Raw genomic sequence first — 144179 nt, 5'->3', positions numbered from 1 at the left:
TGAAATAGCCTTCAAATTCATTTAATTCAACCAACCAAACACTCTACATGCTGCATCTATATATGTTTTATGAACTTTTCATAGACTCATTTCCAGCCGTTGATTTTCTTCCATTTGACCCCATGTAAAAGGTTAGAATTTAATTGCGCCGTATAAAAAGGGCCAAATCAAAAAGAGCCGAACGTAATGCAGAAAGAGCCGAATAAAAAAGGGCCGAATTAAAAAGAGCCGAACGTAATGGTAAATGGGCCGAATAAAATATAGCCGAATGCTGAAAGAGCCGAACGTAATGGTAAATGGGCCGAATAAAAAAGAGCCGAATGCTGAAAGAGCCAAACGTAATGTTAAATGGGCCAAATGGAAATGCGCCGAATGATGAAAGAAAGAGCAAACGTAATGGTAAATGGGCCGAATAGAAATGCGCTGAATGCTTAAAAGAGCCGAACGTAATAGTAAAAGAGCCGGAGGCAGCGATGGCGTTCCATACTGACTACTGTACTTTATTAATTGTGCGAGGTACTTTCGAATTTGTTGCGGACTTCTTTAATTGTGCGAGGAGCTTTCGAATTTGTTGCGGACTTCTTTAATTGTGCGAGGAGCTTTCGAATTTGTTGCGGACTTCTTTAATTGTGCGAGGAGCTTTCGAATTTGTTGCGGACTTCTTTAATTGTGCTTAGCTCTTCTTTAATTGCGCGTTTCTTTTTTATTTGTGCATTTCGTTTTATATTTTCATGCTTTCTTTTCTTTATATGCGATTTCTTCTTTAATTGTGCGATTTCTTCTTTAATTGTGTAATTCCTTCTTTAATTGTGTGATTCTGTGTTATAGTGTGCGTGACAGTTGTGGGCCACCGTAAATATCGTTACTTATCTCCAACTAAACCCAGGTTGAATATTTTGCATACCGACACACTGTAAAAGCACAACGAGCAAAGACATCGAGTTTACTGGCTGTATGCATTAAATAACTAAATATTGTACATTCCTCATATTCTATTACTAGCTGAACAGAATACACGATATAATAAAACCAATAGGGGCTATTGGATTTCATTTTACATGATTTGTGACAGCGTCATTTATAAATTTGATTAAAATCACACTGTAATGATACTGGATTTTACCGCAAAGGCAAGTCATTGCGATCGCTTTGTGGTGACAGGATGGACAAACCCGCAGTCACTGCCTATGTATGCAAGATATATGGGTTTAAAAGCATGAACAGTATTAATGAGGCCAGGTACCAATCGTTTCGCAAAATGACAACTGGAAAGAAGAAAGTCAAGAAGATCAACTGTTCGTCATTGCCACCATGTGAAATCACAATCACTCAGCATCTGTTGAGGGCAAATTATGTATCTATTATGTGGAAACACGCTCATACTCCTCAGCCAACACAAAACCTACGCCCATTAAACTATGGATGGGTTGATAATGGTGATGGAAGGTATGTACCGAAATGGTTTGATGGAAATGCTCTACCAGATCCGTTGACTAGTGATCCACACTCGGAACAAAGTTCTTGACGATACTGATGCAGGAATATTGGAACAAACTGATGATGAAGAACTTGAAATAATAGATTTTGAAGCTGAAATCGATGATGACCAACCTTGGAGTGATGACAGTGAAAGTGACTGTGATGATGACGAATAGATAAACTAAAAAGATTATGCATTACGGCTGATTTAATAGTTTTTAATCGTTTACATGAAACATTTGACAGTTTTGAAGTAAATATTGTATAATATATCAAATGTAAATACTGAACTATTTGATCCATAGATAGTTGGCAAGCAGAATCCAGTATCATTACAGTGTGATATAATCAAATTTATAAATGACGCTGTCACAAATCATGTAAAAAGAAATACAATAGCCCCTATTGGTTTTATTATATCGTGTATTCTTTTTAGCTAGTAACAATGGAATATGATGAATGTACAATATTCAGTTATTTAATGCATACAGCCAGTAACCTCGATGTCTTTGCTCAATTGTGCTTTTACAGTGTGTCGGTAGTTACACTGCATTTAAAATATTCGACCTGGGTTCAGTTAGAGAAAAATAATGTGCAATAATCAATACAGTAGTCGATCCATTGTGGATAAGTAACGATATTTAATTTTGTCCAGTATTATTAATGTTGCCTTTTATCAGATATCACTGTATAATGTTAGTACAGTAACAATTTCAAATTTGACTTCGGCAGTTATAGTAAAATAATGTGCAATAATCGATACAGTAGTCGATCCATTATGGATAAGTAACGATATTTAATTTGGTCCTGAGTATGTTGCATTTTATCAGATATCACTGTATAATGTTAGTACAGTAACAATTTTAAAATTGACTCGGGCAGTTATAGTAAAATAATGTGCAATAATCGATACAGTAGTCGATCCATTATGGATAAGTAACGATATTTAATTTGGTCCTGAGTATGTTGCATCTTATCAGATATCACTGTCTAATGTTAGTACAGTAACAATTTTAAATTTGACTTGGGCAGTTATAGTAAAATAATGTGCAGTAATCAATACAGTAGTCGATCCATTATGGATACTAAGTAACGATATTTAATTCGATTCAGTTTGTTGCGTTTTATCAGATATCACTTTCTTATGTTAGTTAGTAAATAATGTGCAATAACCAATACAGTAGTCGATCCATTGTGGATAAGTAACGATATTTAATTTGGTTCAGTATTATTAATATTAATTAATGTTGCCTTTTATCAGATATCACTGTCTAATATTAGTACAGTAACAATTAAAAATTTGACTTTGTTTCAGTTAAAGTAAAACAATGTGCAGTAATCGATACAGTAGTCGATCCATTATGGACAAGTAACGATGTTTAAAATGTTGGCAGATTAAGTTATTTGTTGGTTTTTATCAGTCTAATTCACATGAAAACGGTTACTTTTTTTTAATTTAAATTGAATTAAAAATACAATAATAGTGTGCAATCGATAGTCTAATCTATACCTTACCAGTATTTATTGTCAGTCCGAGTCCGTATCACGTATTTCTAACTCAGCTGAACGCCATTAGACGACATACGCGCCGAGTATATAGCCGAATAGGGGGAAACTGCGGACCTTTAGGGCTGCTGTCTGAGCTTATGTACAGGATAAAGTTGCTGTCATTGGTGTTTTTGTCATCCCCAATATATACTGCTGCCATTAAAAAAAGATTCAACCTTGTATCGCTTCACATGAATAAACCCATTAGGGGGTGGCCCTAAAATGTTGCTGTTTGGCGCCCCGTACAGGATAAAGTTGCTGTCATTGGTGATGTAATCATTAGTAGCCCACTGCGAATGATATCCAAAAAAGTTTATCCTTGTATCGCTTCACATAAATAAATGGATTTTTACCCCCCTATGTTATGATCCCCACAGGCCCTATGTAAAGGCTGTGACCCGGCAGCAATTTCGAATATTGCATCTCGCCCTAATACGCACCTAACTACATCATCAAACCTTTTGTATCTTTTCACATGAATAAATCTTCCGGGCGCCCGGTCTATAAGATATGAGAAGAAATAAAGGGAAATGCCAGGATAAAAAAGCTTTTTAGTCTCCTGTAATCTTGAATTATGTTTTGTTTATTATATTGATTTGAATAAGAATTATTATTACCTAAAATACAGAGTACTCTTTTTCGCATACTTCCCATTTTCTCATTGCCGTAGTGGCAATTAGTCAACCACAACATTATACACAAAATTCATGAATGTTAAATGTTCTTCATAGGATATATATTTATTACTATTTAGTGTTATTATTTATACATATTTTTTATTTACACCCACACATATTTCTTAATCCGACTCTGCCATTATATTTAATTCAGGTGTTGGAACACGTGTGTAGTTAGTTGATGATTTTATTCTCTAAATACTCTTGATTTATTATGTTGAATATTTTCAGCAGAGTATTAGCATATAGTAATCATAATAAAACATTATATTGTCAATTCATTTTAAGTATATTATTATTTGAATGTATAACTTTACACCCACACAACAATTAACTTATGTTACCATAGTCGGTACTAGATTTGCTTAACTTTTGGCTAAATTCTCTATCTTTTTTATACCAGAATAAACACACACAAACAGCAGAAAATAAATGTAATGTGATAAACAAACTGTATTAACTTACCTGTTTTGGATTTATCATATCCGATGGGCAATTTGGGATGCAGCACAGATTCTCCTAAAAAATAATAATGATAACCATTATATAGTAATCAAATAATATTATTAGTTGTATCATAACTTAAAAAGTAATATTGAACCAGTAGATTTGACCACTTTTTTACTCTATTTCCAATAAAATACATTTTGTCTGATTTAAAATTATACAGTAGATTTTATAGTAACAGATTATAACTATTATTAACTCACCTTGTAATAACTTTGTTTCACTTGCTTTATCCCATTTTATTTCAGAACCGATTGGAAATTCCTCCATTGACTTATATAATTTCCCTTCCGATTTTATTATTATTAAAATCAAGATAACACCACAATTTAATATGCTTTACAGGAGGTTAATTACTATTAACTAATCAGTTTCATAATTGATTAAAAGCAATATTTAATCAGTAATAATTATAATGATTAAAATTATCACTTGATTCATACCACTTTATTCAGACCCTTTGTTTTGGTTCGTGCTGTTTTATATTAGAACTGAGTGGCAAATTTAATTATCACTCAAATGAATTTTTATTTGGTCTGATTCAAAATAATAAAGTAGATTTCAAAATCACAAACTATAATATGCTCACCTGACCCACTTAATTCTTGTATTTTAGAACCGTATGGAAATTCCTTTGTGGAACTATCCAATACACCTTCTGATACATCTTCTGATACACCTTCCAATACACTTTCTGATACACCTTCTGATTCCTCTATTGAAATAAAGACAGTAACAGTAGTTATGAGCACAGGAACAATATTTTTGTGAAAGTCATAACAAAAAATAAATTTGGATTTAGTATACAATCTGCTTGGCCATTTAGGATGCACCGAATAATTGGATTCTTCTAAAAGACATAAATGATAACTTTGAATGATTAGTAAACATCATAAATAAAACAAAGTTTTTTTTTTACTGGTACCGTAATGTTATGCTTGCTTCACTCTTTTCATTGTAGGCCTGTTAAGTGAACCAATCCTTCAAATTGTGATAACATTCTGAAACTTTGCAAAGTTATTCATTATGGTGTCAAAAATATGAAATGGAAGGGTTGCACAAAATTTGGTCAGGGGAAAGCCGCCATTTTGGTTTTTAAAATGGCGGACCCCAAATGTTCACTTTTCAGGTATATCTCTGCTAAAAAGGCACCTAGCTAGAGTTCTCAACTCAACGTAAACATTTATTTTCTTTCTTTCATTCAATAATAAACAAATGAATAAGGTATTAAAAAAAGTAAGTACGAGTTACAAATAATACATTTCATTAATATAATATATAAACACGACAGGCAAAAAACATTAGTTCTAAACCGCCCGGTGATATACTGAAATTTTAATTAATTAATTTGAAACGATAAAGATGAGGAAATATAATATAAATATATAGCCTATATAGACTATTTTTAGTTAGACACATATATAAATACACATATTTATATATATAAACAAATCAGGCAAAGAACATTAACATTAATTTAATTATTTTATTTATTTGTTTATATATGCATATATGTACACACACACCTATATATATGTATATATACATATATACATACATACATACACACAAACTCATCAGACAATAAACATTAATTCTAAACAGCCCGGCGATATACTGAAATGTTAATTAATTAATTTGAAACGATAAAGATGAGGAAATATAATATAAATATATAGCCTATATAGACTATTTTCAGTTACATATATATATATATAAATATACAATATTTATATATAAACAAATCAGGCAAAGAATATATAAATATATATATACAAATATATATAAATCCAAAGGCAAATAACTGAAAAAAAAATGACAATGCTCTGGGTATCAGTGGCTGGATCTCAATGGAGATACAAAAAAAGCGAAAAACTAAATCAAAACGATAAAGTAAACAGCCAGAAAAGTTAGCAGAGCTATATACATACACACACACACACACATATATACAAATCAATTGTGTTCTGATTTTAGGTGCAAATTATATGGTAATGGGGTCACCAAACATATTGGTATAACTAACATTTTGATTGCATGGCGGCCATGTTGGATTTAAAAATGGCGGACTTCAAATTTTCACTTTTCAGGTATATCTGCTAAAAAGGCACCTAAAGTTCTGATTTTAGGTGCAAATTATATGGTAATGGGGTCACTAAACATATTGGTATTTAACTAACATTTTGAATGCATGGCGGCAATTTTTGGATTTCAAAATGGTGGATTTCAAATTGCATTGTCAGCTTTCCACAGAATACCTGCCATCCACGAGCTTTTGATCGAGTTTGGAGAGGGGAAGCACTTCAAGTAGGTACATCCCAATACACGAGATTGCTTCTTCTCTTGGACCACAAGCACCAGCCACTTACTTGTTCTTTCATTTCTTTAGCGGTTGTGATACAACTTCATCTGTTCAAGGAAAGGGTAAAGCTACATTTAACGAGACTTGGAAAAAGATGCCATGTATGACTTCAGTTTTCGATAGGATGTCATTGTCTGTAATGTAAAGTGTAGAAACTTAAGCTAATGCTAATAGCCGTGGTGCCATCTCCATTTCTTTAGCGTTTGGGCCAGACTCCACTAGTGTGTATGTTTGTGGGGGGTACGCCACTCCTCCCTCACAAATGAGTCTGATTTACCTTTCCAGTACTTTTACATACCGGTACCCATTTCTATCACCTGGGTGGGGAGGAACAATGTGGATAATAAAGAATCTTGCTCAAGGACTCAACACTGCAGTGACCGGCCGAGCTTGAACCAGCAACCTCTTGATTGCAAGTCCAATGCGCCACAGTGCTCCACACTCCATTGTCTGTAGGGGATGTTAGCTAGTGAGACAGACACAGATTATCTAGAACAGTTTGTTGTAACTATGTACTGCAGACATTTAATGGAAAGAAGGTAAATAATGCAAGACGATATCTTTTTACAACAACGGGAAAGACTATTGAAAATATCCCCCCAACATTTGGGGCATTAAGAGAAGTGAAACAGTCTGTTCTACAAGACAGGAAGTGGTACAACTGTCTAGATGCCTTCAGAGGTGAACAGGACCCAGCGAACTGAGGATGGAGGAAGGACGGCAACAAATTTGGTCCAGTTTGGAGCTCAATACCATATTATACTTTGTACCTAAAATTATAAATGTAGGTACCGTACTGAAACATTTTGAAAATTTGAAGTCCGCCATTTTGAAATCCAACAAGGCCGCCATGCAATCAAAATGTTAGTTAAATACCAAATATGTTTGGTGATGACCCATTACCATATAATTTGCACCTAAAATCAGAACTCTGGGTGCCATTTTAGCAGAGATATACCTGAAAAGTGAAAATTTGAAGTCCGCAATTTTGAAATCCAACAAGGCCGCCATGCAATCAAAATGTTAGTTATACCAATATGTTTGGTGACCCCATTACCATATAATTTGCACCTAAAATCAGAACTGTAGGTGCCTTTTTAGCAGAGATATACCTGAAAAGTGAGAATTTGGGGTCCGCCATTTTGAAATCCAAAATGGCAGCTTTCTCCTGACCAAATTTTGTGCAACCCTTCCATTTCATGTTTTTGACACCCTAATGAATAACTGTGCAAAGTTTCAAAATATTATCACAATTTGAAGGATTTGGCTAAAATATGCACCTTAAAACATGCCTACCAATAAAAGCAATTTGTAATTGGTCTGAATTGAAATAACTGTAATTCACCTGGTAATAACTTTATTTCACTTGGTTCATAACTGAATGGTAATCCCTTCTTCAGTGACTGATACGATGCATCGTGTGATTTCTCTATTAATTAAAAAAAAATACATTCCAGTAATAGGCTTTACAGTAGGTTAATTTAGCATTACACCATTTTCCTCTGTTCTACATTTACAACTGTATACTGTATTTAGTCCATAGAATGAGCATGAGCAAGTAATTTTAATGGTCATGAAACACAAAAAGATCTACTATGTAAAGGTGTACCTCCTGGTTTATGGATGAAGTACACATTGATGTGTGTGTGTGAAACAGTATTGGACTGTATTAAACTGTATTAAAAAAATAAAATGAGGGTGCTAAACAAATGTGTAACAAAGAAATACGGTAATCATTTTAACCTGCATGGTAAAATATATCGGTTAAACTTTAGTGAAATCAGAGTTTGTGAATTTGTGAAGGATTCTGTTTCTAAAACATTTATTCTACTGATGAGGTAGAGTTCCGTATGTCAGAGACTCAGTGATGAAACAAGAGACAATTTAAAGATCAGTTTAGCTACGTTACAGTTATATGCCATTGTTCAAACCGAAATGATGTGAAGTGGTCCAAATTCACTTTAATTGTATTGATTTTCGTAAAACCGCAGTTGAACATAATATAATAACTATTAAAGAAACCGAGGTTGAAAGAGTAACCCAATACAAATACTTAGGTACTATAATTGACAACAAATTAAAATGGGAGTCAAACTCTCTCATGATTTCCAAGAAGTCATCTCAAAGGCTTTACTTTCTCAGAAAACTCGAGCAAATTAGGGTTGATAACACTATTTTAATTCTATTTTATCAAAGTATTATTCAAAGTATTTTATCTTTTAGCATTGGATGTTTTTATGGTAACTTTACTGAAAATGATAAGAAAAATATTGAGAGACCACGTAAAATTGCACAACGTATTATTAAAGCTGACCTAACGCCTTGTTCATTTATCTATGAAAAGAGTATTTTAAAACAAGTAAACAATATTATGAAAGACCCCACTCATCCGTTACATAACTTAAATAGATCAGGTATTAGGCTACGACCTCCAAGAGCAAATCTTTGTAGAACTAGAAAATCCTTCGTTGTAAATAGCATTCATATTTTTAGTCGCGTGGACGCGACTTTATAGTTCACTATGTCGGTCGGTCTGTCGGTCTGTCTGTCGGTCCGGTATCACTATGCGTTTTATCGCTTTCTGACCTTATCTTGATATCAGTTTAATCAATTTTTCACAGTATATTCCTTATGGCCAGGAATCGATGAGGTTATGTTTTCATGGTGCGCAATAAAAAATTACGTGGTGTACGCACGATTTAACGAAATCACGTTTGTAATCATATCTTCACAACCATGAATCACAATTAAATATAAATTTCAGGGCATAAACCATCATATGGCAATACAATTACGTGCGTAGCGCATGTAACGCATGCGTACGCGCGCTTAAAATTTTCAAAATTTATTTTCGATGAAATAAGAGTACGTTTCAGGCAATTTTAAACGTTTACAAAATTGCCATGAGTGCGCAGATTTTTGGGCGGGCACTGCGCGTTAAATGTTATTGCGCACTCTTTTTGCCTGATTTCTGTTTTCTTGACTTACTTTTCAACTCGAAATTACGTTATACGAGCACGTCAAAAGTGACAGGCTACGCACGTGTAAATTAAAAAAATATAAATGTTTTTAAACATTTCAACATTTTTAAACATGTTCAGTAATTTCGGTCAGTTGGTAGGTTGGTCGGTCGGTCGGTAAACACTAATGAGCACGCGACCGCAGCCATCTATATGGCCTTGTTAATTCTAATGTAAGACGATAATGCAAATTTTAAATAGTTTTACATTTTTAACAGTTTTTTTTATTTTTAACTTTTTATCTTGTATTTTAATCTGTTATAATACTGCACGTTTAAATTGTTGCAACATTGTTTATGTTTGTTTTTAGTCGCGTGGAAGCGACTCTATAGTTCACTATGTCGGTCGGTCGGTCTGTCTGTCTGTCTGTCGGTCTGTCTGTCTGTCTGTCGGTCCGGTATCACTATGCGTTTTATCGCTTTATGACCTTATCTTGATATCAGTTTAATCTAGCTAAATCAATTTTTCACAGAATATTCCTTATGGCCAGGAATCGATGTGGTTATGTTTTCACGGTGCGCAATAAAAAATTACGCGGTCTACGCACGATTTAACGAAATCACGTTTGTAGTCATATCTTAACAACCATGAATCACAATTAAATAAAATTTGGTACTCATAAATTTCAGGGCATAAATCATCATATGGCAATACAATTACGTGCGTAGCGCATGTAACGCATGCGTAAGCGCGCTTAAAATTTTCAAAATTTATTTTCGATGAAATAAGAGTACGTTTCAGGCAATTTTAAGCGTTTACAAAATTGCCATGAGTGCGCAGATTTTTGCGCGCGCACTGCGCGTTAAATGTTATTGCGCACTCTTTTTGCCCGATTTCTGTTTTCTTGACTTACTTTTCAACTCGAAATTACGTTATACGAGCACGTCAAAAGTGACAGGCTACGCACGTGTAAATTAAAAAAATATAAATGTTTTTAAACATTTCAACATTTTTAAACATGTTCAGTAATTTCGGTCAGTATAGTTCACTATGTCGGTCGGTCCGTCTGTCTGTCGGTCTGTCTGTCTGTCGGTCTGTTTGTCTGTAGGTCCGGTATCACTATGCATTGTAGCACGCGACTTAATGGCTGTTGGCCTTGTTTATTGTTGTTTTAATCTACCAAGCAAATTGAATTTCCATTTTTATGGACAAATAAAATTTCTTGAATCTTGAATCTTGAATCTTGAATCTTGACAGTTAGTTTTGGTCTTACGAATTAAAATGTGGTCAATGATTGATAGCTGGTAGAAGAATAAATATGTATGGACCTAAATTGAATTCAAGTCCATTTGCATTTGTGACTTAATAAGTATGGTGTTTACAGTCTTATACCTCACCTGCTTTTGATTCTTCTGATCTTTCTTCAACAAATGTCTCTGATTTGGCTAATTTATAAGATAAAATAAATTAAAATGTATGAATCATAGCTTTACAATTATCTTCTAAATTGTGCGACTTCTTTATTCACTTCATAAGCCCCAGTGCCGGTAAAATGTTGTGCAAATGAATGAAAATAAAATTGTATACAACATACTTTTAGAACTATTAAACAGAAATTAATTCCGAAAAAAATTAATTCTTAAATAAAACGAGCAAGTCAATTTTTATGATTGTTTTAAATTTCACTTGATTGACCATTTTATTTCAGAATAACAGAAAACAAACATCCCACTAAAACAGTATTTTCTCTCATTTTTTTCTCTAATTGATTTGTATTGATATAAGGTGGCAAAAACGGTGTTAACATAGTTTACTAGAGGGTGCAGTTAAACCCTTTCTGGCTCCCCAACTAATATTTAGTATTATTTAGTGTTATTATTTATACATATTTTTCTACACAGATGTCTTAATCCGACTCTGCCATCATAATTAATTCAGGTGTTGGGAACACTTGTATAGTTGATTGATTTTATTCTCTAAATACTCTTGATTATTATGTTGAATATTTTCAGCATAGTATTAGCGTATCGTTTATCCTTAATAAAACATTATAATTGTAAATTCATTTTAAGCATATTATTTTTTGTGTGTTATTGGATAGGCCTACATAGCAACATAGTAACAGTAGTGAGTGAAAGAACAAGAATGTATAACTTTACACCCACACTAATTATTTGTTCCCTATACAGGTATATAAGTTAAACAAACACAATAATTATAATTATCACTTGATTCATGCCACTTTATTCAGAACCTTTGGTTTGGTTCATGCTGTTATTTTAAACCTGAGTGGCACATTTATAATTAAAATGAATTTTTATTTTGTCCGATTCAAAATAATAAAGTAGATTTTATAATAAACTATAATAAGCTCCCTGACTTACTTGATTCAAGACTTGAAAAGACCAAAATTAGTTATAAATATTTTCGAACGTTCGGTTTTAACTCAAGGGTATTTACGTCTAAGGTTGTACTGAGTCTCCCTAAGTTTAGGTAAAATCATATTTACTTCTTTCTAATTAGGCTTACACCACCAGAAAACATAAATTCAACTGAACAACAGAAGACCAGACTCAACTAAGTCACTGTTCTCTATTCGGAAATGGTATTAACATACTTTGGAAGCTTTTATAAAAAACATGATAATTTACCAGACGACTATGAAATGCAGTATTATGTCTATACCAAACATGAGGACGGAAATTAACTGACATAATAATATTAATCAATAAAATAATAAACGTCTATTATTTTAATATATTTACAAGAAAAAAAGATACAGATGTAAAAATGAATATATTTATGAGATTCTGTTTTTATGTGTGACTGCATGCATTTCAAACATTCATTTTACAGTAGCACTAATATTAGGTTGCGATTGCTTGCTTTTAGAATAAAAGCAAATATCACTTAAATATAAAGAAGAATATGCATAAAGAGTATGCATATTAACTTTATCTTCCTTCTAATATAAATGCTGTGTATAATGTACATCTCGGCACTATACATCCATTCATAGATTTGTGTATACTGCATATTGTCTATTATTACTGTACTATCTGATTATAAGATGGTCCATTGGACGGGTACCTGCTAGTTTGTTTAAATTATGCCTAACAACAAATTTCAATTGACAGAGAAGCAAGAGATGGATGTTTTTTAATGTTTTGTTTTGTTATCCGCTGCAACTTAGTTGCGGATAACCCGATTGTTTAGTTCCTTTGCTTTTCGTTTTCCTTTCTGGCATTTTTTGTTAAAAACTTTTTTGCGCGCATTTATGTGCACAACACGAGCATATAATTGGGTGCAAAACATAATCTCACATTAAATAAAGCGCATTTCGCTTTAATAATTTGGTATGAAAATTCAGTGTTAATCCATATTGTATAGTACAGTATAGCTTCTTGTGCATGATCTACATTTTACAGTTTTTATGGTGAAATATTTTAATTCATGTTCTCTTCAACTATAAATTATTACTTGAACTTATTATTTTGATTTACTTTGATGATGCAATATAGTAAACACATCAGAAGTAAATTAACAATAAAACATAATAAATTGTTTTTAACGAAGAATGAATGCTACTTAAACTTTACTTTTCTTTAGAATGAATCAATGAAATTTATTTCTCACCTCTTTTAAGCATTTGAAGTGCTTCTGTGTATTTGTTCTTGTCAATGTATGTCATCCATTCTGCTTGAAATGTCTGCTGATGCTCTTTTGTCACTAATATTTCTGATAATTTTATGAGGAGCATTCCACTTCGGTGCATTTTCCAGAGAGTTTCTAAAGCAATGGGATCCATCACCGACAAATGAAATATGATACAACTATGTTCTGTTTTGTTTAATTCAAAGCCTCGCGCTTGGTAGAAATCATTCAGTTTTTGTAATATGACAAATAGTATTTGCTCATCATCTTTGGTAATCGTATTCTTGTAAAGTTTAAATATTAATTCACACGCGCTTGGTGTAACATTTGACAAAGATCGCTGACTTCCATTAAAGAAACGTTGTAATGATTGAAGACTTGTATTAATACTTCTTATTTCTGATGGCCTACCTCTATTGACAGAACTTGAGGAAGACTGTATATTTTCATCAATATCTTCTTGTACAGATGGCATACATTCAGCAAGAGTACTCTGTACTGATTGCAGATTTTCGATTATAGTTCTTTGTAACGATTGCAGATTTTCATCAATAGTTGTTAGGACAGATGGCAAATTGTCTGTAAGAGCAGGAAGTGATAAAGATTGTTGATGTTCATCAATAGCCTTTAGTATTGATGGGCTAACTTCAGAGAGAGTGTTTTGTAAAGATTGAAGAATTTCGTCAATGGTTCTTTGTAAGGATCGCAGTTTTCCATCAAGATTTCTTTGTATACATGGACTTTCTTCAGTAGTTGACCTAGAACTTTCACCCTGGATCCTTTTTTGAGGTCCTTGATCTTCAGGCTCAGAATTTTTTCTCTTGCGTTTCTTCAGACTCACAGGTATCTGGACATCTGTAAATATCGAATATACATTTAAAAATCTGTATAATAACCAGGGAAAAATGAATGTAATTTCCTGGTATTACTTTTGTAAAAGCTATATTCATTAATTATCACTGAGTAGGCCTAATAGCCATCATAAGTTTTAGTCGACAGTGATAATAAAAAGAATAATACACATTGTAATATTGATTTAGAAAAATAATATTCTCTCGTTGTGAATATTTTAATTTCTTGATTTTTTTAAAAACATACTTTCAGCAGTGTCTGCCTACTTCTGGAATATTAAAAAAAGAAACCATTTTCTTTATACCTTTAGTAAGAGTTTCTGCAGCTCCGGGTAGTTCAACATTTTTCAAGGTTTCAATAAATTTATCCATTTTGTCATTTTCATCCCCAATGATTTTTTTGTGTCGTAGATGGAGTATAAGATCCCACCCATCTTTAAAATTCTTTGGTGGATCATTATACACATTATCAATTTTTATCACATCCTCTTCTATTAGTTCATTTCCTAAATTCATAATTTTTTGATGATGATGACTGAATTTTGAAATAATTCGTTCTTTAATGTTCGGAAAAGATGGAATGTGAATTCGAAGTTTGTCTACAATCGCAAACTGTTTAGTGGCCTTTATGGTGTCATACAGAAGTGTGTGGTCTTTTGAACTTAAGTCTCCAGAATCAGTCAAATGTTTCAGTAAGTCCATAGTTTTAGAGGCAATGTGTATGTCAGCTTCCGCAATATAACCTTGATACAAAACTTTCAGTTTCTTGATGAGTGATCGGTCATCATACCAAGTTGAGAAACATACTAAAGCCTCTTTAAAAGATTTGTCAGATGTTTCTAGAAACATAAAAAAAATAAAGCGCTTTCATGACACTTTTTAAAGTCACTATTTTGCAGACCATAACATAGGTCCTTAAATTGAATAAAATGGAAAAAAATATGAGCAAAGAAAATGAAGAAGGCAAAATAATTTTTTTTTGTTTAAATGAGGCATCATTCGGCCTACATTATCATATCATCTTTTTAACCATCATCATCATCATCATCACGTGAGAAGAGGAGAGAATGTGAAATCTGGGGTTTTCAAAATATGGTACCGTATTTGTTCGAATACACGTCCATGTGCGTTTATTGTTCTTGAAGGTTTTAACGGGGCTACTATTCGAGTGAGACATGTATAATCAATAAATACTCCCACAAACAATATCAAGAAGTTATAAAATACAGTAAAAATGGTATCAAAAAGCTTTGATAAATGGAAGATCATGAAAGTCAATGAAGTTTATTCGAATATGTAATATAGGCAGATACTTTACCTGATTCAACCATCTTGTCCAATAACAGTATGACTATTCTTCTGGAAAATAATCTTGATATTTTATATTAGGAAACAATTGCTATGACATAGCAGCTACTACATTATAAACAGAGGGATAAAAGATGTTATTTTAACAACTATAAATGATCGACGTAAAGATAGAAAAACGTTACATTATGCAAATTTAGTAAACAGTTGCATTATAGTTTCACTGTACAGGACAAGACAAATACAAAAGTCAAAGTTTGAAAAGTGTGACTAGAGACTGAAGTTCAAATAACATTAAACGTTTAAATAAAGCATAAATCCCTATTAAGGGGACACCCTCGGGACCCAAAATTAATAGGAGTGTTCCTGAACAGGGAACCCTAATTCAGGAGACACTAAGGAAAAAACAGCATTGCCCATTAATAGGGTGTTCTTGGGAAAACCAATATTATATAAAAAATGAATAACAATTGATCTGGACTCAACAGCAGTTAACTTAATCATATATCCCGTTTCGCGGGAAAGTGTACTTTAATAGAGGTGTCCCCTGAATGGTGTCCCCAAAGTGGTTCTACTGTACTGTACTAACACTAACATTAGATAGAGGGGGCTATATAAAAGAAAACCGTGACTATTCATAAACAATGAATGCACAACAACAGGTACCCTTGCCCAAAGTCTGTACTTATTTCGAGGCTTTTCGATGTTTTTGTGTCTAAACCTGAAATCGGGCCTGAAATACAGTTTCGAGTCGGATGTATACGTATAAAAACGCCATATGTGCTAAAATATTTTGGAACCATCCCAGACAAAACACCAGGCATTATCTAACATTTTGTGTAAAGACGGATATAAGGCGGCGCGTAGGCGGCATTTTGATTATTTAAAAAAATTAAATAACTTAAGAATAGAAGACGACCACAATAATCGACTTTTTTAGTCTCAGTCACAAGGGCAACAGAAAAATCTATGAAGAACCAATCCCTAGCCTAAGTTCGTCTATATTGGTTGGAAGGGCATTCCTTGTGGGTCCTTTTAGGACATCTAATTTAGATCCATTGACTGTACGAGACCCCTACACATTTCTTATAGGTGATCATAATTCCTCCTTGTTTCATTAATTAGATTGTTTAGATAGATTTTCCTCAATATAAAGCAATCATTTTACTTACCCTACTCATATCAAAGTTTGCTCGTAACGACGCTAACCAGACGAGTTTTTAATTTCCGGGTTGGTTTTTGTTGTCTACCAGCCATCCATAACCCATTCATTCATTAATCGTCACGTATGGCCGATTTTTAAATTACATGGTACTCGGAATCGTTTTCATAAAGAACAGTTACATTTTTTAATTTACTCTACAATTATACATTTAGAGGTAGTTGCAAGAAAGCGGCTAACAATATGTCAACAATGTATGGAATGCATCAACATTAAGAAATATTTGTTGTCGGGTAAACTTATAGATAGAAATGACACTATTTTCATTCAATCAATTAACATGGATAGTATACTTACAAAACAACTTGTCTATGATTTGTGTATGGAAATGTTATGTTATTAACGTATGAAAAACAAAATTAAATAAAAACAGTATATTTTTTTAATGGCATTTAAATATGTTAATACATCTAGAAATTATTGAATAAGAGCTATAGAATATGTTGATGGGCTTATAAGAGAAATTAAAAGATTCATGATATCTATGGCGTTGGCATCATTCTTTAAATTTTTTCACAATAAACAATACCGTAAAACCTCGAAAAGAAGCCCATGGGCTTCTTCTTTTTTTAGTGCTCTTGGATGGGCTTCTTTTCGAGATGGGCTTCTTTTCAAAAGTACTTTTGCAAAGTGTAGAGGGGGGCTTCTTTTCGAAATGAATGCTGTAAATTTTGTGAATTTCTACTACAATAATGTGACTTTTGAGACATTTTTTCAACCATGAAATTATGTTTAATATACCAATTAAAAAACAATATAAAAAGCAAAAAAAAAGTCCTATGATTTACCGTCAAATACAATAATTTCGTCATCATCTCAATACAGTATGAGTAGTCTGTCTCGAAATGAAGCCCATACTATCTTGAAAAGAAGCCCAGGGGGCTTCATTTCGAGATGGGCTTCTTTTCGAGAGTACTTTTGCAAACTGTAGAGGGGGACTTCTTTTTGAGATGGGCTTCTTTTCGAGGTTTAAGCCCATGGGCTTCTTTTCGAGGTTTTACGGTATCAATATATTCTGTTCGATGAAGGCATTTGCATGTCCATTTTATGGTCAGGTCAGTTACCAGTTCATACGTCATGCAACAGACACTTTCACGAAAGTTTGAGCAACATTGCAGGAAAATAAGCGCATTTATACTATTAATAATTATTCAACTAGTGATGATAGTGATCAACAGTAACATACCAATCAGTTTGTTTACAATTTGTATAGATAAATACATGTTATGTATACATAGTGAACTTGAAGTGAATTAAATATTTAGGCAATGTGGAAAATGTTTCCTCAAATCAACTTTAATACAAAAATAGGTCAGATAAATATACAGTCGATATACACATTATTTACAGTATTCAGTTTTTAACTTTACAGTACTGTATTGAAACAACTTCATATTTCATAGACTGGAATGTACAACCATAACAAAGACAAGGTAGTTTTATACTAAATTATACATCAGTTCTTCTTTAAAAAATATAAACCATTTTGTTAGCTATTGCATAAGACATGATTTTATATTACAAAAACAAATCTTTTCATTCACTTTTATAACCCTCGTCTGCTATTCTACATTGCTACCACATCGCATCATACACTTAGAGATACATACAGACCAATCCCTATTAAAACCAATAAATACACCATATTTTGCCATTAAGACCTGCATGTATTACATAGACACTTCTGATGAGTCAACAATGTGCAAAATATAAACAACTATTTTTCGCATGTTTCAGATTTTTATGTTGAAACACATATTTGCAACAACTTGCATATTCAGGCACTTTAAACAAGAAAAAAAACATATTCATATGTAAACGTATATGAATAAAAAGAAATGTATGATCATATTCAACATGTGTTATCAGTTGTTAAGGGGCAACATACAAATCAGTCTCTTTCCAATTTTAAAATACATTATAGTTAATGTTATATTAAGTGGACTGTTTTATTTTATTTGTTAAAAAAAATAACAGCGAAAAACCCATCTCTAATTAGTTTATAAACTTTAAAAAAAATTATGACATAAAGACATATATTCATTCATTCATTCATAATGGTATATTTATTAAAATCATCTTCACAGAAAAACTGAATTGTGAAAATTTTTTACATTATTAAAAGGTACTTAAAATATTTAAAATGTTTTAAAAAGATAGCATAAAATAACATAAACAATTGAGAACCACACAATACATCATATAAAAACATTAAAATAAACGAGCAAAACATCAAAACAAGTAAAAAATCTAAATGACTGGCTGAATTGAGATATATAAGACATATAAAAACAATCTAAACCTATTATATAAATCAGCATTACATATATAATACAAACTATTCAAATGAATCATAAGTTATGCATTTACTTCAATAATGGATTGTACGATCCATTGAAAGGAAAAAAGTTTATCAGAGACATCCAGTATGCAGTTAAAAAAAAAAAATACAGAATCTAGGAAAAATGTCTGTCTTCCTAAATTGAGTATGCAGTCAAGCCTATTACGTGTGCCACCCGGTAAATTAAATTGACAACAAATCAGAAACTACAGTATAAAAAGAACTTTACCAACATAACTTACAGCATTTTTAAGTGTAAACAAATAGTAATTCGTTAATATCTGTAACATGTGGTTGAGATGCTCGGCTACCCAACTAAGGGTTCAAATCCTGTCAGATTCATGACAAAACACTCATCGGGCAAAAAATGTCTATTGATCATACATTCCAATAATTATCGATCTATAGTTTCCCCTATGTTTCATAATTTTTGGGATTTTATTTGTGTTACACAAGCTTTTTGAAAATAAGCACTTTCTTATCAGTGGGGGGATAGTTCAAATTACACAGTAAAATCTCTATTCTTTTGTACACAAATTTTGTAAATAGAGAGGAATTTAAAAAAGCTATGAAAAATAAACGGTGGGGTAAAAAATGTTATCAGATGACTAAATATAGGTAATATAACTTAAATATTACATTTCTGATATTTTTATTCAACTTCAGATTTTTATTTTCATGCTATAGCAAAAATTATCCACTGTATATCCACCATCTTTTTTCACCATCTAGGGAGTCACCAGACATGTTATTACATTAGGTTAACTACCTAAATACTGAAAAAAAGTCTTCCTGGTTTTTATGGAAGAATTTTGCCAAATTTTGTATTTGACCATATTAAGGGAAATTCATGTTTTTTCGTCTTGATTTCTGTTACAAATATTTGATTTATGTACATTTAACCAAATATTATGTTTAAAATTCATGCCTGTACCTAAGCTTTAAACAGTTTACAATACTGTGTAAGGTTATGATTTAGGTTTATACTCAACGATGTGTGGTTTGTTTATTAATTAGCATATATCAGAGAGAGCACATACAAAAAGTCTCTGTTACATTTCTTAAAAACAATTTAAACAAAGTTATGTATCATGTAAAACATGTAGCATAGCAGAGCCTGAATATGACGCATCCTGCTACAAAAATAATCGTTCATTTGTGTCTGGAGGATTTGGTGTTCATAACATTTGCTATTGTAATGGTTGGAGTCATAACTGTATGTATAGCATTATATAATTGTATATTAATTGGAATAATAATTTATATTGAATACTATAATCCAAGGATATGTAAATATAAAACAAAAACAATTTTGAGAAACCAAAAATTAAAAAAATATAAAAACAAAGTTAGAAATACGAATAGAGGTGGTGCAGGTTAACTCTAATATACGGTAGCTAATGTAAAAATAGACCTTGTATACTATTGAAGTGTTTGGTCATATTATTAATTATAGCACCGGGTAGTCTGCATTCTCTCATATAAAGGTATTTTAATTTAGGGGCAATAGACAGTAATGAGTCAAGTGTCGTATCTTTGACATCACTCAGATTATTGCGGCTGATATCAAGATGATCTAGTTCCAACACTAGTTCCCTTCTAACACATTCACTAGCAATACTATCTACAGTAGCACCTGATAAACTGCAAGAAGAGATGTCAAGGTGTCTCAGTTTAGGTGAAATAGACAGTAACATGGCTAGTGAGGTGCCCTTGACATCACTCAGATTATTCTTGCTGATATCAAGATAATCTAGTTCCAACACTAGTTTTCTACTCACACACTCAATAGCCATACAATTTACAGTAGCACCTGATAAACTGCAATCATTAATTCTAACATTTCCCAGTTTGGGGGAAATAGACAGTAGCATGGCTAGTGAGATACCCTTGACATCACTCAGATTATTCTTGTTGATACCAAGATGATGTAATTCCAACACTAGTTTCTTACTCACACACTCGCTAGCCATACAATCTACAGTAGCACCTGATAAATGGCAATCAGATATTTCAAGGCTACTCAGTTTAGGGGAAATAGACAGTAGTATGGCTAGTGAGGTACTTTGAATATCACTCAGATTATTCTTGTTGATACCAAGATGATGTAATTCCAACACTAGTTTCTTACTCACACACTCACTAGCCATACAATCTACAGTAGCACCTGATAAATGGCAATCAGATATTTCAAGGCTACTCAGTTTAGGGGAAATAGACAGTAGCATGGCTAGTGAGGTACTTTGAATATCAGTCAGATTATTATTGCGGATATAAAGACGATTTAGTTCCAACACTAGTTTCCTACTAACACACTCAATAACCATACAATCTACAGTAGCACCTGATAAACTACAAGAAGAGATGCCAAGGGTACTCAGTTTACGTGAAATAGACAGCAGCATGGCTAGTGTGGAGCCTTTGACATCACTCAGATTATTCTTGCGGATATCCAGATAATCTAGTGCCAACACTAGTTTCCTACTAACACACTCACTAGCCATACAATCTACAGTAGCGCCTGATAAACTGCAAAAAGAGATGTCAAGGTGTCTCAGTTTAGGGAAAATAGACAGTAACATGGCTAGTGAGGTACTTTGAATATCAGTCAGATTATTGCTGCTGATATCAAGACGATTTAGTTCCAACACTAGTTTCCTACTAACACACTCAGTAGCCATACAATCTACAATAGCACCTGATAAACTGCAAGAAGAGATGTCAAGGTGTCTCAGTTTGGGGCAAATAGACAGTAGCATGGCTAATGAGGTACCCTTGACATCACTCAAATCACTCTTCCTGATTTTAAACCTATATAATTCCAACCAAACATTCATTGTTGATAGAGTATCAACGGTATTCATCAAAGTATCACTTGTTAAACCTGACATTAAATCAAGCTTATGAAGTCTTGGTGCATTACTTAGTAGATGAATTAGAAATGATGTTGTATGAAATCCTGAAAAACTATAATATCCATGAAATTCTTGAATATTATATTTAAATTTGAATTTTTGTAATTCACTAGACAGACCTTTTACTACATCATCGGTGCATAATTCAACAACTTGTGATAAAAAGTAACTTTCATTTTCTGCAACAAGTACACATTGAGCAATCATTCTCCCAAAATCCTCTGTTGATCTTTCATGTTTGTATTCCATTTCTCTCATTGACCTAAACCACTTAAACCTCGTAAACCTCTTATACCTATCCATTGTCAATATATTTATGATATCACTATCAGTGACTTCACCCTTATAAGGCATTATGTAATTGCAAACTCTCCTCAAAGAAGTGCATATTTCCTCTATTATGTAATCTTCATCTTGCATTGTACTTGGTAGCTTTGGACGTGAGCTTAAGTGCTGGCCATCATCAGTATCTTTTAATAGAAATAGAAAACTAAGCATAATACATAAATTATTACAATATAGTTTACAATATTTACCAATGTTATTACATATATATGATGAAAAACAAATGACGTTTTGCTAACTGACTGACAGTATTGTATCAGAAATTTAAAAAGGGATTGAAATTGAATTTATTTTTACAATGAGAGCTTTGCCAACATTGATTTAGTTTCTGTTCAATAACATATTTATGTACAAAGTATAATATGTATGGTTTACGTATAAAAATTATTTATTTTTACCCAATTGTGTATAATAAGTCATATAAACAATACGTATTTTATTGAATAACAACAAATTATTAATGTACACAAAATAACAAAATATTACTTCTAAAGTTTCGGAAGAAAAATGCTTTAAAATCTGAAATTGAAATATAAACATTCTGGGCTTCATGATTTCATGAATTGTTTAAAAATTACAGCTTTAGCTGCAAATGAGTGTTTTGTAATATCTCAACATGCTAACTAACAGTGGAAATGCTTGGTATTTTGTTTATACAGTTGATTCAATCTCACTGATTCAATGCCTTAGAGTTTATACATTGAATAATATATTGTCTCAGAATCCGACCGGATAACCGGTCAGCAACATTTTTATGGGAATTACTATTATGTCTGAGGCAGAAATTATGAAAAGATTAATTAGTTCCTATGTTAAAGGTAGCCAACCTATTTCCAAATTTTAGCTGAAACAATTCTCTAAATAATCTAAAATATTAAATCGATTATCTCAACTATTAAGTTGCAAACACGACAAGACCAAATTTACTTATTTAATGAAGTAGTCTGGTAGCATGCTATAAACAACTTTTTTTCACAATTTTGTATTTTCTATAGCCACCTTTACTTAAAACAAACAACTTTTGTTTAAATCAATTATACATTTCTGTCTTAATTTGTTGCATATTAAACTGTTATGCTTCATATTTTAAACTACAATATTATACAATCTTACAATAATGCTTTAATATACTATTTTAAATAAATTTTAAATCTACTAAATAATATAATGGGCTGTTTAGATTCTTGTTTAGTATTTCCTTTTAAAAATGTTATAATGTTTATTTACAGAATCTGATAAAGCAGTAAGATGAGTTCTGAGAACACGTTAGGAAATAATGGGAAATACCCAAATAAAAAAGCTTTTTAGTCTCCTGTAATCTTGAATTATTTTTTGTTTATTATACCGTTATATTTTGCTTATGGTATTTTATGGATGCGAATAAGAATTATTATTATCTAAAATACAGAGTGCTCTTTTTCGCATACTTCCCATTTTCTCATTGCCGTAGTGGCAGATTTGGAGATGGTGAATAATTATAATAATAATATTTATTCGGTCATCAATGTAAAAATAACCAGGAATGAGAATAGGCTAAAGCCCAAACAGATTCTGCACTCACTCCATACAATACAATCAGTTAAAGATAAAACCATATACAAGAAAAATACAAATAAATTATACATAACATGAAATATAGTGTTTTGTTAGAGCAGCTTAGTATACCATAATAATATTCACAAAATTCATGAATGTTAAATGTTCTTCAAAGGATATATTTAGTACTATTTAGTTTTATTATTTATACGTATTGTTTTATACCTAAATAGATTTCTTAATCTGACTCTGCCATTATATTTAATTTAGGTGTTGGGAACACTTGTGTAGTTGATTGATTTTATTCTCTAAATAGGCCTACTCTTGATTATTATTTTTTCAGCATGGTATTAGCGTATCGTAATCATTAATAAAACATTATATTGTAAATTACTTACTTCATTCATTAAATCATATAAATACCTATTATTGTTTTGTAACTGGATACAACTGTATCAGTACATACAACATAATAACAGTAGTGAGTGAAGGAACAAGAATGTATAACTTTACACCCACACTATGTTCTCTATATATAACTTAAACAAACAAATCTATTACCGACTATGGTAACATACAATCATTAACTGTATGTTTAACCAAAGTCAATACTAGATTTGTTTAATTTATAATTATATTTAATTATTTTATAAATATATTTTTTATATTGTAATAATTTGGATGATTTATTTTAATGTTATTGCCCATTTTGTACAGTATTTTCTTGTTTTTTCTTTTAATAATTGTGTATTGTAAAGTTTAAATGTGAACATTTTTATATTTTTATAATACTAAGATTTCTTTGTAATACAATGCCTTTATCCTTTGGCTAAATTGTATCTTTTTTATACCTGAATAAATAAACAAAATTAAATTAAACATTTAACAACAGAAAATTAATGTACTGTGATAAATAAACTGTACTAACTTACCTGTTTTGGATTTAGCATATCTGATTGGCAATTTGGGATGCAGCACAGATTCTCCTAAAAAATAATAATGATAACCATTATGTAGTAATCAAATAATATTATTACTATATGAGAAATTAAAAAGTAGTATTTAACCAGTAGATTTGATCACTTTTTTGCACTCTTTCCAATTATAATACATTTTAATTGGTCTGGATTAAAATTATACAGTAAATTTTATAATAACAGACTATAACTACTATTAACTCACCTTGTAATAACTTTGTTTCACTTGCTTTATCCCATTTTAGTTCAGAACCGATTGTAAATTCCTCCATTGACTTATACAATTTCCCTTCGGATTTTACTATTTATTTAAATCAAGATAACACCACATTAGTATGCTTTACAGAGATTAATTAAGTATTAACTACTCAGTTTCATAATTGATTAAAAAGCAACATTTAATCAGTAATTGTTGTCAATTAAAATAATTATCACTTGATTCAGAACTTTGTGTTGGTGCATGCTGTTTTATTTTAGAATTGAGTGGCAACTTTATAATTATCACTCAAATGAATTTCTATTTGCTCTGATTTAAAATAACAGTAGATTTATCACAAACTATAATAACTTGACCTTAACCTGACTCACTTGATTTAGAACCATATGGAAATTCCTTTGTTGAACGAAACAATACATTATCTGATTCCTCTATTAAAATAAAGACGATAACATTTTGGGATTGCTATTATGTTACATGTATAACTGTAACAGTAATTATGAGTACAGAGAACAATATTGTAATGTTTTTGCAGAGGTCATATAAAAAACAGAAAAAGGTGTAGACTGTAAGTGTAATTGATGGGTTCTGAATGTAATGACAAAACAAATGTATTATACTAAAGAAAATAAAAATGTGTTTATATTATGTAACACCAAATTTAACACAATAAATTGACAGAGAAGAAGAAGAGTTAATTAATTAATCCACTTGTTTACACTCTTTCCAATAGTAGGTTAATTCAGTATAAACTCAACAGTTTTCTAATCAATGGAAAGCAATATTTTTAACCATTATTTTTTTATAACTATCACTTTTAATTATTGGCCTTGATCGAATTAAAATATTATGGTACGGGTAGATTTTATAATCATAAACAACTATAATAAACTTACCTAACTTCGTTTCACTTGGTTCAAGCTGCTTTATTTCAGAACTAATTGACAATACATCTCTTGACCTATACAATACATCCTCTGATTTTTCTATTGCAATAAAGAGGATAAAAATTTGGTATAACTATCTGTAGAATGTTGACTCAGCATTTCACACACAATTGATTGATTTAGTGTACATTGATATTATATCAGTACATGCAACATACAGTAGTAACAGTAGTTCATATTCATGTACTTTAGTGTAGCCTAGACATAGCCTAACAGAGTGCATTTTGTACATTGATATTATATCAGTACATGCAACATAGTAACACTAGTTCATATTCATGTACTTTAATGTAGCCTAGGCATAGCCTAACAGAGTGCATTTTGTACATTGATATTATATCAGTACATGCAACATAGTAACACTAGTTCATATTCATGTACTTTAATGTAGCCTAGGCATAGCCTAACAGAGTGCATTTTGTACATTGATATGATATCAGTACATGCAACATAGTAACACTAGTTTATATTCATGTACTTTAATGTAGCCTAGGCATAGCCTAACAGAGTGCATTTTGTACATTGATATTATATCAGTACATGCAACATAGTAACACTAGTTCATATTCATGTACTTTAATGTAGCCTAGGCATAGCCTAACAGAGTGCATTTTGTACATTGATATTATATCAGTACATGCAACATAGTAACACTAGTTCATATTCATGTACTTTAATGTAGCCTAGGCATAGCCTAACAGAGTGCATTTTGTACATTGATATTATATCAGTACATGCAACATAGTAACACTAGTTTATATTCATGTACTTTAGTGTAGCCTAGGCATAGCCTAACAGAGTGCATTTTGTACATTGATATTATATCAGTACATGCAACATAGTAACACTAGTTTATATTCATGTACTTTAATGTAGCCTAGACATAGCCTAACAGAGTGCATTTTGTACATTGATATTATATCAGTACATGCAACATAGTAACACTAGTTCATATTCATGTACTTTAGTGTAGCCTAGGCATAGCCTAACAGAGTGCATTTTGTACATTGATATTATATCAGTACATGCAACATAGTAACACTAGTTTATATTCATGTACTTTAATGTAGCCTAGACATAGCCTAACAGAGTGCATTTTGTACATTGCCTTGGTAAATTATTACAATATTTTTGTTTAAAATATTTAACATTAAACATTGGTAAAAAGCGTATATTTATGATCAAAAACAATTTCATACAATTTATTTTTAGAAATCATCAATGTGACAATTATATTTTTTATTGAAATATGACGTTTTTGGACAATAAATAAAACGGACAATATTGTATCAAAATTTTAAAAAGGGCTTCAAATTGAATTTATTTTTATAATTGTGATGGTCAAATCAGAGCTTTTGCCAACATTTGATTAAGTGCCTGTTCAATAACATATTTATGTATATTATTTGTTTTTTTTTAATTATATATTTTTACCCAATTTTGTATATTAAGTCATATAAACAATATGTATTTTAATGAATAAAAACCCATTATTAATGTACTGTACACAAAATAACAAAATATTACTTCTAAAGGTTCGGAAGAAAACACTTTAAAATTTGAAATAGAAATATAAACCTTTGATTTCCACCTACATTCTGGGCATCATGATTTCATGAATTGTTTAAAAATTACAGCTTTAGCTGTAAATGAGTGTTTTGTAATATCTCAACATGCTAACTAACAGTGACAATGCTTGGTATTTTGTTCATTCAGTTGATTCAATCTTACTGATTGCCTTAGAGTTTATACATTGAATAATATATTTGTCTCAGAATCGGATAACATTTTTATGGGAATTAATATTATGTCTGAGGCAGAAATCATGAAAAGATTAATTATTTCCTATCTTAACGATTACCGACCTATTTCCAAATTTTAGCTGAAACAATTCTCTAAATAATCTAAAATATTAAATCGATTATCTCATCTATTAAGTCGCAACCACGACAAGACCAAATTTACTGATTTAATGAAGTAGTCTGGTAGCGTGTTATAAAAAGCTTGTTTTCACAATTTTGTATTTTCTATACCTACCTTTACTTGTAATCTTCATATGTTCCATTGCTTCAGATAATTCTTCAGTTTTTCCTCTTAAATCAATATGTTTTTCTTTGAGTTTCCTCGTTACATACTCACTTAAATCACCTAAAAAATAATACAAAAAACTTTTGTTTAAATCAATACATTTCTGTCTTAAATTTTTTGCCTATTAAACTACGTTATGCTTCATATTTTTAAACTACAATATTATACAATCTTACAATAGATAATTAAGTGTATACAATATTTGCGACATTTAACTATACAGTAAACACAGAGGAGCATGAACCCCATATTTATATTGTTTATTTATTATTTAATAACATTCTTTTAAAATAAATAAATTTTAAATCTACTAAATCGGCTGTTTAGATTCTTGTTTAGTATTTCCTTTTACATTAAAAAAAATGTTATAATGTTTATTTACAGAATCTGATAAAGCAGTACTCTATAAGCTGTTCATGCACTTTAGTGTAGCCTAGGCCTAGCTTAACAGCGCGCTAGTGTGCATGTGTGACAAGTTAAAATCTAATTTACTGTTTTAATTTTTGGTACTGGAAAGTTTAACATACAAAAGGCTTTGCCCACAATTATTTGTAATATAGATATGGGAAATTAACAAATAATTAATAGTGGTCATATTGTTGATGTCATAACATATTAAATATGCTGTATACTAATATCATACAGTACCTGTTTTTGACTCAATAGATTCATCTGATTCTCCTTGCAATTACAATGTAACAATATATAATAAGCTCACCTGAGTCACTTGATTCAGAACCGTCTGAACTATCTGATTCCTCTATAATCTCTATATCTGATTCCTCTATAAATAATAAAGACGATAACATTTTGGGATTATACTATTTTGTTACATGTACAACTGTAACAGTAACAGTAGTTGTGAGTACAGGAACAATATTGTAATGATTTTGCAGAGGTCATAAAAAAATAGAAAAAGGTGTAGACTGCAAGTGTAATTGTTGGGTTCTGAATGTAATGACACAATTATTATACAAAGCTTATAATTATTACCCGTTTAACATAATAAATTGACAGAAGCAAGAGGTGGTTATTCGCCGCAACATAGTTTTTAATTATTATCTTGCGCTATCAATTTTCTTTCACATGATTTATAAAATTTGTAATTTTGATGATGTCATCATGTCAAAACATTTTAATGAAGTGGGTTACTTAATTTCATCTATATAGTATATTTCAATAATTTTATTTTACAGCAGAAAATGAATGTACTGTGATATGTACAACTGTAACAGTAACAGTAGTTGTGAGTACAGGAACAATATTGTAATGTTTTTGCAGAGGTCATAAAAAAATAGAAAAAGGTGTAGACTGCAAGTGTAATTGTTGGGTACCAAAACAAAAATTATTATACTAAAGAAAATAAAAATTTGTTTATAAATTGACAGAGAAACAAGAGATGAATGTTTATTTAACTTTTTTGTTTTGTTATCTGCTGCAACTTAGTTGTGAATAACCGTTGTGATTGTTCAGTTTCTTCATTTCTGGCATTTTTTTCAAAACTTGCTCAGCATGTGCGTAATTGGGCGCAACACGTACACTCAGCACATTAAATAAAGCGCATCTCAGAAGATTTAACCAGTGGTTTTTAGCACTAAAAATTTATAATTAACCGTTTTTTATCACTTTTAATTGGTCTTGATTGAATTAAAATATTATGGTGGAAAGGGTAGATTTTATAAAAAAAATAAATAAAAACTATAATAACTCACCTAACTTTGTTTCACTTGATTCAAGCCGCTTTATTTTAGAACTGGGTGCCAGTTTCTTCCTTAACCGATGAAATCGCACTTCTGATTTCTCTATTGAAATAAAGAAAAAAATACAATAGTATTGTTTTACAGGAGGTTAATTCAGTATTAACTCACCAGTTTCCTATCAATGAAAAGCAATAACTAACCAGTAGTTTTTATCACTAAAACATTTATAATGATAATCACTTTTATAATTATCACTTTTAATTAGTCTTGATCGAATTAAAATATTACGGTAGAACGGGTAAATTTTATAATCATTTTACAGGAGGTTAATTTCATAATTGATGAAAAAGCAATATTTAACCAGTAATTGTTGTCAATTAAAATACTGTAATTATAATTATCACTTTTCTTTTTTCCTTTTTTTTTTTTTTTTTTCATTTAAAAAAATACAAAAATAACACAAAATTCATAATTATCACTTGATTCAAGCCACTTTATTCAGAACCTTTGTTTTGGTTCATGTTGTTTTATTTTAGAACTGAGTGGCAAATTTATAATTATCACTCAAATGAATTTTAATTTGCTGTTAAGATTAAAAATAATAAAGTAGATTTTATAACATTTTAATGAAGTGGGTTACTTAATTTCATCTATATAGTATATTCCAATCTGTTATACTGTAGCTCCTCAGAATGAAAATTAAAACATAGAAGCTGCTGAATTGTAGATATGAATTCATGTCAAAATATTAATATATATTATGTTGCCCAGACAATTAACTTCCAAAGTTGTTCCTTCATGTTTCACGTTTATATTTTAACGTACTGTACAGTTTGTTGAGTTTGTCCGGATAACCTAACTCATCCAAAGCAACAAGTTCAAATCGAGTGTAAATTGCTATTGAAACAGTTTGCAATAAAATTGTTCAACCTACAGTACCCGATTTAATCATTCATAGATTCATTATATTTTATATAGAAAATGGTTTTGGAAAGATTTGTCAAAATGGTGTATGTAGGTAATATATACAATGCTGTAGTGGCAGAAAAAAAGTTATTGGTATACATCACATTACATTACACATCTGATATAGCGCTCTTAGAATGAACCATTATCAAAAGCGCTGTACATCAAAATTATGTTCCATAAACTTGTTGGAAAAAAAACATTTTAGTTTACGCTTAAAGCTATCAAAATTAGTTTCAGACCGAATGGTCACTGGAAGATCGTTCCATAACCGTGGACCTTAGACGTCAAAAGATCTGTCAGCAAAGGTTCTCCTGGTTGTTGTGGGAACTTCTAGCTTACATGAATTGAGGCCAGATCTTCTCGACAACTATGCGTTCACAAAGATAAAAAAATCTAGTACTGAGTGATATGTAAACATAACAGAAACGAAAAAAACTTATACTATAAAACTTTACCTATTTTAGGTTTAGTATATCTGCTTGGCCATTTAGGACGCACTGAATACGTAGATTCTTCTAAAAGACATAAATGATAACTTTGAATGATTAATAAAAATCATAAAACAAACTACTTTTTAACTGGTAGTTTTATGCTTGCTTCACTCTTTCCAATAAAAGCAATTTGTAATTGGTCTGAATTGAAATAACTGTAATTCACCTGGTAATAACTCTATTTCACTTGGTTCAGAACTGAATGGTAATTCCTTCTTCAGTGGCTGATACGATGCATCGTGTGATTTCTCTATTAATATCAAGACAAAGATACATCCCAGTAATATGCTTTGCAGGAGGTTAATTTAGCCGGAATGGTGGAAAGTGGTCAAAATTCACTTTATTTTTAAATTGTATTGGCAGATGTATCACTTTGAACAAGATAGGCCACAGCCACCCCTAGTTAACATTATTGTAAAATGTAACTAAACAACTAGTACAGTAAAATTAAGAAAGTCATTGGTTGCGGACATCTTGAATGTTTTAATCATTAGAATACAAGATTGAGAATTAGAATTGATGTAGCAGAATAAATATGTTTGTGGACCTAAATTGAATTCAAGTCCATTTGCATATTCATTTGCGATTTCAACTTGAAATAATTATGGTGTTTACAGTATTATACCTCACCTGCTTTTGATTCTTCTGATCTTTTTTCAACAAATGTCTTTGATTTGGCTAATTGATAAGATATAATAAATAAAAATGTATGAATCTTAATTTTACAAAAATCTTCTAAATTGTGTGATTTCTTTATTCACTTCATAAGCCCCAGTGTCAGCAAAATTAAATATCATCATTTATGTAGAAATGTTATGCAAATGAATGAAACTAAACATTGCACAACCCATCTTTCACTATTAAACAGAAAAATAAAAGATCACAAAAAAGGGTATTTAATTGTTTTATAAAAAAGCAAGTCAACGTTTGATTGTTTTAAAAATTCACTTGATTGATCATTTTATTTCAGAATAACAAAATTATATATCCAAACAATGCAAAGAAAACGAAAATCAAACTAAAGCAGTATTTTCTATCATGTAGTGAAGTGATTTGAGAACCATAGTGCAACTAATAAGATCATTTTCACTATTCACATCTCTTACGCCAATAAGGTTGACTGATGTAATGCGAGTAATGTATTTTAATGGCTTTAATAATAACTCAATATAACTACATGGGACAGCAAAAACGGACAAACATCGCCAGTCCAAGAGGGCGCACTGGCGTTATGTTAAAATCTATAACACGTAATGGTAAATGGGCCGAATAAAAAAGAGCCGAATGCTGAAAGAGCCGAACGTAATGGTAAATGGGCCGAATAAAAAAGAGCCGAATGCTGAAAGAGCCGAACGTAATGGTAAATGGGCCGAATAGAAATGCGCCGAATGCTGAAAGAGCCGAACGTAATGGTAAATGGGCCGAATAAGAGCCGAATAGAATTAAAGTTTGCTGCCGGAGGCAGTGATGGCGTTCCATACGGACTACTGTACTTTAATTGTGCGAGGTACTTTCAAAATTGTTGCGGACTTCTTTAATTGTGCGAGGAGCTTTCGAATTTGTTGCGGACTTCTATAATTGTGCGAGGAGCTTTCGAATTTGTTGCGGACTTCTTTAATTATGCTTAGCTCTTTAATTGCACATTTCTTCTTTATTTGTGCATTTCGTTTTATATTTTCATGCTTTCTTTTGTTTATATGCGATTCCTTCTTTAATTGTGTGATTTCTTCTTTAATTGTGTGAATATGATTTGTATAGTGTGCGTGACAGTTGTGGGCCACCGTACTTTTGACGTGCTCGTATAACGCAATTTCGAATTAAAACGTGAATAAAATATGATGAAATTATTTTAGAAAGGTTGTAAAACAAAAAGAGTGCATATAACGTTTAACGCGAAAATCATAAAAATTTTGTAAACGCTTACAATTTCCTGAAAAGTACTTTAATTTCATGGAAAATCTATTTTTAAAAATATAAGCGCGCGTACACATGCGTTATGTGCGCTACGCACGTAATTGTATTGCCATATGATGAAATACGGCTTTACCACGTTGAAACAGCGGTTCTCGTCATATCACCGAAATTAAGCAGCGTTGGGCCTGGTTAGAGCTTGGATGGGAGACCATCTGGAAATCTGCTGTATACTGAGCTGGGGTCCCGTTTACAATCAGCATTGCTGACTCTTAATATGGCAGCCCCTGCATCTAGTATCTGCCTCAGACGTTCTGGTCAAGGTGGGCATTGGACGAGAGAAGCCCTTGATCAATGTTAGGACCAATCAAGGTGCTTTAAACAGTCCTGTCTTTGTCTGTATCAAACCTGTTAGTGGCGGTAATTATTGCTGTTGTTTTCGATCGAATAAAAAAAAAATATATGCCATGAAATTTATGAGTACCAAATTTGATTATGATACATGCTTGTGAAGATATGATTCCAAACGTGATTTCGTTAATATCGCGTAATTTTTGATTGCGCATCGTGAAAACATAACCATATCGATTCCTGGCCATAAAGAATATACTTTGAAAAATTGACTTAGCTGATGAAATTGATCTCAAGATAATTGACGAACAAAATAGTGCTAAGGAAAGAATAAATAAATAAAGATTCTGACAAAATCAATAAGGTTATAGTCAATATGTTATATGCATGATAATGCATATAACCTAATTACAAATGTGTCTGAAAGGGTACTTCGGGGGAAAAATTAGATGATAAACCCAGTATATATAGATATCATGATAAAACATGTTTACCTTTTTTTATGAGCATGCAAAGTCCATTGTGGTATTCAAGTTGATCAATGTGTGTGATCCATTCCTTTTGAAACAATTTCTGCTGATTTTCCTCTGCTACTAATATTTCAGCTAAGTCTTTCAAAAGTTGTCCACTATCATGGATTTCACGTAAATTTATCAGCGCATATTTATCAATGACAGATAAGTGGAAGACTATACATCCTTCTGTCATGAGGGTTAATTTTACACCACGCTGACTGTAGTAGTTAACAAGCTCTTGTAGTTTATCAGTAAATTCCAATGCATCATCAAACTTCAGATTGCCTTTATGTTTGTTAAGATGATCTAAAATCTCAACAGGATTTGTACTTTGGCCAGGAGGAGGTTGATACTCATCAAGGTTTCTTTCTGATGACGAAGGAGGTTGATAGCTTGAGTTAGATCTTCCTCGTTTACGTTTCAGAGTTAAGTGTAATTGAGCCTCTTTAATAATAATAGAAAAATACATTAATGGCTGAAAAAGACATATTTAGAAAATTGACAATTTATCACAGTTCAATCATTATTTAGCAAACAATGACTATAAATGCAAGAGTTGAATTTCATTGAAAACGGTTTTAAAATAATAGTAAATATTATGTCTTCTTGTAGCAAATATTATTTAATTTGTATGCTACAAAACTAATCAATATTGTCTTCCACTTGATACATTGTGTCTTTCTATATTAAATTTCAGTAGAGTTTAAATATTTCAACTTCCTAATATTTTATACTACCTGATAATACATTTCATTTAACTGTAGTATCAAATACTATGCTTTGGCCTGCATCAATTTAAGATCTTTCTAATACAGTAGTGCTACATTGCAAAATGTACTATTGAAAATGAATTAATGTAGGCTATATACCTTTAGTAAAAATGTCCACAGCATGGGGAATTTTAAGAATTTTTAAGGTCTCCACAAATTCATCCATTTTTGCTTCACATATGATGGTTTTGTGTTGTAGATGAAGTATAAGGTTCCATCCATCTTTATACTTCTTTGGTGGATCATTGTAAATATTGTCAATTTTTATTACATCCTCCTCTATTAGAACATTACCCAAATTCAGAACTTTTTGTTGATGATGACTGAATTTTGAAATAACCATCTCTTTAGCACTAGAAAATGATGGTACTGGTATGTGAACTCGAAGCTCGTCTACAATACCAAACTGTTTAGTAGCTTTTATGGTATCATATAGAAGGGTTAGATTTTTTGAACTAAGATGTCCAGAATTCGTCAAATGTTTCATTAAGTCCATCGTCATAGTGGCATTGTGTATGTCAGCATCTGCAATATAACCTTGGTACAAAACTTTCAGTTTTGTGATGAGGGATCGGTCATCATACCAAGTTGAAAAACATACCAAAGTCTGGTTAAAAGATTTGCCAGATATTTCTAGGAAAAAAAGAAAACAAAAATGTAAAATACCATACCAACTTGTTTGAACACAAATATTTCTTAAAAAACAATAACAACAGAAACAACTTTATTTATAAATACAGTATGTAAAGTAGAAACAATCTTGGTTATCCTTTAGCAAAATATACTCTGAATGCAAATTATGAGGCAAATGCAAACATAGTAGAGTTTGTAATGGCAAATAATTATTTTCTTGGTCTGAAATGATTACACATTATTCTATCATCTGTAAGGTAAGGAAGGGTGAATGTTATATGCAATGATTGTAAAATCAAGCTTCATAGTCTTTGAATTCCATTAAGTTCTACCTGATTTAGCCATGTTGACAATAAGATATCTTGTCTCCATTTCTAAAATAAAAAAGAAAAAACAATAGTAGTAAGAAACAGTGTCATAGGAGCTTCACGAACAATATAATTAGAATTTGTTTTTAGAACTCACAGAAATAATGCATAACCAGGAACTTTAATGTTAATTCTAAATAAAAATTGTTGAAAATGTTCTCCAATGTTTTATAACATAAAACATTTGAAGATAGAAGATTTTTCATACCAAAGTTTATGGTTGATCAATTGTGTACGTGACATGGGATACAAACAGCAAAAATGCTTATTGATTTAATTCAAAACCCTTCCAACTTTCAATATAAATTAATCAATGCTAGAATTAATGAGAATGTCTTAGGGACACTTCTTTGGGAAACATAACAATAAAGTGAGTATATATATCATGTACGCATTTTAATGTCAAAATGAAATTTAATGGTACACGACACAATTTCAATTCACAAAAAAAAAGAACTTAAAAGAACTGTTAAATCTGAAACTTTGTGTCTAATTCAATCAAATCAATTTTAAAAATGAGATGTCAAAATGAAATTAAATAGCAATAACAACAATTCAACATATTAATTCGTCAAAGCCTAACACTACAGATCAAAGTCCATTACAATAGCCTATCTGGGCAAGTGGAACACTCAGCGTCCTGCTAGGTCTAGCCTATCAAAGTACTTTTTATAGAATAGGCCCTATTTCTAAACCAGACCTCCCCCGAGACCTCCTAAGAAAGGGCATCTAAAAACAAGACTGTTTGGATCAGTCAGTACAGACTGAACTGAAATAGCACTGCTAGGGTCTGACTTAGTTATTGGTTAATTCCACTCTACTATTTAAAATACGTTCGTTTACAAACCATAGTTTATAAATAGAGTTTACTCTTCTTTTTTTAAAACGAAAGCAAACAGCGAGGATGATCCAGGTTCGACGATCATCTCATCAACTTCCGGATAAGAAAGGGAAATCCCCTTGTATCTAGTCGACTCAATTGTATCAGAGGGGGTTTCCATGTGGCATTAAAAAGTGTAGTCCACATAATTGCAAAAAAAATAGAATTGTAAATGAATAATTAAAACGATATAACGAATACTATTTAATTATTTTCAAATTGAAAATATCTACAATTTATTAAACGATCTTACTTAGTTAACTTACTAGGCCTACCTGACCTAGGCCTAGTAGTACTGTATTCTTCCAAAGAGAAGTCAACACTCGTTCTAATTTGGAATAACCCCTTTTTTGGCGGTGACGTGTGTGACGTGTGTTGGTGTACATAGCAGCAAAGAACTTGAAGCAGCAAAGAACTTGAAGTTCTTTGCTAGCAGCAGTACAGACTGTACACCTCCACATGCACCACATGACATATATATTCTTTGACCACATCCATAGCAGCATAGGAGGGAGGGTACAAATACAATTTGTTTTACAACATAGGCCTAGTTTTGTATGATCTGTCACGGATAAACTTTGTAAGCCTGTTGTGGTTGTGTTTGTGAAATTTTTAATTGAAATCGCCAGGCGGCGCGGCGGTGCGCAATTTATTCTGACTAGGGCCTATACTATAGGCCTAGGCCCTAGTAGGCCTAGCCTAGGCCTATTATGCCAACTACTAGGCTAGGCTAGGCTAGTAATACTATAGTAGTAGGCCTAGGGCCTAGTTAGCTAGGTTTGGCATTCAGAGCTAGGCCTATACTATCTAACCTATAATGATGACTAAGATGTCAGTAGTTAGAAGTATAGACATAGGCCTAGAGGCCCTAGCCCTACTACTAGTAGCTTAGGTCCTACCTTTGCCAATTGGCCTAAGAGCGTACATAGGCCTATTTTATATGGGGAAATAGTATGTAAACAATTTAGTTAAGAAAACTCTTCTTCTTGGTGGGTTGGGACTTAATGTGGTCAGAATAAAAAAGGCCCTCCCGGCCCCACTCTGTAGACAATCTATCAACAGCAGGACACCAAGATCGCCTTGCAAAGATAGGAATTCGTAACAGTCCTTTGATCACAGCCACAGATAAACCCATTGATCTCTGGAGGAGCTCATTCAGCATCCTGTTAAGTTGCCTTTATTAAATATAGTTTATAGGCATACAGAATATTATTACTATATTATATCTTATTAAATACTGTAATTTTCTTTTTATCTAGGACTATGTATAAATTATATAGAAGTCAAGATAACATTTAATAATGGCAGAAATTACCGAGACATTAAGTGTTGATCGAACACAGCTGGATCCAAATTTTGATGGGTATAAACTGTCATTAGATTCATTGCCAATCTATTCACTACCAATAGAGTCAGGTAAACAATTAATCGTACATTAGTCATTATGTTCATACATAGTTTTCTAATTCTTTTTCTGCTGAAAAAAACTTGAATGAATTATTATTTTACAACTCCCTGCTATTACATAATACAGGCAGAATACAGCAGGTCCTCATGCTTAATGGAAACAAAGGAAATTTGATTATTATTTAATCAGGACTCACAGCAACAAGCAAGTGCAAGCCCACCTAAATCAGCACACTAGGAGAGGATCCCACACTTTTGTGAATATGAAATGAAAGTACCCATTATTTTGCTAGACATTCTACCATCCAAGTTCTACCAAGCCGAACGTTGCTTTACTTTGGTGATCTGATGAGAATCAGTGTTTCAATATGGTATTGTTATACTGTATACTTTGTGTAATTCAATTCATTATTAGTCATTTCAATCAATCTTTCACTTTAGGGCACATCATCTGTGCATTATAGTGTGATTTAATAACCTAATATGAACTGGTGCAGACTTACCTTGAGATATAACCTACTGAACTCATTATTCATGCGCAAAATGCTTAAAGATTGGACATGTACTGTTAAGTTGGTTTATCTTGCTTTCTTGTTTCTTTTCTTGGTTTTCAGGAATAGATTCTGTGCGTTTACGCGACGATCAATATTCCTACCAACACGTGAAAGCGTTTGGATTGCACAACCACCTTTTCTTGGATATTTTTAATACAAACAATGTCTACTACATTGATGAGAAATGGCATGTTAGGCGTTTACGGGTGATTTTAGTAAGTATGCTTTTTGATTTGACATATTTTGCATATGTTTGTATTTAATGTCATCATCTGTAAATTTAAATAAATTAGCACTTGAATCTTCCAGGTACCAATGCATAATATCTTTATTTTTAATTTAGGAGACACAGTTAAATAATCCAGAGATTGTTTTTGAAATTCCTGATTTTGATCAGAAGAGAACCTTGCACAGACACAATGTATCAATATCCTTTCCATCTGAAACGATCGGCATCTTATCAGATGGAACAGGAACATTGATTATTCTGGCAACTGGTGAGAGAGACACTGCTGAACTCATTCCATGGAAGGTTTGTTTGTATATTATTGTAATCTGTTTGTGTTTACTTACTTGACCTCTAGATTACTGAACCATGTACCAGGAGTTTGCCACGTCATAAAAGCGAAATGATTTAAACTGGATATTCTACAAACTGTCAAATCTACAAAAACCTACACTTAATAAACAAACCGATTCAGTCAAAGCTAAATTGTTTATTAATTAAGAAGGAGGAGCTAATTAATACTTAAGTTCTTAGTATTGTAGGCCTTCTTTGATGTTAAATAACCAATTAATTAGTATTTCCTGTCACCCATTGGTGTTGTTTTTTTTGTATAAATCGATCACTTGATCTTGAAAATGGTTCCATGACGGTTCCGAAACGTCGATCTTGTTTTTTGTCATTAAATTTTATTGTAGTCATTGTCAACTCATTCATTTTAAGGCTGCTCTGAAAACTTACCTTTTTTAACTATTTTTTTCCCTCTAAAGCTCTGTCTACACTATCAAACGTTATCTGACAAAAAAGTGTGATGTGCCCAAATATGGTAGTGATGTGCCCAAATATGGTAGTTATATGCCCAAATATGGTAGTGATATGCCCAAATATGGTAGTGATATGCTCAAATATGGTATCACATCACATTTTTTGTCAGATTTATTTTTCCGCTTTTCGTTCTTTTTTAAGTGCATTGAAGCTTTGTATAACGCGCAATATAAGCCCCATTTATTATAATTATTAAATGGAGATAAGTTTGGAGACAAGTCTTCTTTCATCATGGTTAGATAGGATTTCTCTATTATCGTGTGGAACTGTTCTATTAATTTAATTGTACTGTAGGCCTACCAGCACCAACCAGTGGTATAATAAGGATAAGAGTGATATTCACTCTAACCTGGTGTACTGTACCATCAAAGAAAAATGATTGGCTGGTATTTCATTAATTAGTAATCATATACCTGAAACCCAGAGATTAATTTACTTTTTTATAGGTACTATATTCAGATATGGTTTGTGAGGATAGTCAGCCTTTTGTACTATTAGACTCTGTGATACATACCCTGAATGGGGATGAACCTGTGTATGAATGCTTGCTGCTTTACATGCAGGAGAAAACAAAGTCTGGATCTGCAAGTTCAGGGAAAGATGACAGTTTTGAAGTTATTCTTGAATGGATTACTTTTTCTAATACAACAGGTAGAATATTTGTTGGTGTAATCTATTACCCTTCAAGACCTCTCAATGCATGCTTAGTTGTTTACTAGGTTAAGGTGGTCCTTAACCACCAAAGTTAGTGATAAACTGTGCCTATAAAAAAGAAAGAAAAATGACCTGGTTAAATAACTAATTCTGACCAGTCATCTATATGAATAGTATGGCTCATTTTGTTATGAAGTTGTGTCCAGAAATACACTACTGTATTAAAATTTATGGCTGCTACAATACAGTAAATGATATGACATCCCACCGCATACGTAACAGTGTTCATTACAAAGTTTAACTTGTTTTATTGGCTGCATGGTTTGCATAGTGATGTGGTCAAGGGGTTGTGGGTTCTGTTTCAAGCAAGAAACTTTTTGTTGAATATGTCAAGGAATATTTATTTAATAGACAAACTTAACAAAATTTATTTAATTATTTGTATATGTAGATTTATCACGTTTTATATATTTTCATTTTGTTTGGTCTTTTACTTGTGTTTATTATATCCTCACCCTTTGTCAATGTATGATTTTATTTCTTATTCTTGTCGACAATAAATTGAAAGTCAATTTAATTTTTTTAGTATTTACTCACCCGCGATATGTTTTTTCCCCCTTTGAGTTAATACTGTAATTTAAGCAATCGGTATCTTTGATACAGTACCAAATCCTTTACCACATTTTAATCATTACAGTAAAATTGTTTGTCGCTTTTAAGTGCCATAATGATTTTTAATAATTGTAATGAATGGGTTATAGTATTCCTTACCTTTTTTCTTGCAGAAGATGTATCTATAAAGATTATAGGGCGACGAAAGTTCAGTGGGGCTAGTGCTCCATGGATGGCAGCCATTGACGGTAATGGTGGCGCTGTAGTGTGGGCAAGTGAAACAGATTTTGAGGTTGTTCAGAACACTTTTAAGCCGATAACATCAAACGGGCATACAGAAGAAAGTGAACAAGAGGGTAAATATTTTCTTTTGTTAAAAATTTTTCTTTTGATAATGGAAGATAATTTCTATAAAAGACACTTTCAAATAATTCTCTAGGACTATACTTTACTCATAAAAGAAAATGGTTTGCAACAAATTATTAAATAAATATTTAATATTTTAAGAAGAAATACCGCTTTACACATGGACACAAACTCAAGAAGATGTCATCGTAACATTCATCATACCGCAAGACGCGACAAAAGATGATCTCACGATACGATTGACACATGATCACATTGAGATCAGCATCAAGAATGATATAGTATTGCTGAAAGGAGAACTACCGAGGTACATAGATGTAGAAACAAGCTCATGGACCGTAGAAAATAAAAAGTAAGATGACATACTGTCAGCCATTTCTTGGTACTGTATTATGCAATTTTTCTGAGTAGGTGTATTACTCAGGCTTGGTTACATGATTCTTTATCATTGACATTCTCTATAAATTATAGAGAAAGTCAATGATAAAGAATCATGTGTAACCAAGCCTGTGGAGGTTTGAGGGTTTGAAATAAACCTTCCTTTGTCTGAAGTACAGTGCAAGTAATGCTAAATAGGCCTAGCTAGCTTGCAACAGTTTTTTGGTTGTGGATAAATAAACCGCCTTGTCTAAATAACAACTATATTTTAGAAAAAATGTTTTAACTGACCTAACAAACCCCTTTTGTCTAAAGTGCCCTTTTCAACTAGAGACTAGTAGCAGAAATAATGGTAAGTAGACCTAGCTAGCCTAGCTTGCTACAATTGTTGCCCATATTGTGAAAGAACAGTAACCACTGTATTTTAGGAAAGATTGTCATGTGGGAAGCTGTATTTAAACTAACCTTAAAATAAATATTTCAGTTCATGAACTTTTGACTGGGCAATTGCAAAAAAAAAGGCATTTTTGCATTGTATTCTTTCCATTTTTTTCCTGTCATTGACAACTGTTGAGAATAAATAAACAATTTGGTAATTTTCCCCCCACTTTTTTCAGACTAGATTTGATGCTTGCAAAGAAAGACATTGGCACAATGTGGAGTGAAGTAGTAACAGGAAACTCCAGAGGGCGCTATGTAATTGATCCTGACCAAGCACGAATCATCCATGAAAAATTAGCACATTTAACGTCAGAGGAACTAGTAAGAGAACATTGACTTATATTATATCAGTTTCTGTGTAGTATTGTCTATCTACAAGCTGCTAAATTGAGAATAACAATTTTATCTCTTTCTTGCAGAGTCCATCTCCCCATCCTGGGGGATTCAGACCTGGAATTACACCCCAGGAGCTTGAAGATTGCGATGCCTGCCCGGAGGCTGATGCATCCATGTCGAGGTTTGATGGAAATACAAACGAGATCACTAATAAAGCAAGTTTAATTGTATATTTTAATATATTATTACCATTGCATGGCTTTTTAATTCAAGACACTTTAATTTGAGTCTGGCCAAGAATTTACTTATTGCAAAAATTTGGACCACACTATATGTTTATACATTCTGTAACGTAATAATAAAGTAATGTGTAATTGCTAAAAAATGTCATAAACCATGTGCATTTAGAGTTCATAGTTGTTACTTACAGAATATTGAATATATGATGGTAAATAAACTTTTTTTACAGGTTAGTTTAGGTGGTCACCAGTGGCTGTTCAACGTGACTCTTGATCCAAAACAAATGCCATGCATCTGTCTTCGTCACGATGTTGATGGCATTGTCTGGCAATCAGTGACACCAGATGAACTGCAGTCCAATGCGTGGAAACATGCCGCGACATTCAACGCACTAGGTTACATACAGGCCGCTAAAACATCAAAGAAATTTGCATCCTGTTCCCAGGATACCTCATATGCTGTATTATGCGATTGTGTTCGGCATCTCTATATCTATCACCAACCGAGTCCAACGTTATCGCCGTTAAGAAATCGAAAAAGTGGTCGTGTTGTCAATGAACTTGCTAAACAGCAGGTGATAAGTTTAGATGTTACTGATGATATACTTGGCATGCAAGCTACTAATCAAAGACTCTTTGTACTAACTTCTAAAAAACTTTATGTTGTAAAAGTATGTATAGAAAAGAATGGTTGAAGAAATGGCAAAATATCAATTCATGTCTGTTAAAGTTAACACACTACTGTCTGTGAATCTCTGTAGTTGCTTTAATTTTTTTTATATCAGCTTGCGACTTATCAGTGATCGACACTTTCTACTTTTAAACATACAATGTGTCTCTGGTCTTTGTCACCAATACCATTTTTTATGTGTATATGTAAAATCGGTACACATACCTTACAGTTTATATGTACTGAAGATGAGTGTTTATGAATAATATAAACATAACGTTATTTAACAATGTAAACAAAAATGTTTTTTTACATGCCCCTGAAAAGCTTAGATAAAATTATGACCGAAAATTATGGTGAAGATGTTACAAATTTTTACAATAAAATATTCAGTCTCAATTTCCCTGATTGACATTTTCTTTTTCTTTCCCCTTTCATCTTCTGGATGGCTTCACTTTTAATCCCTTTGGCTTCAGTTTCTTTGATTCTAATATTTGTTTTTCCCTTTCTTTCATTATCTTCTTATCTTTTGTTTGTTGAACAGCAGTCAACATCTCATTTCCTAGCATTTGAACTCTTTCCTATAAGAAAAATTAATATTTGCTTATGCTTATACACGTTATTCTAGCATTTGATGATGAATTATTAGGATCTGATGCAAATATTCACCGTGGGATGTGACCGCTCCACCATCCCTGGCTTATGTTTAAAATCCTTTAAATACTTATTATTTATTTAAAGTTTCTTGGAGGGGGTCACATTTTCTTTCTCAAACCATCTGTATATTTTTAATCAACCTGATGTCATGAGGCCTGGTAACGAACGTATTTTAAGTTTATGGGTTACGCATCATTGCACTCCAGGTCATTGTTTATCACAGCTGACTTGTTGCGTTCTACGTAAAGAAATACACTAATTGTCAACTTGTTTTTCATTTTGTCTACTCGCGATCATCTCTGGCATCAAAACATCAAGTGACAGTCAAGTCAAAACTCCTTCTAAAGCTGTCTACACTATCAAACTAGTTTATGACAAAACAAGTGTGATATACCCAAATATTGTAGTGATATGATATCATGTGCATATATGGGCATACATTATCACATTTTTTTTGTTTGATAGTGTAGACAGGGCTTCAGACTTTGTACAGTCATAAACAAGATAAGAATTAGACTTAAGCTCAGGTACAGGCATGAATTTTAAATATAATATTTAGTTAATTGTACATAAATCAAATATTTGTAACAGAAATCGAGACAAAAAAACATGAATTTCCCTTAATATGGTCAAATACAAAATTTGGCAAAATTCTTCCATAAAAACCAGGAAGACTTTTTATCAGTAGTAAGGTAGTTAACCTAATGTAATAACATGTCTGATGACTACCTAGACGGTGAAAAAAGATGGTGGATATACAGTAGATAATTTTTGCTATAGCATGAAAATAAAAATCTAAAGTTGAATAAAAATATCAGAAATGTAATATTCAAGTTATATTACCTATATTTAGTCATCTGATAACATTTTTTACCACCCCGTTTATTTTTCATAGCTTTTTAAAATGCCTCACTATTTACAAAATTTGTGTACAAAAGAATAGAGATTTTACTGTGTAATTTGAACTATCCCCCCACTGATAAGAAAGTGCTTATTTTCAACAAGCTCGTGTAACACAAATAAAATTAAAAAAAATTATGAAACATAGGGGAAACTAAAGATCGATAATTATTGGAATGTATGATCAATAGAAATTTTTTGCCCGTACCTGGCCTTTAATAGCTTGTGAAATTAAAACGTTGATACTTCTGGTTAAATCAAGTCTGGACGATCTTGCTAGGCTTTTCATTGTTTAGCACAATGTTCTATTTGCCTGGCTGTATTTGTGGTTAAAATGAAAAACTCTGTATATTACTTATAGGAATCTGACTTACTGCAATGTTACTCTGAATTTCTTGTCTTTGCCGGATTGAACGACTCATAGGTGCAGGGCGTCCATCTGCAAGTAAACAATCGCCAACATTTATAACTTTATGTTACACAGCTGTCATGGGGTCTGTTTCTGCTGCATAACGCAATTTAACCGGTTATTTTAAAATAGATTAAAAATAGATAACAATAACAAGACCGCGTTTCTGCTCAATTTGTGCTCCGAAATAACCGGTTAAATCTATGGGTGGTCGTCGAGCAAAACGTCATCATTACCCAAAATGCAATACACTCAGACGGAAGTAGTAAGTTGGCTGTTTGTTTACATCGACGTCAGTACACACACGTGTGTGATATCGCCATCTTAAACATGTTAACATAATAAAATGTTGTCTCCAGGTCTACAAGTTTTGTTTTTTTGTAAAGCCTACTTACCATCGTTAATAAAATTAATTCTCATGGCGCCTTCAATAACATGGGGAGGGTCGTGCAGCGCCCGATCGCCTAGGATAATAGTATTAAACATTGTTTCGTATATTTATGTACTAACATAAATAATAACACATTTATATGCTTAATAAAATCATATTTAATATATTATCAAAAGCTCTGATAACCTTTGTTTTCGGTCGATGTGATGTTTTTCTAAAAAAATTATATGTAAAACGATCAAAGTAAGATTGTTCTCCTATTAAAGGCACTAAGGGCGTGCCATAAAAATACGCTCGTTTGGATTAAGTTTTTGTTGCTAAATTCATCGTTTATAACATAAATTCGGATGATTTTTGCTATAAAATTTGGGTTTTCATAATTGATTAACCATTATTTACTCTCGTTTGGTAGGTATTTGCAACATTCTGAGTCCCTTTTGTTTCCGTTTTGGTGTTTATATAGGACCATCCATACCCTTCGCGAGCGTGTACCAACGCCTCAAATTGCTTAGCTTGGGTAGTCCCCGGAACTCCACCCCAAATTCCTCTTTTACTTTCGCAAAAATGCTCTTATTTATTATCTGTGATTCTTTTCTATTGCCTGCCATCCTTCCCCGTACTTTCTCTCCCCCCACAACTGAATAACATATCTTGTGATTTCATTCATCCACATACATGTTCACTTCACGGTATCTCACATACATGTTCACTTCACGGTATCTGACCCGGGGTCATAACTGTCAATCAAATAACCGTTATTTCGTGTTGCAGCTAAGAATTGTTCAGCGATAACCGGTTAAACGGCGTTCTAACACCGATTTAAATTGGTGTTTTTAACCGGTTATTTTGCGCTGCCTTTTAACCGGTTACCACAAATTTGTCCTGTTTCTGCTGCCAAGAAACAGGAGTTAATTTATTCACACCGATTTTAATTTATTCACACCGATTTTAACCGGTTATTTTTTATGCAGCAGAAACAGGCCCATGGATGTCATGTGTCCTTCCTTCTCGCTCTATATTATAATAATGTACATACCAGCGAAGGACCAATCTGGTAGGTCAGTCAGAGGTCCATATTCATTTCCAGTTCTTGCATGTCCTTGGCTGAAATAAAAATACAATTACATTCTGAAATAGTGAATTCACAATGGGATGTATTTCACTGCCTGGAGTATGGCTATGTTAATTCTATTACTGTGCAGTAGCTTTGCATCAAGAAGTTGAGTAATTGGACAGATGTTTGCCTTACTCTGGCATATTTTTTTTACTTTATACCAAGTATAATACAGTGAGAACACTTGCAAAAAAAATTATTTGGTGTTACTCAAACTACAAAAGCACATCAGAGTAGGGTAACATTTCGATCAATGTCTAGGCCTATATTACTTGTAAACTTTTTGGTATTCATGGCCTAGTTTTAGTTGCCCAAAAATAGCCCCATCTTCAAACCCATCACTATATAATTTATAACTACTAATAATTTCCAGAAAATTGTATTATTACAGTATATATATATACAGTATATTTGTTGTAATTTCATTTTCTACACTATTAGACAAGTTACTCATGATTATCTTGCTACCTTTCTCTCCAAGCTTTCCCAGCTGCAACAGGAACAGTTGTTTGGTAAAGACGAGCTGTTTGAAATAATGGCAGAGTAAAGTACTTAGAGCACCAACACAAAACTACTGCCATTGCTATGCAATACAAACAAATATCTAAAAATAGAAAATAAATCAAAATTACCGGTATGTTAAAATTCCTCAAACAATCAAGACCCTAAACGTTAACAACCCTTAAAACTAGATATAAATAATTTATGCAGTGGCTATTCTTACATTAATCACTGTCATGCATTACATTAGGCCTTAGTACTACTGTATTTATAGCCAGATAAGCCTGCCCTAGAGTGAGGCTCTAGGTAGATAGCCCACACAACTCAAAAGTAGACCTTATTAATAAGTATTACTATAGGCCTGGTACCAAAACAAAAACCCGAAAACAAATTTGTATCAATATTTTTTTTTATTGTCGCCCTCTCTGATGGGAGTTTTTCTAAAGCTAAGATACACAGAGAAGACCGCGCATGCAAAACCAAGGAAGACCCTACGAAATGGTAGTGTGCACACAATTCAAAATCGTACAAACATTTACTTACAGAATCTATAAGTATAAACCCATTTCGTTTTCAGTATTTCGATTTTCAAAAGCAAAGCATGATTTTAGCACCTATAACATTGGCACATTGCTTACGCGTTTTCGTCACTTGAGTTAACAATATACTGAATAGTACTCGTATTATGTTTAATCAAGAATAAAAATGCTATTTTGTAACTCATTAACTCTTGTATGTAATGTTACTAGGCCTAAATGAAAATAGATTTTATTGTGAATTTATTTGTTTTTTATTTTGTTTTCAGTAATTAGACTGACCGAGTACTAAATAATAATTATTATAAATAAATTATTATGAAGTAAAAATGTATTAATTTTAAATACATTTTATACTTCATAATAATTTATTGGCCTAGTAGCTAGCTAGGCCTATACTAGATAGACTCTAGAGTAGAGGTCGGCTTAATAATTAAGAATGGCTGGGCCTTGGCTGCTAGGGGCCTAGGCCGCTAGACTATTTAGCTAGTCTACTTTTGTGCTAGGCCTACATTTTTGTAGGATAGGCCCCGGTGTAAGCTAGGTCCGGCCTACCAGCCCTCGTCGAGCTGGCGGCGGGTGGTCGGGAGAATTGAACGATATTATTACGGTAGGCCTAGTAGGCCTTCCGTTCACGACACACTAGATTAGGCTAGGCCTAGGGCAGGCTAAACCAAATATTGACACATGAAAAGCAGATAATTTATCCTAAATGGTTAATATAAATAATATTTTTTACATAAAATAAACTCGAGCTATCAAAATCAAACCTTTTACATGTGCGTTTCGCTCGAGTGACTTGACTTGGTACAACTACAGAGGGCGGCAAACAAATTAATATTGGCATGAGCAAAAATATAGAGGGCGGAAAACAATTTATTTATTGCATTTGCAAACAAGAAATCGCAGCAGTACAAAAATGTTTCTAAATTGAATTACTGTATTTTATAAAACAGTACAGATTGTTAGTTATTCAGTTTATTTATTTACAAAAGATACTGAACTGACACAGTACCTCATAGTGTGACACACAATCTGCTTGTTTCACTGGAGTATGCAACCTGCCTATTAATTAGATGGAAACTTGCATATTTAAAAAAATCGTACATGCGACAACAAATTCTTGTAAAACACAAAAATAAAACATTGAATAGTGTGATAGCCTAGTGTCATATCATTTAGTAGAAGTGCTGAATAATCGCAAATTATTGCGATGATTCAAACAAATACTAAGCTATTCTAGCAATCAATATTTCATTTACAATTTGGTGATGTTCTTTGTAATCAATTGATTTTTAAGAAATTAAAATACTACAGTCATTTCATTCTTCCTCTTCATATTTTATACTCTCATCGGAAAATTTAAAAATTTGATCAGCGTAGAGATCTTCATCCAGTGACTCGTCCAAATCTGGAGAGAATGTTGGGAAGGGGGGTGCAGTCGTGAGAGGAGTAATTTGTGAATCTTTAATCTTGCAAAAATCGTACTTGAATCCAGGGAAAGTGCCAGCAATGTATAAAAGGTTGTGTTTGGTATTAATGCGAAGAATCTGGTAAAGGAAAAAAATAATCATTATGTAAGCTATAAAAGACTATCAATGTAATAAAATATTCATTGTGAGAACAATATCTATTATATATATCTCGGTATCTTTATGACAACTGAATAAAAAGCATCAAAACAATTCAAAGGTAAATACAAATCCGTAGCAGACACAAAAGCTGAATTGAGGAATTTTTTTACAAAAATCATTTCATCAATTTATTTGCACCATCTTATATCAAAGGCAATTTAACAATACATGATACTTCATTGTACAGTTCTTCATAGAGTATTGTTTCCTGATATCCAAATCACCAGTGAAAAAGAAAATTCCAATATTGTGTTTTCAAGTATTTTGTTTGAACCATACTTTTTAATGAAGAATCTGCATGGGTTATCCTTTTTAAAGATTGTAAATAAATAAAAATAGTTATGTAGTGGACTCCAACTCTAAATGTGGACATAGTGATGAAGATGATGGTAGTGGAAGTAAAGTTCAAAATTAGAAGAAAGGAAAATATAAAGACAATGCTTACCTGTAAATTATACTTCCACCTCCATCTATCTCCCATCATCCCCGGCATCTTCTTTCCAGGCCAGACTCGACTGGGCGACTAGAACATCATAAAAAAATGTAATATAATATATTATATATATTGTACTGTATTATTTATAAATGCAAAGAATTATATTGTACTGCACAGTTTTAAATTTTGTTAAATTCTGTGCATTGTATGGCATTGAAAATTTAAGTCCTTATGGAAGAATTGTACCTACCCCTCCACCTCCTAAACCACCGATTCTTCTATGTGTCTTAGTAGCTCCATGAGAGGCTGGCTGCCCTTTGAAACCCCATCGTTTCATCACACCTTGAAAACCCTTAGCTTTACTACAAAATATTAAATGTTAATCATTTTTGTTTATTTACCACATGATGAAGTAACAGGAAGAAAAATTAAAATAGTTGCAAAAACAAGTTAAAAAGGAAATAAAATGACATGGCTCCTAGTATATTTTAGAGGTTTATAGTAGAACTTACGTTTTCCCACAAACATCAATTTTCATTCCTGGTCTAAAATGTGATGCAAACAAAGGTGTACCTGAAAATAAATCAATCATTGTTAAGCTCTGTCTACACTATCAAACTAGTTTGATGACAAAAAAAGTATGACGTGCCCAAATAATGGTAGTGATATGCCCAAGTGATATACATTTTTTTGTCACATAAAGTGTGATAGTGTAGACAGAGCTTTATGAATTGCAAATGAAAATGTTTGTGTCCTACAAACCATAAGCCACACAGCATTACTATAGACTGTGTTCTAACTGGTCCTACAAACCATAAGCCACACAGCATTACTATAGACTGTGTTCTAACTGGTCCTACAAACCATAAGCCACACAGCATTACTATAGACTGTGTTCTAACTGGTCCTACAAACAATAAGCCACACAGCATTACTATAGACTGTGTTCTAACTGGTCCTACAAACCATAAGCCACACAGCATTACTATAGACTGTGTTCTAACTGGTCCTACAAACAATAAGCCACACAGCATTACTATAGACTGTGTTCTAACTGGTCCTACAAACCATAAGCCACACAGCATTACTATAGACTGTGTTCTAACTGGTCCTACAAACCATAAGCCACACAGCATTACTATAGACTGTGTTCTAACTGGTCCTACAAACCATAAGCCACACAGCATTACTATAGACTGTGTTCTAACTGGTCCTACAAACCATAAGCCACACAGCATTACTATAGACTGTGTTCTAACTGGTCCTACAAACCATAAGCCACACAGCATTACTATAGACTGTGTTCTAACTGGTCCTACAAACCATAAGCCACACAGCATTACTATAGACTGTGTTCTAACTGGTCCTACAAACCATAAGCCACACAGCATTACTATAGACTGTGTTCTAACTGGTCCTACAAACCATAAGCCACACAGCATTACTATAGACTGTGTTCTAACTGGTCCTACAAACCATAAGCCACACAGCATTACTATAGACTGTGTTCTAACTGGTCCTACAAACCATAAGCCACACAGCATTACTATAGACTGTGTTCTAACTGGTCCTACAAACAATAAGCCACACAGCATTACTATAGACTGTGTTCTAACTGGTCCTACAAACCATAAGCCACACAGCATTACTATAGACTGTGTTCTAACTGGTCCTACAAACCATAAGCCACACAGCATTACTATAGACTGTGTTCTAACTGGTCCTACAAACCATAAGCCACACAGCATTACTATAGACTGTGTTCTAACTGGTCCTACAAACCATAAGCCACACAGCATTACTATAGACTGTGTTCTAACTGGTCCTACAAACCATAAGCCACACAGCATTACTATAGACTGTGTTCTAACTGGTCCTACAAACAATAAGCCACACAGCATTACTATAGACTGTGTTCTAACTGGTCCTACAAACAATAAGCCACACAGCATTACTATAGACTGTGTTCCAACTGGTCCTACAAACAATAAGCCACACAGCATTACTATAGACTGTGTTCTAACTGGTCGGTCAATGAACCAGTGGAAATTTGATTTAGAGTCATATGACAACAAACAGTCAATAAGAAACCTAATTTTCCATCATTGGTAATTCTCATACAGAATAAAAATAAAGTTACCTGGTTGAAGCTTGGCATTTTCAGATATCGTAAATGTTGCCAAAAAATCTTTAACAGGGACACCTGTTCCTTTAAACAGTTCGATATAGCTTCTGTCACGCTGAAATAAAACAGATAAAGCAAGGGTTAGAATGATGTGGCGAGAGACATGTAGAGCGTGGGGTGTCCACTGTCAAGGGTACTTACAAACAAATAATGGATACGATATCCAGTGGTATGTGCTGTGTTGAATTTAGACTCTAATAGAAGGCCTTAAAAACAAGCTTAGGCTGAGTAGACTTTGAAGCCACCCAGCACAAAGATATCATTGAGTTTAATAAGCACTGATGAAGGCACAGTACAAGAATATTACATTGAATATTTATTAAATAAATTATTAAGGATAGATTCTATTGAATACTACTTACACAATAATAAAACTGTCTAATTATAAATGACAACAATCTTTGTATAGATCTTTCTACTTACAGAATCCGGTGGTATGTTTTTGGACCCAACTGTTAATGCAGCGTAGTTTCCACGCTTTGAACTATATTTATACTCCTCAGGGCTTTCATACTTCAGTACTGTGTTTTCTAAAACCTGGAAAACAAATGCACACAAAATCAAATAAAAATGTTACTATAACAAACAAGAATACATTTTTGTTTATTATTGTTTATAAAAATATAAAATAAAAACACTATTTTTGATTAAATTGGCACTGTTACAGTACGGGTCAAGAGAAGTAGCGTAACAGGCTTCGGCCATTTTTAGCCTTTTTCAACATAGGCCTATTTTAATGGCTGTTTTTTCCTCTGGGCACTACTCAGGGGGCCCCCATAAGCCAGTACGTGCTCAACTGTTACGCCACTGGTCAAGACATTTTTTCTGCATAATGCGACAAATATAATCACTACTGCCTTCTCGGTAATTATAGAGGGCGCTATATAAGCATAGATGTAAATCAAAGGTAGGCCTATGGTATCATGCCAATGAATGATATTCTGCAAGAAAATTATAAATGTACAGAATGGGTTAGAGCTTTATATTACTGAAAGTTTTGAAGTTAAGTTGCCTTTCCTGATTTCTAGTATTAAAGATGTATTGTCCCTTGAAACACAAAAAAGGTGAAAATATTCTAAATTTAAATTGGCCATATCAAAAAAAGTAATATTAACGTTATTCACTTTAAGTAAAAAATTTGAGCCAAAAACAAAAAGTGTACATAATTAATAGGTAAATTAATTTGATTACATTTCGCCTGGTTTTTTTTTTAAATTTTTTAGAATTAGTCAAAAGGACAATCAATACATCTTTAAGTAATGCAATACCTGAACTACGGTCGTTGCTAATGGTTCGCCCTCTTTATTCCATAGTCTCATCATTCCAAGTTTCATTCCAACTAAACCTGTTCTCTTTGATTTCGGTACCCATTTGCCTTTTTCCCACGGTGCTTCCTTCAGTGGACTTGTGTCATACTGGTGCTTTTTTATGTTCCACTCTTTTAATAATTCTTCGTTTTCTTTTGTAATGTCATTTTCATAAATAGTTGTATCAAGTGGTCTGGTTGCCAAGTAATCAATCCTAATATTGATCAAAAACAATTTTAAAAAAAATCAAATTATAGGATAGACTACTACCTAGGCCTAGCCTAGTTCTCAATTCAAGAAATATAGGCCTAGCTAGCTCTAGAGGCCTAACCTAGGCTAGTTAATTAATATTAAATAGGCCCCCTACATTAAATTTTACTTTTTAAATAAATTAATAATAAATTGTTTATAGGCCTAGTTTGTTAGCTGTCAGGGCCAAAACAAGACGAAACGACTACTGACTGGTCGAAATGTCTTTGGCCGAAACGACCTCGTAGCCATTCCATGTCAGCTGCGGCACTCGGGCAGGCAACCTTTCTTATTTGTACAAAAAACAATAACTTACTTAGGCCTAGCCTAGGCCTAGCTAGCTCGACGTCTTATAAAATGTACCTTCTATAGGCCTATGCTTATTAAATTAAACAATAAATGTACTAATATTTGAACATACGGATGTTTCGGAGGTTCCCATGGTTTTCTAGATGCACATTGTATTCGTACGGCGTAAGTTGGAAAACATTTAAGAAATGTGCAGCTCCTCCGTAAAAACGGCATGACGGACACGGAGGCAGCCATTTTGTTGAATGGTTATCCTGATTCCGGAACTTCTATAATCTGATCTGTCATTGGTCACTTTTTAACAACAAATAACTTTAAACCAATAGGACGCAGCGTTATTTTTCAATAGGTCACGGTGTGTTATTTTTGTAAGAATAGAAACCAGTGTGTGATGAATTCATCGAAGATAACAAGGCTCGAAGAAGAGCAAATAAAGGCATTTCAAGAAACACTTTCCAAGTTACAACAATGGTGAGTATTTTATATACAGTTTAGATTATTTTTGCCTTAAGTCTAGCCATTAAAAAGCCATTAAATTCAAGCAATAGCCCATTTTCTAGCAGCTAGGCTAGTAAGTAGGCTGGGGGCTAGGCCTGGCCCTATACTAGGCCTAGACTAGCTAGCTAGCCTGGCTGGTGGCCCCCGGCCTGGCCCTCTCTATCTAGCCTACTAGGCATCATAGTACTACTACTAGCCGTAGGGCCTCCAGCCTAGTAGGCCTGACTACTATTACTACTTGGCCTACCTAGTAGGGCCTAGCTAGGTATGCCAAGTAGTAATAGTAGTCTAGGCCCTCTAGCCTACTTGGGGAGGGGAGGGCGATTCGTTAGAGTTGAGTGTCATGCTATCTTAATTAATACAATTACCTCATCATGCATAAAACCTACTTCTCTACTACTTTTTACAGGGAATCATTCAAAAGTGATTATGAAACTTTAGAAGAACGTCTAAAAACATTGCCAGACAAAGTGACCCATCAAGTTATGGTATAATGCACTTTTTGTTGTTATTGTATGGCACACTATATGACCCTATATGACCCCTGCTGGGAGAGGCCCATCATTTACAAATAAATGATTATGCAGGGACCGTCACCAAAAAATGACTGTCAATGGTGCGTCATTGTTCTGTAAAAGTCCATCACTAATTATGTGTCATGGTATACATAAGGTATGACACACATCAGACAAACCTCTCTTGTGGGTTGTATAGTGCGTCATTCAATTGACAATTGCATAAGTATATGTATATATAATATAATTTATTTAATAAACTGAAAAATTATTACTTTTTTGTTGAACCAAAAAAAAATACAGACACAAATGGTATAAATACCTTGTGACATTTCATTGACACGCTTTCAACTTCCTCAAACTAATTTCTTTAAGTTACTTAGTTATCGATAATCTTCAGCTCTCATCAATATCTATATAACTATAGCTGACCCAGAACAGATTATATTTTTTCATAAAGTTCATCCTTGGGCACTCTTGAGTGGTATGTGCACTACGCTCTATAAATCTATATTATGAGGCCTATTATTCATAAATAGCCACAATTACAACACGGAACAAGAGACACTTTTTTGACACAAGAATCATAGACAAATTAAACGCGCTACCACAACATGTTATAGACAATACCACTATTATAAATAATTTCAAACAATCATTTGACAAACACATCAACACATCCAAGAGAGGAACCAGTCAAAATGAGTATTAACTCACTTGCCTCCTGATAAGAACTACTGCTGTATATTCATAATATGAAAATATGTATTGTGTTTTTTGTATACAGGTGCCATTTGGGCCTATGGCATTCATGCCTGGGCAATTGATACACACAAATGAGATAACAGTTCTGCTTGGGGATAACTGGTTTGTGGAGCGGTCAGCAACACAGGCCTGTGGAATAGCACAGAGAAGGATTGAACGTAGGTGGTATATTAGGATGATGATCGTAAAGCATAAATATTGCTGATGCTCTATAATAATAATAATATTTTCGATTTATAAAATGCCTAATTTTGTGGAACCTCTAAGCTCTGTATGTGTTATTACTCTGGTCATTTTTGGATCAAATACTAATGAAAACATACTCCCATAATGCAGCTAGTAATCAGTGTCATGACCTTTCTAGGTACAGTACCATTGTACACTCGGGTGGAGAGAGGCAAACATAAATAAATTGCCTTGCCTGAGGATACAAGCTTTTTTGGAAACTACAATTTATTAGGATCTTGCACTAAAATTACCTGAACATCAGTGAATTTGGTTGTCTAGTGAATTTGCGTGTGAAAAGGCAGTTGATAGCTTACAATTAGTATGGCTAGTGGCCATAGCCTTAGTGTGAACTGTTAAACTTTAGATTACAGATAAACAATATCTACGTTAAACTTTAAATTACTGATAAATAATATCTACAGTATATTAAACTTTAAATTACTGATAAACAATATCTATGTTAAACTTTAAATTACTGATAAATAATATCTTTGTTAAACTTTAAATTACTGATAAACAATATCTTTGTTAAACTTTAAATTACTGATAAATAATATCTTTGTTAAACTTTAAATTACTGATAAACAATATCTTTGTTAAACTTTAAATTACTGATAAATAATATCTTTGTTAAACTTTAAATTACTGATAAACAATATCTATGTTAAACTTTAAATTACTGATAAATAATATCTTTGTTAAACTTTAAATTACTGATAAACAATATCTTTGTTAAACTTTAAATTACTGATAAATAATAATAATAATATCTATGTTAACCTTTAAATTACTGATAAACAATATCTTTGTTAAACTTTAAATTACTGATAAATAATAATAATAATATCTATGTTAACCTTTAAAGTACTGATAAACAATATCTTTGTTAAACTTTAAATTACTGATACACAATATTTTTGTTAAACTTTAAATTACTGATAAACAATATCTATGTTAAACTTTAAATTACAGAAAAATGCTCTATGACCAGAGTCTTAAATGCTAGAACTCACTAAAGCCTTCTGCAAGTACTGTTTCAAAGTGTTTCCTTGGTCACATGACTTAAGATCATCCAAACATAAAGAAGATTCTGAGTGAGATAAAATAATACATTACAAAAATACATACTGTACATATTACTTTTCTTTTCTAGATGTTCAAAAGGTGATAAAAGACCTTCAGAAACAGAAAGAGTTACTGGAAGCCAGACTAGGCTTCACAGCTGATTTTAAGGCCGAGTCATCTAATATGAGTGGTCTTGTGGACATCAGGGAAGAGTATGATGAAGAGAAAGAAGCCAAATGGAGAGGTTCTTAGGATTTGTCATCTTATAACATGTTATCTCTAAACTTCACAAACCCATGAATGTAAACCATATGGAATGATCATGATGCTCGATGGGAACTTTGGCAAATTTAAAACTATACTGTAGTAAACAAAAGGAAGATACTGTACTTACTATACTTACTTACTTACTGTGTTATGTATATTTGTAAATATTATTATTTTATGTTTCAGAGGAAAGAAAAAAAAAGCAAATTGCTACAAAACCTAATTTAACAGCTGAAAGAAGAAAATCTGAAAAACAACAATCACCAGCAGAAACAAGTAAAACTGATGGTGAGTAAATAAATCAAACACATTTGGGAGTTTTCACAGGAGCATGTAAACCTTAACTTTAGCACTATTTCCCAACATGCAACTTGGAAGCTCCACCCATTTTGTAAACAAATCAATCTTCGCATGCGCAATCAAAATACGAAAAACTTTAGTTACGTGCGTCGAGAACCTTATTTCTGGAAAATAGCGTCAATGAAAAACGTTAACCGAAGGGTATCAAAAAATGTAAGAATCATTAAATTTCTGCAAAATGATTGGATTGTAAATTTAAAAGTTGACCTTTCACCTTGACGACCTGACGAACACAAGCTCATTCTTTCTTATACCGAGCTGCACCTACACACCAAGTTTGAAGACCATGCAACACCTAGTCTTTGAATAAACACAGACAGACAGAGATAGGGCTTTAGAAATAGAGCCTAAGTAATACATTTTCAGGATGTTTTTTTCAATATGGACCTGGAAGAATGACTTTAATATCAGGAACATGATCCAATGATCGAGAACTGATTCTTCTTTTTTATCCACCTAAAATTGTGTGTTTTTTACTGTGTTAAAAAACAGTCAATGTAAATGCAACTGATTAAATCTGTCTTACAGAAAAACCAAATAAAGGCAAGGAACAAAATTCAGATGAAGAAGAGAAAACAAGAAAACAGAAGAGAATGGAGGAGATGGAAGCAGCCTTGTTGGCCAGACTTGATGCCTTAGAGAAACAAGAAGAGGAATTTGATGAACTGGCAATGTTAGTCAATATCATTTTATTACAAATTGAAGGATACCTGACTATTGTAAAACCAGGGAGTTATAAAATAATTATAACCATACCTGTAATTTCAAACTTGGTTTATAGATTCTACACTGTATTTCGTCTGGGAAAAGGATAAATATTTTGGCACACATGGCTTTTCATCAGAAACACAGACTGGTGTACTAACATAAAAAAGACAATATCTACAGACAGACAGACAGACAGTGGCAAGTCTAGTTCAGACCAAGTACATCCTATAATATGTGATGAGTAGGAGTTGTATTGGTGTTTTGTTCCACACAATCCCTGTAGACTGCATTGACAATACACAATATAAATGTTTTACCTGTTTTAGGATGTCTGATTTTGATGAAAATGAGATGGATGACGATGATTCTGATTCAGATGATGAAGATGAGGAGAGTGACAATCCTGCTTATGGAACCAAAAATAAATCTGTTCAGTGGAAAGATAAGTCTGACAATTCAGTAAACAAGATTACATTTCAACACAGCAGTTCATCTAAAACAGAGGTACGTTTTTTTTTATGAGGGTGGTCCATCAGCCGAAGCTGATCATTATAGACCCTCACAAAAATACAATATGACAAGACATAAACATGCAAACATTAAAAATGTTACTAGATATGAACTCGTCACTTTGATCCGCACGATTTCTGTCTAGTTTGTGTCATATAGTATGATACGGTGTAAAATAATAAATTCAAGAAACACTAAAACATCCCGGAAAAAAGCATTTTCAGAAAAAGAGAAAAAAATAATATGTAAACCCTAAATGTGTGATAATTAAGACAGAAAATTAAAATTTCAGATTCCAGAAACATCTGAATCGGAAATGATACAGTCACCACGAGATATTTACAAGCTTGTCCAGTCCTCTCCAGATAAAGGAAAGTCTTCTGGTGCAGTGAAGTCAATCTTAAAGAAACAGAGCAGTTATGGAAAACTGGAGACTAAAGAGGATGTAAAAGAGTCTCCTCCAAGACAACCAAAGCCAGCTCCAACTTCGGTAAATTGCTTTTAATAACGCTCTCTTTTTATTGTGCTCTCTTTTTATTGTTTCTTTTATAATCGGTAGTGTTATTGTCAAAAATGTTTACATTGTGGTTCTATTCAAGATTTAATTTTTTTGTTGAATATGTTATTTTAATGTCACATAATAGTTATTCACTCTCACAAAAAATTGGGTCTGAAAAAAATTTATTTACCTGAGAAAAATGTAATTTCAAGCAAAAAATGGTCAAATTGTCTGGAAGACAACGAGTTTTTGGGTAATTTAACTGTTTATTTTGTATTTTTATAGGTGAAATAATTTTTTCCCCCGTTTTTTTTCTTATGGAAGTGAACAACTTCATTAAAACTGCAAAATGACCTATTCAAAGTCCGATTTTAAAAATCTTTATTTTTCATGATTTTGGGGGACAATACATCTTTAAGGTATTTCAATTGTAATACAGTAAATATATTCCCATCTATATAGGTTTTTACCGGATCTGTAGTTGAACGAAAACCAGAAACTAAAAATATGACGGCACAAGACTCGACTGATCAACCTCAGAAGAGGGTTTCCAAATTTAAAGCAGCACGCCAAGGGAAGCGATAGCATCAGTCAGCTAGCAATGAGAGTGCAGTAAAAATCATACCATGTATCACACATAAATCAGAGGGTGAGGACAGAATAATTGTGGTGATCACAGCAAATGGTGTAGACAGGAACTAAGTTTCATGCGGTGGTGTTCAGTCAAGTTCTCCTTGATATGAGCATGTCTTTGATTGCTTATATGTACTGACGAAACCCCAGACAAGAAATACAATTATTAAACAGTCCTTTTCAAAACAATATTATTATGTTATTTTTGTAACAACAAATCATGACATGATTAAATAAATATTTTATATCGTATATGTTTCTGCTTGTTATTTTTCAACAACTATTTCATTAAAAAATGTACAATACTAACAACTACTGCTCATAATAAGTCATTACCCATTTCACATTATATCACTAAAACACCAAACAGTGGAACACTACAGTATCCTAGTTCAGAGATATATAGATACTGTATTTATTTGAATAAACGCCCCCGTATAACAAATACTGTAAATTGTTTGTTAAACTCTTCCAAGTTATTAAACATATTCAACTTTTGCACCACTGGGATGCAAACAAATAACATCGATATTGGCAAGTGGATGGCCACTGATTCACCATTTGTAAGGCTCGAATCTCACAATAATCCTGAACTACAAGATGAAATGTCTGCCTAGCAAGCAGAAGATTCCAGATCGATTGACAGTTGGGGCAGCTTTACCTCATTCACAGATTTCCTCACCATCAGCAGTATATCACTGTTCTGTTTCCATGCCATTCAAATGTATGTTTAGATCTGTCTTCACTATCAAAAATGTGATGTGCAGACAGAGCTATACTTGTGTAATTGAACAGATTGAGTTACAATATTGTCTGTGGTACTTTTAGTCGAGATCAAAATGATCTCTGTTGTTACTTGTTTGCAAAGCTATCCCCATTATTGGGGACATTTCGCCGTCATTGACATTATGTTGACATAGCACAACAATGAGAGACATTAAGAAGATGTCTTCTTTAATAGGAGTTCTGCTGTAGTGTTATTACACTATACCACTAATACATTAATAGAATGTGCTATAAGACACTAGGAAATAAATTAAAATGTATAAATATTATGTCAGAAAGAAAAACGCAAAGAAAACATACTTTATTTCGTAAAAACTTTATTGACAAATTCTCAACTGCCGGGGCTGGTTACCACTTACTTAAAAAATCACACACTCAGTACATCAAAATTCATTCAAAGACAATTTTGTAAAAAATAAACTATTAAATAGTTAAAATTTGATTGTTCCCCTTTTTTAATACTACATTAAAAAATATTTTCTAAATTTAAAAAAATACAGTATAAAAATCACTTCAATTAAAAAATGAGGTTACATATAAAACAATGTTGTGTTTTGTATTTCATTGAACTATAAAACACAATATTATGGAAATGACTTTACTGTATAATTAACTGAATGTTACTACTGTACGTTAATATAATGCTTATGAATGCAAAATTAATCACCATTCAGCACCTTTTATGTTAAGTACAATTAATTCTGAATATTAATAAATAGTTAAACACACAAAAGCATTCATATTTAAGATGTTACCATTAGCAGAAAGAATTACATATCTCTTACAAATTATAAGAACACAACGTCAGAATATTTAATGTTATGAATTTGATGAAAGCTAAAATTACATTTAATAAAAAATTAATTTAATTGTAAACTGAGTGGTATAAGACATTTTAAAAATTTGCTAAAACAAATGTCATATTCATAAAATGTAGTACTGAACCATACCACATGGTTTTATTCAAACCATATCAAAATAATTTGCATATTTTAAAACAATTTGCATATTTGTAAACAATTTGCATATTTTTAAACAATTTGCATAATTTAGCATTCAAATGATAGTTAGCATTTAATAATAAGTTTATTTACATATTTTATGGTAACACTTTAAATTGCTAAACATACATTTTTTGTACAAATTACTACCACCCAGTTGGGAATTAACCAAACAAAAATATTTGGCAGAAATGATATGGATCTAAGGTTATCTACACTGCAAAAATAGTTCAATTTAAATACAACATTTTAAATAAAACATAACCCGTTTAGTTTATTTTTTACTGTACATGTATATAATAAGAAATATTTATATATTAATACAATTAAATAATTTTCTAAAGAAAAATACAAGTGGCAGACGGTTACTTTCACTAATACAATATATAAACAAATACCACTAAAAGAATGTATACATCTAGGTACATAAAATAGCATGTCCACTGATTGTTTCATCTGGGACGGACTGATCGAGTTGCTATTTACGAATCTTAGGAATTGACACATGCTAGTCATCTGTTTGCCAGTTCACCGCACTTTCTTGGAATTTGAAGTTTTACAAAATACCCACAGTACTGCTTGATGTTTAGTGCATTTTTATCAATCAAAATTGTCATTGTCTGTAACCAAATTCTCATTACTTTACTTTATCATATTGTCAATATTTGTAGCCATTGTCATTGCTTGCGACCAAATTGTCATTGCTTGCAACCAAATTGTCATTGCTTGTGACCAAATTGTCATTCCTTGTGACCAAATTGTCATCAGTTGTACTGATCTCAATGAAGATATGCCTGGAAATGCAAAATCATCATCATCTACCGACAAGGTTGAGTCAATTAGAGATGCCAAAGTCTATCTTTGAACTATACATCTGTTGGTAGTCAGAAAATTGCAATGTAATTCATGGTATCTTGTATTTACATCCTCAAGCACGGTTCACATCCAAGCTCTGCAACTTCTACTTTGATTTCCATCCTCAAATATGGTTCATGTCCAACCTGTACAGCTGTTGCTTTGATTTCCATCTTCAAGTATGGTTCACGTTCCAGCTGTACAGCTGTTGCTTTGATTTCCATCCAAGCACGATTCACATCTAAGTTGTAAAGCTTTTTCCCGTTGATTTCAATCTAAGCACGGCTCACGTCCAAGCTGTTGCTTTGATTTTCATCCTCAAGTACTGTTCACATCCAAGTTGTACAGCTTTTCTTTGATTTTCATCAGGTATGATTCGAATACACAAAATTGCTTTATCTTTTATCTATTCTATCGTGTGGCAAATATTGCAACTCTGAATCATGTGAGCAACGCATGCTTGTAATCTCGCATTTGGACATTGTCATATATAGTACTGTATGACATGTCATTATGTTATAGTGACTTCAAATCCTACAATCACAATTTACAAAATAAAGAACAAAAACTGAATCTTGTCACATCTACAAAGACTAAACTTCATGCATGAGCGCATCAATCCATCATCATCATAAACACTGCTCGTGCCTTTTCTTACTACTTTGTGGTGGTGTTAGGATGCCTTGCATGAATACTGGACTATTGTTGTTCAATAAGTTATGTGTATCTTTCGCTACATCTTGGGCTTTATCCTACAAAACAAAAGATATTGGAAAAAAATGATTTCTGTTTTTGTTAGGCAGGACAAGAAAATATACAAGGATATAGTTGTGTACAACATCCTGCAATGATATGTTTATTCATTTTTTTTTTTTAAATATATGTACTGTAGCACTTTTGAAAGTTTGTTATATACCAAAGAGTACTGCAATTTCGTTTTGGGATTTCATTTTTTTTACACAGTAAGTGTATGAGCGAAAAAATGCTAGGCTGTTGTTTACTGATCACACACAAGGAACCTGTAGTTTCATGCGTCTATAATTAATTTATTCTGCGTCCAAAATTGGAGCCCTGCCTTATGAATGGCTTAGGCCTTAGCCTTCCATTAATTTAGGTGTGACAATGAAACAAATGTTTTATATTTATTAATGAGAAAGATGAAAATTGTTTATATTTTCATCTTTCAGATCATAAAATTATTCGTTCCATTTTATTACTCATAAACATTCATTTGTATGATATGCTTTTGTTGTGTAGATTGGTATTTCAGCAACACAAACAGCTTGAGATGTATTTATAGCCGACACTAATGTATTGAGGCAAATTTGAAATTCATTTAAAATATGTAATATGGATGAAATGATGCTTTTTTTTTTCAAATATGGAATACATTAGAAAACAGTATAACTATAAAGCAACCAGGATTTATGTTTACTAATAATAATAATAATAATATCCTGGATTTATATAGCGCCTAATGTAAGGAAACCTCTAAGCGCTGAACATTATTACCCCAGTCATTTTTTTTGGATCAAACATGTAATCAGCGCAAAGTTGTGTCTTGATCTAACCGGGTACCCATTCATACACCTGGGTGGAGAGAGGCAAACGTAAGTAAAGTATCTTGCCTACAGATACAAGCAATGCGGCGAGAGTTGGATTCGAACCTCGGTCTCGCGATCAGTAGTCCAACGTCCAACACACTGCGCCACACGCCCTCACAATAATAATAGCTATTCTGACCTTACATGCTTAATTTTAACATGCAATTTCAATAGAATTTTTTTTACTGAATATGACCACTTTTTTGGACAAAAAATAGCTAATATTAAAATTAATTATTTTTTAGTTTTTGGTGGGACGCTATGCCAAATTAAGATGGCTGGAAGATCTCAAAATAACCTGGATGAAATAAACGGTAATGGTTGGTTCCACCCACCTAACACCCAGCACACCTACACCATCAACAAATTAGGTACCCTCAACACATACATGGAAAAATCAATTGCTGGATTAAGCAACAAGGACATGTTTTTTACTTTGAAGGGTCTATGGATTATAATAGTGAGACAATAACAATAGGGTGTGAAGATTACACAACAAAGACATCATTGCATCAACAATTTGTTAGTGAGGGTATTTGTTGCCAACATGTACTAAAGCTTTAGAAAGTGGAAACTAACATTGTTAATAAACAAAGCAAGGTCAATTTTATTTTCCCTTTAAGTGTGTTACTATAACACACCTTTTTCTTTACTTAATATTGTTTTGTGGAAATTGTTAGATGGTGTTGATTAATATGAATATGTTCTTGTATATATTTTAAATAGTAACATTGTAAATATTTTTATTTTTTGTTAGTATAGCGATTTTTACTGTTTTAGTTTTCAGAAAACAAGACCATATGTAAACAAGTGCAATAGCTATGCATCATACAGTATTTTTTTTTATCCTGTATAAATATATTTTTTTTAAAATAAAATGATTAATGTCTAAATATAAAGTATTTCTGAGGTAGAATACTTTGTTGGTAAATAATGTTTCTGTGTATCTTTATCTACACAAGTAAACTTACCAGCAAAGCTAAATCATTAACATGAGTTTGAATGTTGTGCGAATCATCGTTTGTGATGTTCGGGAACATTTTTAATTTTGCTTGGCCAGCTTCACGTATTGTCATTGCAAAGCTTGTCATCCATTGCACGCACGTAGCTATGTCGTCCCACTGAAGACCTACAAAAGATTATCAGATTAGGCAACATTTAAAATGCGAAGGAAGTCTGTGGTTTAAAGATCAGTGATAATATTGATTACAGGGTGAACATTGTGAGTCCTTTTGTGTTTTGCAAAGGAAATGCCTAATCAATTTATCTAGAAATTCACTAATCATTAATAAATAATTCTGTACTGGCTGGAAGATAAGGAATTACACACAAGACTAATAACCATCATTTGGGATTAACATGATCCTACTTACTGCAGTAGTGGTTTTGTGGGGTGGATGCAACCTGTAGATGAGAATTAACGAATATGGAAGGAAGGCATTGAAATAACGTTAGGCTAGGCCCAAGAATTATGGCTTACTTGTGACTTGGTAGGTAAGCTGCTCGGAAGACAGATGATAGAATGCTGAAGCTGCTATTGTACTATTATGAAATTGCAGTGAACTAATATCCAAGGTACATAAATCAATTAACTATATAAAGATAAATGAAAAATGAAAGATAAAACAATAATTGCTGGAAAATATTTAATATAATATGTGAAACACAACGCTAATACATGTGTTTTTCTCATATTAAATACAATACAAGAATATGAACAACTATTACTAATAATAAAAGAATAGAAAATACATCAGAGTGTGCCCTTCAAAACAATAAGGATACAGTAACTTCTGTGAAAACTGTAACGCATTGCAGTCATAAAATAATATTGTGATAGCTTATGCATGGAGGTATAAAAAACCTCCATAGCTTATATGACTACAAAAAACTTTCTTATTTCAGAAATGCATACACATGCCCATGCTCTGTTTATTTGAACAACTTTAAAACAGTGGCATTCACAAAATCAAAAATGAATTACACTCTGACTCTGGTTCATTGGGGTTTGATGTGGTTTATTTTGGTTCAATTTGACATGCAAAAACTATGGTGCGGTCAAATATAACCATAAAACCAAACAACAACAAATAACACATGTAAAGGTACATGACAACAGTTACTTACTATACTCCTACAAAACACAAACAAAAAATCAATGTATTATTGTAATGAGGTGTACAGAACAGAACACAATGAAAACAATACTTACTTGGGCTATTTCTACAAATGCTGCTTGTGAGTAATTTGGGAAGACAAAGTTGGAATTATTTTGAATAATTTCATCTACATTGCACAATTGAAGATAAGTGTTCAGCCAGGCATTGGCTGTAACTGGAGTTAACTCCCAGTTTAAGGCCTGTAATGAAGATACAAATTATATGATAAAAAATACATCATTATTTGTCTAGTTTAGCTGAAAGCCTATTTTTCCTCCATGCTAATTCATTGTGCACATGTGGGGACAGGCTTCCTTACTTCATTCTTTGAAATATTTTGTGGGATTCAAAAGACGTAGATCCTAGGCCCTTACCAAGCTCTCTTTAGGCCCTGTTGGGGCTTAGTTACTAGCAGGGTAAGTTGGTTTCATGGGTGGGTCATCACTAACTTTGGTGGGTAGGAACCAACAAGGGTAAATAGCAGAGCGTGAAGGAGCCTTTATTGTCTTTACCTACATCTGTTATTAAATGAGATATAATGTAAGGAACTGGATCTGGGTTTTTAATGGGGCAAAAAAATAGTAGTACAGAACAATATACTGAATGTAGAGAACAGACCCACATGGTCTGAACAACTGTCTTTAATTGGAGAAACCTGTTAGAGAATAGTATGCAAGCCCTTTACCTTTAACATTACAAGTTCTTGGTCTAGTATTTCAGAATCTGTACAAGCACCATCAGTTACATACGCAAATTCTGTAAGTTTTGGTGGATAGATTTCCTGCAATAATAGAAACATAATATCAGTTCACACACGTTCATTTACTGAAGAATGTTAGCTGATTCTTGAGAGAGTGTATGGTGTAATGGTATACAAATAATGAATGTGCAATGTGGTAAATAAATTTATTAGGTGAAAGATGGAAGGTTATATTTTTAAGCAAAGCCAGCTAAAACATATCTGGATGTTTTTCAAGCTTGACTGCTCGATAACGAGTGTGTGTAAAGACTATATAAATTGAAAATCTTACCTCTAATTTGGCAGCAACAAATAATGCTGTGATTCCTATAAGTTGCAGTTTATTCTTTGGAATATTAGTCTTAACCGATAAAAACCTATCAATAAAGTCCATAGCTAGGTAATAGGTTTCCCTGTGTAATTTGTAAACTTCACTAACCTATAGATGAATATAGGAAAATAATAACAGGAATAAATGTGTGGAGGTACTGTATTTTGGGTACATGTTTGCCATAGTTCAGCATACAATGACTAACAAATGCCTCTATAGGCTAAGTTATAGTAAGGCCTAAATATCCCAGTGCCAAATGTGTGTCTTTTGTTTTGAAATAGTGGGGCCTAGAACTTAACCTAATGTACTATCTTTTGCACAGCAAATTTCAAAATTTAGGATCCCCTTGATTGCATGCCTCCCTGACTTCAGATGGCTTGATGTTGAACATGATTAATTCGAAATGTAATAATTTAAAATCCAACAAAAATATTATGCAATTGTTTAAAATGAGAAGTTGTATTTCTAATAATTTCAATAATATTCAGACAAACGATGGTCATACCTCTATTAACCAATCTAATAATATAGCTCGCATACGAGTTTCTAGATTAGGGTGTTTATGTAGGTAGTTCCCGTCGCATTTATTCATGTATGAGTTTTCCTGCTCGAGCATGAACCGCCACACATCTTGATGATCCGCCCAGTTTAACGTTGGTAATGGTGATGACCTAAGCGTAGATGGGGTCGGGAAGAGGTTCTTGAAACGAAATATCGAGCTCTTCTCACAAAACTCCGGTGTTGTAGGTGGGTTAGGGTTAAACTGCGCAGGGATGATTGTACTAGTTGGTACACCAGTTGTCTCGGAGATTGGGATCCAGCAAGTCTAATGAAAAATTAATTAAATGATTAATATACAGTACACTACAGTATGAACCCTCTTTTGAAGCGAATAAAACAAGGTGCAACATAATTACAAACTCCTATTTAAGGAAAACCCCTATTAAGGTACACTTTGTTGGGTTTTGTAGGTATTCCCTAAAGCTTAATTCCCACTTGGACGCAATGCGCCAATGTAACCGCAATGCAAATGCAGTTCAGATAAGCCAAAGTGATTGGTCAATTTATTTGAATTGCGCTAGCATATTTGCATTTCGACCTAGTTGGAACCAAGCTTTTAATAGGTGTTCTACCTGTAGTATGATCTGGTGATTGACCGTTTTGTAACCCGATGTCAAAGGGCAGGTTAGTGCTTGAACAATAAGTAAATTATGGAAGTTGATATTACAAACAAAATATTATTTATACCTGTATTTGAAATTGCTGTCTTCTCTTCTGAATTTCCATACTTCTGATATCCGCCTTAAAACAAAATTAAATCATTAAACTTGTGAATAAAATTTGCCTAACAATCAAATAAAGTAATTTTGTGGGTGTTGGATAAGGTCAGCATTAGAAATTTGTAAAGCGGTTTCATGGGATGAGCGCACAAGAATACACCAAGCTGACTGGTCCTGGTCCTAAGCTGACACTAAATCTTATAAAACATTTGGGTGGTATAAATTTAGATTTGGCTAGTCTAAGCAAAAAACAGACTTCAAGTAATAAGGCATACCAACTAATTATTAGTATATCTCACCTCTCCAATCATGTCTTTAGCCTTGCGCTTTCTAGTGCAGATCTTAAAGTCTTCTTCTGTGATGGTACAGGGAGCTTGCACTACCCTCTGCTTTGCTTGCAATCTTCCACTAAAATAAAAATGAGCCTAGAAATTTACTTATCAATTACATATACTGGTTTCACAGATACTGTATGAGAAAGGAATAGGGGAGGGAGAGATAGGGGAAGTTATAAAGTTGTATACCAAGATGTTATTTTCTTTAATGGGTACTTTTTAGGCCATTTTTTTTAAGGTAAATTTTTAAGTTTTCAACCTTTTTGGGTTTCCTATTTTTTTCATGCACACTTTCCAAATACTGAATGTACGTGTACAAAATAATAATACAACTATAGCATACCTTCTTCTTGACATTATCTTTAGTAAACAATAGATTATAATAACCTAAAAAATAAATAGAAAAATGTGTTAGTATTGAATAAATTGACTTCTATAAACCGAGTTATTTAATTAATTTATTTAATCGTATTTATTTTCAAACATTTTATGCCATGCAAAATTGAAAAACAAATGATTATTAGTGTAACCATCATGAAAAAAAACTATTATTTTACGAGGAACCAACATGCATGCCTACCAGTGTGTTCGCTGATGAATGACTAACACACAAGGTGATAAAAGCTGTAGCATTTTAAAACAATTACACCCTTTATTATTATCATTGATGGTGCAGATAACAAAAGCATGGAAAAACAATGGCAATGAAAGAGTTACAAAGACTGTGGTGGTACACCTCAAGTCAAAAAAAATATTCTTTTATTAAATTAAACTTATGTTTATTTTAAAATCTACTTATTTGGACTTTCAATTCTGATCTGTTTAAATGTTACTGGTCATATGGGTGCAGTTAAAAGACTCGGTTTTGGCCGTGTTTCCCCAGCCAAAAATCAACCAGTAATTAACCGATGAATTTTCTGTGTGGAAACCGGGCTTAATTGCACTCGTTAAAAATTAACCAATAATTGTCTCATTCAAATCAGATAATTATCACATAAATGCAATTTTCAACCTTTGACCTGAAGGACAAATCGTTACGTTTGGACTCATTGGTTTTTCGGTAAAATTTGATCATGCGCACTTTATTTTGTTATTAATTATCTGACTTGTTAAAAAAAATTAAATTTGTTTTGGTTGTGGAAACACGGTCTTTTTGACAGATTGAAATGATGTAAACGTAATGCAAAATCCAGTAGAAATATATGCAATATTTCGGTCATACAAAGACTTTTTTCACATAGTTTTGTAGTTAGTAAAACAGATTAATAATTAAAATTTTATTTTTATTAATTCAGAGACATTCAATATTCAGAGTAGGCCTAGTATAGCAACAAATACAATTTATTTTTGGGGGGAACAAGAACACTCACTGTACTGCTGAGTGTACTGTACTGTAGGGGTAATCGTACTGTAGCTAGGCTACCTACCTGAAATACAATATCTGGATTAAAAATAAAGATATAATTATTAACAACGTTATCATGAAAAATTGAATAAATATATAAAAATCTTAAAATATTTAGAATTTTTTCTACAGGAAGTATTTTGAGACAAAGAGTTGGATAGGAAGCTGGGATACCGGTACAATAAGATTCAGGTTTTGTCAGGCTTAGCCGCCTTCTTCGACAGCTTGCACAGAACGACCTATCTTTGATCGATTTATTTTCAACTTAAAAATATATAACACAGCACAAATCTTACTTAAATATATAGATTATAACCTTATTTATCAATTCCCTTAGTTTTATAACAAATTATAGCCGATAAGTGAAGAAACTTACATTTATTGAAGAACTTTCTAACAATCGATGCTGCCTTAACAGATCCCGCCAGCGCCAATAAGCCAGCTATACAACGCAGCTGTGTCTGCGCATCAGCTGCCAGGCCAGCCGTAGGATGGCGTTTTTGCCGCGAAAACCCTCACATAAACACCATTATTTTCACAATAAATATACTTCAATTTTTAAAATTAATAACTGAATGTAGTTTAAATATTATCTGTTATGTGATTTGTAGTAAAAAAATTTCAAAATTAAGAGCTTAGTTGATAAAATTACAACCTTTGTTTACCGTCCTCTTTCGCGGGCGCGCTCAATTGTTCAAAACAAGTTATCAAATATGCAAAGACATTTTTTTGCAAACACAAGACCGTTGGAAAAAAATAAATTGTACAAATACGAACTAGAATGAATTTGGATGTTAACTTATAGCTTACCTTTTCTAAATTATACTTAAATGATGAATTTCAGTACGTTTAACGGAGCTAACTTTGAAATTGAATTTCCTTCCCGCCGGCCGGTTAAATGGTTCACTGAGTTTATAAGACATTTGTAACAAGACAGTTGATTGGTCAAAAAGTGACAGCTGTACATTTTTTCTCTGATAACAAACTTTCTATGTTACTACTATATTTATTCGCGAATACACGTTGTTCGGAAGGGTTTTCATTTAAAATATTAGGGTGAGTGTATTCGAGGTAGGCGTTTTCTGGGTGTAATTAATATGGTCACATGTATAATCAAATCAATTCTCCCTAGATATTATATTATAAAAATACAACACAGTTAATATCAAGAAAATTACAGTTAGGCCTACTAACAATTCTATCAAAATGCTTGTTCAATGGAATTAAATCAATGAATTGTACTAATAGTAATATAAATATGTTTGTGTTTTTATAGGCCTAATTAATAGTATATAATATTGTGTGTGTATTATGCATGTGGCGTATTTGTATTTTTTTTTTTTTTTTTCAGCAGAAAGTGTTCAATTTTTTTAACGGTGGAATAGCTTGAGCTAAACAATTGCAAAATGTTTTTTTTTTTTTATTTTCCGGGTTTTTTTTTAGTACACTAAATGTTTGCGAGAAACTAATTCAATGAAATGGATATCAGATGTTGCTGCTCAATGTTCTTTAGAATACAGGAGAAACTAAGTCTAAGTAAATAAGTAATTCAATGCCAACATGTATGCTGTCCCTAGCAGTAATACAAAAATATTTGTTTATATGACAATGAAATTGGTTGAAAAGGTGATTGACACATTTAGCCGCTTTCCTGTTTCATGTTGCACCGTTTGGATCGTATAAATAGGGACTTTACTATGGAAGACAATCACCGCCAAAAATAGGCCTACAATTACAAACATACAATATATTCGTTGAAATATTAAATGTACTCGCAGAAACGTAAAAATGTTCTTGCAGAAACGTACAATGTACTCGCAGAAATGTATAACGTACTCGCAGAAAAATACAACATACTCGGAAGAAGAAAAGGACAACAAAAAGACATGCACAACGTACAACGTGTGTTCGCTGTGGCTTCCCGTCGTGTTTCGTAAAGTCCATAATAAGCGAGGTGTAGAACTTTTGATTCTGGTAGTTATCAGTTATTAGTAATCTGGTTAGAACTAGGCTGGTTCAATATGCTGGCAGTGAAACTATGTGGATTGAATTAAAGGCCTCATACACAGAAAAATGTGTATTATTGGACTGCATTATAGACCACCAAACAACAACGTCCAGCTTCTTCATCAATCTTTTAAGCTAATATTTGATCCACAAAGGCTAAATAATTAGTTATAGTTGGCGATTTTAACCTGCTCGGTTTTTAGTGAATTGACGACGGTAGCCATACTTATAAATCGACTTTGCTACTAAAATGTTTGTTTTTCTGATCAATTTTAATCATTTTAACCTTTCGCAATATAATTTTTCTATATACTCGTTTGGATAACATTTTAGATCTTGTACTTTGTAATACTTAATGTTAGCCTAATTATACAATTGTAATGTTACAATTGTTCTTTGATTCTGATCACAGGAGTCTCTTTATATTAAGTTTTATTTTGATTCCTGTGCTCGTGATAGTCATACTTTAGGACTATTTTTTATTTTTCTAGAACTAATTAGGTTGTTATATGCAATGTTTTTGATCGTTTATCTTGGAATATCCTGAAGAGCTTTGATGAAGTCAATTTTCATGTCCGACTGATTTTTTATATTTTTCATCAACAATTTATAATTATATTTCGATCTCTCAATCATATAGAATCGAACGTGTTCAATCCAAATTTATTTATTTCATTAACCACAATTCTGGTCTTCTAATCAATCTTCCTCCGCTTCATAATTGGAGAAGTTTTTTTCAAATTGAATATTCTCTTCAAATGCTTTCACTCCCTTTTTTAAATTTTAATTTTTCTCTCTTAAAATTACACTTTCTTCCCTTGCCCATTGTCGAATCAACGTAACTGAAAATATTTTATTCGAAAAATTATTCAAGCTTTACAATTCAATTTCTATCAAATATAAGACTAACAATATTTTTGACTGTTTTTAGATCTAGATATAATTTTGCCATTTTTGTATGTTTCATATTGTATTTTTCTTTATTTTTATGTATATATTTATATATAAATATTTTTAATGCATCCTATTATTGGCGATTTTTCGCTGTTAGATGAAATAAAGAAGAAATAAACAATGTCATTATTATGGTTAATTTGGAGGAAGCTACGCTGTACACACAACCGATATGAATAGTAGATTTAATTTAAAAATGGGATATACTGTATAGATCAGAAAGAATTAAGATGAAATGCTGCTTCTACCGGTTGGAACCTCATTATGCTATTACAACTAGAGGTCTACATGAATGGAATAAAACGAAAGCGCCTCTTACGTCTGGAGCATTTTTCTCTGGACCTTTGTGTATATTGAATTAGTATTTTGTTTGTTTCTTTTAGGAACTTTTTTGAGTTCGGGGCACATCTTCAAATATGGCATATTATATTCCTCTGAATGGGCGCTTTTTAAATAAAGAAAGTAAGTACAGTTGTAGAAATAGTTTGTTAAAATAGTATATTTAGCAATCTAATTGTCGACAAAGCTTCTGCCCTCTCCAACTAATTGAATAACAGAGTCTACAAACCTTTATGCCCATGTACATTACAATTGAAATTAAGTATCTACAGTGTGTATCGGTAAGTGTAGGATTAGCTTTACACTACTGCAGCATGATATTTTCATATTTCAACTTTAATATATTAGTATATGTGAATTAATTGTAAATATAATATTATAAATAAATACACATATCTAAGTAAGGTTAAATTATTATTTTAATATTTTATTTATTAGTGAAATGTCACTTGCATGCTACACTTTTGCACAATGTTTACTAACACACTTTTATAAGTGGCATTGGTCACATAAACATAAAACACATTCAATGGTATAGCAGTTACAATCGTTTCAGTTCAATGAGTTCACTTTAATTAGCATAACCATTAATCAGTAACATATGATGTTATATTTATAATTTAAACAAAATCATCGTCGTAAACATATTGTTATGTTCCAATTGTTGAAACTGAACACATTGCGCAATATCGTTTTGAACAATTAATGGCTAATGTAAAAAGACTTAGTGGAAGAAAGTGGGATGACCATAAGAACATTTAAGTTTGTCTCCAAACTTATTTCGGCCTTATTCCGCACTCTTGTATAAATGGTTTCTGTTTTAACAAGAATGTGTCATGTTTGCCCGATTATTAATCAATAGTTTAAGATAGAGTGCTTTTCTTATTGAGAGGGGTGTTTCATTTTTCTGCTTTAGCAATGGAATTGGATTCTCCTGTTAAACTTCCTCTACCTGATAGTCTGCTGTCGGACGCTAACAATCAATCAAAAGACTGCGCTGTCTTACATGGTTTCGTTTTTCGGACCATTGAGAATCCTACTTCTTCAGATATTGTGATGTGTGGACCACATGCTCTTCTGCCAGCCCCGATACCAAGGAAATATTTTCACCAACTTGCACAAGTTCAAATATACATTAATGAGCTGTTGTATCTTATTTCAAAAGACTATGATTTTATACGAGAAACATTAAAATCGTAAGAATTACATAAAAATAATATTTGTCCTCAAAATATGAGTATAAAACTTAACACATAGCTCTCAAGTACTAAACAAGGCCAACAGCCATAAGTTGCGTGCTAAAACGCATAGTGATACCGGACCGACAGACAGACCGACAGACCGACAGACCGACCGACATAGTGAGCTATAGAGTCGCGTCCACGCGACTAAAAATATCTAAAAATAGATACGATTGACGTTGAATCGAATATTTTCATGTTAAATTGTTTCAGAGCAACAGTATCTGACAATTTCACTGGCAGGCTGTTGAAGATATTAGAAACAACATTAAAAGAAGATATTGCTGGTGTAAGTATACGTTTTTGTTTGCTCGAGTTGAAAACTAAAGATGTGTATGATTGTTGCAGTTTGCTGAAGTTCGTCAACTGTACATCACAAGCAAACCTTACTTGATAAACTCGTTTGCTCGAGTTGCAAACTAAAGATGTGTATGATTGCAACTGTACATCAATAGCAAACCTTACTTGACAAACTCGGAGTTTGCTCGAGTTGTAAACTAAAGATGTGTATGATTGCTGCAGTTTGCTGAAGTTCGTCAACTGTACATCAATAGCAAACCTTACTTGACAAACTCGGAGTTTGCTCGAGTTGCAAACTAAAGATGTGTATGATTGTTGCAGTTTGCTGAAGTTCGTCAACTGTACATCACTAGCAAACCTTACTTGACAAACTCGGAGTTTGCTCGAGTTGGCAAACTAGATTTGTCGAACTTTTGGAAATTGTCTTGCCAAAATTGAAGTTTGCTTTATTGATAGTGAGGCACGAAGTGGAGCTGTAGCTACTTAACGTTAACGTACCTTCTAATCCCAGGCCAGGGATGTAACTCACGACTTTTTCAACTCCACTCCCTAATAATCAAATGAGACTTAGTTTAACAAGCAAGATCAATTATTAAAATAGTTGATCCATCCTGTAATTGGCGAGGTACTCGCTCTTGAATGCGTATGAAAAGAATGAATAAATAGATTGTATTTTGTTGAGTAAATCAGGGAAGGTGAATTACGAGAAATTAATTAGAGAAGTACAATGCTTAAAGGTTTAAATATTGGAATACCTTCAGAACTGAAATAGTGATGATGATGGCAGATGATAATAATTTAAAAGAATTTTTTTTTTCTAGACCGGAGTGTTAGCTCTTTTAAGATCAGATTACTTTTTGGATGGATCAACAGATGAGATGCTGCCAAAGATGGTTGAGATAAACACTATTGCAAGTGGCGCCGGGGCTATCCAGTCAAATTTAACTCCAGTACATAAGTAAATGAGTATTCTCCTCAGAAAATAGAATCATCACAAATAATTATAGTCTACTAAACATGGGAAATAGTAATAAAATAATGGGAAAAGACAAATATAACACAAAAGTAATAGCAAATAAATAATTTATATATAGATACACTACTCAACTTCTCGGTGGACGATGTGATGTTGAAAAGTCTCTGCCGACAAACAATAACATAGAAAAGTATTCAAATGCATTTGTAAAAGCATGGGAGATTTACGGCACACCCAAGTATGTCAACTTTTAAATTCGCTTTATTTTCGTTTTGTAAAAAGAAAAAGAAAATGATGATATAATTTCAAGAAAAACAATAAACAACCTTTCAAGTTATAATTTTAGCATTTACGAGTAAAACACTGTACTATTTAGTTAGAACATTTTACTTCTTGCTAAATGTGTTTTGTCGTTCTCTATTTTTTAAAATTTAAATTAAATTTTATTTAAACTGAAAATTTATGCTGTGTATTTCGTATAAAACAGGGCAGCTATTATCTTCGTTGTATCACGTACAGAAAGAAATATATTTGACCAACGACTAATAGAGTTTGGAATTAAGAAGATTAATTGGGACATTCCAATAAAGAGAGTTACACTATTGGACATTGGTTCAAAAGGAAAACTGTCAGACGATAGGCGCTTAATAGTGTAAGTGTCAGAGTTAAAATTTAGTGCCAAAGCAAGTAATTATTGTCGCCTTACATATGCTTAGACTTCCACAATCTGACAATTGCAAAACAATCCGCATTGTCTTGTAAGTTCCCATTGCCTGTTGATTTTATGTCTAAATCGAGCGTTCAACAAAACCCAAAGTAAAGTTTTTACATATGACAATCAGCAGCGTAGGTACATCCTTATATCATCAATTTATGTCTTATTGCGAGATGGCACTAGAATATAGATTTTTTTTTGTTCTTTGCTCTATCAATATGTACCAATCTGAATCTAGAAATTTAAATCCTGAACCAATGCTTATTTTGAAAAACCACAAACGTTTATCTACTTCAAATTTCAATAACAAAAATGGCTGCCATTTTTATTAAAGAACCAACATAGATTAATTGTAATAACCATTGATTGGCTGGTTAAACGATATTTAAAGAGTAATACTGTTGATTTCCTTTTACTAATTTATAATTAGTGATAGTACTGAAGTTGCCATAGTTTACTACAGAGATGGTTACATTCCATCCCATTTTACGTCTGAGATGGTATGTATATAATTATTCATTTTATTAAATTAATTCATAAACAATACGTACAGTATTTTGTAAATAAATAATAATAATAATATTTAATTTATATAGGAGTGGAATGCTGTGTTCATGGCTGCAAGGTCTCGTGCAATATGCTGTCCAAACGTTTCGTTACACCTAGCTGGAACTAAGAAAGTCCAACAAGTGATAGCTAAGCCAGGGATGGTTGAAAGGTTCATATCAAATCCAGATAAAGTGAAGGCAATCAGGGCAACATTCACTGGCCAATACTCTCTTGATATTGTAAGTACCGTGATCCATGTTGTTAAAAATTATTCAAAGTAAGACGGCGATTATATTCGGATAACGAAACTGGACATATAACCTTTTGGCAAGGATAATTACATAGAAATACAATTACAACATGGTTGCTAGCTATGCCTATGGAGTGATGTGCAGTAGCCGCTTTGTTTAGGAATTTAATTGTAGTTTAGTCATTTTCCGAAAAGATAATAAGATGGTTTTGTAACTCATGTCTTCGCTTTTCTACCCAACTATTGCTCATTTCATATAATACCTTTCTCATACTACATCAGCAATTTGTTATAATACAATAAAGATACTATCTTGCAGTTTCTTGTAGTTCTTTCAATTTGTTTCTAGGGTGCTGAAGGCGATGAGGCAATCGCAATGGCGATTAATTCACCAGAAAACTTTGTGATGAAGCCAAACAAGGAAGGAGGAGGTAAAATACGTTTTACTGTGAACTAAGATAATGTCTATACAGATTGGTGTGGTGGTTGGGTGGAGACCACTAGGAATTGTATAAAGCTTGTTTCCGACTAGTAGAAGAAATACTGTTCTATCATTTTTTCCATCCCCCTCTTACGACAAGAAGTTGAACCATCACGTCGATTGCAACGTACGCCCAAGCAGAAACGAGTGTTGAATAAAAGTTTAGGAAACGTCGTCGGTACCCACGCAATATGTTATTACGGCATGTATGCGTCGTCGACACGTTGAGCCAGCCGCTTGCGTTGCGTCCATGAGGAGGACCAAGCGTTGTCACTACGTTAATCACAACCACATAGTCTCAGAAAAGGAAATACCGATATGTTGATTCACTCTACTTCTCTTTATTACATTTTGCTAATTTTATTTGACAAAATTTATCAAGAATTTTAATATCTGAGAAGATTAACATTCTAGTTTCACACTTTTGCAATATGTTAGTCATTCTGTCATTGGTGAGGAATAAGCCTCAACTAACTAAAACTGACATTTGTTTTTTTGTATTGGTATTATTTTAGGAAATAATATCTATGGAGTTGACATTCGCACCAAACTCCTGGAAATTCAGAACACATCAGAAAGAAATGCATATATCCTGATGGATCGAATATTCCCGGTCACTGTCCCAGGCTATAAAGTAGTGTCATCACCAGAACTGCCGAAACTACAGAATATGGTCTCAGAGTTTGGTATGTTTGGAGCTCTGGTTAGGTGAGAAATATTACCATCAGCTTATTTCTTTTTATTACAGTATATATTATTTACAAGGAATATAAAACGTAGTTGGTCGGATTTTGCCATAATCTAAAGTAATTGTATGTCTATATATACTATGCTAAGTACACACTACCGTAACAAACATCATTCTGACCGATTACTAAAGCTTGGTTCCAACTAGGACGCAAAGCAATGGCGTAACCGCAACGCAAATGTGTTGACCAATGACAAGCGACAGTTCGAATAATCCATCGCTTGTGATTGGTCAACTCACTTACGTTGCGTCTACGTCCTTGAGTTGCATCCTAGTTGGAACCAAGCTTTAGCTCCATGACGAAAATCTGCGTAATTATATCATCCATGAAAATGTACGTAATACTAATAAAACTACGTTTTTTTACAATAGTTTCTTGATGATTTACATGAATAAAAATGTGTCATTTTTATATAGTGATGGCAATGATGTTGTATTGAATGAGTTTGCAGGACATTTAGTACGAACGAAACCCAACGGTGTGGATGAGGGTGGTATAATGGTCGGAGTCTCGATTTCAGATACGCCTTTCTTGGTTGAATTTTAAATCAAATCGTAAATCTAAGTAACGGGTTTCTTTTGTTTTTCCTGAATGTTACTACATAATAATCTGTAAGAGTAGGCTTACCCGGTATCAAAACTATTCAACTAAAACAAATACGTATATATTTAATTAGAATATTATTCATGGCAATGCTGTGGAAATCAGCTCAGCTCAACAGAAATAAAAAAGAAAAGCAACAAGATAAATCATCAAAACGATAAAGTGTAAAACAGCCAGAAATGAAGTCAGAGTTTTTGAGTATAGTTAACATTAACCCCTCCTCAATGTTAGCATGTTGTATTTTCATTTAGTAAAAAATTATTATAATAATTATTATAATTAACTAATATATTCAAGTTTTGCATGATCCAATCAATAAATAGTTTCTTGTTATAGTTAAACAATATTTTCTAGGTGCATTACGTGTGAAACCTGTTACTAACATGTTATTTAAAATGTTTAAAATATTAAATGATATAGTGCCTAAAAAGACTTTCAAACAATAGGCTCACGTTACCGTAAAACAATATAATATTCTTTAAATAATAAATAAAAACGTTTAATCATTACTAGAATAGGGCCTAGAATTTTACAGAAATTAAAGTTAATGATCATCCGTATTTGGAATAAAAGATTTTCCAAAAAGATAAAGTTAACCAATAAGCCTATTTCACATAATATTGAAGCTGAGACTAAACTTTACTTTCAGTTTTATGCAAAGTGTCATTTTGTTTATTTTAAGATTTCATCGTAGTGAAAATTACGATTTATTGCAGTATGTAATTATATATATATATATATTATCTGTGTCAAGATATAATAGTATACGAAAATAATAATAGAAAATTATTGTATTAAAAAAGTTTACTTACTGAAGAGGGCGCTACATTAATAACAATAAAAAAAAAACACATGACTCTGCAGAGTTTTATATTTATTTTTTAAGTAAGGCTATTATATGTTTATAGTAGGCTCTGTGCCTTAAAAAGAAGTAAGTAAAGCCTACGTACTATAGCGCCCTAATATAGTCTAGGCCTACTAGAGGCCTAGCCTAGGCCTAGACCTAGCCTCTAGGGCCGCCTAGCTAGGCTAGGCTGGCCCCAGACTAGTCTTTTGCCGGCCAGAGGCCTAACTAGCCTAGGCGCCTAAAAGGGTCACAGTGCATTTCGGCCGCCAATCATTTCGGCCGCCGGTTATGGAACGACCAAATTCATGAAACTCCAAAAAGGACAAAATATGGCATGATCATTTCGGCCGCCAGGTATGGCGCGCCAAATTGAAATAGCCAGAAATAACTGTACAGAATTACAGTGAAAAAAAATGGAACGCCACACAGAGAATTATCATCATTTAAACTAGAGATCAGTTGTGCAATGGGCTAAAAACTTCAGCATCAACTCCTTCTTATTAAAAAAATATCATTAATATTCACTGTAGTGATGGCAATGTGCACGCTATAAATATCGCTTGCTGTTTCTGGAATTGAAGACCGCCGATTCGGCTTAATAATACACTATTTAGTAAAATATTAACATTTTAACACACATGGCGTGTCATACATATTCAAGAATAATTACAATTCTGGCGGCCGAAATTAACAATACATATTTTGTCCTTTTTGGCGTTTCATGAATTTGGCAATTCCATAACCGGCGGCCGAAATGACTGGCGGCCGAAATGATCAGACACCCCTAAAAGTAGAAGGCCTAGCCTGCTACTAATCTGTTGGGTGCTGGGCAACCCGTACCGTACCCAAACGAACCCATCATGCCAACTCGTACCCAACTTGGCTAACTCGAGTCGTACCCAAATAATTGGTCAACTCGTACCCACTGTGGCTAACCCGTACCCAAACCAATCCGTACCCATACAAACTCGTACACGTAAGTATTTCCATGGCTTACTCGTACCCATGGTCCCTTATTTGGCTTATACTCGTACTCATTTTTTGGCTAACTCGTACCCATTGGCTTACATACTTACCGATTTGATGGCGCAAGGTATGCTTTTGCCGTGTGGATATTTTTATATTTAAATTGTTTTTTTTTTAAATTTTACAGGTCTCGGCACACATTCACAAACTTCTTGCAATCACCTGTAAAATAAATTGAAAAAAAAAATTATACATTAGGCCTAAAAAAACATTCATATATGTAACAAGTATTGACCAGAACCAATTACGATAGCAAAAGCGTATCAGCGATAGGCCCAGTATCACCTGGTAGGGTTTTATGATGATGTTATTAACATATTAGTGGTTAATTTAACTTATATATATTTTTTAGAATTACTATACATAAAATGTACAGATAAACCACTGATTTCAGTACTTTATGGTGTATTTTCAATTTAAGTTTAAATGCGTGGGAATGTGTCTGATTTGAAATGATATTTTTAATGTTCTTAAAGATCTTTCGAAATAGGTTGCTTACAAGCACACAGAGCACTACTGTTTAAATTTTAATTAATATAGAAAAATGATTTAACTTTTTTATTCTTCATTCTGTAATAGAAATGGAATTGGATCCTCCTGTTAAACTTCCTCTATCTGATAGTCTGCTGTCAGATGCTGTCAACCAATCAAAAGACTGCGCTGTCTCACATGGTTTCGTTTTTCGGACCTTTGAGAATCCAACTTCTTCAGATACTGTGATGTGTGGGCCACATGCTCTTCTGCCAGCACCGATACCAAGGAAATATTTTCACCAACTTGCAGACGGGCAAATGTACATTAATGAGCTGTTGTATCTTATTTCAAAAGACTATGATTTTATACGAGAAACATTGAAATCGTAAGAATCACAAAACAATATTTCTTTCTTGTTGAACAGGACACGTTTGTAAACCAGCTAGCTGATCCATATGTCTTAAGTAAAGTAGAACCCCTCCTTTGGGACACCATGATTCATACTGAATGTATGCGGTTGTGTTATTTATTCAACCGGACTATAATCAATACTGAATCTTTTTTTTATTGAAAATTGTTTCAGAGCAGCAGTATCTGACGATTTCACTGGCAGGCTGTTGAAGATATTGGAAAAAATATTAGAAGAAGGTATTGCTGATGTAAGTACACAGATATTGAGGCTGCTTTACCCATCTGGTAAGCTTAGTCTACAGTAGCATGTACTTTGCAAACTTTAGCAAACAACAAGTTTGGTAATAACAAGTTGCCAAAGTTTGCTAGTGTAGATTATATAACACCTAAAGAGATTCCAGTCATTTGATTGGACAATTGTGAGTCACATGATGAAGTAAGTGCCCTATCAATCAACCATATTATAGTGCTTGCCCATAATGACTGCATAACAACAATGCTTTGCGCATGCTCCAGCGGCTTTGCGGATGCTCCCAACTTCTTTGCAGCGAGAGCGCTGTGGACGGGTTGAAGACCGGGAACTAAATGACAAATCTTTAAGCTGTAGATAACTAATTTGCAAAAGGTAGGTGCTTTACAGCTTCTTCCTAAGGTTTGAAATGACAGTTGTGTAGTTATGTGAGGTAAGCAAAGTGGCAACCTCCAGGAACTGGACTTTTAAACTTAATTGTGTAGATAGGGGTGGTGTTTGAATCATCTTTGTTTTATTTTTTTTATTGTCATTAACGAGTTGTCTTTTGTTAGCCTATTTCTTGCCTTTGGTTAGCCTTTCTAGATAATTTTAATAGTCAACTAACACTCAAAGCGCTCTGATCTTCACGAAATAGCGCTATATAATGTCTCATTATATGTATATATATATTATAAACCTGACATTTCTCCAAAATGTAGCAAACTCTGAGTTTTTAAACATGAGTTTTGTGAAGTTTGCTATTGTAGGCTTTAGAAGACTAAAGTATTACTGATTTTAATTTTTCAGTTAAAATACATGATGATGATGGTATCAAAAGTGATTCTGATAATTATAACAATGATTACAATTATAAGAATGTATTGCAATTGTAACATTTTACTGTACAGTAAAAATGATAATTATGCAGAAGACAATTCAAATGCCAGGGACCTAAAAGTGTGTTTTTGTTTCTAGGCCGGCGTTTTAGCACTTCTAAGATCAGATTACCTGTTGGATGGATCGACAGATGAGATGCTGCCAAAGATGGTTGAGATAAACACTATAGCAAGTAGCTTGGGGGCTGTCACAACAAATTTAACTCTAGTACATAGGTAAATAAAAGTAGCAACAAATTTAACTCTAGTACATATGTAAATAAAAGTAGCTTATTGGGTCTCACAACAAATTTAACTCTAGTACATAGGTAAATAAAAGTAGGTTAGTGGGTCTCAACAAATTTAACTTTAGTACTTAGGGGGTCTCATCTATATAAATCGATTACATTGGTTACTTTAATTGTAGGTCAATACATGTGCACACATTAACATCTCTGGACATCTCGGAACAAAAAAAACATGCCTCTCATCATTGTGTTTTTCTGTTTATCTACAAAATTGTCATACTATGCAAACCTTGTTACCTTTTGATAGCATCACCTTGGCTCTTGGTACCTCCACTATGACTACGTGGATGACCTATAAGTAATCACTATCACAAAATGCTATTTTATTTATAGATACACTACCCAACTTCTTGGTGGACGATGTGATGTAGAAAAGTCACTGCCGACAAATAATCACATAGAAAAGTACTCAAAAGCATTTGTAAAAGCATGGGAAGTTTACGACACACCCAAGTATGTGCATTATTATTTTTAATATTATGTTCAAACAGTCTTTCTAAGTTTTCACGCTCAGTAAATATAGTGAGTGTGTATCCAGGTATTCCATATGTAATTAGGCAACAGATTCACTGCTGAAGCAGTCTGAGTAGTAAAATTTCTGTAGTAAGTTTCATATGTGACGGGTCCAGGGCTTTAAAGTTTTTTTCACACCTACTCCGGGTCTGAATCCAGTTCAGGCTTGCGTCAAATTGCGCATACAGCATTAGCATTTTCATGACTCATCAAGGAGCTACGACCATATCAAGTAAGAGGATTGGCGTGAGCTGCATGTGTGTCATGAAATCGAAACATTTTGACGCCATTGTATTTGCCGCGTTAGAGCCGGAACTGGAGGAGGTGTTAATAGGTGTCTGTGACATTAAATCTTTTTTCCCACCTGTCTGAACTTCTATTTCGATTTATAGTAAATTATGAAAAATGACGTTTTGTTTTGGTTCCTAATGCTGTATATTTCATCTAAATGCAGGGCAGCTATCGTCTTTGTTGTCTCAACTACAGAAAGAAATGTATTTGACCAAAGACTTTTAGAGTTTGAAGTTAAGAAAATCAATTTGGACATTCCAGTAAAGAGAATTACCCTATTGGACATTGGTTCAAAAGGAAAACTGTCAGATGATAGGCGCTTAATAGTGTAAGTACTGTATAGTATGTATATATAAATATGACAAATCCTATACAAGTCAATTTTAAGAAACAGGACAGGAAGCCACAGGACGGTGCTCATGAATAATTTATGCACGAACCTTAACAAATTAAGCAGAGCTTAGTGTGAAATTCTGTCGTCTTTTTGAGGACGATAAAGTTGCCATTTTCCCGTTTACGAGGAACGATTAGAAATAATTTTACACTCTAGCGAACACAAGAAGTCCTCCCCTAACTGTCATGTTTCGTAAAGTCCCTAATGTTATACATGTAATGGACTTTAGCACAGATAGTTTTAGAAATACAGTCAACTCTCCCAATACCAGTACATGTAAAGAAAGCTTTAGCATTTGGTAAATTTATCTTGGCTTCTACTAAATTCAGGCATACGTTACTGCCATATAAATCTGATAGAACCAGTACTACTAGATCTCTCAGACGTAGTGCAACTAATTGTTTGTTGAGGTGTAGGTGTCATACTGAGAGATGAAGAAAATACACAATACCATACTTATGGAATATTTAGAGTAACTTGTAACTTGTTTTGTATTTTAATGTCTTTTTTCTTTTTTTATTGTAATCCACCCTGAATTTTTAATTTGCAAATATTTATAAATTAATTATTATAACATCAGACCATGCCATATCAAGAAAAAGATTTAATTATTGATATCAGTTACGTTATCTATGCTCAATATGGGCTGAATATTAAAGAGTGCCCAGTACTTTGTTCAGTTTCTTAGTTTTACATTTTTTTTTTTCCCCTAAAATTAGTGATGGTACTGAAGTTGCCATAGTTTACTACAGAGATGGTTACATTCCTTCACATTTTAAGTCTGAGACGGTATGTATTAAATGTATATTTAAATCATAGAATATGCAACAGGCATATCTTTTTTTTTTAATTTGCTGCATCTACGCTTGGCATCTCCAATCCAGACACTACTCTACGGTAAAGTGGTTGGAAAGCCGAGTGGTTAGGACACTTGACTGTCATACAGATAGACCTGGGTTCAATTTCCGACAACTCCCAGTCCACTCAGCTGTAATTAAGTACCTAGTTGAAAATACTAGGGAGAAAAAAGGCGGCGTGGAAAGGAACTGGCCACCCTAATGCCGAGGCTTAGTACAATGAGTTCCTAACAGCTCATTCCCCCACGTTCAGATTGAACACGGGACTCACCTTTACCTTTACTGTACGGCCTAATTGAGGGTGTGTAATATTTGACTTAACTAGTAATAACATCGCTCCTTCATAAATCAAGTCATATGGCTAATTGGTCAGTGCTCCGGTTCTTATAACATTACGCCAGGTTTTTCGAAACTCATCTTTTTTTCCTATTTTGTTTCTAATCTTTAATTACCACCATCTTTTATCAACATTACCTAGACAGAGTCTAATCTTTCCATAGTTTGTAGATATTGTGTATGGATTGATTTACAAATAGATTCCACATTTTATTGATGTAGAATATTTAATTCATGCAGGAGTGGAATGCTGTACTGTTGGCAGCGAGGTCTCGTGCAATATGTTGTCCAAACGTTTCTTTACATTTAGCTGGAACTAAGAAAGTTCAACAAGCGATAGCTAAGCCAGGGATGGTTGAAAGGTTCATATCAAATCCAGATAAAGTGGCGGCAATCAGGGCAACATTCACTGGCCAATACTCTCTTGATATTGTAAGTACTGTACCGTAATATACCTCATAATTACGTCTATGGATAACCACTTTACAGAGGGAAAATAATAAACATTTGTACACAAACCTTTCATTTATTGGTGCCAAGTCCTGTAATTGGGCTAAGAGTTAGTTGTGGTTTTCTGGGTTGTCTTTTATCGTTGTCATTGGTTTTTAAATTTGTTTCTGTTTGTTGTCTGAATGGGTCTTTAGGACGAACAGTTTAGGAGGAAATGAATAAAATAAATAAATAAATAAAACTTTCATATCATTGCCACAAGTTAATACAAATTTTAACAGCAATTAATTTAGGAATGTTCTTTTGATTCTATTGAAGTTCACCTTCAAGTTTAATATTTATATATAGGCAATTTTAATTATACTTGTCCAGGAATATAGACAACGGATTCAGGCCTTGGAACCTTCCTATTGCCTTCCCTCACATTGTGTTTTGATTCCTGACAATTCCACCATTCCATCCCTATTGTACATAATGTACCTCCCATCTTTCATCAACAATTTGCCTTAAAAAGTACAGAATAGTGCTATAAAGTTAGTATTTTAAATGTCAAATTCTTTTAGGGTGCTGAAGGTGACAAGGCCATCGCAATGGCAATCGCCTCACCAGAAAAATTTGTGATGAAACCCAACAAGGAAGGAGGGGGTAAGAGACTAAAGCAACTTTTGTTTGCAATATCTTTCTAAAGAGAGAACAGTTATTTGTATACAGAATTAATAACATTGGATTTGTAGCTGTTGTGGATGACATAACTTATACCTATCTTTTCCTTTGTGAAAGCAGTTCTACATCTCCACAACTTTTCTCATTGGCCAAAAACAGATCCACCACTTGAGCCTTGTGAAACGTAGTTTATAAAATCTAGTTTAATTCCCAGTTGATTAATTATTTGAAATCAGTTTTTTGCTATTTTGTTATTATTCCATCAATTTTTAACCAAGAAGATTAAGATAAACAAAATTAACTAATTTTACTCTTTTTTAAATGTAGTTTTTGCCATTGAAACATCTAAATGGTGCAAGTTCAGCATTCAATTTTCTCTAAATGAGCTTTACTAAATTGTGTTGGTATTATTTTAGGAAATAATATCTATGGAGTTGACATTCGCACCAAACTTCTGGGAATTCAGAACACATCAGAAAGAAATGCATATATCCTGATGGATAGAATATTCCCAGTCACTGTCCCAGGCTACAAAGTAGTGTCGTCACCAGAACTGCCGGAACTACAGAATATGGTCTCAGAGTTTGGCATGTTTGGAGCACTGGTTAGGTGAGCAAATTATTAAACTCAGATTTGTTTTAAATAAATATACAATACATTAATTGATAATATTGGCAACTCTTCCCTTCACATTCGTTGAGGCAACTAGGGATTATATAGAATATTTTAACAGCATAAATAACCATAATCAGTAATATTTGCCTTCAGTTTTGGTTTTACAGTGATGTGTTATCAGCGATGGAGAGATACAGTATGGTGTAAAGCTGCTTTCACATCATGACCAAATTCGGTCTGGTGCCCTGAGAAAAGTATTGTGGGAAAACGGGTTCATTGGTTTACACCAAAATCATATGATTTGAATCCATAACTGATTCGGGCTCCTAATTCGGAGCGATGGATTAAGAAGCCATTTGTTTCTTAAAATCGTACAATTTTTTACCTTTTGACCAATCAACAGTAAACATGAATAACCTTGACACCAGATAACTGAATTCATACTTGATGTGAAAGTACGCCCAGCGCTGGTGATTTTTATATAATATTTATATATAACTATCTTTGAGTTTGAATGAGTAGTTCAGTTAAGTCATAAATTTGGAATGTTGTTGATATTATAGAATTCATTTGTTTTTCTGATTGCTAAGTTGTACTTGAGGTTGCTAAAATTGTGTGTTGAGCGTTTAAGACAGTGCCACTCCAAATAACAGTGATGTTAGAATAATTGCTAATTACAGCGAATACTACTTCACAATCCTATGGTTAACCCATTTTTGTATCTATTTCACTTTTCTTTTTCTAGTGACAAAAATGATGTTGTTCTGAACGAGTATTCAGGACATTTAGTACGAACTAAAGTCAATGGAGTCGATGAGGGCGGTGTCGCTGCGGGGGCCTCGGCACTTGATACACCTTTCTTGATATGAATATGGTTTTGTAACATTTAATAGTTAGAGGGGGAATTAATACATGCCTTGAGTAAAATAACCAAAGTGTACTAATATTCCATTTATTTGTACTAATAAACGTTGTTTTTAGCTTTGGTCAGACTCACAGGCAAATATATTTGATTATGTAGGAGGTAATTAACATTACTAAGAGTGGGAAAGGATTTTTTATTAAGATTTTGTTAATAATATCTTAATTATTCGAGCAGAAATTTCATGAAAATGTTCAAAGATTGTTGGTCTCCTAAACCTTTTATTGATTTTTAAAATGAAATATGTAATATTTTATTATTATTATTTTTTTGTTAGAAATAAATATTATTTTAATAAGTGAATACAGTAATATATACCAATATTGGAAATACAGGTACCTGTGTATTTATAGAGGTTGTTTTTGATTACTCATAATATTTTAAATGCCAAAATAACTTTTTTATGCAAAAATTATTTTTAATAGTAAAATATTTTTTTATAGTTAATTGTCTTTCCAACCTTTTTGGAAAGTTGTTTTTTTAAGAAATACTTTTTGGTAAATTCTTGATAATCATTATTAACAAATGAGATTAGAAATTTAATACAGTCCGCTGTTTTCTAGGTTCTAGGTGATAATTCACGTAATATTGGAAACAATGACTTGTGGGCTAACATAAAGAAAAGTAACTACAGACTTGTGGCAAGTCTAAGTCAACACTAATAATCTTTTAATTTAATTACAGATCCAGGTTTATTATTTATTTATTTATGGTTTAAAACAACTTCCACACCAGCAGCAAAAGCTGAAAATGTTTACAAAAGTATTCCATCAAAATACAAATATGAAAAACACAAATTACAAGTAAACCTAAAAAGTTACAAGATTCTAGCTAGGTACGGTATTGTTGACTTGTTTAGTCTTTCAGTCCTACACCTACGCCTCTCCAAGCCATTGCCTGCATAACTTCTGAGAGATCTAGTACTGAGTCTATCGGATTTGTACGACGGTAACATATCCCTGAATCTATTAGAAGCCAGAATATCTTTACCAAACGGATTGGACCAAAATGGATTTTTAAAAATAAATATAGATATATAGATAAGAAGCAAAGAACTTATAACACAAGAATCTCCTGTTCTTCAATTTGCATTCAAAACACAGTATCGGAAGTACAGGGTTAAAAGGTCAAACTGGGCGACGCCATTTCACAGCATGGAGCAGCGCCCCCTCCAAACTAGGAAGTCAATTACTCTACCCCCCCTAGAGTATTAGCAGATCCCCTCTTTGATTTTGACTTTCTAATTTGATGCGGGCGCCCTACTCCTCAGTCAATTACTCTATCCCCCCCTAGAGCATTAGCAGATCCCCTCTATGATTTTGACTTTCTAATTTGATGCGGGCGCCCTACTCCATGGCTCACAATGGCGCCACCCATAGCTCTATTCTATCCCACAATGCCTTTTGAAATTGTTACGCGCTTCGGACGAACAGGAGATTCTTGTGTTATAAGTTCTTTGCAAGAAGATACAAATAAATATAATGTAAAAATAATTATTTATGAAGGTTGATAGAATAATTGTGCTGAACACATTCCTCGGTACTGTCACAGTCAGTGTACCTAGATTCTCCAGTATCTTTATCTAAATTCTGTAATACAGTATCACATGTGTTTCACATGTATCGCCTAGAATCAAAGACCATAATTCCTAACACTAAACCTAACTTTACAGTACATGATACAGGCACCACATGTGACACACATGAGATGCTGTATTATGGAATTTTCATAATGATACGTGGAAAATATTGTCGAATGTGGAGATACAGCACTTAATTTAAATGAAAGGGTCACTGCCATAGAATTAATAAAAATTAATATTAATCTGGACACCGTCTCGGTTTGTGTGTTTGAATTTCTGTGTTACGAGTGTACAATGGATACTACCACCAAGTAAAGTCAAGTGTTGGATTGTTCAATGGTTAGTTAGTATGAGCTTGGTCATACTGGGCATACTAGGGCCTGTAGGGTTTTTTGATATAAATGTTATTGTGATATTTATTTGTACAGTGTTTTATACATTTTTAATGTGAAAATACTGATTAGGTTTATTCCAAAAATCCCTCTGTGATAAGTGATGATTTGTGCACTGCATTGAACACGTTGTGATGAATGAAAAGTTGAACTATATTATTTTAACTTGTTTTTGAAAAAAAATATATAAGTTACCCATAGGGCATGATAATAACATGTACTTTATATCATTCTGTATCATACAACCCTACCAGGCGATACAAGGCCTCCTGGGAGAATTTTTGGTATGACCGGTTACTATTAAGCTCTGTCTACACTATCAAACTAGTTTGAGTGTGATGTGCCTTAATCTGGTGGTGAAAAAATATGGTAGTGATATGACATCATCACATCTATATATGGGCATATCACATTGTCACATAAAGTTTGATAGTTTAGACAGAGCTTATAGTTTAGTATGTACTATATGCTTTTGTCATGTCACATGTTGCATCATCAAATTTGTATGCATGACATATATTTCATAACCATTAATCAATGCTATTATCAACATTCATCAAGGGATATTGCTTTTCAGTGCTATAGGACCTGCTGGCAAGAAAAACTGGTTCAAAATGGCCTTGGCAGCTAAAATGGCAACACTGAAAAAAATTTTAAATTTCATTTGCAAAGAAAAAAAAAAGCGGCAACTAAATAACAATCTTGATATGACATCGTTCAGGGGAGAATGCAGAGGGTCGCGGTGGGTCCAGGGTGCACTCATTGACATGTGCTCATCCACCCTGACTAATATTAATATTTTTTATGTTAGCACTGTTTAAACTATTCTGTATTTGCTCCTGTGGTGTCAAAGCATGAGAAAATCAGCAAAAGCCCGCCCATAGGTTTTAGATTTTTTATAGTTCATTTGCTTCCTAGCAAGTTTCAATAGTGTATGCAAGAGACTTTGATTTACAGATTCTGTAATTTACTGTGTGTTGCATTCTATTTAAAAAATCAAGTAATTTGACCACAACACAATGATTGGTCAACTCACTTGTATTGCGCCTACATCATTGTATTGCGCCTACATCATTGCATTGCATCAAAGTGGAGAATCAAGCTTACACTCTTACTATACTGACTTCCTTGTTTGTTTGTATTGTGTTTTGTAGTGTATGCATGGGACATATTTGAACAAATATTTCTGTATGTATGTAGTGCTGTTTAGTTTATGTTCCATTCCATGTTATAATATTTACAGATAACAGCAAATTGCCTTAGTTGTTTTGTGTGTATGCATTGGACATAATTATTTGAAAAAAAATATTTCTCTAATATAAATGCCATAATCTAACATTTTTTTAACTCTAAATTATTATTTTTTTTCTAGTGACAAAAAAAATGCTGTAATGAACGACTTTGCAGGACATTTAGTAAGAACAAAACCAAATGGTGTAGATGAGGGCGGTGTAGGAGTCGGAGCCTCAGTTATAGACACACCTTATTTAGTGTGACTTTCTAACACTTTCTCTCAGACATTACGCTTTCCAGGATTTTTTCCCATATTTGTCTATTTTGGGCAGGATGGTTTGATATTGTACTAAAGTCTTTTAAATCTTTTTTTATTTGGTTTATCCAGTTATATTTTTATCTTTCTGGTGGCCTTTTTACTTTCTTTTTAGTTTCCTTCTGTTGTGTTTAATTCAGAGTTGCTGTAATTCTTTTTTTGGGCAAATATAATTTTTAGACATATATAAATATAGATTTCATTGATGCTTAACTCGACTTTCTGCAAACTTTGAGCCAAGATAATTAAAAGTTTGCAGAACGCCGGTCTAACTAAAGATTAATTGTTTTTATTTGAGTACTTTCCTCCTATTAGTTAAGCTTTAAAATTAGAACAAAAATGTATAAATAATATATTGAAATTTTGCTATATGTATACATTCCTACTAAAATATTTTTATATTTATATATATAACCATATACTGTAGTTAGTGGCCGAGCGGTTAATCAATCAATCGTTCGATTTATATGTAGCCATTATTTATTTAAGACAATGGAACTGTAATTACTCGCTCTATGGGTCTGGTCTTTTCGGATAAGGACTATAAATCGTAGGGCCAGTGTACACTAGCTCATGTGCACTTTAAACAGCCTGACTGGGAGAACCGTCTTTGACTGAAGATGTCACCCAGTATAAAGAAATAATACTGTAATAACATAGTACTATTTACATTTTGATATTTTTATATACTGTATAGTATCATGCAGTTTAAATAATGAATAAAATTTGTGTAATTTTTAACAAAAATTGTATATATATATGTATATGTATATATATATATATGTATATATGCACTGACCAGAAAAGCTTACAAAAACTGTCTATTGCAACATTTGGCTCTTTTATTGACATCAATGATTACAGAAATAACATATACTGTGTATAAATAATGTATGTGTGTTACATTCATATAAAACACAGGACAATAAAAGATTGAAAATTAGTCCAGAATTTCATTCTTTCGAGTCTCCTTCTTTTCAATCAAATTCAACTAGTATTACAATTCTATTCAAAGGTACTACAGTACTACACTACTATATTTTTACAATCACATGAGCTATTTTTTTTATCTTAACTTGCTCATGATCTAATCATGCTCAAGCACATGTCTTCACAAAACTTGAAACCTTACACATATCTACCATTAACTACTGTAAATACAATATTGATCAGTAGACCTATTAGGATTTAGAACATGTCTTCACTAACTGAAACCCAATAATTACAGTAAATATTGATCATTATTAGGATTTGCTCATGATCTTCTCGTGAGAAATAAACATATGCTTTCACTAAGCTGAAACCTTACAGTTAATCTTCCAATCCCAGTAACTAACATATTGAGCAGTAGGCTTATTAGGATTTACTCATGATCTGCTTATGAGCAAGAACACTAACTAAAGCCTTGCAAAAAAACTACAGTAAATATTATCAGTATTAGGATTTACTTATGATCAAGTCAGTATCACGAGCAGATCACAAGGAAATCATAATTGTCATCTTTATGATATATGATATTTACTCTGGTGCCTGAGATTGGGAAGTTATAATGTGTAAGGTTTCAGTGAATAGCCACACATTATGGCAAAGTATTTTTATATGCAGTTTGAATGAAAGGACGATAACACACTCTAAAGCTTTATTTGACAAAAGATGTGATGTGCCAATATATGGACATGATGACATATCAATACCATATTTGGGTATCACTACCATATTTGGGCACATCATAATTTTGTTGTCAAACTACAGTAGTTTGAAAGTGTAGACAGAGCTTAATTCATACTCCATAATATTTACAGCTGCAATGATATTTTAATCTATTCAATTTACAAATGTCTATTATCTAAGTGTAGTGATTACATTTTACATTCATTTAATATTTAAAATAAATTATAAAATTTTCCAGGAAAAATATAGTAGTTATTAGTACTCCATATTTGGTATAATAAATTGATAAACTAGGCATTTCAGAAAAATCTTTCTTAAAAAATCAATAGAACATTGTTTATAGCTCCGTACTATTTTACACATATTTTGGAAAATATGTTTTGGTTTTGGTGAATTTTCGTTCAATCCTAGCTGACAAAATGTAACATATGTGACAGAGTATCTCCTGTGCTTGATTATAATCTCATAAAAGAAAACTGATCCGACAGATAGTCTGCAGTGAATTCTGTTCACTAGGCCAGCATTGTTATAAAAGTTAAAACTGGGCCTAGATCCCTGGCCATGAAACAAACATGATTATGGCATCTCCCAGTAATTATCACTAACTGATGTTTGCCAAATTTGTGGCTGGCCCTGAGAGATTACACTAGTCAAGTACAGTATTCAAACAAAGGCACTGTGTCTTACAATACAGTTTATACAAATACTAACTATAAAACAATTTCAGTTTGGTATATTTTTTTCTACAAATAATAATAACACTCAATAATTTCTGGTATTACAACCAATGGGCACCAAGAGGAAGTGGACAGCGCATGATTGACACACCCGAGAGGGACAGGGTGCATGATTGACACACCCGAGAGGGGACGGCACATGATTATTGACACACCCGAGAGGGACAGAGAGCTTTACCCACGCAATTCTACATTGCATCATCATGTACATAGTACAGCACTTTTTGGTTTGGTGGACATGAATATTTTTATCCTTAATTCACTATGTGATCTTAATTTGTAAAAGCTACTAATTTTAAGAACGCATACCTTATAATATTCTATAATATTAAATAAATAAAATCCACATACGACACATGTGTGTGCGTGTCTGACGTAGAAACAGAATATAACATCATTCCTGCTAGTTGAAAGAAACTTATCCAATGACAAATTGACAATAGCAAAATTTCTAGGATGAATGAATTATTACAAAAATTACTTTCAACATGATGTCATAATATGCTATAGTGGAGACTTGTCCATTAATAAAAGCAAAGCTTTAAAGGCCACTTTATTGCAGTTATTGGGGAGACATATAGGGCTACTTTAAACCTTTCAGCTACACCTCATTTAAAATTAAGGGCACTATTTTAGGTCCTTTGAGAATAAATGTTGTGACCACAATGTATTTAAATAATTATTTTTTTTTGCACAAAATCACCAACCGACTAGGTCCTACTAAGATGGACCTGGGAACTTCCTATGAAAATGAAAATTAAACAAGCCTGATCTTCTTGCTAGCGTTTTCAACGTGTTGATTTTCAGCTGAACTTCCTAACGGTGACACCGATTGCAGCAGCTTGGACTCAGATGCACGTCCAAATAAGGAGAGTAGGAGGGCAACCCCATACCCCGTGGCACGCTCACCCTAAAAGATGAAATGAAAGTTACATATATATTATTTTATTTATTCTTCAAAATCAACTCAACTGACGGATATAAAAAAATTGCTAATCAGTTGACTGGGGAACCGATTCTTTCTAAATCAAGTCTCCTGGAAGGTTGTATTGATGATCAGACAGGATTTGAACCAATGACTCTAGAATTAGTAAGCATGCATGTCAACCACTAAGCCAAGTGTATCTATCAAGGTTTGTCTTCTTAGTTGACCAACTGAATGGAGAATTATCTACTGTAGAAGTTAGGCAAACAACTGGTTTAGCTGGTGTATAACTTTATCATAAAGCAGGCTAACCAACTGCTAAATCGCTACAGTAACTAAAGCCTGTTTTCCTGTCGACGTTAATGGACGCTATCGTAATTGATCGTTAACAGTTCAACGCTGATCGTTTGAAAACGATCAAGTTGAATTGACAACGATAGCGACTACCTTTTCTTGTAAATCGTTAACATTTCAATGTTTACATAGAAGATCGCCGATTTTTAACGATAACGTCGACAGGAAAGCAGGCTTGAATTAAATGGATCATAGAAAACAAGGCCTAAACGTTCTTCAGTGCTCAATTCTCACCATAGCTAGACACCCTCAAACCAACTGAACTTGCTTCTGCTTCTAACAGAAATGTCCATATACAGTGCCAGTTTAGCCAGACAGCTATATCAAACCATAAACTTACCGTGTAACAGGGGGATGCAATGTCTAAATGAATCCATGAGCCTGGGTAGTCAAATCCAATATGGGCACCAATGAACAGACCAGCACATGAGCTTTGTGCATTGCCACGATCCTATGAGATACAAATTAAAACAATTATTATTCCAATTATTTTCGTACACTTATATACTGTATTGTAATATTAAACAAGAAATATTTCTTACAAAAAACGCTGCTCGCTTATTGACGTAACCGTTTTAAAGATATATTGTCCCTCTGAAAAATATTTGTTATTTCAAATTTGTTTTTGAATGTGTCATTTTATTGTCACATAATAGTTATTTTACCTGAAAAGAATGTAATTAAAAGCAAAAAATACTTCAATTGTCTGTCAGACAATGTGGTTTTTAAGTTATAATTAAACGTTCCTTTTCTCTTTCTATAATGTGAATTTTGTTACAGAAGTGAATAACTTTGATATGAAACAGACTCAATTTAGTTTATTTTATTGCTAAGTCTGGGGGTCACTTCATCACGCCTTAGATACTTCAAGTGTGAAGTATCATATTACAAACAAAAACTTTCATGGAGTGTTTTGATAATAATTCAATGATTATCTGACAGCGAAATACAGTATTGTCATGGGACTCATAAATACCAGAAATGCAGCTGCTACCTATAAATTATAGTGGAGTTTCCATTTTAACAAAAATGTCAAAGTGTAGTACTATACTGCTGCTTGATTTCATCTAATTAATGAGTCATCTCGTGTGACGTAGCGGGCTAGAGCAGCAGCGTGAAAATATATTTAAAGACCCCTTCCCTGCAATTTTGAACGTTTTTTGGAAAATAATACATATATATCACTTTAAAAACATTAAACCATGTCATTCCTTGTCTTAAATGTACGTTTTATGGTAAATTATGATAAAAAGTGAGAAACAATGCACTACCTAAATAGCTCGCGGCGATCGACCTCTCGTGGACGGTCTTAGGCCTAGCCTACCTAGGCTTAGTTTTGTAGGCCTAGCTGGCAAACATCGATAACGTACGAACATCGTTAATTGTCTTTCTATTTTTGCAAGACTCTGTTGATACAAATTGGGGAAAACCCGGTATTTTCGCTGAAAAGTTAGGAGTCTTCCATTTGTTTTGCCTTCACGATCGATCGAAAAGTGGGCGAATTACAGGTGAAAAACAAAAATATCAATCCGCGCGCAATGCATTTTGGGATTTATAGCGGGCCGCTATAATTATTAGAATAGATTTATTTTTCACATTTTTAACCGTTTAAAGACGAAAAAAGTTATCGCAATAGGACCATATAGTATTATTTTTACATTAAATATAGTTTGTGATCTTAAATTAGATCTAAAAAACGTAGGGAATGGGGCTTTAACATAGCTGATACAGTAATACTATAGAAAACTTACAGCTACAGAGTTCTTCATATCAGCAACAGCACTTCCAAATTCACTAAAATGCAGCTCGGGACAATAAACCAGAGGAAAAACAAGATCGCCACTATTTTTCCCTATTAAAAACAACAGCATTGAAATATGACATTAATATCGGGACATGATAAAAATGTGTTCATATCAGAACACCAGCCATCATTCATACACAGCCTGACCTAAGCCCATAATTACAAAGATCATGATGTCATGATACGTTCACACTGGAATGTCAACGTGAACGTTCACTTTATACAAGAGGTTCATATACCTATCAGTCGACTAGAACCCATGTGGACGTGAACTTTGTGCATGTTCACTCTAATTAAACAGTCCTTATTGTACTTGTATCTACCTGCTTTGACAGCTGCATCTTCCCACTGCTCAGTGTTGCAAAGGACAGCGGAATGATATTTTCCAGTGGAAATTCCTTGCGCTCCAGTCAGTGTTGCCATATCAAGGATTATGTCGGACTTCAAATCTTTTACTGCATAGGCAACCTACAATTGAATTATATTTTAAATATAACTAACTCAAGTTTTTCTTAGAAATACTATATATGTTTTGCAAAGGGAAATTCAATTCAATGTATGTTAAAGACATTTGACAGATATAAACCGGCAATTATTTTTGCAAACCAGTAGTAAAGTTACCATTAAATACAATATTGGTTGTTGCAGTAAAGAATAGACAACAGGCTTGAGGCTAGACTGTAAAACAATCATATTGGTCCAGTATCGTACTGGCAGAAAATGTGTACAAACATAGTATGTTTAGGTCAAGAAAAGGTCAAAGGTTGGACAACAAAACTTACACCATCTCCTAGAACAAGTCTTCCTTCAGCATCTGTGTTGTTAATCTCGACAGACCTAGCAAAGAAAAAAATAACAAATATCAATTCTAAATTTAATATTAGAGCTAGCAAAAAGGTACCCTTAGGGTAAATTACATTAGGCCATTGTATTTTGAGACAGTATTACTGTAAAGAAACCATGTTGTTGCATCTCGTATCAACTACGCAACCTCCTCTGTTGTGTACCGCAATGGCAAGATCTACAAATACCATGCCAAGGGCTGCCAAATTAAAACAGTGTTTAGTCTTGATTAATCGCATTGTTGGTGTTTTAATTAATTACACGTATCCCTTGAACAATGCATTTCGTAATTCACGGTTAGCTTATTAGTTAATAAGTAAAACAGGTGGCCATTGATATCAATGCTCAGTACAGTCGAGCTTGATTCCGCAAAGACCGTGTGGAGCACAAGTAATTGCTAGTAAATATAAAATATATAGATAGAAAAGGTGATTGCAAGCCATAAATAAATTATTAAATTGTAAAATGCCCATACCTTCCAGAATATAGTATATGAACATCGTCTGGCCGTGTGGCTAAAGGTCCTACTGAATTTTCTGCTAGACAGAAAACTGCATTCAAATTTTCTTTAAAACCCTAAAAAGGTAAAAAATAGTTACTACAATATATGTACATGTTTCAAATAAACAGTTGGTAATTTGGGTATTGTGGCGTCTGACCCTACCCCACTGTTATGATACTAAACTATGTTTAATGCTTAATGACTTAAAATGAATCATGGGAATGATATGGAGTCTAAGCACACCCTTAAATTTGCCAAAATGTTCAAGCACTAAAATCCAAACAAAGCATTACATCATAGGCCAGGGATGAAAGTCACTTCCCCACCTAGGCCAATACACATTATACTTACTAGTTTAACAGCAGCTGCGAATGCGCCAAGGATTGCTGCAGCGCCCCCACAATCTCTTTTCATTCCAGGCATTGCTGTCTGTAATATAAGATAAGTATATGAATAAAGCATATTATAGTCAATATATCCATAAATCTGTTTTAGTTACAAATTGAATACATTATTGAATGAAATTATGACCCTAATACATTTAAACTTGTTTTAGATCTAATGATAGCAACTAAGCACATGTTTTCTCTCTAATCTAGTAAGTACACACAGTAGCTTATGTCATAGATCTATCTTGCTGGCCGATGCATTAGGCTAATGAGAAAAGTCATGAACTAGCAGATGAAAGTAGAAAGATAATATTAAGTAAATTATCAATTTAACAAGTAGTGGAGCTGTAGCTTGGTGGTTAAATAGTGGAGCTGTAGCTTGGTGGTTAATAGTTGAGCTGTAGCTTGGTGGTTAAATAGTGGAGCTGTGGCTTGGTGTTTAAATAGTGGAGCTGTGGCTTGGTGGTTAAATAGTGGAGCTGTAGCTTGGTGGTTAAATAGTGGAGCTGTAGCTTGGTGGTTAATAGTGGAGCTGTAGCTTGGTGGTTAATAGTGGAGCTGTAGCTTGGTGGTTAAATAGTGGAGCTGTAGATTGGTGGTAAAATAGTGGAGCTGTAGCTTGGTGGTTAAATAGTGGAGCTGTAGCTTGGTGGTTAAATAGTGGAGCTGTAGCTTGGTGGTTAACAGTGGAGCTGTAGCTTGGTGGTTAATAATTGAGCTGTAGCTTGGTGGTTAATAGTGGAGCTGTAGCTTGGTGGTTAAATAGTGGAGCCGTAGCTTGGTGGTTAAATAGTGGAGCTGTGGCTTGGTGGTTAAATAGTGGAGCTGTAGTTTGGTGGTTAAATAGTGGAGCTGTAGCTTGGTGGTTAAATAGTCGAGCTGTGGCTTGGTGGTTAAATAGTGGAGCTGTAGCTTGGTTGTTAAATAGTGGAGCTGTGGCTTGGTGGTTAAATAGTGGAGCTGTAGATTGGTGGTTAAATAGTGGAGCCGTAGCTTGGTGGTTAAATAGTGGAGCTGTAGCTTGGTGGTTAATAGTGGAGCTGTAGCTTGGTGGTTAAATAGTGGAGCTGTGGCTTGGTGTTTAAATAGTGGAGCTGTGGCTTGGTGGTTAAATAGTGGAGCTGTAGCTTGGTGGTTAAATAGTGGAGCTGTAGCTTGGTGGTTAATAGTGGAGCTGTAGCTTGGTGGTTAATAGTGGAGTTGTAGCTTGGTGGTTAAATAGTGGAGCTGTAGATTGGTGGTAAAATAGTGGAGCTGTAGCTTGGTGGTTAGATAGTGGAGCTGTAGCTTGGTGGTTAAATAGTGGAGCTGTAGCTTGGTGGTTAACAGTGGAGCTGTAGCTTGGTGGTTAATAATTGAGCTGTAGCTTGGTGGTTAATAGTGGAGCTGTAGCTTGGTGGTTAAATAGTGGAGCTGTGGCTTGGTGTTTAAATAGTGGAGCTGTGGCTTGGTGGTTAAATAGTGGAGCTGTAGCTTGGTGGTTAAATAGTTGAGCTGTAGCTTGGTGGTTAATAGTTGAGCTGTAGCTTGGTGGTTAATAATTGAGCTGTAGCTTTGTGGTTAAATAGTGGAGCTGTAGCTTGGTTGTTAAATAGTGGAGCTGTGGCTTGGTGGTTAAATAGTGGAGCTGTGGCTTGGTGGTTAAATAGTGGAGCTGTAGCTTGGTGGTTAATAGTGGAGTTGTAGCTTGGTGGTTAATAGTGGAGCTGTAGCTTGGTGGTTAAATAGTGGAGCTGTAGATTGGTGGTAAAATAGTGGAGCTGTAGCTTGGTGGTTAAATAGTGGAGCTGTAGCTTGGTGGTTAAATAGTGGAGCTGTAGCTTGGTGGTTAATAGTGGAGCTGTACATAGCTTGATGGTTAACGTGCTTGCCTTCCAATCACAAGGTTCAGGGTTCAATCCTGACCTAGTGTCAAGGTTGTAACTCTTTTAACTCCACTCCACTCAAATAAGTTTATAAGCACGATAAACTATAAAATAGTTAGTCTAATATTCATCCTGTAATCATCCTGGAGTTTGTGCTCGCTGTTGGATGAGTATGGAAAAAAAAAACCAATTTCTTCACCTTTCCTTTGATAGATAGTCCACCCGTGTCATACACGATACCCTTGCCCACCCAGCTTACAGTCTGTGTGGCAGATGGTGATTTGTGCTGGAGCACAACCATTGCAGGGGGGTGGTCAGCTGCTTTGCCCACTCCATAGATACCTCCAAACCCACGACTATCCAGTTCTTCACCTCTGACAATGATTGGTTCAATCCCTAAATCACTCCCAACTATTTTAATTTCCTAAAAAATATTAATAAAAATAAACTGTTATTATTATAATTTCGAAACTGCTTTAAATGGTGGGTGAGAAAATGGAGTGGAGTGGGTGAGAAAATGGAGTGGAGTGAGAAAATGACTCGTCAAGAATTAAGCATTCCATAACCGAGTCAAATGGCCGAGCGGTTAAGGCGTCGTTTACCATACCTAAAGAGTTATAACCGGTGAACTGTTTCACCCTGCATCAGGGGATTACCACCTATCTGACAGGACAGTGATTAATTCACTATTGGTAATCCTTGGCCACAATGCCTAAAGACATAAAATAAAAATATAAAAAATAAAATAATCGGCAGCAGAAATAATCAGACACCCTTCATCTGCTGGCTTATGTGCCCACCCCATTTCGACCTCAATTCAGGACTGATCCACCCCTAGTAATAATATAACTTGCCTCAATAAACGCATCTGTATGCATTTCATTACATGGCGTATCTACTATACGACCTGTCAGCCTGATGCCTTTAGCTGCTTGTTCCAGACAATTCATCTCATCTTCTGTCAGGCTTTGGTCGCTATCTTCGCCAACTAAAATAAACTCTACAGTCACTGTGCGTTTTCGTAATTTATTTGCACCGGTCTTGCGTGAGTAGAGTGGAAATGCACGTGCTACAGCACAACCAGAAGCAAACACAGACTTCCGCTCACATACAATCTTTAAAAAATAATGATGGATGATTACATTATTAAAAAGGAACTGAAATAAAGTATGAAACTGTTAAACAATTATCTAATGTAAAATTGTCTTTATTTGATTATGCCTTTTAGTTAGAATTAAGAAGCAAAAGCCTAGTAAACCTTACCAATTAATAAAACAAGGAATTTCACGCACGGTCAATGATGGTCATGAATAAAATACTAATTTTCCTGATAGCATTATCTTTTTAATCATTATTATGTTATTGTTAATGTTATTGTTATTATTGTAAAGGTAGTACAACGTTTATTTCAGGCTCTGCCTTAGTTGTACGTCCTTCATCTTTAGTTGTACGTCCTCCATCTTAATTTGTATTTTATGTTTGTTATGATGGAAATAAAGATTGATTGAAAGATTGATTGATTACTAATTATTTTGGAGTTTATAAGAATTTTGAAAGTATCAAGATGTTAACGTACAACTATACATTCATTTCCAACATTGGTCAAATAGGCTTTTACAAGCTTTGGAATAGCATGAGCTCTCGACGGTGTATTATGTCTACTGGCTTTTAACGGCAGACAAGCAATAGTGGCATTGTTGAACCAAATCGATATGTGATCTGTCGGTGACGGCTGTAGAGACGATACTGCAACTTTGAAAGTCTGAAAAATAAAATCATTAATCAATTTATAAACAAATTAATCAGTCAGCTCAGTGCTCAAGAAAATTCATGATAGCCTGGCCCTACTCTAGCCGGATGGAAGGGTAGGCCTAGCCTAGCTAGTAAATACAAATGGGTTTTTTTTATGTACAGTAAATTTACAGTAAAGGGTATATATGGCAATTACCTAGCCTATTAAATGATAATAAATAATGGTTCTGACTCTGACTTTTACTAAAATATTTCTAGGCCTACAAAATACGGTTAGCTATCTAGGCCTAGGCCTAGTGCTCACTCATCAGCAGCAGCAATTTGTTACCTCCTCGTCGACACGAGTGCCGAATTTGGTTTTAACTTTGTCAAATGGAAGTGAAGTTAAATGCCCAAGCTGTCCAATAACAACAACCGGTCGATCATTTGGATCCGAAATACTATTATTTGTACTATATTGCAAAGTAACATTCGACATAATTTAAGTTTTTAAGGTCTAAAGAAGAGAGAAAGAACAGAAAGAGGCATCCACTTCTTTTTTTGCAACAAAAAACGATGGGCGGCGGATGACGGATGTGATAGACGACCCTGGATCAAAGGTCATAAACTTGACCTTATTGTTGAGAATCGTCCATTTGACTCCTAAAGTTATTTATCATAAATATTCACATTAGTTCAATCTTATCGAATAATATTTGTACAGCTATTGTTTTTAAGAATTTTCATTGATTTTAAGTATTAATATATACAGTTACAGTTTCAAAAATAATTTAAGTCATTTGACATAAAGTATGTTAAACCCTATAATCAAAATGGTATACGCCATACAGTAAACAAATAATAAAAACAGGCACACGACACCGTCTTCTTCTTGCCTGCAGCAGCAGCAGCAATGCAGCGTCCTTCTTGTTTTGAAAATACTGGTGTAGCCTAGCCTAGGTTTAGTTCAACGACTCCAAGAAGCAAACAACTACGCTTTAGGATGCTAATACTTTGGCTAGGATAATACTAATCGGGTTATCAATAATGTCAAAATTACTTAAAACCCCAAAATACGCAGAACAGCTCCTGCACAGCTTGCAAGAACTTCGAAAAGATGTTAAACACTGTGACCTTATTTTGGTCGTAGATGGAAAAGAGTTCAGTGTTCAGCAGAATGTTCTTTGCGCAGTATCGCCATATTTTAGGTAAGCTGCAGCAGCTAGCCTCTAGCTGTGAGTTACTTTTTTTAACAAAACACAACATTTACACTGATTGATAATAATATTACAATATGGTAATGATATTGAAACAATATTTATGAATAACTTCTTGAAACTGTATTTGTTTTCCAAATTTTAATAATTTAATAATAATAAATGTAATTCTACTTTTTACACATGATCCACTCTGTGCTACTTATGCACACATGCCACATTCACATGCTCTTTGTATAAATATGCTACTTTGCATATAAAAGCCTATCTAGCCTATGCTACATTCACATGCTTATGCATACACTATGTCACATGAACATGCTTGCTATTTTGCATATGACCATGCTATTTTGCATTGCATGTGACATGCCCATGCTACTCTGCACTACTTTCCACCATACTACATGCCTGTGCCACATATGATAAGCTGTACTCATGCTACTAACCACATGCTACAATGCTACATACATACATGTGCCATCAATCTCCTTTTAAAAAGGGCATTTACTTGCTTCATCATGCTACTAAATTACATGTGCAAGATTTTTACCATTGTACTACTTGCATTATGCATATACTACTTTGAATATGCCACCAATTTACTGCATACATTACATGTGACATGTCATAATACATGCTACTTGGTACTTGTGTTATGCGCGATTTGAACGATTTGCGCAATTTGAAATTGCGCAAAAAAATCCTTGCGCAATTTGAAATTGCGCAAAGAATTCTTGCGCAATTTTAAATTGTGCAAGAAAATCTTTGCGCAATTTTAAATTGCGCTGCACAATTTGTAAATTGCGCAAGATAGTTCTTGCGCAATATGACACCTTTGCGCAATTTGAAAACGAACTGTAAATTTTCCCATACATGGCTAGGCCAGGCCTAGGCAGAGGAGTTTAAAATTTAGTATTTTATTATATAAATAAGACCATTTCAATGAAGATAATGTTTAATACTCACTTTTTAAGTTTTAAATATTAGTTTAAGCTAGGCCATGTAACCTAGTCAGTATCAGTAGTCCAGACCCTAGCTAGGCTAGAGTAGTATAGCCGGCCGCCCGCGCCGCGCCCGCCTGGTGGAACACCACCGCTTCGTTTTCCTTCGTCGGTTCTTCGACGGTATGCTAACTTATAACAATATTTGCACTAGTAAAATAAGGAAATGCGATATTTATCTTTAATTTTGAATCATTCTTAGGAATTACTATAAAAATATGGGTGTGCATGATTTCACAATCTGTCGAAAAACCTTGCGCAATTTGCAGATTACTTGCGCAATTTAATACGTTGCTTGCGCAATTTGAAACACATGTTTCAATTCAAATTGCGCAAGGATTTTTTTTGCGCAATTTCAAATTGCGCAAATCGTTCAAATCGCGCATAACACTTGCATTCATACTACCATACATACAGTACATTTGTTGGTTTCGTTATTTCTTTTCACAAAATCATTACAAAACAACAGAATGGAAAGGAGCAATCTCCGAAGCACAGCTTATAATAGGTAGAAACCCCCTGTTACAAAACAATATATATATATATATTATGAAAAAAGGCACAAAGGGCATAGGAAAAACAAATTTAACTTTTAAGAAAATGCAAACAAGCTTTTTTATATTTTTTTTATCATAACAAAAAAAAGATAGTTTTCTCAGAAAGTGAAATGTAATTGTTCAGTTTTAATCATTAAAAAAGGGGAGACATAAACAAACAACAAAATACCTGTTTTAATCAGAGTATTGCAAAAGCAATTTATTTTGGTATTTTATTTTAACAGTTATAGGATTCTTATGTAACTTAAGAGTCTCAGGTATTTCACGCTAAAGTTCAAGCCCTTTACTGACTAAACTTAATGATTTTTGAGCGGTCCTTTTAAATTGTGCGTAGAATTGGTGTTTTGGTGAGTATATTTATCGTGGACAACTGAGCATAAAATGCGAACAATTGCTGGGAGTAAGTTATGAAAACCGTTATGCAAACTGATACTGACTGAAACTGATTTTTAAAAAATATTAAAAATTGGTTTACTTGGACTGGTGTATGGGACTTTCTGAGAGCCTTTTTTTGTAATATGTATAAACAATTTAAATTAGTTTTAAAGGATATTGTGGTTGATGGTATCAAACGCCTTTTTTAAGTCAATAAAAATTCTGATTGTATAGTTAGACCTGTTCATCTCTTTAAATTAAGTATATACTCTGAAATATGAAGCAATGCATGGCTAGTGGACATATTTTTTCCTGAAAAAACCAAATTGTCCTGAATATAAAATATTAAATTTGTCTATAAATTTCAACAGAGTGTTAAATAGTTTTTTTAAAAGGAGATCGGTCGATAATTTGAGAAACTACTTTTATCCCCAGCTTTGTAGATTGGAACAATTTTTGCAATTTTCAGGGTATCTGGGAAAATACCAGTCTCAAGCAAACGATTAAAAATATGTGCTATATTATACTCATGCCCCCAGCTGGCTACTTTGTGCCTTAATGAATAATTCTGCACACTCTCTGGCGTCTTAGAACCAACGTGAGCATAGACTTGAAAATATTTTAGTACTATTGGGTTGTCCTGAATCTATTCTGATTGTTTCTTGTTCTGTGTAATTATATAGATTCAAAATAAAACGCAAACACAGATGGTTTTACCATAAGTTGTATATATTTAATTGACACGAGCAATCTGGCAGGAAATGGTTTGCAATGAATTGTTTCAGATTTGATAATTGAATATTCTATTACTCCATATTATAGGTCTTTATTTAACTATGAAGATAGATCAAGTCTTGATAATTGAATATTCTATTACTCCATAGGTCTTTATTTAACTATGAAGGAAGATCAAGTCTTGAAAGCAGAAATGGCAAAGCTATCAGAAACATTGACATTAATGATGTAAATGCCAGAACGTTTGACCAGATTATAAAGTATGTATACTGTGGTGAAATTGAGTTAAACGAGGGTAACATTCAAGATGTCCTGCAGGCCTCGGATGTCCTACTCATGGCTGACTTGAAGAACCTTTGCTGTGAATTTCTTGGTAAAGATTTATTATTAGGTGGTACTTTCATTTAGAATAATACCGTCACTGTGCACTGTGATCCAAGTGAAAACGACTTGCAGTGTTTTAGTGCTTGTATTTCATTTTTTTGTGTTTCTTGCAAATTTATGGATGGTATTAAAAAAAATATTTTTATAAGGCGATATCTGTTATATTATAACAACCAGTAGATTTTACTGTAGAATGTTAGTTAGGCGTTCATGTTACCTTGTAAAGAATAAAGGCAAATAATTACTAATTAATGATTCTAAATTAATGACTAATAAAACATTCACTTTCATCAATAATTCTACACATTACAGTAATATATTAATTTACCGTAACAATATTATTAGGTAATAATTTGTCTTCTTTTAGGCGAATCAGCAGCGTGCGTATACCAGGTTACTACCATGATTATTGACCAATCACAAACAGTCTTTCGGTGCGTCTATAGAGGGCGAATAACAAAATGAGGGCGCTATGTATGGATAGTTAAGATTATTTTGCAAGCGAATTTCGTGGGGCGGTGTGAAAACGTTGTCTCGTGATGATGTAGGCTAATCCTTTGAGTTCGATTCCAAGTAGATGACTTTTATTTAGTTTACGACAGAAACAAGTTCACAATCGAAAATTACAGTCAATATCAAACTCCTCAAAAATGTTATGTTTAATGATAGGGACATGATAATCGCGTGAAATCGGTCAATATCATCATACTCGAGGACATAATATACAAATTACAATCCTCAGAGCGGTAGTCTTTTGATGCAATTTTAATCAATTGCCCTTACTTAATTAGATAGGCTACTCACTGTATAATATTATTCTATACATCACATGGAAGTATTGTATTTGTTTATTTATATATTTTATAGAGGACTGCATTTGCTCGTCCAATTGCCTTGGAATCCGCACGTTTACAGAGCTTTACTCTTGTCCTCGAGTTCATCGTCTCGCAACTGATTGGCTAGAAACTAACTTTGAATCGGTTGTTAAAGAGGAGGAATTCATGCAGTTACCGTTGGCGAAAATTGAAGAAATTGCCAATATGGATACATTAAGTGTAAGTATAGTCATAGGTGTGAGCAGTAGCTGGGTGGTTGTTAACATTTTAAGACTCCCAATCCCAAGTTCCAGCATTCTGACTTTGTGCCACAGTTGTATATAGTGATTGTTTCTATTCCAGTTCCTATATAGAAAGCAAATGTAGAAGATTTTCTTTTTTAGTTTCGGTACTTTATCATATAATTTATACTGTAGTGTTATATAAAAGTGGAAAAACCGTCAACTCTCCCAATACCGGACACTGTTAATAATAATAATAATACCACATTTATATAGCGCCCTTTTCATGAGTAATCATGCTCAAAGGCGCTTTACAAGCATTATTACCCCAGTATTTTTTGGGATCAAACACGTATGGAAACATACTCCCATAATGCAGCCAGTAACCAGCGCAAAGTTGTGTCTTGATCTAACTGGGTACCCATTTATACACCTGGGTGGAGAGAGGTAACGTAAGTAAAGTATCTTGCCTACGGATACAAGCAATGCGGCGAGAGGTGGATTCGAACCTAGGTCTGACGATCGGTAGTCCAACGTCCAACACACTGCGTCACACGCCCTCAGTTGGCCAAATATATCTAGTTTTCAGGAAAATCTGGTATTTTAAATTGTGTTTGTAATGGTAAAAAGACATTTAGGACCTTTTGGATGGAAACGTTTGGTTTTGGAAGAATTTCCAGTTTTCAGAGAGTCTGGCATTGGGAGAGTTGACTGTATTATTAAAATAGATCTAAAATTCACAACTGAATTGACTCTGGTATAAGGGATGCATTGATAGGTAGAATATTTACATCCATCTCCCTCCTCCTTCTTGGTTGAATCCTGTATTGATATTTTTTTCTTTTAGGTATCACAAAATAGATGTGATTTTGTTCTCGTGTGTGCATTAATACAGTGGATACAGTACGATGAGAAGTACCGCCACGTGCACCTAGAAAAGATTCTACGATTGGTTCGATGGTGTAACATACCTTTGAACATGTATGATGAGATTTTACAGAACCCGTTGATCAGTGCGGATGAAGACGCTACAGAACTTGTGCGCAAATACTTTGCGAATCCTCCTACGAGCAATATGAGAGGTTACAAGAATGTGATTATGGTTGCTGGAAGTGTTTCTAAAGGGTGAGTGACATTTACAATTATAACACACCTGATTGCATTCTTGCAATTTGATTGGTTAATTATGCATCATGTGTCATTTGGAATTAGCCTACCTAATATCTAGTGAAGTGATAATTAACATGATTTTGAAATTTGAGAATTGTTGCTATGCGACGTTGTTGACTGATCGCATTTGGAAATCAACTTGTTTTGCGCACCATCTCTAAATGTTGAAACATTGCCTTTTTCAATGACCTATAGCCTATATAGCCTATTTTGTCCCTCAGGGAAAATAAAGAGTCACCAAGTTCCTATTTGATAGTGCCAGCACCAGTCCAATATTGGATCCCAATGGCACCGATGCTGATGCCCAGAGTAGATCATGCCATTGTTGCAACAGGTAAATCACGATGTTAACGTTTAAGCGAAAAATTAATTTTTAATCTATTGCCTTATTAAATCATGGAATTGAGTGGATGCCAAAACAGTTTTTTTTAAACCACCGACTCTATTTATATATTCTATATTTTAATGTAACAGTTACAATCACAGTAAACCCACTATGACCAATGAATTGTCTCTTTAAAGGGTCTTTCACACCTGCTCCTGTTCAGGTTCACATACTCCAGTTCAGGTTCACATACTCCAGTTCAGGTTCACATACTCCAGTTCAGTTTCACATACTCCAGTTCAGTTTTACATACTCCAGTTCAGGTTCACACATACTGCATCAGCAACTATTTTGTTTTCACAATGGACCACGAGGCTACGTACATATTGTTTTGGTGTGCGGCACATAAGGAAAATGTTACATTAAGTTGCGATCTAATAAGTTTGAAAAAAAAACAAATCAGGTGTGAAAGACCAATAATGAGGGTTGGCGATGGCGTGTCTATAGAAATTCATAATGTTTTTTTATGGGTGTTGAATTTGACCTTGAAGATTAGGGACTACTAAGAACTAATCTCATTTGTCACTTTGACGTCATAGCTAATAAAGTATTGAAATAAGTAAATTTCATACACACATTTAAAACAAAATTTTGTTTTGTGCTGCAGGGGGACTAGTTTATGTAACTGGTGGCAGCAGGACTTATACTTATGGTCACAACCGCCGTAGAATCGTTCTAAACACGGGAGAAAAGTATAATCCTTGCTTGAACCAATGGACTGCAATATCACCGATGTTGACGCCACGCGAAAACCATAATCTTGTCGCAATTTACAATGATATTTATGCGATCGGTGGAAATAACTCAAACGATCAAGAACTAACTTCAATGGAAGTTTACAATACATTAACGGATACTTGGGAATATTCCGTATCTATGCCGATTCCGCGTATGTTTCCATGCTGTATTGTTATGCAAAAAAAAATATTTGTAATAGGCGGTTGTTCGCAAAGTCATGTGTACGAGTCGGTGGAGTGTTACGATCCAATGTTGAAGCAGTGGAAGGCATCTGCTCCCATGAAGGAACGTCGAGCATACGCATCTGGAGTGGCTGTCGGGGATTCAATATTTGTGTTTGGTGGAAAACGTAACTTAATGTGTCCGAGTGCTGAGAATCGGATGAAGTTCTGCGGGTCAGAGCTTTATATAGGAAGCAAAGGACTTTGGATTAGCCTAACGCCGAATAACTTATGTAGTATGCAAAATCTATCAAGTGAGTATACCATTTTGTGTCATTTAAAGAATTAAATCCATAGACATATTAATACATTGTATGGTGGTAAGTACTGTAAATAATCCTATAATGTAAAATATAGAGGTTTGCAAATGAAAACCAAAATTAGTTAACGTATTATGTCCACCAGAATTAGGCAATACAAAAAAATATGAATCAAATATAATAATTCAATATATCACAAATAAAAGGAAAGGAAGTCCTTAAAACTAAGTGATCGTATTCCATATCCATGAAGTAAATTTGTTGCATTGTGGAAATTTGTGTTAAAACACCAATTTTAACATTTAAGCATGAAAGACTAAAGTTAACATATTTTGCATTGTAGGAAATGTTTGTGTAGGTTATATTTAACTTCTGAAAACTTCTGTTTTCAGATGTGTGTGCTGTTTTTCATATTGAAGATCAAATACTTGCCATGGGAGATCTTTACATGCAGTGGGAAAACCAGTGTTTGCGAGGGGTAGACCAAGGAGGCCTTGGCCAGTGGTATGAGATTGTTCTCCATCATCCACCATTCCGACAGCGAAACATGAAAGCCTGCGTGATGAGGATGCCGACATCGGTGTATATGAAGTTAAAGGTATCAGACTCTTAAAAGTAGAGAAAGGGGAAGGAAAGAAGGCTTAGGCCAGTGGTGTGGGAATGATTTTACTGAATCAAATATTCCATAACCTGTAGCATATTTACAAGGTTAGAGTTCAGAGGTCACTTTTATTATGACCCTTATAAATCCTGGCAATACACTTCTTATTTGATTGTAATAAAATGTATGTATATGAAGACAAAAACAGTATACAGTAATGCAATTATTTTAGATGTAATATAACATGTACAATACACATAGGTTTTAACACACAATTAAGTTGCAAGTACACATTGTGTTTAAAAAACGTGTTAAGGATTAAAAAAAAAACAACAAATATATGTACATTACATAATAGGGTTTTTAAAAACAAAAGTAAATCAGTAACATAAGGTTTGAAAAATAAAATGTTGTAGGTACAGTGGGTTTAAGTTTTATTAGCTAGAAAATTAAACTTTTTTAATTTTCGGTAAAACAATTGAGAATTTCACCAGAAAATGTTGAAAATTAAATTGATAGCATGCTTTCCACTAGGCAAAACTTACTCATACAAATATAGATCACGTTACTGTTTTAGTATTGTTTACTACAAGAATTGTTACAATTTTCATTTTGATTTGCGCGTTTGCTGAGCTGAGCTGTTTGAGTGAGTGCTCATGATCGTAGTGTTTGGTACCTTTGGCATGCAGGTGTGCCAACACTATGGTGTACAACAGCGTTCCGCAAAAATTTTATTTTGCGACCTAAAATGCTGTTTCCAGGACTAAGAAGTGGCCCAACAGGACCAACACCTCAGCCCCACCATGCTTGGACTGAGGTATGAACATTTAAGAACTATGGACCTCTAAGTCCCCAGAAATAGCATTGTAATTTTGTATTGGAGGCTGAAAATTGCGCGGATGATCTGCTGGAAAAATTCAGCAGACGGCCTGGAGATTTCCTGACACATGTCGCGTCATAGTTCACTTGTGATTTTACATACATAGCGATAAAAACTTTAGCCACATATATCAATTGCGTTGGGTATGTTTATGAACATTTTCAGCAAGATAGTTGATTTTATAATTTACCAAGCAAGCCATCCTGCAGCCTATAGTTTGTAAAACGTCTGTGTACAAGACATTCAACAATTTGTTGTTAAATGCTTGTAAACAATATTTTTGATTGCACTTTACAAAATAAAAACAAACATAAACAACCGGTTTAAAAATTAACATTACAATTCACATTTAATAAAATAGCCGAATGATTAATGATATTGTATGTCTTCAAAATTATTGAAAATAATTTAAATAAATAGCAACAAATTGCTTATTATACACCTATATGTTTTTAAGCACAAAATGAGCATCACAGTGTTATGCTTATTGAGTTAAAACCACTAACTATATGCAAACTAATAGTAATGTTTAAAACAATTATCATAGCACTTTTATATCTGATATTGTTCAACCGTCCTTTGTTAACATTGCAAAGCTAATTATAATATTATTTTAAATGAAGAAGCGATGTTAAAAGCCAATTTCAAAATGGATAATTGTAGATATGTACTGTCTACTTATTGATAATGGACAAGATTGGCTTGTAAATTATTTATGTTATGCTTAATTGACTTTGAACACATAAGAGTCATGTAATAAATACCACTTAGCATTGGATCTTATTACTTATATACAGACGTAAGAGTAGTAAAAATATTTGGGCATGTCCCAAACATGAATATCTGGTTTTTTTCTCACCTACGGACATTATGATTATACAGCCTGTAATCAGGAAGAAAGTATTACCAAGGAAGTGGTATATGGTCAGTAAACATCAACCATGGTCAGTAAAATGCATTGCTGGTCAGTAAAATGCATTGCTGGTCAGTAAAATTCATCCCTGATCAGAGTGCTGGCCTTGCTCATCATCTTTTTCATTTGATGTCGATGGTTGACTATCTAAGAAATCCATTAACTCTGTGTCAATGTCGGCTGCAGGATCCAGATTTTTTGTGGCATCTTCTGGAGAAGGTACAGACAATTCTACACCCATTGCTTTTCTGACGGCTGGAGTTGAGGCTACATCACCAGGTGTTGCCTATAAATAAACAGTAATGTGATATTAACATGTATACAGTATAAGGTTTTTTCCACATTTATTTGCATACCAAAATTACAAAATAAATGGAAAACTTAAAAAAACGACCATGATAGAGTAACCTCTGTTTGGACAATGTATGTATAACTTTTCAAGAAGTAATTTTCAAAGCAAATTTCAAAATGATTTTTAGAATTTAAAGTTAGCTGTAGTAACTGCAGAAATGGCTTCTAAGAACCACTATGAATACTGTAGTTTTTACTTACATTAGACGTTAGCTGTAGTAACTGCAGAAATGGCTTCTAAGAACCACTATGAATACTGTAGTTGTTACTTACATTAGACGTTAGCTGTAGTAACTGCAGAAATGGCTTCTAAGAACCACTATGAATACTGTAGTTGTTACTTACCATTAGACGTTAGCTGTAGTAACTGCAGAAATGGCTTCTAAGAACCACTATGAATACTGTAGTTGTTATTTACATTAGACGTTAGCTGTAGTAACTGCAGAAATGGCTTCTAAGAACCACTATGAATACTGTAGTTGTTACTTACATTAGACGTTAGCTGTAGTAACTGCAGAAATGGCTTCTAAGAACCTCTATGAATACTGTAGTTGTTACTTACATTAGACGTTAGCTGTAGTAACTGCAGAAATGGCTTCTAAGAACCACTATGAATACTGTAGTTTTTACTTACATTAGACGTTAGCTGTAGTAACTGCAAAAATGGCTTCTAAGAACCACTATGAATACTGTAGTTTTTACTTACATTAGATGTTAGCTGTAGTAACTGTTGTGTGATTTCCTCAGCTATGTTACTCTCTTCCTGTGAAGGTCCCTCAATGAATTGTAAATGGGCAGGAGGCTTGCGGCTTAGTCTCTCAGTTTGTTTCTTCTCCAGATTATCGATTAGATTTGCAGTAGATTCCAACTTACTGTTAAGGTCAGTTTTCTTCGCCTTTCCTTGCCATGATTTTTCTATGTGTAAAATAATTATTAATGGACATTAATTTTATATATAAATGTGTATTTCTTAACCAAAATTGAAATATTTACATAAGGACTGTACAGAAAGTATATAAATACATGTTATAATTGTATCACTAAGAGAAATTATAAAGTTTGGTTTTGGTGACCTGTCGACTGCACCTACGTTGTTATGTCGAGTCCAAGTTTGAACCAAGCTCTAGAGCTTTCAATTTGCAAAAACCGACGACCTAGGTCAAGTTAGGTCATTTAAATTCTTTTTACGCAAAGGTGGTGACATGTTTACTTAATTAACCCAGTTTAGTGATTTCTAGGTGTAGTCTACAACGTATCAATCCATAGGTCATTGAAATCTGCTTATTGTATGTGCAACACGACCTTTGACCTCATTTCAAGGTCACTTTCTTACCTATATCAGTGAATACATGCTATTTATGGTAATTAGTTAATATAATTAATTTTTAATTAGAATAAATTGAATATATTCCATTATATTGGTATTTTAAATTTCAGCAATATGTAGCGATGACAGTAAAAATAGTTGAACTATTATATATTACTGTACAGTTTAAAAATTACGACAATCAATTCTTGTAGTTAAATTTACTCTGTATCTACCCTCTTCAGATCACCAGCCTGGCATCATACATGTAGACTGAGAGATTGTATAGAGGCAGTGACACCTGTGTCAAGTTTGTGGTCTAAAGGTATGATGTCATCCTGGTGATCTGGAGATTGTTAGTTAAGTCTTATCTAACATGCAAAAATAGTTCTGACACGTACTTAAATATAATGTAAACTTTTTCATCCAAAAAAATAATAATTATTATTGATATTCTGTATTATAGTTATAAATCTTCTAATGTATTATTTATATAAATCAAAATGTTGTGCGCAATGAATATTTATTTATATAAATCAAGATGTTAATATTAATTGTGCCACTTTATTTACTACAAACCATTATACAGTACATTCAAGCAGAACATTCCATTTAATTTTCAAGGGGTATTTTGCTAATGACAAAGAGTTACTGGTGTTATGTATTATGTTGAATATTCATTTACTTTGAAAGGGGTATTTTGACAAAAGATAGCTGCTTAATGCGAGAAATTTATTTGCAGGAATATATGTACATTATAATTTGTCTCGTAACACTAGCCAATGTCATTCTAATAACATTTCTCGTTTCTCCAAAAGAACTGCATATCTCGCCAGACAGCTAGGTCCTCTAGATGAGCATGGACATTTTTTAAATTTAATTTATAAATGTTTTAATTTTTATGGTAATTTTCTTTGGTAATTAAAGCTTGGTTCCCAAGCAACGCAAGGACATCCCATAAATGCAAGTAATTTGACCAATGACAACAGGATGAATCGTCCAAACTGGCGCTTGTGATTGGTCAACTAACTTGCATTCTACATACGTCATTGCATTACAGTTGCCTCCAAGTGTGAACAATTTCAATAATTTGAAGAAAAAGAAACTCAAGTATAACCATCACCACCCTACATCCGCTTATAAACTATTGTTGTACAGCAGTTAGACATGACAATATTTCAAAAAACATACAGTATATATTTTAATTGCATTACCAGAAACATAAAAATATAACAAAATACATATTTTTTATAGAATAAATTCGATTTCTATCATGAGTATACAATTTAAGAAAATCCAAAGCATATTTCATTTGTTAGGTGTTCAGGCTTACCAAAGTCCATTTGTTAGGTGTTCAGGCTTACCAAAGTCCATTTGTTAGGTGTTCAGGCTTACCAAAGTCCATTTGTTAGGTGTTCAGACTTACCAAAGTCCATTTGTTAGGTGTTCAGACTTACCAAAGTCCATTTGTTAGGTGTTCAGACTTACCAAAGTCCATTTGTTAGGTGTTCAGACTTACCAAAGTCCGAGAGGAAAGACATGTCAATTCCAATGTTGGACAGACTCTTTAAATCTTCAAAATCGATTTCCACGTCTTCAGCTTTTTTGGTTTCCTCTTGTGAAGTGTCTTTGGTGACTCCTTCATCTTTCTTGTCACTTTTTGCTGCTTCTTTATCAGCTATCTTGTCATCTTGTTTCTTTGAAGCAGTTTCCTTTGTGTCATCAGTAGTGGTTGCATTGCTGGTTTGGTCTTTGATTTCATCATCAGGTTTTCGTTTCTAAAACATTTGTATCGTACAGTAACACTCATTTTTTTAAACTAATTTAATGGTTTTGGTGTCACTGTATTTGTTGAACACGGGATGGACAGATCCTGGCGATGAGAAAATGCATCCCCTCCACATAATTTTGAGATGGGATGTTCACTTGATAATGTTTTAAAAAATTAGAAAGTAAAAATGCCTTTTCTATTGTGTCAATAATTTTGTGTGTGACTAACATGTCTGATTTTACACCACCACCGTTTTTTTTTTTAACAGAACGGCAAAACAAAATGAAAATTTGCATTTCACTCATGAATTATTATGATACAATATATACATCTTAATTTAATGTTATGTTAAACAACAATGAAACTCCCCATTTTGGAAGAAATAGATGATGTATTAAGTGGTTTGCACTACACTATGTGATTCCTAAAAAGGAGAAATGGTTTATTAAGCATCAAAGGACAATTTTGTTTTATCGGTTTTCTAAAAATTCATGTTACTTACATCATACAGTTGTTTCATTGTCTTTGAATGTTCTCCATTTGTCAATGTATCCAGAAGATTGTCAACAAACTTAGTCACATAACTTCCAGCATCCTTAACGAAGTCTTGAATGCTAAGAGTTAATAAAAAAATACAATCAATTTATTCTTGTCCTGTTGATGTTTTGGATTAGAAAATACAAGCATAGACAGGGTATGGAGTGGAGTTACATACACCTTAGCCTGGGTGCAGAACAGTTAATATACACATTTGCGGGAAAAAAGTATAGGAAAATGTTTTTTTTTTTTTTTATAGAGTATACCATATAGAATATCAGGAAAAAAATCCCCATCGTACACTCCATGATTCAATCACTTTTATGTTGGTTCGGTGGGGTTTGCTATGTTTTTTTTTAGGTTTGCGGGGGTTTGCGGGGTTTAGCAATACCCTGTTTTTCCCGCCAAATTGGACGCCATATTGGATTCTAACTTGATTCATCAACTACTATGAGAAGTAGTTATTAAAGTAAGCCTCTACTAATTTTAATCTTTAAAACACAACTGCAAGTAACAAAAACCGTTAATTGATTTTCCCTATCCCCTATATATAGGTATTTGTGTGTGTTAATAGGCATTTGTGTGTGTTATATAGGCCAAAATTTAAAAGTGGCGTAAAAAATTTTCCCCAAGACCCTGGGATGGGGATTTTTTTTCTGACATTCTATATGGTATAGTCTATCAGAAAAACCCCCAAAAAAATTTTCCTATACTTTTTTCCCGCAAATGTGTATATTAACTGTTCTGCACCCAGGCTAAGGTGTATGTTGAAAAGTGTACTACCTATAGTCCACAGTGGATATAGACCTATTTTAAAAATATTTTATTCATTGCTAATCTAAAACTTGTTAATGTTTTTATATGTGACAAGCAAGACTTTGAGCCAGAGTATTTGATGGAATAAAATAATCGAATTGAATATATTGCTGAAATATAAAGTAGTATACCTTTTGGAGTATTGAATGCCTGTCTCGTCTGCATATGTTGAATACAACAAATCAGATTCTTCTTTACTAATGTTTGAAAAACTTGAATCATAAGATGGAGCATATGAGCTGAATGGACCATAGGTTAAGTATGTCACTGGGAAAAAAACACATTATACAGTAATTATATAAAAGGATTCTTTCACATCACATTCAAATGATTACTTACTTAGACTTAGTTCCTCCTGTTCTCTAAAGAAGATTGGGCAGCGATCTCCGATTAAAGATTGTTTTTAATTGAAAGAATCTTTGTTTTACATTGTCCTAACTGAGGAATTTCATATTAGCCTCTTTATGGACTCATGCAGCCACAGTTCAGCATCTAGCATAAACAACAAGGGCTGCGATGGACCATTAGTACTCTACACCAAAGTATCTGGAAGATTCAAATCACTGGATTCTTTCCTGCACACAAGCTAGATGAGAACATAAGACTGGGATGACTGGCTAACTAACAACCTATAGAGCTTCAGAGCCCTAGACATTTTTCTCAAACAAATAAATGAAATGCATCCACTAATTCCTTATCTGAGAAGAAGACTTGTTCTACCACCATAACAATGGTAGAGGACTAGACTAAACTCATCCAAAAATGGGCAATATTTCTTATTGGTAGTGTCAATTTTTGTTTTTAGCTCATTATTAACATGCATGCATGCATAAACCATTCCCAGTCAGTTTAAAGGTAAATGAAACATTACATTTTTTCCAAATTCTGTGATATCTTTATTGGAATATTTTGCTTTGTGTAAATTTGCATAATGGATGAATTAGGGTAATATTATTTGTAAAGAAATAAGCATACATACCAGGGTTAATTTTATTATGTTTATCTTCCTTGAATGCAGGTAATGATCCTGACCCATTTGTTAACTTTCCAACCACATTGCCAAGGTTTGCGACCCTCAGATCTGTATTGGCAACTGTGCTTGGGTTAAGTATACCAAGGGTTGTTGTTCCATGTTCGTCCTTGCGCAGGAATCCAATCTAAAATCAGAACAATATGTGCTAAAATTTAACAACCAAATATACATGTAGATATATTTAAAATATTTATGCATATGATGTGTTTTTGTTAGATACAGTACCACCTCAGGATTAGTTGAACTGACATGAACTGGTTGGCCATAGTAAAACATTATACTAAAACATATACTATTGGACCTTTATTTCCTTAAGATGAATAAATTAATTCATTCTCACTCCTGAGAGGACGATAAATGTATATTGATCAAAACGTTGTGAAACTCAACTGTTCTTTATCAGAGCTAATATACATGGTGTACCACAAACTTTATATCAACAAATTTATTCTTGTGTTTACCTTGCCATTAGGATTTCTTACAGTCAGTCTGTCTTTAGCTTCTTTCGCAGCTGCAAGAGCTTCTTTTACAACCTCGTGAGGTTCAAGGTTTTCTGTGAATCCTTTTCCATTTGGATCATAGTGACTGAAAAGTAAAATGATTGAAACCATTCTACATTAATTCAATACAGAAGCAGTGAATCCAGTAATTTAAATTATTTCTACATAGTTAAAAATCTACCGATGAAATCAGATATTTTGTTATAAAACCCTTTATAATATATTCCTATGATAGAAATATGGAACAATATCGTAATAGTATAAACTAATGTTATAAAACCTAGGTTTTGCGGTACATCTGAGATAGATAAGGTAGGTATCCAAGGCGGAGATTTGTCCCGAAGTTTTTCAATTGTGCTCACCTATGTCAGAATTAACCATAATTTATATATAGATTCTACTCTAGGGAAGTAGATGTGTTATAAAACAAATAATGAATGTTTTATATTTGTTAAATCAAATCATTTCATGAGTTGATAGCCTAATGGCTACAGTAGAACAACTTATATTCTCAACAAAATATTTTCCCCCATTCAACTCATATAATCAGTATACTATTTCCTAACAATTTGATTTCTGCAATGTTCCTTGTGTTTTTCTATCATCTCAGCATCAAGCTTTTTGTTTTCCTATTGATTGATTGAAATATATATTTATACTGGGTAACCTCTTCAGTCAAAGACTGGTCTCCCAGAGGGCCCAGTTGGTGATCAGTGGCTGTGATGTACTAATACACCGGGGTAACCCCCTACTCGTCTCGAAAGATGTACTAGGTTCTTTAAAGTGCACACGAGCAAGTTGTGTACACTGGACCTACAGTTTATAGTCCTTATCCGAGAAGACTCGTTCTACCACCAGAACCATGGAGTGAGTGAGCCTCGAACCCCTGCCGATGTTATGGCTACGTGATTACGGTTCCACTGTCTTAACCGCTCGGCCACTCACCCACTTTGTAAATCCTCTAAATTTTAAATCATTATTGTTGTTTCTCTTCTATTATTTCTTAAAATATTAACTCACCCTAGAGGTACTTTATCTACAACCTCCATCTTGTCCTTTGCCTTTGATTTTTCTTCAGGTGACTGCACTTCCATTATTTCTCCACTGTCGGATGACTGCGATTCAGTGTGCTTAGGTTTGGGCTTTGATCGTCTTGGTTTTGTCTCAACTTCTTCAAAATAGTTGTATGTCCGCTTTAGATGAGCAATTCTTTCCTGTGCAATTACAAAAGATAGATATGTCAAATTAACTTGCACCCTATTAAGGGGACACCTTTCGGACCCAACAAAGTTTTTTTTACCATATTTAATGAGGGTAATCCATCCAGAAATTTCTAATCATTAGGGACCTCAGAGGTTCACAAGACAAACATATACACAAGATGCTCTACATAAACAAAGTCTTATTACAAGTCTTTAGGAGTGGAGTTGTAATTTTGTCCTTAGAAAAAATCCTGACATGTGACAGGACTTGAACCCAGGATCCTTGGAGTGGTAGCTAAGCATCATAACCACCAAGCCACAACTTCACTCCTATTTCCCTTGGATAGGGTTGGACATACAGTAGTGTTAAAAGATATATTATATTTGACAGTATCTTTCATTTTGTGGGAAAATGTCACTTAATAGGTTTTCCCTGATCTACTGTAATTAACTGTTTTTTACAATCCACATAATTAATCTACAGGCATTTATACAGTACAAGTCTCAAGAAGATCCTCCTTTAATTTGAAGGAGTCAAAGGTCATCGTAGATTCTATTAATTGATTTAAATAAAAAAATAAATACAAATCAATTTCATATTTAGCATTTTACCTTATTCATGATTTTCATACCAACATTGAGAAGTCGTTTAGCTGCTTTGTAATAAATGGTTTCTGGTCGATTGTACGTCATCGCATTTTCACACATCAGAACAAAATCCGCCTTTTAAATAAACAAACAATAAAAATAATTAAACCAACGTTATCTACTGTCATACATATAGTGTAGGTATCTTTTTTCAGAGGAGGAAGGGCAAGTATTTAAAATAATTAGAACCAATCAACTGAACTACTGCAATCAATGTCACTGAAAGTTCTTGTAAATACAATAATTGAAGACAAAAAATGGTTGATCTACAGCATTGAAAATGTGGGAAGCAAATTGCAGATGATATAGAGGAAAAAATAACTTCAATCCTAACAATGGTAAAATAACTAAACTAAATAATTAATAATCAGTTTATAAGTTCTGCCTGCTAATAATAGTAGTATTAATATTTGATAATAGTTTTAGTTTTCTATGAAGTAGTTTTGCATCACGGTGTTAAGTAAGCCCGATTCTTAATGTACGGATCATTCAGGTTAATTAAGTTAGAGTACAGTAGAAAAAATTTCTGACAATGGTTCGAGCTCGACTCGCTCCTAGTTCTGGTGGTAGAACAAGTCTTCTCAAATAAGGACTATAAACCGTAGGTCGAGTGTATACATTTATAACCTGTGTGCACTTTAAAGAACCCAGTTCATTATTCAAGAATAGTAGGGGGTTACCCCGGTGAACTGGTTCACAAAATAGCACCTGTATCAGGGGGATTTACCACCTATCTGATAGGACAGTGATTAATTTAATTGGTAATCCTTGGCCACATTGCCTAAATACATAAAATAAAATTTAAAAACATGCAGTGTGGTATTATTAAATTACCTTGTACTCATTGATACTATTGTAACTACCATGTTCTATTTTCACTTTCATTGTACTAAAGTCCATTGGGTATGCGATGATACTTGAATATCCTGGTGCTATGACATCATTAACTGGCCAAGTGAAGAACTCATTCTGATCTTTCCTAAAGAACAACATATTAAAATACAGTAAGATGTACAGTAAGTATAAATCTATGAAAACACCTGGTGTTTCCAGAGTATGGACACATTTGAAACCACCTGGTGTTTCCTGAGTATGGACACATTTGAAAACACCTGCGTACATTATGTTCTCTAGTTTACAATAATGTACTTTAGTGTATGCAAATGTTTTACACTCTGGTGTTTTTGAGGTGTATTTGGAAACACATTAATTTAACTGGTGTTTCCAGAGTATGGACACATTTGAAAACACCTGTGTACATTATGTTCTCTAGTTTACAATAATGTACTTTAGTGTATGCAAATGTTTTACACTCTGGTGTTTTTGAGGTGTATTTGGAAACACATTAATTTAACTGGTGTTTCCAGAGTATGGACACATTTGAAAACACCTGCGTACATTATGTTCTCTAGTTTACAATAATGTACTTTAGTGTATGCAAATGTTTTACACTCTGGTGTTTTTGAGGTGTATTTGGAAACACATTAATTTAACTGGTGTTTCCAGAGTATGGACACATTTGAAAACACCTGTGTACATTATGTTCTCTAGTTTACAATAATGTACTTTAGTGTATGCAAATGTTTTACACTCTGGTGTTTTTGAGGTGTATTTGGAAACACATTAATTTAACTGGTGTTTCCAGAGTATGGACACATTTGAAAACACCTGCGTACATTATGTTCTCTAGTTTACAATAATGTACTTTAGTGTATGCAAATGTTTTACACTCTGGTGTTTTTGAGGTGTATTTGGAAACACATTAATTTAACTGGTGTTTCCAGAGTATGGACACATTTGAAAACACCTGTGTACATTATGTTCTCTAGTTTACAATAATGTACTTTAGTGTATGCAAATGTTTTACACTCTGGTGTTTTTGAGGTGTATTTGGAAACACATTAATTTAACTGGTGTTTCCAGAGTATGGACACATTTGAAAACACTTGCCGCATACACTATGTTCTCTAGTTTACACTAATGTACTTTAGTGTACGCAAATGTTTTACACTTTGGTGTTTTCGAGGTATATTTGGAAACACATTAATTTAACTGCATTAGAGTTTAGAATTTAGAATAGGAGGCAAGTCATAATTGGTCAGTTGAAAAAACTAGCACATGCATTTGTTAAGTATTTAACCTAGCTTGTGATTCTTACGGTGATTAAGAACGATCACAATACCTTTGCAATGCTTTCTGCAAATTATCCAGAATTTTCTGTAATGGGGACACAGACGGATCTTGGTCCTCCTTCCCACGGCAATTCCTTGATGGAGCTTTTCTCTTTTCAACAAACTTCAACAGGAAGGCACGGCGTGCTGGTGTGGAGTTCCAATCGATGCTCTCATCTTCTTCCTTCACAGGTTGTTGTTCTTCCTCCTCTTCTGTAACTTCTGAAGGTATTGGTTCAACTCCTTCCATTTCTTCTTCCACGTTTGATGCTGCCGATGTCACTTGATCTTCTGGAAGTTCTTTTGCTTCTACATCAGTGTGATCTTCTTTAATTAAATCTTCTCTTTTCCTCTGATCAAAATATAAATATTCAAATGGTTTATAAAGGCTTTATCACTACAGATAATTCATTTGGCTGCATCAAATAGGCCTAGGTAGAATAACATTTTAAAATATACAATACCTTCTTTTCATCTGCACTTTCTAATTCTTTTTCTTCCTTTTGTCTTCGTCTTCTTTTTTTTTTGATGTGTGCCTCTCGTGGCGAGTCTTCATAGTTCTCGTTTAGCTGTGGAGAGGGCGATTCAAAGGAAACATCTTCCTTCTTTCTCGTAATACCTCTGCTTACCTTTAATACTAATTTTGGCAATGGTTCTTTAGCTTCTGTGCCTAAAAAAAATAATAAGTCCTGATGATTTAGTCAGTGAAGTGTTAAGCAGCAGAATTACAGTATTTAGTTTTACTGTGGCATGATTTTTTTTTAGCCTACAGTATCTATACTAGCCTAGTAGTATTATGCCCATCATGCTGTAATTAGAATTTAAAGTACTGTTGTAGTCTTATATAATGATATTAAATCATTAATACTGGCCTATGCATTTAATATATTATAGGCCTAGTTTCTAGTAGTAGATATTATAGGCCTAACTCGCCTAGGTAGGGCCAGGCTATGGCCAGGCCTATTCTATTTATTTACTTATAATTAATTATTTTTTTGGCTTTTATTATTGATTAGGCCTAGCCTAATTGAAAATATAGTAAAATTTCAGAAAAGCCTAGGGCCTAATAATAAGCCAGACTGATCATATGGATTTACCATCATAGGCCTAACTAGGCTAGCCTAGTAGCCTATATAATCCCGGACAGTCTCCATAAATAGCGAGACAGAGACGCTTTGCTTTCCTTGATTGGCTGACTACCAGATGGACAAACTAATAAGAAAAGACTCAAAGAGGCCTAGAGGCTAGGCCCTAGCCTTGGCTTACTTTTTTATCTTTTATTAAAATGTTTTACCTTCTTCAACAACTTTCTTTTCAACCCTATGTCTTTTATGTTTCTTTCCCATTTTTCTCCAACTCAATAAATGAACAAAATGAAAAAGAACGGGTTATTTTCTGTTTGTTTTGAAGGGACATCAACAAAGGGATCATCCAGCTCTATTGAGAATTCTGAACTATTACCACAGTACGTCTGTACGATGAAGCCTACGGGTACGTACAATGGGATATACTGATTTCCTTGCTAGTGGCTTAGGGGTTCATTTGTTTATTGAATTGTGATTGGTAGTAAAGAAAATTACTGGATTTCTTATTGGATGGTAAGTTTTGGTAAGACTAAGCCCATCCCATTCAGTGATAAAGTTGAGCGACCTGATGATCATGAACTGTCCTGCCACCATCCATGCTTGCTCTAATGCTAGGAGGAGTAGGACATTTTGTTGTGTTTATTACTGTTTCTTTTTATTGGTATTATTAAAATCAATATGGAGGGAGACTATCCTGTCGGTTTTAAGAATAAAGGTAGTAGTACTAGCTGTAATGTCAACACTGATGGGGAAACAGGCCAATTACAGCAAAGGGGATTTGCTGTAATGACTGGCCAGTTTTCAAGCAAACGATTTTCAAAAAGAAAGCCAGTCATGACTAGGAGAAATTTAAAAAAAACAGAGATTAAGTACTACTACTACTGCCAATAGTCCGCCTAAGAAAGTAGGTAGGCCTAGCAGTAGTAAGAGCAGGCCGGATACCACTTTCATTAGCACATTAACTGAACCGGAAACTGAACCTTCAGGAGGTAAGAAAAAATAGCAACACTATATCACTATCACACTATCGATTTCTGAGCACCCAGTAGAGAGTATGAAGGATGATCCTCACAGTATACAACAAATAACTTTGCAATGCTGTAGCTAGGTCTGTTCTAGTCATGTTGGTATAATTGAGAACAGTGATAAAGAATAGGATAAACTTAATAAAATACAACAAATAACATTAAAGCCCCATTCCCTACGTTTTTTAGATCTAATTTAAGATCACAAACTATATTTAATGTAAAAATAATACTATATGGTCCTATTGCGATAACTTTTTTCGTCTTTAAACGGTTTAAAAAAATGTGAAAAATAAGCCGATTTTAATAATTATAGTGGCCCGCTATAAATCCCAAAAAGCATTGCGCGCGGATTGATATTTTTGTTTTTCACCTGTAATTCGCCCACTTTTCGATCGATCGTGCGGCCAAAACAAATGGAAGACTCCTAACTTTTCAGCGAAAATACCGGGTTTTCCCCAATTTGTATCAACGGAGTCTGGCAAAAATAGAAAGACAATTAATGCAGCAACTATACAACGTCAGGCTAGGTATATAGCTAGCGTACGATGTTCGCACGTTACCGATGTTTACCAGCTAGGCCTACAAAACTAAGCCTAGCCAGGCTAGGCCTAAGACCGTCCACGAGAGGTCGATCGCCGCGAGCTACTTAGGTAGTGCATTGTTTCTCACTTTTTATCATAATTTACCATAAAACGTACATTTAAGACAAGGAATGACATGGTTTAATGTTTTTAAAGTGATATATATGTATTATTTTAAATTATTATTTAAAATTGCAGGGAAGGGGTCTTTAATGTATGATCCCGTTTAACACTGTTCTCAACTATAGTCATTATGGTATAATTGAGAACAGTGATAAAGAATAGGATAAACTTAAAAATCTACAACAAATAACATAGCAAAGAATATATATCACACGAATGAGTATTCTGCGATTTTTGCATGACAAATTTGTAACAGAGAGCTGCAGTAAGTGATGCCCGCCCTCATAAGGGCGGATGTATACATACTAAATAAGACTTGATTTAATAGATATTACATGTCACATTAAATAGAATTATGATAATAGTTTTTGCAATTGTAAACTATTTTATAATACATATTTTATTAACAAACTAGTGTACATTCACTTTTACAGACAATTATTTACTAACATGCTAGTTAGTTCACAAAAAAGGCCTAACACAGCAACACCAAAAATCAACGAATCGTTACTACTCAGCACGGCCTATTCTTTACCATTGCCGTGTACTACTCTACGCCCGGTAAATTAAGTATTGTTTTTATGATATAAATTAGTATAAAATACATGTTATTAATACGACAAAATGTTAAATGTCGTTAACATTTATTTGTTTTAATTTACCAGAAACAAGTTAAATATAGGAATATTATTAAACTATCCTTCGTGAAAACGCGTAAACACCAACACGCCCGGTCACGCTATCGTAGCGCCGGGTTGATAAAGCAAACTGTTTATACGGCAGTTTTTACTAAATAAATTGCATAAAACGAACAATTAAATATCCAAATAGTATTTAACATCATGTTGGCATGTAGTTGATAACATTTTTTATCATGAAAATACTACCGGTGGTCCAGCCTTTGATTAGTGAAACCGTCACAAAAAGTTGTATACATCCCAGATACATCCACACTTGGCGGCGCCCTACCACATGGACAATATTACTGTTACAGGTATAGGGAAAATCGCGGATTACTCATTCTTGTGATATATATTCTTTGCTTAAGGCTATGCTTGTAATGAGTATTTAAGAGCCATTGTCTGTAAAAATCAAAGATTTGGTGGCAGATGTAAAAAAATAAATTTCTCTCAAATTTTTACCATGAATAGACATTTCAATAAAAAGCATATCTACAACATTCATTTTAATTTTTAGCCTCCGTTGCCATGACAACGGTCAATTATCCAAATTTTGATGTTTTTGCCATTTTTCACAGATTTTCTATAGTGAAAAAGTACAAACTTGTATACTTATTTTAACCAAAAATACTTACAGTATACAGTTTTTGTTTATAGCAGTGTAAACAACATGTATTGAGTTCCATTTAATGTAGAAAAAAAAAAAATTACAAAATGGAGATTGGTTGATACCATTATTTTAAAAAGGGGTGTTTTTAAAAAATATTTTTTTTATAAAAGTATACCTCATAAACGTACCTATAACTTCCAAAGTGGTGTTTTTAAATCAATGAGGTTTTTTAATTTGATAGTAAATAGGTTTGACAACAATAATCACGAAAAAAAAACTGGGGTAAATTTTGTACAGAGGTTTTGTGTTGCCAGGAAAATACGAAAAATGCAAAAAATATAACAAAATATCAACAAACAAAACACATGAAACACAATTTAAATATGGCTAATCCAATAATAAAATGTATATATGGCTTGTCATAATGCTACTAGAGTCATACGAATAGTTTAGATAAAATAGGAGAATGTGTTGCCAGGTTTATTTCAATTAATTGCCAGAAAAACAGTATTTTGCATTGAAATATTTAGTTGATGGAAAATAATGTTAAACTTGGAAATAATTGAGTCAATGGTTTTTATAAATTTTTAAATCTATTTTGTGTAAAGAGATACAGAAAGACCTCCCAAAAAATCTGACCTTGTAAATAGGTCATTTGAGGTCAAAAGGGGTCAGAATGCAAAACAGGACAGGTCCCCACTTTACTACAACTATTAATGTTTGATCAAAATTTACAAGATAGTTCATAACAATTCTCAACAATTTTCATATTTTACCTATAGTGTTACCTTAGCAACCATTTCTATGTGTAACTAAGGAAAGTAATTTTAAAAAAAACGTAAAAAATGGCGTTTTATAAATACAAAGAATTGATTGCATTTGTACATGTTTCTCAATTTTACTTCTACTGCATTCCATTAATGACAAACTTGACCTTGTAAATTCATTCATTTTGAGGTCAACATTTTACCATAGTAACTGTTTCTATGCGAAAATTTAAAAAAAATAAGGGGTTTTTCATAAATAAAAAACATTTTTTCTACATAGTTTTACATTTCTACTTTTTGCCAAATTTTTACCTATAGTGTATTGTAGCAACTGTTTCTATACGTAACTAAGTACAATATTTTTAATATAGGGTTTCATGACTACAAACAATTGATTACATAGCTTTACTACCTTTTCCCAAATTTACTTATCTACTGAATCCCAGAAAATGTCTGACCTTGTGAAAGGGTCATTTTTTGGGTCAAGTTATGTCAAAATGTATTATTTATGTTATCTTAGAACCGGTTTCTATGCGTAACTAAGAATAGTTGTTTTGTTAAATACAGTTGAACCTCCCGTAAGTGGCCACCCTCGGGACCACCTGGAAAAGTGGCCGCTTACGGGCGGTGACCCCTTACGGGAGGTTCTGCCGATAAAGGGCCAAAATCACTTATTATGGCTATATACGATATTCTTAACGAAACGAGCCTCTCAATTTTCCAGCTAATTGTAGGCATATTATTATTTATAATCAGGTGGTTCAGTATTTTTTAGCATTTTCAGACAAATTTTAAAAACTTTTATCATATGAAAAATGGTCGGTCAAAATCTGTCTAGTTTTCTCATCTCTTCACAGTAATGTTTTTAAAACCTCTTCAAAATAAAGCTAATATATAAAGAAATACAATAAACATGCACCTCTAATTCATAGGTCCATGCAATAAGTATCACATTTTTCGATTGGCCGCTTACAAAAAATCTCATTTTTAGTATAAAAAGGTGCTCGCAGCTGCTTACGGTAAGCACCAAATGCACTAATTAGATAGGAAGAACAAACAGGCTTTTCAAAGTGGGTCCGTTAAGGGAGGTGGCCGCTGTAAATAAAATATGGGGTTTTCATGAATAAAAATAATCACAGAAGAAAGTGCTTACGAATATGACCTTGTGAAACGGTAATTTGAAAATGCAAATAAGGCATGCCTGCTAATAATCTACAAATTTAAATTTGTATGAGATAAATATGCAAAATCTAAAGAATATCTCATTTGTAGTTACCATAGTAACTGTTGCTATGCATAACTAAGGGAAATTAAATAATTATCAGATAATTATTAATTAATAATTATTACTGAATCCAACCATCACAGTAAAAAAAATATAGAATTTAAAACCAATATTTAATAATAAAGTGTGATATTTTACATGCTGACCTTAAATGAAATGAAATTTCAAATCAGGGCTTCAATATTTGTTATGTAGCATTAACATACCTGAGTATATCATTGACTTTTGATTGGTTCTATTTTGGGGAGGGGAAAGTGGTGGATCCAGGACTTTTAAATAGTTAGGTGGTTAAAGGCGAGGGTCTAAAAACTTAACTTTATGTCCTATCTTTTGCATTGCAATTTTTAACTTGGGGTGGGTGGGGGCTTGGAGAAAAGGGGGAGGTGGTGGGATGGAGGAGTTTGAATCCGTCTATTCATTGGGGCGATAGTAGTGGCAGTGTGGGTGGTGCTTGAATGCATGCATTTGACACTCTATAGTGGATGATCGACCAAAGTGTTGCAGTTTATCTTTTTGTGGTTATAGTCGGGGTGGGGGGGGGGGGGGGTGGTAGTCGAAAGTGGTGGTGGATGGGCATGTGGGATCTGCTTAGGTTAGCAAATAAAAGAAGTAAACAAATGAAAGAGGAGCTTCAAAATAAGAGAGGAGTAATCTGTTGCAAAGATTAAAATTCACAACGATCTGATAATTTATTCAAATTTCCAGAGGATATAACCTATAAAATGACATTAAAACTGGAAATTACAGAATCTATAATTAAAAATTAATTTTTTTTCTCACAACACAACTAGAACTATATAAAAAATTAAGAATTTTTCTGACCAATGAGTTTCAAATCAAATAATCAAAGAAAATAAAATGTTTTTACTAATATACCATGTTTTTTTTTTATATAAAAATGCCTATGTTTCTCGCAACACTGCTTGTAGATTTTAAATTTACCCCAGTATTTTATTTTAGAAATCAATTATTAAACATTAGAACTACCTATTTGTAATAAATCAGCTAAAAAAATACACCACTTTGGGCGTTATGGTGAAGTAAAGTTTAGTTGCATTGAACAATTTAAAAAAAGTGAAAAACACCCCTTTTTAAATAAATGGTATCTCCCAAAGTATGAAATAAAAAAAAATAAAAAAATTTGAAACAGGTACACAATGCATTGTTATTATGCATACACTAATTATTTTTTATAATTAAATGAACAACATAAAAATATCGTTCATCAAAGTAGTGCCAATATCCATTTTAAAAAACCTTAAAAAAGGACAAAATTTGTCAAAAACATAAATTTGGCCGTTGCCATGGAAATATACGTGTGAAATAAAAAATACTTCATATTTGATTTCTCTCAACACATATATAGCCATGTGCAAAATTTGAAAGAAATCCATTTTTTTTAGTCTGCCACTCTTTTTGATATTTCTTTGATTCTTACAGACAATGGCTCTTAATAGGTGCTAAACACTGCCGTTAGTAACCCAATTAGCAAAGATTACAATGTTTACTGCCCGCGGTCAATTTTGGTGTTAGTACACATGCGTATTAGGACGTCACAAGTCAATACTCTTGCGAGGCGATTTATATTTATATGGTTTACTGTGTACTATTAATGTTGGTAATTTCTCCAGACAACTTATCATGAATCATGATGGATTAATGGGTTTAATAAGGACCAGCAGTGGTGGTGCCCGCGGGGGGGGGGGGGGGGGCTACGGGGGATGTATCTCCCCCCCCCCCCCTCTCTTCCCCGTCTGGGAAACGCGAGTACTTTTCGTCGGGGAATATAATATACAGTAAAAATCATTCGCATTCACTTCGTATAAGTTCAGCGCCTAGAAAAACCGCGACGTTCCATTTCTTTTAGTACGTTGGAACGGAGAGCTATTGCACTTTATATGCATGCATTATTGCCAGCGATCTAATAAACAATGAATAGGTACGCACGTTGTCTGGCGGTTCCCCTTTGAACGAAATGTTTAACATTGGGCCTGATCCATTGCGGTTTACGTGTGATATCATGTTCCATCCAGGGACCAGAATGTGTACTTTCCAGGCGAAGTTTACAGCCGCGTCAGTCGTGTACTTTGTATCGACGTACGCAATACAGCAAAAGGGTACGAATAATGTTGGCGATCTATCTATTTTTTAATTTTACGATTAACCGCTATATAACGAACTGTACATAATCCTTTTAAACAATGGCTTATAGAGAGAGCATAGACTATATTTGTAATTGAATTTTTAACCAACACATACAGTATAATGATAGTTGTTGTTACGGGTTGATACTAAACGAATATTCTCGTAGTACCATTTTATACCATATTTTATAATAACGACTATCCGAAAACTAAAACTAATTGATTAATTTCTTCTTTAATAAGATATTACTACTATTTCTAACGTTATTACAATTATTAATATATTATAGACCTACATAAAAAAAAGCCTATTGCTATTATTATTGATATTGTTTATTATTACTATATGCCTGAACCTATTAGGCCTACCGGTTACGGTATGCACTAAATATGTCCATCATTATGGGATTAAATATTATCCTTATTTAGGCTATTTATTAAATAATATTAATAATATATTACGAACTGAGGCCTACTATGTAGTAGGCGTAGCCACAAATCGTTAAACGATATATAATTTAGTCCTACAATTTCACTGAACTCTAAGTATGTGATCGTAAAAATCATATATTTATGATATTAATATCATTAATTTAATTATACAATATCAGACTAAAACAGAAGAATTTTAGTTTTGCTAAACGGTCAAAATATAGACTGACACATAAATTAAATGTCATATACAGTAATAAAAATAAGAAATTGTGTCGTTGGAATTCTAATATACGTATATTTTTGAATATTCATGAGAACAAATTATATAATTGTTTTCATGCGCGCACTAAAATATGATTTTAAAATAAGTTGTGAGTCTTTAATATGCTACAAAATGCACTAGGGTTCGTAAATTAAAAAGTTGCTTAAACGGTAAAATTTCGATTTACCAAATGATACGTCTATGGCTTGATAACAAATATGATTAATTTGTTAGCTGGTATAAAAACTGCGATATCTCCGTGAAAATTTACTCGATTTTTAAACGGTTTTTTCGAGAAAAAAGCTCAAAGAACAATGAAATTAACAACTGCACAAAGGTCATGCTTCACTATGATGTATTAGAAACTACTGCGCAGCCTCTGTTTACTTTTCTTGTCACCGATGTCATGCCTGGCTTCTTCCTTAATTAGGGTGTTACGTAATCAGAGCCGACTCAGAGCGAGCTGCACTGCACGTAACAGGATGTTCTTCAAAGGATCGTTATGGGAAGTTTATTACCCTATGCTTAAGCACTACCGCACAGCGTGATACTAATTGGATTAACTGGATAGCTAGGCCGTGTTGTGCCTCCTCTTATTCTTTACTCAATGGTTGAACTCTTTTTTTTTTAGTCTTTCCTGAGTCTGAGATCGGTACACATGGAGGTATAATTATACCTCCATGATCGGTATGCTCTGTTTGGTTTGCGATGATGGTTTACATTTTCTTGTGGCGGTGCCATGATGATTGTACAATTTCCAAAAGGGCTAATAATCCGAATCTCTCCCAGGCTAGGCCTACCTCTCTACCCCATTATGATTGATGGGTTGAGTTGTTTCAGAAAATTAACTTCCCTGAGCTCTGATTTGCTGAGCAAGTTTGGTTGCCCCGCCTCTATATTCTGCATACTAAATTATGATTCCCTAGCTCTCTATAAAAGTTGATGTACCCACAATGCACGTTATACGGAAGTCATAGTCTTGCGAGGACGTACGAAAAGACGCAGCCATTTGCTTTCTGTTTTAATATAATTATAAAAACATATTTGTAATCTAACATAATAAATAATTATTAATATCTATCATGAATAAAAAAAGAAATAAAACATGTATGATATTTATGATATAGTATATGCCATAGCTAAAACCTATTAAGTAAATAATAATGTATTATGTAAAAAAATATTATTTTCAATAAATATCCATCCCATCATGCTCACTAATAATACTTAATAGCGGAAACTTCGAATGTTTCGGAGTTTTGTGGTAATATAACTTCGACTTTTTAGCAGTAGTTTAAAATTCAAAGATTACTATTAAAAGCTAAATGAATACCCATGCTCTGTTATTATTAGATTAAAATTGTCTAACCTAGGCTAGGCCTAGGCCTAGCTAGGGCCGGCCTATATAGCCTAGGCTAGTAGGCCTACCTGCTGGGGCTAGGCTAGAGGCCTAACTCTAAGCTAAGTAAGGGGTAGGGGGCCTACTACTACTAGTCTAGGCCTAGCCTAGCCCTATAGGTAGGCCCCAGCTAGGCCTTAGCTAGTATAAAATTCTGGCTGCTGGTGGTGGCTAGCTAGGCCTATCTACTAGGCCTCTAGTAGGTAAGTAATGTAGGCTAGGCCTATTATTTTAGGCCTACTCCTCTCTCTAGCTAAAAGAGGGCAGCCTTTTCTTTGCCATTTGGTTCGTTTACTCCCATACAGACTAGGCCCTATCCCTGTTTGTCATCTCTGCAAGATAGCTTCCCTCCGTAGCACGAAAATCATCTATTTATTGGCATGGTTAATCGTACATGTATGTAAATTTATTGTTTCCTACTAACTGTATGTTAGCTATCATTTCGTGATATTAGGTCTAAACCCAAATAAATATTTTACTTTATATTGGCACAGTTGACTGTCATATTTTATTTGGTGAAAACTGTATATAGGCCTACATTGCTATTATATATTGATGATTAAGAGAACTTGATTAACAATTTAATTTATCTTTTGCAGTTTCTACCTTTAAAATGTATAAAATAAATGATTTAGAGGATTCTTTACCAAACACACCTGTTCAGAATATACATGTTGAAGTATGCCAAAGTCCCTGTAGGTAAGAAACTATACCTTCAGTGAGTGTGTGAAATATCAACTACTGTATGTTGCTTTGTTAAAAATGTTGCTGTGGTTAACAGCAGAACTGCAGAAATGCCCGTATTTCTACGAAAATTTGGCCTAATTATGTACGGAAGTGAAAATAAATACTACGGAAATACATACTCAACTCCTTGATATGCTTTTATAATAAGGTCATCATATATAAAAATATATACATTTTAAGGCATATATTTATAAATATCGGTATTATTATAGCACATCATTACATTTCAGATTTGCAAACATTTTTAAAATATTTGTTATACTGTATGCGATACCCTGTTTGTCATTCCATTCCACTGACAATGTATTTTTGGCAAATGTTTTTTATTAGTGTACTTGCTGTATTACATGGTAATCAACTTCTGTTTGTAGTTTAACTTTGTAAAGCACCCTTGAACATTAATCATAGATACCAGCGCTATATAAGTCTGATTGATTGTAATGGCCACACTTCTCCACAGATCTACAGTATAGAATTTGTTTGCGCTAGGTTTGCACAGTTCAGCAATACCTACAGTACATTTTATAAGTAATGTTTGGTACTAACACAATATATTATACACCTTCTATAAATTCTCTTTTTTATGTTTATTAGCACAGCAAAAAAGTCACAATTACAACAACGGACAGAAAGTTTACTACGCAATCAGCGCATGATCTACGGTGAGTTGAAACTTACAGAATTTGACGATGCATTCCTTGCTGAACACGTCAAGTCTATTGCTGTGTGTGATGTGGAATTTGAAGGTGGAATAAAACAGGTATGTTTTACTTCTAACTTACTAGTTTTACACGCTAGTGCTTAATACGCAAAGCCTCTAAGCGTTTAAAGATGTAGTGTCTCCCAAAAACATAAACAATGAAGATTAATTAAATCAGACTTTGAATATGTTATTTTGTAGTTTTAATAAAGTTAATCACTTCCATAGAAAAAAAAATGGAAAAAATATTAAATCTTCTTCTTTATTGTATCAATACAAAAGGTAGCCAAGGTATAGCCGAAGCTAATCAAGCTTGGTACCTTTAATGTTTTCACTTATAAAATGACAAAATAAATGGTTAAATTCAACCAAAAACCTATTGGCTGGCATGGCAGCCAATTCGACAATTTTTTGCTTTAAATTACAGTTTTTTTTCAGTTAAAATACATTTTTTTTTAATCCAATTTTTGGTCAAAGTGGATAACTATTATGTTATATTAAAATGGCATATTCAACAAAAAATGTTTTAAGAATATTTTTTTCAGGGGGACAATATATCTTTAAATTATTACCCTGGTTATGTTTTGAATCAAACACATCTGAAAACATACTTCCATAATGTTGCAGCCAGTAATCAGTAATGTATACCAAGTACCCATTTGTACACCTGGGTGAAAAGAGACAAACATAAATAAAGTATCTTGCCTAAGCAATGCAACAAGCTTTTGATTGAACTCACGATCAATAGTCCAATACACTGCACCACACACCATTAGATTGGTTGATATAACTTTTGCTGATTGGCCGACAGGTGCGGCGCAATCTATAGTCATAAAGACACTCCTCTGCCATTATACTTTTGGTGTTAGAACCAGTACATCAATCGGAAGGGTTAGTGCATTACCCAAGTTCACTGGCTCATTACATCCTTAATAATAAAATAATCAGAATGTCCTTCTAAAACTTTTTACTCGAGTCATTATCATTCCGAGAACCATCGTCTACACTTCCCTCTAGTTGAAATTAATTTAGTTAAGGACTTTTTAAGTGTAAGTGTTTTTAAAGTCTTAAGTGTTTTTAAACAAGCGTACAGAACAAATTCAACATAGAATGCTATGTTATAAAAAATAAAATAAATATTTAATAATAACTGTAAATGTTATATTTTCTATTTGTGTTTTCTTATTGATTGTAGGCAATTAACATGTGCCATGTGAAGTTATTTATTCATGTTTACAAGTTGGGCATGGATGGACCAGGACAAGAAGAACTTGACGATGAGGAATTAGCAGCAGCAAATCATTGGATGTTACCATCAGGTATTATTGTCATGAATAAATCTAAAAACCAATGGTTTAATGCTTTAAGCAGGGGAACATTAATATATAGCCGTTTTGGGTTTTCGGCTGTCTCGCTACATTGTTCTGGTTGTAGAGCAAGTCTTCTGAGATCAAGAACTATAAAGTTTAGGTTCACAACTGTGCACCTTAAAGCTTGGTTCCCACTAGTACGTAACGCAAGGACGTAAACGCAATGCAAGCATTTTAACCAATGACAAGCGAAGTTATAGACAGTTAGCAATCACAAGCGAATAAGCCATCGCTTGCGATTGGTCAATTCACTTGCGTTGCGTTACGTCCTTGTGTTGCGTCGCTAGTGGGAACCACGCTTAAACAACCTAGTGTGTTACCCAGGTGTACTACAGTTTAGTTCCACAGTTGACACATGACCTGTAGGGGAGAAGGATGTTATGTAATGACAAAACCACATTTCTATGTAGTCTGTACTTTAAATATTTTGAAATGTTGTTATAGCGAGGAAGCACATACAAACATCCCCGCACATGTGCACAATGAATTGACATGGCCTAGTTGGGTCATCAGTTATCGCAAATCGAAAGATTCATACTATGTAACTAAGTATTTTTATTTCCGGGTGGATAAAAGTGTAATTTGTTTTTTTAATTTTCAGTTGATTTTGATGGTATGTGGGAAAACTTGATTTTTGATGACTGTATAAAATCACAGCTGCTTCAGTACGCTCACACAACACTACTTTTCTCTGACAAAAATGTAGATAATAACATTATCTCGTGGAATCGAGTGGTTCTTCTTCATGGTAAGTGGGTTCAAAATTCAGGGACACTACTGTGCCAAATACCAAATTTATTCCGTTTTACTCTGGTTTTAAAGGCCCTCTACCCAAACTATGTTTTACCTGGCACCTGAATACTATAGTAGTTCATCTAGTCTTAATCTATACTGTACATGGCTAACTTAAATTTGTTTGCTGGTTTTAGAGACTTGACTGTTTATATATAGTGGATGTATTTGCATTTCTCTAATGTTCCTTTGTATTTACTGTATGTATTTTATATATAATAGTATTTTATTAAAACGAGCAAAATTACAAAGAAAATAAAACATTACAGCCATTAGCTGGATTGTGAATTATATTTACAAGTCAAGTTCCCGCAGTCGTCTTTAACTTTAAGTTGTTATATGTCTTGTACCTAGGACCACCTGGAACTGGCAAGACATCGTTATGTAAAGCACTTGCACAGAAACTCTGTATTAGGTTATCTGAAAGGTAGGTACACTAAATATGCAGACATCGTTATCACTTGCACAGAAACTATGTATTAGATTATCTGAAAGGTAGGTACACTAAATATGCAGACATCGTTATCACTTGCACAGAAACTATGTATTAGATTATCTGAAAGGTAGGTACACTAAATATGCAGACATCATCATCACTTGCACAGAAACTATGTATTAGGTTATCTGAAAGGTATGATGAGATGTATTAACTACCACAGTGTTCCAACTCACTAAGCAACAGCAATGTTATGCTATTATGGCAGAGAATCTCCAAAGTTGCTCTTTCACCTGGGTAAATATTGTTATAAACATTATTATTTATATAGCATAAAATAATGTGAAGAACCACACAAATCAGAACACTTTTTATAAATCAACTCCATTATCATGATCGTTTTTATTTCTTATCAATTAAATAATAATTAATGTTTAATTGCTTACAGATATGTTTATGGTCAACTGATAGAGATAAATAGTCATAGCTTGTTTTCAAAGTGGTTTTCTGAGGTAAAGAATATAGTGCTTATGTTTGGGTGACAATCCAATATTTTTTAAAACATCTTGTTACAAGTATATTACACTTAAGCCATGATCAATTTGTAACCTAGTCTTGAATGGTTAAAACTGATAAACACTATTTTGAATGAAATAGTGAAGCTAAGGAAAGAAGTACAGTATCTTAAATCGTGTTATGTACACTCAATTTTAGTGTAGTCTTGAATGGTAAACGGCTGATGGTGAGTGAGTGGCCAAGCGGTGAAGACAGTGGAACCGTAATTACGTAGCCATAACATCGGCAAGGGTTCGAGGCTCACTCACTCCATGGTTCTGGTAGAACGAGTCTTCTCGGATAAGGACTATAAACCGTAGGTCCAGTGTACACATCTAGCTTGTGTGCACTTTAAAGAACCTAGTACATCTTTCGAGACGAGTAGGGGGTTACCCCGGTGTATTAGTACATCACAGCCACTGATCACCAACTGGGCCCTCTGGGAGACAAGTCTTTGACTGAAGAGGTTACCCAGTATAAATATATATTTCAATCAATAAACACTATTTTGAATGAAATAGTGAAGCTAAGGAAAAGAAGTATCTTAAATCGTGTTGTTTATACTTAATTTTTAATGTAGTCTTGAATGGTAAACGGCTGATAAACACTATTTTGAATGAAACAGTGAAGTTAAGGAAAAGAAGTATTTTAAATCATGCTATGTACACTTAATTTTGAATGCAGTCTTGAATGGTAAACGGCTGATTTCAAATTAAATCATAAAGCTATTACTTGTGCATACAGTAAACTCTCCCAATTACAAACGATCTGTTTTACAAAAAGAATGAAAAACAATACAAGTTTTGTAGTGATGTTGTGTTTCCGGAACTAGCTCTATGGCTTCCATGACAAGGATTAATTTTTGTTTTTTAACTCTTAAATTTGTTCAGAGCGGTAAACTTGTTATGAAGATGTTTCAGAAAATTCAGGAATTAATAGATGACCCAAATGCTTTGGTGTGTGTGCTTATAGATGAGGTGAGTACAAGTTTTTATTTATTTATTTATTTTTATTTATTTATTCTGGTATAAAACTTACAACAAGTAGCCGAAAGGCTAAAAACGTTGCAATTACAAAATTACTATACAATACTTACATAACAATAAAAAGGATGTAAAAAATGAAATAACAACAATATCACTCTGACTCTTTCCAGAGTATAATATATATGCATTCAAACTCATAGGTTAAACAGCCACCACAAACTTTACCAAACTGAAAAAATTTGCTAATGTGACCAGTTGACATGCTAGTCATCTACTTCAGTTTAATTATTAAATAATTTTATTTTGAACGTTTTATCTGGACAACGCACAGGTTTGTTTGTAAAATGTTTTTATTTCAATAAACAAATAATATTGTTTATACTGTATCCCTGGATTTAACACACTGGTTAAGAAAAACAGTAGCAAAAATGAGGTCACTAATTTGCTACTGTATTTTCTACAGGTAGAGAGTCTTACATCCGCAAGGAAGAGCTCCCTCAATGGTACTGAACCATCGGACGCAATACGAGTAGTTAATGCACTGCTTACACAGATCGATCAAATTAAAAAGTAAGCTTAGAGTACATTTATTATTGTCTAGACAAAACTGGAATAGTTGGTATACACAATAATAATTTCCGAGACAAGGATAGCCTGTTAGCGTTTACCTTTTATATACCTGATTCTTGGTACTATATATATTTCTAGTATCATAGGCAAATTTTTTAATACAGTATCACATGTGACACCTATGTCTTAGGCCATAATAATAAGTTAATGCACAAATCCTCTAAGTACTTCACATTCTTATCCCGGCCATTTTTGGATCAAACATGTCTGGAAACATACTGTACTCCCATAAAGTTTCAGCCAGTAATTATTGCAGTTGTGTTTCGACCTATAATACCACGTACCCATTTGTACACATTTGATACATACAATGAGAGATGGATTCGAACTCGGGATTTCACGATCAGTAGTCAACCAACAGACTGCGCCACACACTCTCAATTTTGATATAACCTTATAATAGTTTAGGTGCCACATGTTATACACATGATACTGTATCACACAATTTACATATTATGACACATGTGGAGGTTCCACATAGTACTTTACTTTGTTAATGTTTTTTCTAGATTTCCTAATGTTCTAATTTTAACGACGTCTAATGTGACAGGCGCCATTGATCTTGCGTTTGTTGACCGAGCGGACATCAAGCAGTACATTGGCGTTCCATCACCCGCTGCTATCTATAAAATATATTTATCCTGTATAAATGAACTTATGAAGGTATGCGACACAACCGACACAAATTTTCTGTAGTTTTTAGTTGTTTTTTTTTTTTCAATGTAAATGAGGCAATCACATCAATAAAGAGTGTGAAAAAAGTTTATTTAAATAGTTGATAAAAAGGGTAAGAGTGAATGTAATTACTGCAGTAACTGCAGTTAAATTGAATTGCATTATGGTTTCAGCCCAGAATAAAAAATCATATACCAAAACCTTTATGTTCATCTACAGTATATATAAATTGGTTTTTATTGTCGTGTTATTGCCATTTAAAAATAAAGGACAAACAGACGACCTAAGTATATTAATCGAAACGTTGAGAAACTTGACAGTTCTTTCCAGAACTAAATATATGTGGTATACTGTAAACTCTATATCAACATATTGATTTCACCATGCAAATCTTCAAAAAACAATAATCCAATATTTATGCTTATATCATCAATATATACATATTTATTTATAAGCATTATTATTGGTTTTCCCCCTTCCCCCACTTTTTTTTCCTCATTTTCTATGTTGGTTCGTTGATTTGATTTAATCATATAATTTGTTTTTGTAGACTGGAATCATTTACCCTACACAAAGTTTACTGGATCTGCAAAGTCTAAGGTCAATAAACTTTGAAAAGACGGATGCAACCCATTTTAGCCTTCGTTTAAAAGAAATAGCAGAGTGAGTATTACTCTCTTATAGACCCACAGAATGTAATCTTAGTTTACAGTAAAATATCAGTCCCATGTTGCTGTGGTGAAGTTCGGGTACAGGTTTAATGTTGATTCTGTGAAGCTGGTAATAATTACTGTTTAAGAAAATTTACGATCTGGAAGACTACTAACTGTGTGGTGGACTGATGATATTTTTTAATGTTTGTTTTTCATAATGTTAGGTTGTTAAGTTATTACAGCAGTAGCTGTTTGTCATAGAGCTAATTTTAAAATTGGTCAAATCTTTGACCTACTCTGACACTGAACATTTTTTCCCAATCCTGTGGTGGTAATTCCAGATTACTTGTCTGGTGTTCATATATATGGCTATAGTTCGATCCAAGTTCAGTGGAAGAAGCGTGTACTGAACCAACATACATTTTTTGTTGAAGATTTGTTTGATGAATGTAAATGGTTACGAATGATAACATTTTTTCTTCCAGTGGTAGCTATGGGCTAAGCGGTAGAACGCTACGTAAAATGCCATTTCTAGCACATGCGTTGTTTATTCAGGTAAATCAGTTTTTGTATTTTTAAATGTATTTTTAAGTATATTATTTTTACATTCCTTTTTCCAGTAAGTGATTGTGTTAATTGCTAATAATTAATGTGTCCCAGTGCATCTAATAAACCCGGCGAATCTTTTGTAAGTGGTTAATCTGTGTTTCTTTTTCTTTTAGAGACCATCAGTATCTTTAGAACAATTTCTAAACAGTTTGTCCAAAGCCGTGCAAAAACAACTAGTTGACCGTGACAACCTGAAAAATGAGTGATAGTGTCTTCAGATAAATTGCAAGTAGAAATATAGTCACTTCTATTTTTATTTGACTGAATACATTACAACTATAACAATGCAGGGACAAGTTGTGAACATGGTCAGAAAAAAAAAACTCAAGAATTTTACAAATATAGCCATAGTGTTATGCCATCAATGGAAAATACCACAATAGATTGAAAATACTTTTGCAATGTGTCAAAAATTTGACTAATACTATAGTCATATTTTTATGCCATCAATGGCAAATTTCACAATAGATTGAAATATAAGTATCTATAACAATAAGAGAGACACACAGGCACCAGCACATGATGCCTTATTTATTTGTCTACCTAACTTCAATTTTAAACATGATGTTGAGGTATATTTGAAAGAACAAAAAGTAATGGTTTTAGCATGTTTTGGACATACAGCCAACCGAGACTTATAAAACACAGTCTGGACCACACATGTTGTATAACTCAAACTGGGCTACTTAATAACCTAAACTGGGCTATGTATAACATAGGCTGAGCTACTTGTAACTCAGACTGGTACTTAATAACCTAAACTGGGCTATGTATAACACAGGCTGAGCTACTTGTAACTCAAACTGGGTTACTTATAACTCAGAGTGGGCTATGTATAACATGAATACAGGCTGGGCTGAGTGTAACCCAGACTGAGCTACTTATAACCCAGACTGAGCTACTTATAACCCAAACTGGGCTACTGTATGTATGTATAACACAATCTGCGCTGAGCTACTTGTGACTCAGACTGGGTTATGTGTATAACACAGGCTGAGCTACTTATAACCCAGACTGGGCTACTGTATGTATGTATAACACAGCTGTGCTTAGCTACTTGTGACTCAGACTGGGTTATGTGTATAACACAGGCTGAGCTACTTATAACTCAGACTGGGCTACTGTATGTATGTATAACACAGCTGTGCTTAGCTACTTGTGACTCAGACTGGGTTATGTGTATAACACAGGCTGAGCTACTTATAACTCAGACTGGGCTACTGTATGTATGTATAACACAGCTGTGCTTAGCTACTTGTGACTCAGACTGGGTTATGTGTATAACACAGGCTGAGCTACTTATAACTCAGACTGGGCTTCTCTATGTATGTATAACACAAGCTGCGCTGAGCTACTTGTGACTCGTACTGGGTTACTGTATGTATGTATACTTGTGACTCAGACTGGGTTATGAGTATAACACAGGCTGAGCTACTTGTAACTCAGACTGGGTTACTTATAACTCAGAGTGGGCTATGTATAACATGAATACAGGCTGGGCTGAGTGTAACCCAGACTGAGCTACTTATAACCCAGACTGAGCTACTTATAACCCAGACTGGGCTACTGTATGTATGCATAACACAAGCTGTGCTGAGCTACTTGTGACTCAGACTGGGTTACTTATGACTCAGAATGGGTCATGAGTATAACACAGAATGGGTTACTTATAACTCAG

The 144179-nt window shown here is 33.4% G+C and overlaps 11 protein-coding genes and 2 long non-coding RNA genes across 19 annotated transcripts; 6 read left to right on the top strand and 7 right to left on the bottom strand.

Annotated features, from left to right (window-relative positions):
• Window positions 1-14665: 14665 nt before the first annotated feature.
• On the bottom strand, window positions 14666-16547 carry LOC140056067 (uncharacterized). Its single transcript, XR_011846719.1, has 3 exons — window positions 16519-16547; window positions 15357-15397; window positions 14666-14877 (listed from the first exon to the last, which is right to left on the bottom strand). It is a non-coding gene; the product is annotated as an uncharacterized lncRNA (long non-coding RNA).
• Window positions 16548-24886: 8339 nt separating this feature from the next.
• On the bottom strand, window positions 24887-25806 carry LOC140056728 (uncharacterized). The gene is made up of 3 exons (XR_011846809.1): window positions 25796-25806; window positions 25271-25330; window positions 24887-24983 (listed from the first exon to the last, which is right to left on the bottom strand). It is a non-coding gene; the product is annotated as an uncharacterized lncRNA (long non-coding RNA).
• Window positions 25807-36888: 11082 nt separating this feature from the next.
• On the top strand, window positions 36889-43252 carry LOC140056366 (nudC domain-containing protein 1-like). Of its 3 annotated transcripts, none has more exons than XM_072101721.1 (10): window positions 36889-37038; window positions 37782-37938; window positions 38544-38698; window positions 38827-39015; window positions 39978-40182; window positions 40971-41153; window positions 41305-41515; window positions 42159-42303; window positions 42402-42533; window positions 42788-43252. In XM_072101721.1, exons 2-10 carry the CDS (start codon window positions 37824-37826, stop codon window positions 43250-43252), a joined length of 1800 nt encoding a protein of 599 aa, XP_071957822.1. In that variant the 5' UTR covers window positions 36889-37038; window positions 37782-37823. The 3 variants fall into 3 exon arrangements, with proteins under 3 accessions (XP_071957822.1, XP_071957823.1, XP_071957821.1); XM_072101722.1 differs by having other exon boundaries at window positions 36889-37102; window positions 41308-41515; XM_072101720.1 differs by having other exon boundaries at window positions 36889-37102.
• A 394-nt stretch (window positions 43253-43646) lies between these two features.
• LOC140056369 (large ribosomal subunit protein mL52-like) lies at window positions 43647-48541 on the bottom strand. Of its 2 annotated transcripts, none has more exons than XM_072101725.1 (5): window positions 48506-48541; window positions 47167-47302; window positions 46621-46688; window positions 45159-45223; window positions 43647-43808 (listed from the first exon to the last, which is right to left on the bottom strand). In XM_072101725.1, the coding sequence occupies exons 2-5, from the start codon at window positions 47277-47279 to the stop codon at window positions 43662-43664; spliced, it is 393 nt and encodes a 130-aa protein (XP_071957826.1). In that variant the 5' UTR covers window positions 47280-47302; window positions 48506-48541; the 3' UTR covers window positions 43647-43661. The 2 variants fall into 2 exon arrangements, with proteins under 2 accessions (XP_071957826.1, XP_071957827.1); XM_072101726.1 differs by lacking the exon at window positions 48506-48541 and adding an exon at window positions 48475-48502.
• Window positions 48542-48628: 87 nt separating this feature from the next.
• LOC140056368 (large ribosomal subunit protein uL3m-like) lies at window positions 48629-54108 on the bottom strand. The gene is made up of 8 exons (XM_072101724.1): window positions 53968-54108; window positions 53259-53511; window positions 52414-52527; window positions 51946-52045; window positions 50318-50378; window positions 50056-50167; window positions 49815-49892; window positions 48629-49285 (listed from the first exon to the last, which is right to left on the bottom strand). Exons 1-8 carry the CDS (start codon window positions 54090-54092, stop codon window positions 49058-49060), a joined length of 1071 nt encoding a protein of 356 aa, XP_071957825.1. The 5' UTR covers window positions 54093-54108; the 3' UTR covers window positions 48629-49057.
• Window positions 54109-54210: 102 nt separating this feature from the next.
• On the top strand, window positions 54211-60136 carry LOC140056367 (uncharacterized). The gene is made up of 9 exons (XM_072101723.1): window positions 54211-54326; window positions 54763-54841; window positions 55656-55791; window positions 57015-57170; window positions 57380-57481; window positions 58082-58226; window positions 58588-58765; window positions 59064-59261; window positions 59733-60136. Exons 1-9 carry the CDS (start codon window positions 54247-54249, stop codon window positions 59853-59855), a joined length of 1197 nt encoding a protein of 398 aa, XP_071957824.1. The 5' UTR covers window positions 54211-54246; the 3' UTR covers window positions 59856-60136.
• Window positions 60137-60959: 823 nt separating this feature from the next.
• Window positions 60960-71293, bottom strand: LOC140056326 (G1/S-specific cyclin-E-like). 2 transcript variants are annotated; one of them, XM_072101665.1, is made up of 11 exons: window positions 71209-71293; window positions 69337-69380; window positions 68958-69066; window positions 68627-68680; window positions 67884-68204; window positions 67340-67486; window positions 66994-67089; window positions 66362-66508; window positions 65630-65741; window positions 65121-65278; window positions 60960-63297 (listed from the first exon to the last, which is right to left on the bottom strand). In XM_072101665.1, exons 2-11 carry the CDS (start codon window positions 69348-69350, stop codon window positions 63175-63177), a joined length of 1281 nt encoding a protein of 426 aa, XP_071957766.1. In that variant the 5' UTR covers window positions 69351-69380; window positions 71209-71293; the 3' UTR covers window positions 60960-63174. The 2 variants fall into 2 exon arrangements, with proteins under 2 accessions (XP_071957766.1, XP_071957768.1); XM_072101667.1 differs by lacking the exon at window positions 71209-71293 and adding an exon at window positions 70775-70800.
• Window positions 71294-73774: 2481 nt separating this feature from the next.
• On the top strand, window positions 73775-79866 carry LOC140056921 (glutathione synthetase-like). The gene is made up of 11 exons (XM_072102446.1): window positions 73775-73821; window positions 74615-74894; window positions 75153-75228; window positions 76061-76197; window positions 76334-76453; window positions 76703-76867; window positions 77361-77430; window positions 77527-77718; window positions 78079-78160; window positions 78726-78918; window positions 79376-79866. The coding sequence occupies exons 1-11, from the start codon at window positions 73776-73778 to the stop codon at window positions 79503-79505; spliced, it is 1491 nt and encodes a 496-aa protein (XP_071958547.1). The 5' UTR covers window position 73775; the 3' UTR covers window positions 79506-79866.
• A 547-nt stretch (window positions 79867-80413) lies between these two features.
• Window positions 80414-93043, top strand: LOC140056561 (glutathione synthetase-like). 3 transcript variants are annotated; one of them, XM_072101973.1, is made up of 11 exons: window positions 80414-80493; window positions 82015-82294; window positions 82493-82568; window positions 83528-83664; window positions 84069-84188; window positions 84703-84867; window positions 85653-85722; window positions 86367-86558; window positions 87140-87221; window positions 87656-87848; window positions 92123-93043. In XM_072101973.1, the coding sequence occupies exons 2-11, from the start codon at window positions 82017-82019 to the stop codon at window positions 92244-92246; spliced, it is 1437 nt and encodes a 478-aa protein (XP_071958074.1). In that variant the 5' UTR covers window positions 80414-80493; window positions 82015-82016; the 3' UTR covers window positions 92247-93043. The 3 variants fall into 3 exon arrangements, with proteins under 3 accessions (XP_071958074.1, XP_071958071.1, XP_071958072.1); XM_072101970.1 differs by lacking the exon at window positions 92123-93043 and adding an exon at window positions 88600-89237; XM_072101971.1 differs by lacking the exons at window positions 80414-80493; window positions 92123-93043 and adding exons at window positions 81478-81723; window positions 88600-89237.
• Window positions 93044-93121: 78 nt separating this feature from the next.
• Window positions 93122-103689, bottom strand: LOC140056658 (probable aminopeptidase NPEPL1). Its single transcript, XM_072102109.1, has 11 exons — window positions 103470-103689; window positions 102966-103151; window positions 102244-102504; window positions 101589-101813; window positions 99487-99564; window positions 99109-99209; window positions 98573-98627; window positions 98114-98258; window positions 97738-97838; window positions 96327-96437; window positions 93122-95617 (listed from the first exon to the last, which is right to left on the bottom strand). The coding sequence occupies exons 1-11, from the start codon at window positions 103617-103619 to the stop codon at window positions 95465-95467; spliced, it is 1566 nt and encodes a 521-aa protein (XP_071958210.1). The 5' UTR covers window positions 103620-103689; the 3' UTR covers window positions 93122-95464.
• Window positions 103690-104029: 340 nt separating this feature from the next.
• On the top strand, window positions 104030-112199 carry LOC140056074 (gigaxonin-like). The gene is made up of 7 exons (XM_072101311.1): window positions 104030-104328; window positions 107155-107378; window positions 108257-108444; window positions 109294-109571; window positions 109838-109950; window positions 110609-111214; window positions 111613-112199. The coding sequence occupies exons 1-7, from the start codon at window positions 104168-104170 to the stop codon at window positions 111831-111833; spliced, it is 1791 nt and encodes a 596-aa protein (XP_071957412.1). The 5' UTR covers window positions 104030-104167; the 3' UTR covers window positions 111834-112199.
• Window positions 112200-113047: 848 nt separating this feature from the next.
• On the bottom strand, window positions 113048-125389 carry LOC140056073 (bromodomain-containing protein 7-like). Its single transcript, XM_072101310.1, has 13 exons — window positions 125244-125389; window positions 124414-124619; window positions 123961-124301; window positions 122613-122757; window positions 121743-121853; window positions 120949-121142; window positions 119890-120013; window positions 119375-119552; window positions 118527-118662; window positions 117545-117656; window positions 116791-117049; window positions 114672-114880; window positions 113048-113900 (listed from the first exon to the last, which is right to left on the bottom strand). Exons 1-13 carry the CDS (start codon window positions 125293-125295, stop codon window positions 113697-113699), a joined length of 2271 nt encoding a protein of 756 aa, XP_071957411.1. The 5' UTR covers window positions 125296-125389; the 3' UTR covers window positions 113048-113696.
• Window positions 125390-134188: 8799 nt separating this feature from the next.
• LOC140056409 (pachytene checkpoint protein 2 homolog) lies at window positions 134189-143262 on the top strand. Its single transcript, XM_072101774.1, has 13 exons — window positions 134189-134213; window positions 134948-135047; window positions 135690-135855; window positions 136991-137114; window positions 137767-137913; window positions 138312-138384; window positions 138842-138905; window positions 139839-139925; window positions 140398-140504; window positions 141074-141227; window positions 141790-141902; window positions 142378-142447; window positions 142615-143262. The coding sequence occupies exons 2-13, from the start codon at window positions 134962-134964 to the stop codon at window positions 142705-142707; spliced, it is 1284 nt and encodes a 427-aa protein (XP_071957875.1). The 5' UTR covers window positions 134189-134213; window positions 134948-134961; the 3' UTR covers window positions 142708-143262.
• The last annotated feature ends 917 nt before the right edge of the window (window positions 143263-144179 follow it).

Source organism: Antedon mediterranea, chromosome 8, assembly GCF_964355755.1.
Source record: "Antedon mediterranea chromosome 8, ecAntMedi1.1, whole genome shotgun sequence".
NCBI lineage: Eukaryota > Metazoa > Echinodermata > Crinoidea > Comatulida > Antedonidae > Antedon > Antedon mediterranea.
This window is presented reverse-complemented; position numbering and strand designations above follow the sequence as displayed.

Bases quoted from the DNA above. Each gene is read 5' to 3' on its own strand.
- LOC140056561 (XM_072101973.1), top strand. From the start codon at position 82,017: ATGGAATTGGATCCTCCTGTTAAACTTCCTCTATCTGATAGTCTGCTG. The intron at 84,868-85,652 runs GTAAGTACTGTA...CCCTAAAATTAG, and splicing joins GATGATAGGCGCTTAATAGT to TGATGGTACTGAAGTTGCCA. The intron at 87,849-92,122 runs GTGAGCAAATTA...TTTTTTTTCTAG, and splicing joins ATGTTTGGAGCACTGGTTAG to TGACAAAAAAAATGCTGTAA.
- LOC140056368 (XM_072101724.1), bottom strand. From the start codon at position 54,092: ATGGCTGCCTCCGTGTCCGTCATGCCGTTTTTACGGAGGAGCTGCACA. The intron at 52,528-53,258 runs GTATTGCATTAC...TTTGTTTTCCAG, and splicing joins TAGCAACGACCGTAGTTCAG to GTTTTAGAAAACACAGTACT. The intron at 49,893-50,055 runs GTAGGTACAATT...ATGATGTTCTAG, and splicing joins GTGGTTTAGGAGGTGGAGGG to TCGCCCAGTCGAGTCTGGCC.
- LOC140056658 (XM_072102109.1), bottom strand. From the start codon at position 103,619: ATGTCGAATGTTACTTTGCAATATAGTACAAATAATAGTATTTCGGAT. The intron at 102,505-102,965 runs GTACGTTAACAT...TATTTTTTAAAG, and splicing joins TTGGAAATGAATGTATAGTT to ATTGTATGTGAGCGGAAGTC. The intron at 99,565-101,588 runs GTGAAGAAATTG...CTTATATTACAG, and splicing joins GACTATCTATCAAAGGAAAG to ACAGCAATGCCTGGAATGAA.
- LOC140056369 (XM_072101725.1), bottom strand. From the start codon at position 47,279: ATGGCAGTAGTTTTGTGTTGGTGCTCTAAGTACTTTACTCTGCCATTA. The intron at 45,224-46,620 runs GTATGTACATTA...GTTTACTTGCAG, and splicing joins ACCAGATTGGTCCTTCGCTG to ATGGACGCCCTGCACCTATG. The intron at 43,809-45,158 runs GTAAGTCAGATT...TTTTTCTTATAG, and splicing joins AAATTCAGAGTAACATTGCA to GAAAGAGTTCAAATGCTAGG.
- LOC140056367 (XM_072101723.1), top strand. From the start codon at position 54,247: ATGAATTCATCGAAGATAACAAGGCTCGAAGAAGAGCAAATAAAGGCA. The intron at 55,792-57,014 runs GTAGGTGGTATA...TTTCTTTTCTAG, and splicing joins AGCACAGAGAAGGATTGAAC to ATGTTCAAAAGGTGATAAAA. The intron at 57,482-58,081 runs GTGAGTAAATAA...TCTGTCTTACAG, and splicing joins AGAAACAAGTAAAACTGATG to AAAAACCAAATAAAGGCAAG.
- LOC140056921 (XM_072102446.1), top strand. From the start codon at position 73,776: ATGGCATATTATATTCCTCTGAATGGGCGCTTTTTAAATAAAGAAA. The intron at 77,719-78,078 runs GTAAGTACCGTG...ATTTGTTTCTAG, and splicing joins GCCAATACTCTCTTGATATT to GGTGCTGAAGGCGATGAGGC. The intron at 78,161-78,725 runs GTAAAATACGTT...GTATTATTTTAG, and splicing joins GCCAAACAAGGAAGGAGGAG to GAAATAATATCTATGGAGTT.
- LOC140056326 (XM_072101665.1), bottom strand. The intron at 65,742-66,361 runs GTAAGTATTGTT...ATCTTTATATAG, and splicing joins CATTTGTAGAAATAGCCCAA to TTAATTGATTTATGTACCTT. The intron at 63,298-65,120 runs GTAAGTTTACTT...TTTGTTTTGTAG, and splicing joins TTAATGATTTAGCTTTGCTG to GATAAAGCCCAAGATGTAGC.
- LOC140056409 (XM_072101774.1), top strand. From the start codon at position 134,962: ATGTATAAAATAAATGATTTAGAGGATTCTTTACCAAACACACCTGTT. The intron at 138,385-138,841 runs GTAGGTACACTA...AATTGCTTACAG, and splicing joins TGTATTAGGTTATCTGAAAG to ATATGTTTATGGTCAACTGA. The intron at 141,228-141,789 runs GTATGCGACACA...TTGTTTTTGTAG, and splicing joins GTATAAATGAACTTATGAAG to ACTGGAATCATTTACCCTAC.
- LOC140056074 (XM_072101311.1), top strand. From the start codon at position 104,168: ATGTCAAAATTACTTAAAACCCCAAAATACGCAGAACAGCTCCTGCAC. The intron at 108,445-109,293 runs GTAAGTATAGTC...TTTTTCTTTTAG, and splicing joins CCAATATGGATACATTAAGT to GTATCACAAAATAGATGTGA. The intron at 109,572-109,837 runs GTGAGTGACATT...TTTGTCCCTCAG, and splicing joins GCTGGAAGTGTTTCTAAAGG to GGAAAATAAAGAGTCACCAA.
- LOC140056073 (XM_072101310.1), bottom strand. From the start codon at position 125,295: ATGGGAAAGAAACATAAAAGACATAGGGTTGAAAAGAAAGTTGTTGAA. The intron at 119,553-119,889 runs GTAAACACAAGA...TTCTGATTTTAG, and splicing joins TAAGAAATCCTAATGGCAAG to ATTGGATTCCTGCGCAAGGA. The intron at 118,663-119,374 runs GTATGTATGCTT...TTTTTTTCCCAG, and splicing joins ACATAATAAAATTAACCCTG to TGACATACTTAACCTATGGT.
- LOC140056366 (XM_072101721.1), top strand. From the start codon at position 37,824: ATGGCAGAAATTACCGAGACATTAAGTGTTGATCGAACACAGCTGGAT. The intron at 39,016-39,977 runs GTTTGTTTGTAT...ACTTTTTTATAG, and splicing joins CTGAACTCATTCCATGGAAG to GTACTATATTCAGATATGGT. The intron at 41,516-42,158 runs GTAAGATGACAT...CACTTTTTTCAG, and splicing joins TGGACCGTAGAAAATAAAAA to ACTAGATTTGATGCTTGCAA.